Source organism: Corvus hawaiiensis, chromosome 26 (assembly GCF_020740725.1).
Source record: "Corvus hawaiiensis isolate bCorHaw1 chromosome 26, bCorHaw1.pri.cur, whole genome shotgun sequence".
Classification (NCBI taxonomy): Eukaryota; Metazoa; Chordata; class Aves; order Passeriformes; family Corvidae; genus Corvus; species Corvus hawaiiensis.
This window is the reverse complement of record NC_063238.1, coordinates 31,864,858-31,988,866: the sequence shown is the minus strand read 5'-3', so window position 1 is coordinate 31,988,866 and position 124,009 is coordinate 31,864,858. Positions and strand designations below refer to the sequence as shown.

General features: G+C 39.1%; 2 protein-coding genes and 1 long non-coding RNA gene across 4 annotated transcripts; 2 read left to right on the top strand and 1 right to left on the bottom strand.

Annotated features, from left to right (window-relative positions):
• Positions 1-25,177: 25,177 nt before the first annotated feature.
• DSCC1 (DNA replication and sister chromatid cohesion 1) lies at positions 25,178-39,827 on the top strand. Its single transcript, XM_048287042.1, has 9 exons — positions 25,178-25,391; positions 26,936-27,104; positions 29,572-29,706; positions 32,587-32,677; positions 34,930-35,068; positions 36,663-36,712; positions 37,835-37,992; positions 38,466-38,614; positions 39,407-39,827. Exons 1-9 carry the CDS (start codon positions 25,180-25,182, stop codon positions 39,513-39,515), a joined length of 1,212 nt encoding a protein of 403 aa, XP_048142999.1. The 5' UTR covers positions 25,178-25,179; the 3' UTR covers positions 39,516-39,827.
• Positions 39,828-40,573: 746 nt separating this feature from the next.
• LOC125317286 lies at positions 40,574-41,277 on the bottom strand. The gene is made up of 2 exons (XR_007200001.1): positions 41,119-41,277; positions 40,574-40,830 (listed from the first exon to the last, which is right to left on the bottom strand). It is a non-coding gene; the product is annotated as an uncharacterized LOC125317286 (long non-coding RNA).
• Positions 41,278-41,366: 89 nt separating this feature from the next.
• TAF2 (TATA-box binding protein associated factor 2) lies at positions 41,367-102,522 on the top strand. 2 transcript variants are annotated; one of them, XM_048286410.1, is made up of 26 exons: positions 41,367-42,144; positions 43,633-43,687; positions 44,481-44,641; positions 56,282-56,400; positions 57,724-57,865; positions 58,253-58,484; positions 58,815-58,999; positions 59,559-59,672; positions 60,972-61,071; positions 62,659-62,744; positions 64,012-64,147; positions 65,180-65,334; positions 67,491-67,605; positions 67,706-67,815; positions 68,488-68,553; positions 70,503-70,755; positions 74,169-74,309; positions 75,650-75,760; positions 77,087-77,280; positions 77,827-77,966; positions 83,586-83,655; positions 85,159-85,268; positions 87,486-87,715; positions 90,341-90,493; positions 90,907-91,012; positions 100,899-102,522. In XM_048286410.1, exons 1-26 carry the CDS (start codon positions 42,092-42,094, stop codon positions 101,162-101,164), a joined length of 3,603 nt encoding a protein of 1,200 aa, XP_048142367.1. In that variant the 5' UTR covers positions 41,367-42,091; the 3' UTR covers positions 101,165-102,522. The 2 variants fall into 2 exon arrangements, with proteins under 2 accessions (XP_048142367.1, XP_048142369.1); XM_048286412.1 differs by lacking the exon at positions 90,341-90,493 and having other exon boundaries at positions 41,370-42,144.
• The last annotated feature ends 21,487 nt before the right edge of the window (positions 102,523-124,009 follow it).

Sequence of the window (124,009 nt, the reverse complement as noted above, 5' to 3'; positions counted from 1 at the left end):
GATACACTGTTCTTCCAGGCTCTGGCAGGACAATCTGCAATGTGTCTTATGTTGGTTTTCCCACTTTGAGGACCCCTGCTTGTTGCAATTCAATTCACTAAACAGGCAGAAGAGTACCAGAAAGTGGAGAACTTTCTTCTGAGCTAGTGAGCAGAGCTGCGCAGATGGTTGCAGGGTGCAATGAGTGCCAGAGCCGACACCAAGGTAGAGTGGGCCTTAGCAGCTTGAAACAGGAACAAAAGAGGTGGAAGAGGGAGAAGAAGCTGTCTTTCTGCAGTGACAAGGTATCACGACAGGGTGCTTATGGAACTGCAGCCTGAAATCCATATCTTTCCTTGGACAGTTCTGCAACTTGGAAAATGCAGGCCAGTGCAAATTCCTGTACTGGATTATTTAATGATTATAGAATTTTGTGTTGGCCTTTGCACACTGATATCCCATTTGTAATTTGTTCCACATGTTCACACTGAAATTTCTTACAGTTACAGTTATCCTGAGAGGAAGGAATTGGCTATCAGTCACTCCAAGCCTGCTGTCACCCAAAAAGGTTAATTGACATAACCTTGAAGGGTCACATTTCAGCCAAAAGCCAGGAAAAAGCTACACAGAATAACCTGATTGGATGTTTGCAACTTGTTTTTAATCTACAGACTGCTATAGAACATAAGGTCTAGCAAAAAATTAGGCTGTGTTCACCCTTCCTCCCAAGGGAGACTGGTCATGAAGACTAAGACACTCCTTTAAGTGGTAGGACAGCATGTGCAGAGTCTGAAATCCTGACAGCAAGAGAGAGAGAGAGGCATCCCTCTGAGACAACCTCCAGGAAGTAGATTGATTTCTTTTTTCAGATATAGGATCAATATTAGAAGTCGGTACCTATTTTAGATATGAATACATGAGTTTTACCTTAGCATGGCTGAAGTTAAGTGAGATGAAGGTAGCTAGCCAACAGTAAGGCATTCCTCAGCCAAAAGCATGAGAGATCTTTGAGCTAGAGCCCTGGGACGCTTCAAAACTTGTCCTCCACAACATCAAGAGAGTAACAAAAGCTGTATAGGTCTGCTGGAAGGTTGGTATCACAGGTGTGAGGGGAAGCTCAGTGTCTTCCAGTGAGTTTTGATGACACTAGAAGCTCTCTGGCATGCAGTAAGGTATAAGGCTGCACACTTGAACTGCCAAGGTCACAACACTCTGTGGAACCTCATGCATGAATAGGCACATTGTATTAGAGGACTAGGTTTAGAAAACATGTTAGTAAGTTGTATAAACTTTCTTATCTCGTTTAGTAAATGCTCAAGTGGTGAAACACTAGATGTTTACATAATGAAATAAGAATATTGCTTTCACTGCTTTGAAGGCTATTGTATCTGTGGCCTACATTTTGACTCAATAAATTAATCTGGTATTTGATAAATTAATTCTTTAGTCTCACTAATCAATCTTCTGCAAGCTTATTCTAACACAAGACATCCTCATGAAAGAATTACAAGTATTCATGTATATATTTCTCATTTCTCCTATATCCTTGTTTTTGAGTCCCATATAAAGTTCTTTGCTTTCCCTTGCTGATGGGATGACTAGAGCTTCTTAAACAGGAAAATGACACAGATGCAAAAGATGGTGAAGCACTTCAGGAACAAAAGGTATTAGCAGGTAAGCTGTTGGATGGTTGTGGGGTTTTTTTTCCTAACATCTTTTGCATAAGAGACAGCATTATGTAAACACCAAATTTAAAAATACTTGGTCACTCTCTTTGCTGAGAAAGACAAATACAAAATGGTTTTTGGCTTTTAAGTTGGCCTTTTATTTAAGTAGCTCTTGAAATAGTCATGGAAATTTAGTGTGAAGGTTTTTTCCTATATTCCCATGCTTATTTGCAAAGAGAGCTCACTTGTCTTTGTGTTTCAACTGGTTGACTTCCTTAGCACTAGAGGCCTGGGAAGGGGAACCATAAGAACTACCAGGTATTGTCCAATCTCCCCTCCTCTTTTCAGGCTATGTACAATAGTGTTTCCCATACATGGAAGTGCAGAGATTACATTCACTGCTGCTCTAAGTTTGAACCATTTAAGTTGCCTGCTAGGAACTGCTCATAAGAATCAGTGCTTGTATGATTCAAAGGAGAGAATGCATCTCACCAAGCTAATTTTAGTCTCGTGATAAACCACAGGAAAAGCTAGTAAGTTTTCAGAAAAAAAAAAGAAAGAAGAAAAAGGATATGTTTTAAACTTCTCTTTTTCTATTATTGCATCCAAGTTCCTGCAAAAGCCTCCACGATAACAAAAGGAATTTTTCACCGTCCGTCCAACTTTTGAGCACTAGAGTGAGACTCATATCTGTTTAGATTCTTATATTTCATGTGTCACTGACCTGGTAGTTGTTACAATAGTGAGCTGAAGTGCAGAGAAAAACGCATTTTGATCCTGAGATATGCAGAGACAATCTGAAAGGGGTTTTCTAAGCCTGTCCTTACACAGCTTTTCCATTTTGCATTAAATATTCAAACACTTACTAGGCCAGACAGAGGTAGCGAGGTTCCTGTGCAGACTGACAGCTAAGGCATGACCAAGAGATGGGTACCTGCTTTAGTGCTTGCTCTTGTGAGCAGGTAAGTATTTTATAGAAACAAGCAGCTATAATAAGGTAAAAGATCAGAAATTTGCATTAGACCAGTAACCCAAATAATTCCAGTTGACAGTATGCTCTGTTAAACCAGCATTTTGCACTACCCAATGCATGTTGACATTTGTTCTGTCCACTCAAGTCCCCTTACTTTATTATACCTGGAATATTTTCTAATTCCTCTTATTTCATACATTCATTTGTTGTGCAATGATTTCTAATTTTGAGCATCACAAAAATATTTACAAGTCAAAAAGCACCTGTAAACCTGTCTGATATCTCAGGTTTATCTTTAAAGAAGTTCTTATGTATTTCCAGTAGTTTTTTGTTTGTTTGTTTTCTCTTTATTTTATTCTTCCTTTTAATCAACAGCAATTATGAACTTGTTCAGCTAGAGTTACGTCTGTATCATATATTTAGTCCTAGTCATAGTTCTAGACTTGTGTAGTATCCAGCCTAATGCATGGACTGGGAGGTGTGAGTCAGCTGGGAAGTGTGACTAAGAGCTGAAAAGGAACTGCTTTCTAAACCACTTCTCAAGTGTGAAGACAACACTTTCTAGCTCAATGGTAAAAGCCAGCTTCTTAAGCTGTCCGCCAGCCGCATCTGTGTTAATGCGCTCTGATGTCTGGTTGCAAGACTTAAAATGTTTACTTAAAGCACTGTGGCTTGAACTGGCAGTTTGACACTGAGTTGTGATCAGCCCTGAACACTCAGGCATGGGTTGGTTTTCCTGTTCTTTGGGAGACAACACCTAACAGCTGAGATTCAGTCTAAGATACCTTAGTGTCCTACAAGTCCTCTGCTACCTATTCCTGCTTCTCAGTGCAAGTTTCCATTGACTATTTTTCTTTCCACGCTGCCCATTATGGAGCACACTCTGCCTTAGGGGATCTGGCTCTTTGTTTCCTAGGGTGAGCATCACAGCCAGGCCTTGGGGTAGGTGGTGGGTGCAAGCATGCAGTGTGCATGTCTCTGGGGATATATGGTTCTGGTAGCAGGAACAGAGCCTAACAGTTTGACGGATGCCAAACAGCTGCATCTATGAGGCACAGAATCACAGTCCTCCTCACAGACTAATGAGGCTTCAGCATTGTCTCTGTCCTTCACCACATCCTACCCTGTCATTCATTAGGTGAGGCTGTGGGGCACAGAGAGACATCCCGTGGCTGAGAAACACATGCCAGTGAAGCTGCTCCTCCGGCTGACAGACCTCCCTGGGACACAGGCAGCAGCACAGCACATTGACAACGTGCCACGACTGCTGCGGGACATCGCCAATGCTACAAACCGATGGCATCATTCAGCTCCACTGGGATAATCACCACAGCAGCTACATTGGCATGCCTCACTCTTGTCCATGTCCACTTAAAGAACTGTTGCCAGTGTTTAACCGTTCTGCCACCCTGTGGCCCCTTCAAGAATTTAAGTATGAAAATGCCAATTAGGAAATTGTAGTTAATCGATGGTCCACAAAAGAAAAATACTGTTAAATTAAGCTAATTTTATAAAAGAATAATCTTTAGGCAATACAACCTCTGCACACAATTAAAAACACAAACATATTTTACTCCATCATTTATTTCCCTCCCCAATGAATACAAAAAATAACTGCCCAATCTAGTAAAAATGAAAAATTAAAAAGTCAGTGAAACTGGCTAAGTCAATATTCTCTTTCATGAAGGCACTTTGCAAGCATTTGTCTGGGACTTCCTAGGCTCTCAAAATATTTCTGGACGTCCTACAGTGCTAAAGCAATGAGATTAACTCAGTACAACATGATTCCAAAATAAATCAGAATCTGCATTGTGTTGAGATATAGCAAAATGATCAGCAAAATGATCAGCTATCACCAGTCCCTTTATTGAACTGAAGAGAAGGTATCTTTAGTGCTATCGAGAACCAGAATTCTTTACGGAGTGCCGCGGTGCCATCCGGCTAGCACGCTGTCCCGGCACCGGGCTATCTTCTGCCTGCTCCGAGCGGGAAGGACGGAATCCGAGCGCGGCGCGGGAGGGCAGGCGAAGAACCTGCTCGGGTTGGCGTTGCCCGCCGATGGCGAGGGCGCGCGAAGGGGGCAGGAAAGAAGTGGAGGGGCTCCTTCGTGGGGTGAAACACTTCCCCTGAAAGCAAAAAGCCCCGGAGAAAGCCGAAGCAACGTGTCTTGCAGGGGGTCTTGTACCCCACAGTGTGGGCGTGGAAAACACACAGTAACCAATGGAACATCAGCCAGGGGGTGTTACCAAGGCGGGGAGAAGGAATTACAGCAAATGGGAGAAGGGGGTAGGCGGGGAGGAGTAACAAGGGGCAATTAGATACCGAGGAGCATAGAACTCTCTGGAAGACAACACAATACGAGAAATAAGGGGAGGGGAGGGCTGCGGCCAATGGTAAGGCACTGATTTACATATTTTTCAAAGTCTTTTGAATGCTCAAGGCTTTTGGGCTGTGGAAACATTAAACCAATGTGATTTGGCTGTTCCTGGCTCACCGCAACAATGGAGAAAGAGTTCTGCAGCCCTGCATCAGGGTAACTGGATGCCAAAGAAACTGTTGGAAGGAGGCACGGAAGACAGAACTGGGATGAAACAGAACCGTATCAAAGTTTTCTTGTAAGGCCAAATTCAGGTTTCTTGAAATAGAGAACCTGGTAAACAATATTGCCAAGGGCTGAACTATAGTGGGAAGACTATTCTGCCCTCAACACCTCAGCAGAAAAAAAAAGCATGTAAAAATCAGTCTGTAGTTCTTGTGTCCAAGAAGAAAATTTCACCAAGGTGCATTCCCACAGGGAAGAGGGGTGAAATGAGGATAAAATGGCACCAGAGAAAAAAAGGATTGGTGGGGAAAGCATCCCACTAAAAACATAAGTAGGACTTGAGCTGAAGAAAACAGAGGGAAAGAAGCTGGAACGGCATCACTAAAGCCCAGCTGAGGTAGGGGATGGAAGGAATAATTTTTCTTTGTGATGTCCCTCAGACCTTTTCCCCCTGTATTACACTGGCTTCACAGCAACTGTCAGAGACACAAGACCTTCCCTCCCTATCTGCACTGACTTCTCTCTCTGGAGAGGAGCCCTCCAAATTGTCACACTTAAAGATGTCAATATAGAAAACTCACCTGGAAGCATCTCAGAAGACCAATACTGCACATCCCCACCATAGAACAGGATCAGCTAAACCTGTACTTCTTCTATAACACAATTTGGCAGATCCCAGTGTGCACTCCCCCAGGAATGGAACCTGCATAGAAATTTTAATTAAAGCTTTGTAAGTTTTTAAATTGCCTTTGATGTTTCTCTCATTCAAATCATTAAATTTTGGATGAAAACTCATTTAGGTCTCCAAAGAGGGCAGTATTTCCTCTCATGCCTCACACAGGATCTCTTCTGAAGCAGTTCATGATGACAGCAGCCTCCTCATCCACCTACTGATCAATGTCCCAGGGAGAGGCAATTCCGTTAGATAAGGTCCGTGTCAAAACTGATGACCCAGTCTCCAACACTTAGACAGGAGAAGATGAGAAGACAAGAATCTCTCCTAAGTGTACAGGCAGTGAACTTACTTTACTGAGCCAACAGTGATTGGGAATCTGAGAATGGAAAGTTACTCGTGTTGTCCCAGTTATAGCCTACCACATGACGTCAAATTGTCCAGCATCTCAAGACATTGATAGCCCTTGTGATATACTCACTACTATTCATTACTCACAGAGTTGTAAGAAAAAAATTCCAGCTACTCATTGACACAGTGATTACAATGGAAAAATGTTTGTCCTCATGACAAACTCCATTATTCAGCAGCAGGAGAAAAAAATAGAGATGGTTAGCATCTTCACAGAAAAATTTCAAAAATATAATGCTTTAGGCATAGGCCCCAGTACCTGATGAGAGGGGTAGATGGAAATCTTCAGAACAAAATGTTTCCTGCAGAGATGTCTGCAGAGTTTTTCCACTTCCATGTCAGGTTGATGGTTTGGGGCTAAAAAGGGCATGGGACTAGAAAGGCTTCTAGGTATATTGGGGAGCAGGATGGGAAGGGTATAGCCTGCCCATCTAACATTTCAGCATCAGGAAGGAAGTGGAGAGTGGCAAAATTGAGTGAACTGGTAATTCTCAGATGGTTACAACCTGAGATCTCATTATTCATCACAACTGAGAGTGAAACTAGAAGGCCCTACAAGCAGAAACATGAGAAACACCTGGAATGAAGGAGAATCAGATATTTGTTCTGTAGCTCATTCCAGCATTAAGTTTGTTGGACAGAATTTTTATAATGTTTTCATTTGTATTGCATTTTATTCTTTCCCATGTAAGGCTTCTGCTCGCTTTGTTACATGAGCTTTTCCTATATTGGCTTCTTCTCATTTAAGTTTTCATCCTGCTATTTTTCACTGTCATTTTTCTGTGCCACTATACTCCTCCACTGTATTCTCTTATCAATAGAATACTTGATGCATTTTCCTGTTTGGGTTTTTAAAAATATTTTGCATAAAATGGCTATGGTTTTCACATGAATTTGATTAATCTATTTATTTATTTTAGATTAATATAGAAAGTGTAAGTATGTAGTTTGCTGGGAAATATTTGTAGTACATATCCCTAGCAATGCCTTAAAAATTCATAATAGATTAAATAAAAATCACCCACTCTCTGAGGTTACTACTTTGCAGATAGTAGCTAGTCAAGAAGTGAGATGATGGGATAACTTGCCAGATGACACATAGTGATATTTAGGTTGTCACTATTAAAAAGGTCTCCAGACTGAGCCTTGAAATTAGCCACACAATTCTCTACACAGTATTAAAAAAATTACATTTATTTGCATTTATCTCATGTAACTCCTAGATATTAATGATAACACCATTTCAAATATTTCTAGCAGCAGATCTTTTATGTGATTAAATTTTAGGGCCTGCAGTAAAGTATTGCTGTTAATTTTCCCAACTAGCAAAATCATCTGGGTCTGAATTACAGGCTTTGCTGTGGTAGAAGCACTCTGGAGATCTACCCAGAAAATAATGTACAGGGAGCAAAAGATTTTAATGATGTACTCATGCATGAACTAACATGGCTGCCTGACATATACTCTAAATTTAAAACGATTCCTGTAATTATTACATTCTTGAAAAAAATAGCTTGCTCTTTCATGCCAGCGGGAACAGACATCACAGCACCTTCCCACCCGTTGCACCAGTGTTTAGACTGTGCGGACACGCTGTGCAGCAATGAATGTCCTGGCTGACTGGCTGAGACTGGGAGAAGCTCTGAATGAGGCTGGATACCAGCTTGTTCAGGTTTACCCCAGCTTATCACGAAATCAGTGTGGCAGCATATGTGTTACCTCTTTTGGGAGTGCGCGCAACTCCAGTACGTTTTACATTTTCGTATCCCTAGTCCATCTCGGGTCTAGAACCAAGAAGGACACTCCACTCTCTAACCTCTTTTTCTCTCGTGTCCTTTTGGTGGGCAGGGCCGCCATTTTAAGTTTTCTTCCTTTTGGTGGGCAGGGCCGCCATTTTAAATTTCCTTCTTTTCGGCGGGCAGGGCCACCATTTTAAGTTCCCTTGAGCGGAGAGGCCACCACTACTGACGTTACTGCCGAATTTAAATTATTTATTTTACACACCTTTAGCACTTTAGATTTTAAGATTTAATTAGTCATATGTGTGATTGTATTTTAGCTGGACTGTTGTATAGCATATTAGCAAGTTCTTTAATTTTATTGGTGGCTTTCGACCAAATCATTTGGTGGTTTGTCACAGTAGTTTTCATTATTTGTTTTAATCCGAAAGTACCGCTGTGGTATTCAGTCGTTGCTTTTATCCTAATCACAATAATATTTTTATTGTAAATTATAGATATTTATAATTAATTTCATTTTCCCAGAGATCCGCCATTTTTTCTTATATTTGCATTAGATCGTTATTCTATTGTCGTGTTTATTCTCTTTACCATTAGAGTCTTTATTATAAAATATTATTTAAATTAATTTTTACTTCTCCCGTGGACCTACCAATTTTCTTAATTTCTCAGTGGATTGTTATTTCTAATTGCTAAAAAGTCTTGATTTATTGCTTATTACATTACACAAATTGTCGTTTATATTGTTCTAAGTATTAAATTATATTGGTTTTAGTTGATTTAATTTAAAAAAGGGAATTTTTCATCAGCTATTTGTTTGTCCTAAACTAACAGAATGGGGCAGTCAAATAGCAAAAGGAACAACCCTTTTAAGAAATACAAAATTCTCCCTGACAGCCCACTAGGGCAGATGTTAACTGAATGGGAGAAAAATAACTAAAGAAAAAGACCAATATCAAATGATTCAGTACTGTGTATTTAAATGGCCAAAACGTAAGATCAGACATGATGGCCTTACATGGCCAAAACATGGGTCCTCAGAAGCATGGCTCTGCAGGGCACTTTATTCCTGTGTGCATTACAGAGCCTCAAAAGATCCTGATGAATTGGAATATGCAAAAATTTGGTTAAGATATTGGGAAAAACCAGAAAGAGAACAAACCAAACCAAACCAAATTCAAGAAGAATCAAACAAGGTCCTACCATTTTAGAAAAACCAAAAGAGAAATCTAAAAAGAAATTAAATAAACCAAAATGGGATCCCTTAGACCACCTTCCTCCAGCAACTCCTCCAAGGGAGAGAGTCCAAATTGAATGTAAAAGAGTTTTTCCTCCACTGATCCAATCAACCGAAGGGGATTCTGAAAGTAAAAGCGAAAATGAAATGGAGATAAACGGGGAAGTGTCTGTTACCTCTAACTCTCAAAAGAAAAAAATTGAACGTGAAGTTCTTTCTAGCCAGAAGGGCCCAGCCTTCTGTACTAGAAAGAAGTCCATTAAAGCACCTGAATGTCCCACCTGCTCTAGCGCACCCCAAGATTCCCAAATTTTACCCCTCAGAGAGGTACCTGTGGGAGGCGCTCAGGGAGGAATTGGTTATGTCATCGTACCACTGGCATCGTCAGAAGTACGAGAGTTTAAAAAGGAAATGAAAAATTTGTTAACTGACCCAGTGGGTCTTGCAGAACAGTTTGACCAATTCCTCGGCCCTAACATTTATACTTGGAGGGAAATGCAATCTATCCTCCAAGCTCTGTTCACCGTTGAGGAATGGAAAATGATTAGAGCCGCAGGAGTAAACATATGGGACAGAGAAAACAATACAAACCAAGGTCCAATTGGCGAACACAAATTACCCATAACCGATCCTAACTGGAACCCAAATTCAGTAGAGGGAAGGAGGTACATGACTGATTACCGGAATTTAATTGTTAAAGGAATCAAAGTGGCTGTTCCCCGTGTTAACAACATGAAAAAGGCTTTTTGTGGGGAACAGGAAAAAGATGAGTCCCCTACCGCTTGGATGACTCGGTTGAGGAATAACATTCAATTGTATTCTGAAATTGATTTAGAAAGTGAAGGTGGAAAAACTATGCTAAAAGTCCACTTCATATTGCATTCCTGGCCTGACATCAGAAGAAAATTAGAGAAATTGGAAAAGTGCCCAGAGAGAGGACTGGATGAGTTGTTGGAGGAAGAACAAAAAGTATATGTTAGGAGAGATGAGGAAAGAATAAAAACCAAAGCCAAAGTTATGTTAAACATGGGAAACAACCCCTCCTTTAACCCTTCTCTCCAAAAGAAAACCTCTGAGGGATCCCCACAACAATATACCTCTGAAACCTCAGGACCCAGAAGAATCACATGCACGTACTGTAATAAAGAGGCCCATGGCCATTGGTGTTGTTTTAAAAGATTAAGAGATCAAGAGGCTTTCCAAATGGAGGGCCAGGTATTAAATAACTGAAGATGTCAGGGGCTCTACCATCTGGGGAAACAGAATTATCTACAAGACCCCTTGATAAAATTAAAAGTTGGTCCCTAGGAACAGACAATGGAGTTTTTAGTAGACACAGGCGCTGAAAGGACCTGTGTCACTGAACAAACCAAAGGATGTACAATATCAACAAGCACTTTAAACATTTATGGAGCCAAAGGAGAAACCTTTGCGGTTCCTCTGGTAAAGGATGTGACAATTGCCGGTTATGAATGCACCCATAAAGGTGATATTCTGTATTTGCCTCAAGCAGGTGCCAACCTATTAGGCCGGGACTTCCAAGTACCACTTAAAATCGGAGTGGTACCTCAAGGAGGTCAAATGAAAACTAAACTGTTTGTTTTATCTTTGACAGATGAAAAAGAAATCAATCCAATAGTTTGGGCAAGGCCTAAAACCAGAGGTAAAATGGATCTCACACCCCTTACCATCCAACTACTTTCTGACACTGATACGAGTACCACAGTACCCACTCTAAATACAAAAGACCGGGACTAAAACCTGTCATTGTGGACCTCATAGAGGATGGGATCCTTGAGACCTGCAAGTCACCCTACAACACCCCAATTTTGGCTGTCCAGAAACCAGATAAGACCTTTCGGCTGGTACAAGATCTGCATGGGATCAGTAAGAGAGTTCAAACCAGGTACCCTTTGGTACAAAATCCTTACACCCTTCTAAGCCAAGTACAGCCAGAGCATACCTGGTTCTCTGTTATTGACCTCAAGGATGCATTCTGGTCATGTCCTCTAGATTCTCATTACAGAGACATCTTTGCTTTCACATAGGAGGATCCAGACACTGGAAGGAGGCAGCAGCTGCACTGGACTCGACTTCCTCAAGGTTACACCGAGGCACCAACACTCTTCGGTCAAGAGCTAGAGGACCTGTTAAGCTCCTTCTCTCCACCTACAGGGACACAAGTAACACAGTATGTGGACGACCTGCTACTCTCCGGAGAGCAGGAGTCCACAGTCAGATTGGGCACTATTCAATTATTAAATTTTCTGGGGAAGAATGGCTTGAGAGTCTCAAAACAAAAATTACAATTCGTCCAACAGGAGGTGAGATATTTAGGACATGTACTTGGCCATGGCACTAGAAAGCTGAGTGCCGAGAGAATTTAAGGGATCCTAAATGTATCACCTCCAACTACAAAAAAGGAAGTCAGACAATTATTAGGCTTGTTTGGGTATTGCAGACTGTGGATCAACCAGTGTACCCAATCTGCTAAATTCTTACATGAAAAATTAACCGAAGATGAACCCATCAATTGGACAGAATCAGACAATCAAAAACTGCAAAATCTAAAAGAGAAATTGACAAAGGCACCAGTCTTAAGCGTACCTTGCCTAGAAAAGCCATTTGACCTGTTTGTCAGTGTAGAGAAAGGAATCGCCTATGGCATCTTGACCCAAGACTGGGGTGGAGTCAGAAAGCCAGTTGCTTTCCTCTCAAAGTTGTTAGACCCAGTGTCAAGAGGATGGCCAGTCTGCATCCAGTCTATCACCACAGCAGCCACCCTAGTTTCGGAGAGCCAAAAACTCATCTTTGGGTGTAAGTTGACCATTTACACACCACACTCAATAAGGACCATCTTGAGTCAGAAAGCTTCCGAGTGGTTAACAGATCCAAGGATGGTGAAATGTGAAACTGTATTAATGCATACTGATCACCTGAGCTTGGTTACTTGCTCAATCCAAAATCCAGCTCAATTTTTTTACAGAACCCCCTCTGAAAACATCCTTGAACACAATTGTAATGATATAATTGACTTACAAACAAAAATTCGGGAAGATCTAGTGGACTGCCCCCTTGATCAAGGAGAAGTCCTTTTTATTGACAGGTCATCCCAAGTTGTAGATGGGAAACAATGCTCTGGCTATTCTGTTGTAGATGGGCTTCAAATGCAAGTTTTAGAAAAAGGAAAGTTACCAGCTACTTGGTCAGCTCAAGTGTGCGAATTATATGCCCTTGAAAAAGCCCTCCACAGACTAGCCGGAAGCATCGGAACCACATACACGGACTTGAGGTATGCCTATGGGGTAGTCCACACATTTGGCAAAATTTGGACAGAGCGAGGGTTCCTCAACACCAAAGGAAAAGACATCCTCCATAAAGAGTTGATTTTAAAGACTTTGGAAGCACTTAAACAACCTCAGGTGATTTCAGTGGTACACATTCCAGGACATCAAACAGGGAACACGAGAGAGGCAAGGGGAAATGCTCTTGCAGACCTCGCAGCTAAGGAAGCAGCTGTAGAAACAACAGAGAAGGTAATGGAGGTGAAAACACCTCCCAATAACATCGACAGTACTTTAACAAACAGCACTTTACCCACACCCATTTTTAACGATCAAGAAAAACACGAATTAACTTTAATTGGAGGGAAAGAAGATTCACAAGGCCGGTGGCATTTGCCAGATGGCCGACAAATTTAAAATAAAAATCTGGCTAGAGAAATCCTGTGAAACATTCATCAAAATCATCACTGGGGTTCAAAAGCTCTAGCAGACAACTTTCTTAGAACTTTTGGATGCATTGGAATTTACAAATTGGCTAATCAAATTACAAGGAGTTGCATAATTTGTCAAAAGGTAAATAGAAAAGTTATGAAAAAGAATACAAGTGGGGGAATTGAATTGGCCACTAGACCTTTCCAAAGCATACAAATTGATTTTACTGAAATGCCCCCTGTCCAAAGGTGGAAATATTTATTAGTGATTGTTGATCACCTTACTTACTGGGTTGAAGCCATACCAACTGTAAACGCTACTGCTCAAACAGTGAGCAAGGTGATCCTCGAACAAATTATCCCTCGTTACTGGATGTCGCGATAGAGGGGAAACCCAGACGCTCAATATGAGTGATCAGCAGGAATCCGATTTATTGATTGTACCAGAACTCCTTATATACTAACAATAATAAGCTTTATGCATATTCGTAACGGCGCATTCTAAGTGGTTCACGTCGACTAAGCTGATTCTAAACCCCTCCTTAGACCCCCTTTCGTGGTCAGCAGTTCTGCCTTTTTCCCTGGCCTTCTAACCACAGATGTCTATTGTTTATACTGCCAAAACCTAACCTTGCTGGCTCTGCAAATAAACCCATAGTTCAGCAGTAAGACTCAATGGTGGTTCAGTTACTGAGCAAGATACATGTAATATTCTGTAACTTCAGTTGTTACACAGGATGTGTGGTGCATTGTCTTATGAGACCTTGCTCAGCTAGCTGCAAAGGCCTATGTGCCCGTTCTCACGTAGCCAGCTTCTCAGATCAGTAAGCTGCAAAGAATCTGTATATCCTGAATCTATATGTCCCTTTTCACGTAACCAATCTCTCACAACGGGATAGTCACCAAATTGATTCGGACCGAGGTATACACTTTACCTCCCAAATTCTACAACAATTGGTACAGCAATTAGGCATTAATTGGAGACTACACACTGTGTGGCATCCACAAAGTTCTGGGAGAGTGGAACGAATGAATCAAGCCCTCAAAGGCACTTTAACAAAGTTAATGATCGAGACAAAGTGGTCGTGGATAAAGTGCCTCCCACTACGGATCCAAACCCAACCAAGATCTGACTTAAACTGTTCCCCTTATGAAATGTTGTGCGGGTTATCATACTTAGCCACCCAATATGAAGCTGATGCGAAAGAGTATGGAAATGTTCAACAATATGTGCAATTGATTGCAGGAAATTTAAAGCAGCTGAGAGAGAGGGGACTCATACCACAGACACCACCACTGGACTTTAATTTACATCACATCAACCCAGGAGACTGGGTATTGATAAAATCGTGGAAAGAAAAGTCACTGACACCAGCTTGGGAAGGTCCGTTCCAAGTTCAACTGACCACTGAGACAGCTGTGCGTACTCTAGAAAAAGGGTGGACACACATCCAGCGTGTCAAAGGACCAGTAGCACCACCAACTGAAGAAAAGCCATCAGAGTAAAACTCCAATAAAACTGTTTATCTCACCTTTTATATTAACTCCCAGTTTCCCTTTCAAGACATCCAAGTTAATTGCTACCTTTTCCCCAGTTATGAAGTGTTAAGAGTGTTGTTCCAAATGTTATTGTTGCTATAAAGTTGTTATATCATAAAAATTGTTTCCTCAATTTCCACATTAGAATGCTCCAGTAAGAGATAGTATTCACCTCTAATAACAGCTTAATCTGACTCTAAATTTCAGGGCAAAACCATTCAAACCTGTAACAAGGCCAGCTCCAAAAATGAAGGGATTCCTGATGTTTGACTACATGAAGAGTCCATCCAAAGGTGTAAAACCCAGAAGAAGGACCAGAGGAATAGGGATGGTACCACCCAGAGACAGAAAGACCTGGGGTGATGACAACTCTCCTCAAAGTAATCTTTCAAACAAGAGCAAATGCACCCTGTTCTACACTGTAACACTCTGGATCCTGTAGTTTCCCTTCGCCCAAGCTGACATCAGATGTAACAAAGGTTACAAAACAGTATATCAGACAGAAGGAAACTCATAACAAATTAAACACTTTTTCCGTGCACATACTTATGTGAATCCAGCTTGTTACAACTTAACTACACTAAGTACCTCCACGGAAAAAGGACACAAATACTGGATTGGAAGAAATCTTGGCAATTCTGTTCGTAAACAAAAGGGAGAATGCCCCTCCCAAGAAGATTGGCTCTGTTTTAACTTTAAATATATAACAAAACCAGAAGATTGGATCAAAAGAAAACCTTACGATGTAGACCTGATCCAAGAAGTGGTAATCAATGAGAAAGAGAAACAAAAAGCAGAAAATCCTTTGGTGTCAGGTAAAAATTTGTTCATTGATCTGGCCGAGAGAATAAGTCAACAATTGAACCTCACAAATTGCTGGGTGTGCAGGCGAACTTTGGAGTCGGAAAGTTGGCCTCGGTGGGGAGTCAGTATTGGACCCCTGATTTAATCCAACTAAATGACCTCTTTCCTGATGTTGGGGAAGATGAAACAGGAAAGCCTTATAAATATGATTGCCTGACAAAAGATTTTGGGAATATGAAAACTATAAGCGACATCGAAATGAAGGCCACCTTTGAGATACCAAGTCTTAGTTACTGAACAACTGGAAAACAATGGTATGGCCGACTGAAGGTAATCCCCTCTTGATTGAACAATACCCTCTGCTTGCAGGCAGGTCCAAGGGTCAGAGCAGACCCTACTAGCTCAGCAGAAGGGGTCCAAAGAGTAGTTTTTAGAAGTTAAGATGTAACACTCTATGGTAATATAACAATTCTTATAGGCTGTATGTAAATGGTATAGGATTTGTATCTTGTATTAGATTGGTTAGTGAAAATTAGAATATTCAGTACAGAAGATGATTTATTGTATTGTAACCAGGACTTCACTCACTCTTGCTCCACTCTATCTACTCCCTTACCCGCTTACTCTCTTACTTACCTCCCCTTTGCTTAATCCACTCTACTTACTTGCTCTTACTTTTACACTCTTGCTCTCTTGGGCCTGCTCCGAGCTGCAGCTGGCAGCTCTAAGCAGTGCCCCTGTACCCACGCCCTTTGCAATAAACCGCATGTTCCAAGATCTGACTTCAGAGATCTCTCGTCTCCGTCCGTCCCGACCGTCCAACCCACCCAAAGCTCCTACACCTACCACCCGACAAGATAATGAAACCTGGCAACTGAAGAACACGGTTATTGGAGAGGAATGCATATGGAGAAAAGGGAACAGGTTTACAAAAGAAGTTGGAGAAACAATTTGTAGAAGATATTTAGTGACTGATGGGCAAAGTCACTGGTGGATACCTCAAGAACCAGAAGTTTTCTGGTCAAAAGAGAAAATTAAAAACAAAAATTGTATTTTAAATCCCACGGAACAACTCTATCAATGCTGGAATCATGGAAATCCTTACTCAGTCTTGCCACAGATCTCCAGATATTGGACTTCTGCTTCTAGCATCCAATCTCACTTTTGGGAAGCACCTCAAGATCTGTACTGGATCTGCGGTAACAAGGCCTATTCCAAACTACCACCCCGCTGGCGAGGAAGCTGTACCCTCGGAGATATCCAACCTAACTTTTTCCTTTTACCAGAAGATGTTGGAAACCATCTAGGAGCTGTACTTTATGATGAACTGACTAGAGCTAAAAGACACATAATAGGAGGAACACAAAAGTGGAAGGAAGAGGAATGGCCACCAGAAAGAATCTTAGAAACTTATGGACCCGCAACATGGGCGCAAGATGGAAGTTGGGGTTATCGTACCCCCATCTATATGCTTAACTGTATCATCAGACTCCAAGCCTTAATCGAAGTAATTACTAATCAAACATCCTTTGCCATTGAACTATTTAACGCACAACAAATCCAAACCAGGGCCACTATCTATCAAAACCGCCTTGCCCTAGACCATTAGCAGAAGAAAGCGGAATGTGTGGTAAATTTAATACATCTGATTGCTGTTTGCACATAGACGATCATGGAAAAGCCATCACAAAAATTACTCAAAATATAAGAAAAATTGCCCATGTTCCAGTGCAGTAGTGGCAATAACTTACCAGTGCAGATTGGTGGAATTACGTCTTCCAAAAAGAATGGTGGAAAAAGATTTTACTAGTCATTGGGTTTTCCCTTACTGGTCTAATTTTTCTTCCCTGTTTAATTCCCTGTTTTATTCGTTTAATAACTTCTGTTGTTCAAAGTATGCCCCTTATTCAGGATCTCCAAGGACAACGACTTCCTCCAGCCTCCACCCAAAAGATCATGCAAACTGGAAAAGAGCAAAAGCTAGCCCAGCAGATGTGGGACCATTATAAAGAACTCCCTGAGGAGTTATCCGCCTTCACTTAAATGCAAAAGCCAAACAGCCTGCGCAAAAGAGAAAAAGGGGGACTTGTAATATATGAAATCCACCAAATTGGCCTTTGCATGTTAAGTGCCCTGATTTTGCATGATAAGATGTTAAATGTCCTAGTTTCACATTTTGCACATTAAGTGTTTTAATTGCCAAATTAGTCTTTACATACTTAAAATGCCCATCAAACTAGTTAAAGTTACTGAGTTAATTCTCAGAATCACTTAATCACACAGTTCCTAGTTAAAAATTCCTGTTAATAAAATACTCCCAAGTTTAATCCCTTCCTTAAGCTTTAAACTTACAAATGTATTGTTTCCTGCACATACCCAAGTTATCCAAGTTAATTAGTATGTTTTAAAAAGATTCTTAGAGTGTTTATGGTACAGTTTTAAAAGTTCCTTAAAATGTTTGTTGATTGTTCTGTTTTAAAAGTTCTTTGAAGTGTTTGTAGTGCAGTTTAATGCTTTTGTTAATTGTCCTTAAGTTCTACCATTTTCCAAGCCCAGCTTCAAGAGCAGACTTTTAACTGTCAAAAGCTATTTTTAGTCTCCTGTCCATTAACCTGCAACTCAGTTCCATGGCAACATGAATGTCAATGAGAACATTTTCCTGCCTTTCAAGCAAGTGACATCATCCCCAAACTTTACCCCAGACGACAGCCAGCCATTGGCAGGATCAGTTGACCTCACTTCAAGACTCCACCAATCGCACCAGACCATGGGGCTGGACTGTGGGCGGACCTGGGCGGAGCATGGACACTATAAAACTCAGTGCACAGCACTGGAGCTCGCTTTTTGCCTTGGATTAGCTGTGGGTGAAGTCCAATGCTGGTGACTCAGGCCTCTATCTTCCAGAGAGACCATTTTAATTACCGAACTTGGGACTAGCCGAAGTTAACCCAGCGTTGCAGGCTTCCTGTACTGGGGCCTTGTGCCGATTAGGCCTAAAGGTCTCTAATCGCTGCGGACCTGGGTTTTGGGATTTTTATTTGGGTTTCCTTACTAGTGGATTTTCCTGGACTGAATTATTTTAGCTTTAATTAATTTTTTAAATTATTCTTTTAATAAAACAGTTGTTAATTTTTAATTAACATCAAGAGTGGTCTCATTCTTCACACAAAGAAATAACATAGCCAAGGAGCAGGTCTCTAATTGCTAGTTGTCTCATAAGCATTGGGCATCTGGGTTCTTGCTTGTCACACCTGCATACGATGAAATTCTTAAAGTCATTTCCAAACTGTTTGTGCTCCGGCTATTTTGGCGTATGCTTTCCAGCTTTGTTAGTTGAGTGTTTCTTCTCCAGTCTTTCCAGACCAGAACCAATTTTTTTGTCACTGAGATACTCCAGGCTATTGTATGGTTTACACAAATATTTATGTTTGGTCACAACTGTTTATTTTCACCTAATTTGAATATAACTGTTTTGCATATCCCTGGTGGCCTATTAAGACTGACAAGACAGCCTTGTCTGAGGTAGCAATGAGCTATCTAGTTATTTTACTAATTGGCTGAAATTTTCCCTGTTTGAGTCTTGGACTCATTAGCTCCGGCTTTGTGGTGCTTTTCTGGCTGACATCACCAGGTATGATGGTTTTACTGGGGTACAGTAATACAAATGAATCAAGGTCTGCAACACAGAATATGCAAGCCACTGTTTTGCAATTTTACCTTTCACTACAAAAAAAATGTTTAAAAAACTAAAGATGTCTCAATAACCAACTCCAGTGGAGAGCAGAAGATTGTGTGCTCTAGTGATTTAGGGGGGTCTGAATTTATTTAGGATCCTGAGTTATGACTATAGCCTGAATATTGTATTTAACAGAGACAAGCACAACTAGCCTTCATGAACTTGGTTAACTCTTTTGTGGATCACAGTAATTTTGACTTTCACCACATCTCCCAAGTTCCTCAATGTGTTGCACAGAAATTGATTCTCTCCTGTTATCCATTACTTTCTGTTCTTTTCATCAGTAATCCCCAGTTCTTACATTTAAGACAGACTAGACAATCATTATTTAGGATAGGTGTGCACCATGGATTTGTATAGTGGCATAATGATATTTTCTGTGTGGTCTTTCTTTTCTCTTTCTTGTTTTCCTAGGAAGGAAATGTAACACATTCATTGTAGACAGTCATTCTCCCAGTGTCTCATGGGAGTCTGAAATGTGCTGAAACAACATTTAAAGCTCTAACCCCACTCACACCTACAGGTTCGGTGGTCACCTTCTGTACTGAAACACAATGAGCATGTCCAAGGTATTTCTAGACAATGAGAAACTGTCATTTAATGAGTGAAAATGTAACACACATGCTCATTTTAAATATTGCAGATGGCATTCCAGCTGAAGAAAGAAATCCTTGAACTAGGGTTTATGAGGCTTTAATCAAAACGAGCCTCTCTTGTGGAATAATTTCTAAGAACTGTAACTGTGAATTGTGTAATTATCACTGAGCTGATAATGTGTTGCTGTATTAAACTTGGGCACTGTGCCAGTCTTTCCAGTGCTGGCTTTATCTTTTTTTTTATTATTTTCTCAGCTACCTCTGTTGTGCTTTGAAGGACATCTCTAAGTTTCTAGTGTGTACATCTTTGTCATTTGAACACCCCATTTCATGTAGCCCAATTTTTCACTACATTTTACTGTAGAGCTCCCAAGCACTTGAATTGCAATCACATGTGGGAAGTCATCCTCCTAACACACTACCTAATGACTAGAGCCTGACAGTGGTAACGTGCACTGTTACGTTATCTCCTGCTTCATTGTTCTATGTTTCAGTTGTGGAGCTTTGGATTTACTTCTTTTATTTGATTTGTCAAATGCCCTTCAGATTTAATGGTTGCCCTTCATTTATTTAACGGTTCACATCCCTGATATTTGACTTCTGGGAAAGATTATACAGGGCCAAGAACTTCAAAGGCCAAGACTGTAACAATCTTCAACAATCCTTTTTCTGTTTGTTGACTTCACTCAATTGTCAACCACATTCCACTAACACTAATTTTCATTAACATTTGTCAATTGAAAAACTGTGCCAAAGCTTGTCATGCTTGAGGCTTGACTTCATTCCTGCCCCCTCCCCAGCCCAGCTGAGGATGCAGAAGCTATTTAGCAGTTCAGTCTACTTCTCCCTTATGCTGACAGGTGTGTACACCTTATACCTCACAGCTGTACATTCACAGCAGCCACTTAAAGCCTCCAATTGGCACCTGGGTGGGCTGATTGCAGTCAGTGATTAGTTAAATTGGGATGGCTGAATTAACTGCTTCCTCAATGTTGCGGTTTGAAGCTGGCTAAGTGCCAGGCACCCACAAAAAATTATCCGCTTATTTTCCTCTGCTATAGCTGAGCAGAGGAGGGGGAGTTGAAAACTTCATGAGTTGAGATAAGGATTAGGGGAAAAACTCTTTAAGGCAAAACAGGTTTAAAACTTAAACAGTATAAAGAAAATTTATTAACAGAATTAAAAGTAAAAAGAGTAATGAGAACTAAAATAAACCTTTAGAATACCTTTCCTTCCCAGTCCTTCCCTCTTTCCCACCGACCACACAAGGAGACAAAACATGGTGTTTTGGTCAGTCTTTCACTTCTTAAAAAACATTTTTCAGTTCACTTAAGGAAAAGAGTTTCTTCTGCTGTGCTGTGGGATCCTTCCCACTGGAGACAGTTCTCTGTGAACTTTTCCAGCGCGGTTTTAACTTTCACAAACAGCAATCCGCCCGACCTGCTGTAACGTGAGTCCCTCCCATGGGCCAAGCAGTCTTCCCACAACTGCCAAGCGTGGGCCATTTTAGTTCATGGGGTTTAGTCTTTTAAGGATGAGGTGTTCTAGTTTGGAAGCAAGGGTTCTCTATCTCTGTAAGCAAGGGTCATCTCTGTTTGGATTCCTCACTAGATTACAGCTTTTCAGTATCCATGCTCTCCAGCGTGAGTACTCTTCCTGACGGGCTGCGGGTGGATATCTGCACCCCCCCCCAGGCACCTAATGAATTACAGGCAAACAGTTTGTTGTATTATAGTCCTCACCACGGCTTGCAGAAGAATCTCAGCTCCGGCGCTCGGAGCACTTTTTTCCTCTCCTTCTTTTCACTGACCTCGATGCTGCCATGATGGTTCTCCTCACGTGTCCTCACTTTTCCTTTTTCTCTGACTCGGAAGAAAGTTGGTGTCTGTAGGTTCATTTCTTCTCAAGTTCCATCAGTTGAAAAGTTCTTATAGAGATTTGCTGCACTGAAAAGGTTGATTTCTTCTGGGCTCCATATTGGGGAATTGTTTGCCATGTTTTCGTTGCTGGCCACATGGTCTCTGCCCGCACTGCACGGGCGGCCCCAGCTGCGTTGTCCCGACCAGCACCACATGGGCAGCTCCGGCCTCAGGAGGGCCCCAGCGGCCGCCTCATCACCGCTCAAGAGAAGAAAAGAGAGCTTCCCGCACTTTTTCCTTTCTTAAATATGTCATCACAGAGGCGTTACCAACTTGTCTAATCAGGCTAGTAACCTGCCCATCATCAGAGCCTTCAGCGACTGGCTCTGTGCCGGACACAAAAGTTTTGATCAGCTTTTCTCCCACCACCACCAAAAACCAGGCTGTGTTAAAGCAACACATTCAACTCTTGCTTCCATTCTCCTACAGGTGAGTTTCACCCCTGCTTGTACCATGATGCAACATGCTCCTGACACTTTCAGCCCACCAGACCAGCTCAAACTGAAAACAGAACTCATTTATGCTATAGCAACTCCAAAGCAAATAAATAACCCCACAATATCAATATAAAATAATTTCAGGATCCTACCAGGCTCCTTTGCCATAGCATGCATTTCCTTATAAATTGACAGTAACATTGATAGTTCATCATCTCATTTTCTCTGCAATTTAAATTCATTAAGTGATTCATCCATGTTTCAACAAGCCAACTTCTTGAGTTCCCAGACAAAACCATTTTTGTCAGTTAGGTCACTGCTCTAAAGCATTCTCAGTGAAAACAGATGCATAATACCAGTTGTTTCCTGAGAAATGAGACATATCTATAGATTTATGTCCATGTGTTTGCTGATAGGCCAGTTGGCTTCTGCCTCTTAGAATGGATCAGAGCAGCATTCCCATAAGTAGGGGCTTCAATATACAATCCAGCTGCTGATTTCTACCAAACTTCCAGGAAATTTACCTACCAAATTTGCTTGACGTTGAACAGCAAGCGAGGGACAGGCAGACAAAGATGGCAGGCAGCACAAGCATATACATTTCCGTTCCTAAGCAAAAATATGTAAAAAGCATCTTCAAGCAGAACTACCAGGATAAACAAAACTGATTAGAAAAATTAATAACTACTACAGATGTTCCTGACCACAGATCAATTCCAACTCCTGAATAATATCCAGTGATTTAATTCCTATTGGGTTTCTGTTACATAGCAGAACTCTTAAGATACGAACTCCAGGAACTTATGCCTTGGATTCAGTCTCTTGGCTATACCAGAACCTTTTTTTATTTCACAGAATGAAAACTAGAAAGAAGAAGCAGGCACGCAAGTTCATTGGAAAATTGCACAAATTAAGGTATAAATTAAAGCCAGCACAATTAAAGTGTTATTTAAACAGTTAGTAACTATGTGAGCATTTACTTGGTAAAGTGATTTTCTGGTTTACCTAAGAGGTGTGCAGGAAGAGATTTACATTAAAGCAAAATGTAAGTCTCAAATAAGGCTGTACACATATCAGTTTGCACCTACACATTAGTAGAAACTAGCCAAAGCTGGAATGCCTCTCGTTTCCTGTGTGCACAATGACGGTATTTCCACCTCCCAATAACTGAAATAAAACATGAAAACATGATAGATGTCTGAGTCTTTGAACAAGCCACTGCACATGTGTTCTGACAGACGTAACTGCCTAATAACTTCGGTCAAAGTTTTCTCTGAGGCCAGTTGCCTCACTGGCACCACTCAGGCACCACCTTCTGAAGGCAGAAGATGCCTGACTCAGTCACATACAACAACAGCTGGTCTCTGCCAGGCTGGGACTGGACCAAGCCAACTCCATCCCACCAGCTCCCGCTTCAGGTTCCCACATAAAAGGGGTTACAACTGCCTCGTCTGGGTCATTTGGCACAGACTTTGACCAAGCACAGAGGTACTCTGCAAGTGGATAGACATAACTTAGGAGCACTGAGTAACTATTTGTTAGCTGATGCACACAGCAGGCAGCTAGGGCTAATACACTACCAGGCTGAATGTTAATATGCCCTGCAGCAAAAATCAGTGAGTGTCTGAGGAGCCAGTTGTCCTGGACAAGGCAGAGAAGAGGCATCCTGTGCTGCTCCTTGCAGAAGTCTGACTCCCACTGCTGCTGAGCTGCTGTGTTCTGAGCCTCCGCTTCTGTTTTCTTATGGTTTAAGGACGTCAGTAGACTTCCCCTTGCATCTCTGAGCTGCAGACTATTTCCATTGCAATAATTGTGCATGCCTGTGGTTTCCACTCATTTCTGCCATGACTTTAGGTCAAGCACTTCCTCACCACTTCCTCTGGCAGAGGGAGCCCTGTCAGGCCACAGCAAGAACCTGAGATGAGTCCTGAATCATGGGGAGACAAACCTCTGTGTGAAGGATGTGCAAGCCGTTTCTTAAGGGGTCATGCATGGATGAGAACCTGCAGATAGCTGCCCTCAGTCAGACCGTCCCCAGAAGGACAGAAGGACCTGGCGTGGGTGATGCCAGTGGGTGGCAGCTGCCTCAGCAGTGCTTTCCCACCCACAGTCAGGCCCCATTGCTGTCTCTTCCTCTCTCCACAGTTGCAGTCATGCTTTGGTGTCAAGGAAGAACCTAGAGAGTGCCACAGCAATGCTTCAGGCTTGGGGCAGTGTGGCTGGAAAGCTGTCAGGTGGAAAAGGGGTGCTGTTCAGTGACTGAACATAAGCCAGTGTGTGCCCAGGTGGCCAAGGCAGCCAGTGGCATCCTGGCCTGTATCAGAAACAGTGTGGCCAGCAAGACCAGGGCAGTGACTATCCCCCTGTACTTGGCACTGGTGAAGCCATACCTTAAGTCCTGTGTCCAGTTCTGGGCCCCTCGGCTGGAGTATGTCCAGAGAAGGGCAACAGAGCTGGTGAAGGGTCTGGAACGCAAGTCTGATGTGGAGCAGCTGAGGGATCTGCGGGTGTTTAGTCTGAAAACAGGGAGGTTCAGGGTAGACCTTAATGCTCTCTACCACTTCCTGAAAGGAGGCTGTAGCCAGGCAGGGATTCTCCCAGATAAGAAGTGACAGGATGAGAAGAAATGGCTCAGGTTGCACCAGCAGAAGTTTAGATTGGATATTGGGAAAAATGTCTTCACAGAAAAGGTGGTCAGGCACTGGAACAGGTTGTACAGAGAAGTGGTGGAGTCACCATCCCTGGAAATGTTTAAAAGACATGTAGATGTGGCACTTAGGGACATGGTTTAGTGATGGATTTGCCAGAGCCAGATAAAGGCTTGGACTTGATTATCTTGGAGGCCTTTTCCAACCAAAACACGTCTATGATTCTATGTTGCCTCAGAGCTGGGCAGTGACTTCCATATTGGGCCTGGTTTTGTAGTGTTTTGTCTTGATACTTGATTGCGCATTTTGTAATTTTTACTGCATTTTTGGCAAAACGAGAGATTTTACTGCAGCACAGCCCGGCTCCTGTGCAGCTGGGCAGAAATCGGGAGGTTTGTCCCAGATCAGACTCGGCGGAGGAGCGGAGGGGAGCGATTCCCCGTGCTGTAATCCGGAGCAGTTCCCGCCCGCCCCGTCGGCCGCCGCTGAGCACGCGGCCGTGAACCGCAGAATCAAGCCAGGCTGCGCGCGCCGCCGGGGCCCGCCTCCCCGGAGGGGCGGGGGATGGAGGTCGTGGCGCGGAGTTCGGAGCGAGCGGGGGCCGCCATGCGGAGCCGCGCCGAGGTGGACGCCACGCTGCAGACGGCCAAGCTGAACCCGGCGGAGCTGGTGCCGGCCGTGCACTGCCTCAGCTTCGGCCCGCAGGCCGCCGGCGGCGAGTGCTGCCTGCTGCAGCTGGAACCGGGGCTCTGCGCCGAGCTGGAGGCGGGGCACAGGTACGGCGGGTGCGGGGGAGGCGGGGCCGCCGCGGTTCGCGCCGCGGGGACATTCTGTGAACGGCGCTTTGTCCACATTTGTGTTCTTCTGATGCGGTTTGCATAACAGCTCCTTAAATTCCTTAAACCTGTCTGAGTTACATTGGAAACTAAAAACTCTTTAACCTATAAGAGTTGAGTTTGTTTGGGGTTTTTTATATGGACAGCTTCCTGCTGTGAAGGCTTCTAAACAAAACTCAGAAGGTGCTGGAATAGGCTCCCCGAGAAGTGGTCACAGCACCAAGCCCGCCGCAGTTCAAGAAGCAATTGGACAGCGCTCTCGGGCACATGGTGTGATTCTTTGGGCAGTCCTGAGCGAGACCAGGAGTTGGACTCAGTGATCCTTGTGGGTCCCATGCAGCTTGGGATATTCTATGATTCTATGATCAGTTCTATGAATATAGGTTTAGAAAAGAGATTATGTCTCTAAAAGAATCCTGCTGACTTTGCGATTTTCCTGTATGGATGGCAAGGTGCCTACAAGATAGATAAATTGGCAGGGAAGGATGTACAGTATTAGCATGGGCATGGGGTAGGATGGTTATGTGACACCAAACTCTGGACCAAGAGCCGCTTCTAGATAAGTTTTTGATACTGTTTTAAATTTCTTCCTTTACAGCAATGCCAGTGACATAAGGAAAAATCTTTAAAATAATACAATATGAGAACTCCCTCTAAAGAAGGTAGTCTCTGAGATGTATGTTAGTAAGCCCATTCCTATTTAGTGCAATACTGATGAAGTATCATCTGTTAGAGGCCTGAACCATGTTGAGGACCCCTTGGGGCACAGGTGAGCTTTGCTCATGCATGCAGGCTTTGGGGAGCAAGAGGAGCAGTTCAATTAAATTGAATCTGAGCACTTAAGTTAGTGTAGCCTGGGAGGGAACTGTATGTTCCCCTGTTGTGGTCCTGCTTTGGTATTACCATATTCTCATGCAGAATCTTTACTTAATCAAGTATGTGAGCTGAAGAGAGTAGTTTACATTGTCCAGAATTGTTCTAGAAGATGATTTTCTTTCCCGTTTGGAATCACTTGCAAGAAAATAGATATTAATTATCTGAAGGGCTCTGCACAATAGACACAATTTCTGTTTGCTTTCTTGTTTCACACTGGGCCAGTTTCAGTCCTTATTAAAGAACAGCTCTATCTGTAATCTAATTTCTAAGATTAGTGAAGTAGTTCAGGCGTTAAGCATCACTTAATCAGTGTTTCAGGGGGTCGTGTGAATCGGTGTATGACTATAGGCGTTCAGCTGTGATCTGCATGAAAACTTCAAATGCTTGTGTTTTGAGTTTTCTCACATTAAAATGAGAGGGGAAAACATAGATTAATTGACATTTGAATCTTTATATTTTGGTAAACTGTGACTGCTGCTACAAAACAGAACTGCAGTTTATAACTTCTTTACAAATGTATAAATGTGAGACAATATCAGACAAGTTTAACAAGTGTTCATCCTGAAATAGAGGTAAAAATACATCTTTATGCTGGTTTTTTTTTCCAGCCTAGTAATCCGTGGTGAAAAGGATGAACATGCAGTGTTGTGCAGCAAAGATAAAACTTACGACATGAAAATAGCAGATACCTCAAATATGCTCCTGTTTGTTCCTGGTTGCAAAACTCCAGAGGAGCTGAGTGCAGATCCGGCATCTTGTAACGTTATTCATTCACAGGTATGTCTTTCAGGGTTTTTGTTTGTTTGCTTTAGTTCTCTGCTTTCTTATTCTCTGTAATTTCTTGTATTTTGTCCAAGATGTATATATGAAACCCAGCTGGGATTCAGTTGCCTAAACATAGGCTTCTAATGCCATTTTAGATGCCCTGTGGTATTGCTTAGCTGCTATTGCAGGCTGCCACTGGAGAAAGGATGAGTCTCCTGTAGCTTCTTTGTATATTGACCAGCTCCAGGAGGATGTGCTTATAAATATGCTTTTTACACAGGGCCGTGCTATGTCTTTAGGGCCCTTCTTTTGAGTTGAACTTTCTCTGTAATATAGGATTATTATTGTTTCCAAGAAGTTAAAACTTTGGTTTATTTTTAGTGCATAGTAATTACTTGTGGTTGATATTAAAAGCTTGCAAAGAAAATATCATTCCTCAGCGTTAGCGACTATTTTTAAAATAAGGTATTTACAGGTTGATTTTTTAGGAGCGCATTCCCCAAAAGGTAGATTTTACCGTGTCATGCCTGAATACTTTTTTTAGTATTTTTTTATTTTTAGTATTTTAGTATTTTATTTTTTTATTTTTAGTATTTTTTTTTTTTTTAGTATTTTATATATATTTTAAATATAGGAATATATTCAAAGGTGGCTCTTTCAATTAGCATATCAAAACATTTGTTGGAGTGAATGACTTCAGAGTTCTCAGTTTAAAGAATTCATTGTTCTCTGCACTTCTGAAGCATAGTTAATAAAATTCTATTAAAAATAGCTAGGCAAATATTAGTTAATTATTTGCTGTAATGGACATAATGGCGTCATTGAGGAATAATCCTGCTTCAACATCTTCCAAGTTCTTCCATGAGGTCCAATGAGCTAATGTAAAAAGTTAATTCAAGCTGAAGTAGGTTAATGAGAAAGTAATATTCTTCCATATACTTTTTTTTTTTTTTGTGCTACATTTAATAATTTCACTATTTCTGTGAAGTTACACATCATAGATGTGATTTTTAGGAACTGTTTTAGAAGTTTTATTTCTAAGAGCTCTCAATTATTTCAAAAATGTTAGATGGTTCATTGACACAGAAAATTGTGAAACACAGCAAAAGATACTATATGTACTCAGTTCTTTGGGGGCTTCACTGCCCTTCACTTGCAGTCTCAGTGCTGATCTTTGTATCACTTGCATGGCTGATACTCGCAGCCAAAGCATCTGCCATTTTGTTCACCTCACAGAGCCCAGCTCAGGTTATGAGCTTTGGAATATAAATTAGAATTAGTTATTTTCTTTTCTATGCAGAGTATCTTACTACCAAATTGATCAGAAAACAACTTGGCAGGAGAAAAGCCTGGCACTTAAGTAAATGCTATTTGACATGGAGCTTGGAAATTTATCAGGAAATTGGTGTTTACGTGAATTTTTTGCCAAGCCAGCTGTGGAATAGTTTGATTAAAATTGAGAGATTTCTCTGTATTAGAATTTGTATAGGATTTCTTATCTATATAGGTGATTCTTCTTATAATTCATTTAAATGGAATATTATTTTAAAGTTTTGGTGCTTTTTTATTTTTTAATGGAGAACTTGTAAAATACCCCAAGTACTCTGGTAAAGCACTTAGGGTATTTTAAAGTATTGTCTAGAGGTTTTTTCATGGAAGCTTTTTTAACACAGAACTAGTGATTGGATCAGGAGTCACTAAGCTGGAGCCTGTTTCGCCTCTGCCATTCTGTTCCCGTTTCTGTCAGTTTGGTAAATAGCAGGAACAATGCTGAAAAGTCTCCAATAGTCTGTCCTCTTCAAAGAATCTTGTAGGAAGTCCAAGCTGTACCCTGTGAAACACCACAGGATTACTCTGAAAGTAAAGCTTTGGTAAGTTGGTGTTGTTGAATCAAGTACAGCCGAGCTTCCTGTTGCACGCTCTTCATTTGTGTGTGGACTCAGGGCAAGGAACAGAGATGTCTGGTCAGTTGTGTGCAAGTGTAGCTTACTGTCCTTGTTAATGTCTGCTTTGCTTGAGCTTAGGGCTGTGATGATTCATTAAGGAGTAAAAAGGCTGTGAAGTAGATCCCAAGCATGGGAAGAAGTGGGGAAGATAGAGTCAGGTTAATATAGGAGGGTTTTTATGGCAGTAGTATAATTTACTATTAAGACAAAAAGCAGTTTTGAGGGGAATTGTGCAGAAATATCTCCCGTGGTGATTTCCTGTCATTTGCGTGCAGAGTTGAGTTGTTACCTTTGTCTTACGCACTACAAACATATTTTTATCAATCAAAAGTGGATTTTTATTCTTCATTGTCTGTAGTAAATTTTTTTACTGAAAACACTGCAATGATTGTTTTGTCGTCAAATTAATTACCCTATTAATAGTTTCTTGTTTTCAGTGACTTGATTAACACTTCTTGCTGATAATTTTTGGTAAGCAGTTTTGAATCCAGATAGTATGTTAGTGTTTTAAGAGTCACTGTTTTTTCTTGTAGATTGCTGGTTTCTCCAATAACTATTGGGAATTAAGGAGATGTCGACCAAAACTGAAGAAACTGAGGAAGCTTTTAATGGAATATCCATATGACGGGCCTGATAGTCAGAAAGATCAGACTTTGACATTTTCAAAGGTAAATCAGCTGTGTAGATTGCTTTCTTGTAATTGGTAATGAGCAAATTAAAGTGAAGATACATTCTTAAGTAGAAAAATCCCTTTCCTCACATGATTCACAGTGCTTCTTTGAGTTAATTTTTTAACCCTTCTATTCTAAACAAGTTGGTTGTTGTTAGCACTTCCAGTGGATACAGGTAAGCAACCTTTTTATTAGTTACAAGAGGAAAACGAAGGACACAGAAGGAGACTGGGCATTTCCCTTTTCCTATGGGAAGTTTCCTGGAGGACAGCCTTCAAAACCTTTTCTAAATTCCTTGACAGTTTATATGACTACTAAGGTATAATGCAGCCTTTCCTTCTTCTTTGGGTCTGTCATGTATGAGGTCAGAGCACAGCCATGTGCAAGTCATTTGCCAGTCAGTAACTGTGATGACAAGGAGAAGGGAGTTGAAGAGAGTAACAGGGATGATACAAGGCACAGAATAAGACTGACACTACAAGAAGGGAAAACACGAATAAAATCCTGTCCTGTCCTATTGTGTTTCCAGGAAATTCAATTTAGGATCTAAAGAGTAATGGAGAGACCTGGACTGTGCAGCATATGATCTCAGATAAAAGGCTGATAAAAATTCTGTGGTTTTGTTAGTTTGGTTGATACATTCTTTTCCTTTTGACTTTAAAACAAAAAATAGTTGCTCCCAAGTATTTTATGCTGAGGCTTGGTTGAAGCTGACACCAGCAAACCATCTGCGTGTGCTTGGACGTGCAAAGATGGATGTTACTTTTCTCCCTTGGAGAGACATGATGCCTTTCTCTTCTTGGATGATTAACAGACTGATTTCTGATCAGTTACAGAATCTTGCCCCCAGAATTGCCTGCCTACTCTGATCTAGGAATAGAAAGATGTACAGCAAAATAAGAGATGGTAAAGGTTAAAGTGCTTAAATTGTCTAAAAATTATAAGCATTGACAAAGGCTAGCAACACGGAAAAAATCATATTAAATATTTATTCATAATATTGAGTATTATAAAAAGATGTCAGTGTCTTCCAAACGTTAGTGCCTGGTTTGAGGATTGATGACCATTTATTTGGAAGGAGAGTGTATTTCCTCTGAATGAGCTTACTCAAGAACAACTAGATATATCTTGATAAATGTAGACAAGTCTTAACCTTGCCTCTGGTGGAACTCTGAAATGAATCTGAAAGCTCTCCAGGGGAAAGCTCTTTCCTATGGGACTAATTTTCACTGAAATCCCCAACAATATATGTGTAGTAATGATTTCCACTGTTTTGTTTGCTTACACTTAATATTTATCCTGAGGTGCTAGGGTCACCTTTAATCTGTTTGAAAACAAATTACTTTCTTCTGGTCGTTTACTGTAAGCCTCTCATGGTTTTCAGGACTGTATCATACAAGAGAACCCCAGCAAAAAAGCCGTAAAGATCAATGGTACTGTAGGCAAGCTGTTGCATAGTGATGTGATTTAGTAAACTAGAGGAAAGCTTATAAATAGATAGGCTAGTACTGAATTTTACAGTGAAATGAGAGGGCATACTCAGATGATCACAGACTAAGATCTGTGAATAAGGATCAGAAACATATTACACATATTCTCTAGAAGTTGCTGGTGTAGACATGGTGCAAGTCAACCCATTCCATTTTATGTTTGCAAGGGCAGTGCAGCTGATAGAAGCATCAGAGCTGAGAGCAGTGATGTCTTCAAAAAAGCTGTTGGAATTGCTAGGCTGGCCTCGAAGCAGGAACATGCCAAGGACTTGTGTGCAAGGCATCTGAATGGCAGAGTTAAATTTTCAAACACACTTACTGATTTGGGGATATTTTTGCTCTCAATTGCTAGCAGTGTTTTTTTTAAGTACTGTATAATATGGTCATCGCTCATTGACATACTGATGGGAGCTTGGCCTGATGGTATTTCAACATACTCTGACAGGAATAGCATAGCAGGACGTGGAGACCTTTCCATATTTATTAAATGGTTTTTTAACATGTGAACATTCCAAACTTAGTGTTGGTTTGTGCCATTTGTGTTCCCATAGTCTGATAGATCTCAATCCAATACTTGCTTAATCCAGTGTTTTTCTTTCTGATAGGAAATATTCTTAAGCTATAATCAACAGAACTTTAATACTAAAGTTGATTAAATAGGCTGTAATGTGAATAAAGGAATTGATGCCCTATTTCCTGTGGATTGAAGTCTGGTATTTCTTCCATTTACTTCACTCCTCATGGTACCTTCTCTTCCACCCATGTCTTTACCACAGTATCCCACAGCACCTTCCCATCTCACCTCGTAACTGTTCTGCAAGGATGTGTTTGTGTTACGGCTGGCTCTGTGCTACCTGTGTGCCAGTTGATTAGCAGACACCAAAACACAACATGTTGCTGTTGAGGTCATGGTGGAGGAGACCTTCCCTCAGTGGAGGTACTAAGTTCAGGTTCTGATTTCTATCCAGATGTGATAAGTGATTTTTGCTTTGCCTTTTCTTTGAATCTCACAGATTAAAATATGTGATTTCAGAAAAGCCAGAACACATTCACTTTTCATTCTTGCTGGGATACTTTACTTACAATGTCTGCTTGTGCTAGTTTGACATTCTGGGAATACAGGTATATTACTTACGCCTGGTACAAAGACTTTCCTGTAGTTAGACTGGGTTTTATATTGAATAACCCTTTGAGAAAATGTTTTAAGTTACAGGAAAAGTTTCAGAGAGTGTGGTAAGCCTTAGAAAATTCAGACTCTGGGGGGAAAAAAAATCTATCTTAAGTCTTCCCTTCATTATAGCTTGTAATGCATTTAGCGTGGTCACTGAAGCAAAGAAGGAATAAGAATAACCTCTTTTATTTCCTTCTTTTTTTTTCCTTGTTGCAGTATACAACAGAAGATTTGTTAAGTTTGATTCAGGCAAGTGAAGAAGAAATACTCCACCAATTGCAAGTTATAGATGCCTGCAAAATTGAAGGTATTCATATCTGAAGAATTATTATCTATGAGGAAGTAACTCTGTTATTTTCCCCAAAATATATGTCTCATTTTTCTAAGGCCCATTCCACATCCTCGTCTTTCAAGGTGCAAGTTATTTCAAAGTTGTAAGATACGTTTCCATAGATCTATGTCCTCTGCTGCCATGAATCTGATCAGAAGGATAAAGCTGAGCAGGCACTGCCAGTTTCTCTCTTTCCAGGATGATTCCTTCTTTGCTGCTACAAACACTGGCATCAGTGTCCCACCCTCAGCATATCTTTCAGCTGGTCACCCTCTTCATGAATACTGGGTATTATAGAGTGGGTACTGCTTTCTGTAGCCCTAGAGGAAAAAATAGCTGATTCTCAGGTAACCACAGCCCACCCTTTTCACAGTCTTTTCTTCCTCCCAGACTGAGTTTATCTCAGTGTCTTCCTACCATGTGAGGCAAGGCTTGATCAAGTGTCTCACCTTGGGACAGCTCCTACTCCTCCTTGTAGTGGTTTGGTCCAAAATACTCATTACTGTTTATCTGCTGTGAGATAAGAATTAGGAGAAATGCAAAGCAGGCACCAAACTTGAAAGAATATAAAGAAGTTTATTAACAGACCTAAAAGAAGGAAAAAAAAAAAAATACCACCTTCAGAACTCTCCTCCTCCCCCCACCTTCCTCCCTTCTCCCACTGACAATGTAAAAAGACAACCCTTCAGTCTGTTTACCACTTCCATAATAACCTTGTTCAGTCCATTTAGAAAGAGAAGTCTCTTCTTGCTCATGCTATGAAAACATTATCACAACGAGACAGCCGCCCACTTCCAAATATTGTTCAGTCCATTTAGGAAGAGGAGTCTCTCTGCCTGCGTGTGAGTCCCTTCCCCCGACTTGCAGCTTTTCCCGCAACTGCTTTCGAGGGTCCACTCTTGAAGTTTTTTGGGGTACAATTTTAAGGTTGAGCCATTCAGAAACAAGAACAGAGGCCCTTCTCCTTCCCTGGGAGCAAAGGGTCTTCATCATCTTCATCGTTAGGACTATCTCTGGGGGCATCTCTAGGGACTGAGGTTTTCTCCTTTCCCATTTGGAGCAAAAGTCCTCATCTGGTCCATCTCTAGGGACTGAGGTTTTCTCCTTTCCCGTGTGGAGCAAAAGTCCTCATCTGGTTCATCTCTCCCTGTCCAAACGTCTCATTAAATTACAGCTGCGTCAGCATCTGCCTATCTCAGCACAGGTGCTTTTGCTCACGAGTTGAACACTCCACCCCCCATATCTTCATGAAATTACAACAGGATACTCTGCTATATCATAGCTTCACAACAGAATTTCAGCTTTAAGCATCTCTCTCTCTCTCTTCCCTCAGGTTTTTCAGCTCTTCACAGCAGTAAAAGGGTTAATCTCACCTCGGCCTTGCAGCTTTGCAGCTGGAATGTTGAATTTTTCTTATCACTGGAGAGGGGGGAGAGCCGAGCCGCTCCGGCTGCCCACGGCAAGGCAGTGGGGGGGGGGGTTCCACGGCTGGAACAGGTCCATCGGCTCCAGGATGGCCGTGGCCTGGTCGGGCCCGCTGGGCCCCACACGGGCCCTGCAGCCACCTGTCCCAGCACTGGAAACGAGAGAGAGCTTGGGGGGGGGGTTTGTCTATTCTTAAGTGTGCATCACAGAGGCGGTCACAACTTTAAGTGGCTTAAAGAATTGTCCATATTCAAACTGGCCACCTGATAGGTTCTATCAGGTCCCAGAGGAAACTGTAAGCACCCCTTAGCAAGGACATCCCTTCCAGGACTATGCTTGCTAACCCGTGACACTCCTTTACTTGGCCGTGCCCAAACCCCACTGGGACACAAGGTGATGGCAGTCCTAGAGTCATCTGGATTTCTGGATTTTTGTGAACTTCTCTGGACCTGACCTTGCTTTGTAGGGCCAATGTATGCAGTTCTGTGCCTGAACTAATTATTAGTTTTTTCACATCTGATTCATCTTGGAATGATATTTGTAGTGTCTTTGTATCTGTGGCAGTTAAAGAATTACTAAAGAATTACAAACAATTGAGATAACTAAGTTTCATTCTCCTTTACATTTGCTCTTATTATTTAGTTCCTTTTCTCAGCTTTTAATCCTGGAAAAGACACAATGCTGCTGCATTTTGTAGAGGTGTGACCTGAATGTCCAGACTCCAGTAATGTATCTTTATGGCAACAGAATTAAGGTATTAATGTTCTCCTTCTAATAGTGTTTTGTGGTGCTCTGTTTGGCAGGATATTGGAGAATCCTAGACTTTGACTATGAGATGAAACTCCTGAATCATGTGACTCAGCTGATAGACTCAGAGTCCTGGCCTTTGAGTAAGGTTCCTCTATGTGCCTGCCTTGAAGAACTTGGATCTCTAGAACCCAGGTAAACAATTATTTTTAGTACTTAAAATTGCCTACATTTGTTATTAACTATTAATAATTACAGTACTTGTTAACTGTTTATTAGAATTATAGTCTTGCAAATCTAGATTCTAGTTACCATGGTCTAAATGATACATTTTCTTTTTTTCTAAAAATATACAAAGGAATTTTTAGACAGATAGGTTAGTAAACTGATTTTAGTGTTTGTTGTTAGTATTTCCATTGATTCATAGTAGAAACATTACTGCTGAGTTGTAAATGATGGAAGTAGCATGTACTTAAGTTGTAAATTGCTGAGCATCTTGAAATACCTGTTCTGAAGCTATAGCTAGCCAAAAATGTTTGGTTTACCTGTTGCATACTATCTGAGAAGGTATCCCCTGGGCTTCCTTTTCTCCAGGCTAAACACCCCCAGCTCCCTCAGCTGCTCCTCATCTGACCTGTGCTCCAGACCCTTCACCAGCTATATTCCCTGCCTCTGGACTCACTCCAGCCCCTCAATGACTTTCTTGTAGTGAGAGGCTCAGAACTGGACACAGGATTGAGGTGCAGCCTCACCAGTGCTGAGTACAGGGGGACAATCCCTGCCCTGGTCTATCACTATCCCTCTGGCTCTGTGGCTTCTGTGCTGGAGTGCGAGGTGTAGCCATCTCTGAAAGGCATCTCCAAAGCGAAGCCGCTCCACGGGATCAGCTATATCCACTCACACACGCGTGCACGCACAAATGCACAGACAGCTTCAGTAATATGGTCAGTGGCAGAGAGGCTGGAAGGTTCTTTGCATAGATTTCCACGAGAGCAGTTTATTGCTTCTACACTGTGAAGGGTTCTAGAGGCAAAGACCCAGAACAATGGAGAACTCAGGCTTAACTACGGGGGTGTGGCTAGCACCAGAAACCAAAGGTGTGAGGGCACGGGGGCGGTACAAAGGCGACACAAGGGAATGGGGACCCATGGGGGAGCTCTGGCAGAGTGGTGAGGGGCAGAGGCCAATGGGGGGAACCTGGAGTGGAGAACTTTCTATGGCATGGAACATATAAGGTAGCAAGGAGGCAGAGCAGCCAACAGCCAACCGGGGAAGCAGAACTGGGGTAGATTAACGTAACAGAACAAAGCATCCTGGGAGAGGCTTCTTTTATCACCATGACCACTAAGTCTCTGGCACCAGGGACTGTCTTATTGAAAACTCTCTGTCCCTTGTACCACAGGCTGGCTGGCCACCACACTGGTCCTGCTGAACACACTGTTTTTGATACCATTCTTTATCATTGGAAAGAAGTGATATTGCAAGAATCTCTTTTCCTTATTTTCCTTATGCATTTTAGTCTTTGCTAGTTACACCTAGAAAGTGGAAGAGACCTTTGTGGTTGACAGGCTAAATCAGCTCCCATCTGTTATTTGTCCCCTTTTGTTACCTCTTTTACTTCTATTTTTTTAATCTGTTTCTTCATTTCACCCACAAAAATGTGTCTCATAATCTAGTCTCTTCAATTTATTTTTTTCTCCATACCTTAATCTTCTTGGTAACTGTTTCTGTAGTGTCCTAAAGAACAGTGTTAGAACTTGATTTCTGGGTTTGGTTTTTTTTTTTCCAGAGAGATGATAGAACACATTCTTGTAAGCTATGGCAGGAAATACGTTGATGGTAAGTTTTAACTTTGCATAGAAGACATAGTTATTAATGAGGAAATGTAGATTTTGTGAAGGATGGCCCGAACAAACGAGTTGTTACAGTGCCAGTATAAGGAGGGAGCAAACTGGGCTAAAAATCAGTACAATTATTAAAGGAAGTTTCATAGGAAAAAGGCTATTAAACTGTACAAGACACAAGGGAAAATTGTGAACAGAGGTACTGGAAGTGATTTATTACGTGTCCACAAGCCATAATTTTGTGACTAAAGAGAGATCACTAGTAAAATTTAGATGACATCTCTCTTTAATACCCTAGAAGGCCTCAGATATTTAAGCAATTAATTGTGCTATTGTGAATAGTCAATGGCATGAATTCAGCTTGCCTGAAGTAGGTATCAGCCTTTGATCTCTTGAACTGCACCACACGATCCACTGGTCGTATTGATTAGATTTCCATTGTCCATCTCACACGCAGATACAATATTGCACTGCCTTAGTCTGAATTCTTTCCCACAGTTGCTTTCATCTCACCTTTGGCTGAAGGAGGAGTTGCACTCATCCTTAAAGCACATAGGAAAGTAACTGGAGTGACAACAGACTCTTGTCTTAATATATTTAAGTAGGTTGCACAAGGAACAGTTTGAATTACAGACAGGTGGCTGAAACAATAGAAGGAAGTGTTTATACCTGATTTTGTTCAGAGAATTTTAGCAAAGTCAGTGTGAGAGAAAGTGAAGTCTTATCCCTTCATAATCTCATAAGGGTGATTAAAGAAGTGAAAGTTTAAGTGAAATTGTTTAAGCAAATGCTTTAATACAAGCCATTCAGAAATAGGAATGAAAGCTGTAGGAGAAACAGTACACTGTGAAAGGGGAAAACATGGAGGGCAAATACGTTTATTGATATGAATTGATACTGTATTTGCTGTATATGCTGTATTCTGCATAATCTGTTCTTGAGAATAAGATATCATAATTTATCCAAATTAATACCAAGTCTCATTACCTCCCAAGGAAAAGAAAAAAGAGGATACTTGTTGTATAGAAGACTGTAGAACAGAATGGAAATACAAGGCTGTTCTCTGTTCTTTTATCAAAAGGCAAGAACCCAAGATAACCTAGTTTTTGCTTCTCAGCAGGGGAGGTTTTCTTTGAAATGTGTGAAGATAAAATATGCAGAGCTATAGCACAAATGCTTTTGCAAAATGCAGTTAAATTCAATCTATCAGAGTTTGAAGAAGTCTGGCAACAGAGTGTCCCTGAGGGGATGACAACAAGGCTTGATCAGCTTCAGGTAAACACATAAAGATGTATGGATTCTTTTGTGAGTAGGCTGTAACTGACTTGTGTCATACACAGATTTTACCCATTATTGGGTATTGTGTTGTTTCTGTCAGCTTTTGAATTCAAGTACGCTTTATGACATCCTCTATGAGCACCAGTAGTCTGGAATCATAACAATTCAGGTTGTTGAACAGATTGTAGTGACAGCCAGTAGAGTAGCAAGCACTATGGGAATCCTTTTCCTCGAAGGAAGGCAGAGAGATGTTGGAAGCCAATGGATTATCCCTTCCTTCTTGTCATAAAGAAAATTATAAACACTGCATGTAAAACAGCACCTTTATGATACTTCTTCAGTTTGTCTCTGGTAGTGCAGTTGTAGAAGGCTTTGGATCTGCAAAGAGCAGCTTGTATGGAATACTGTCAGAAAGATGGAAGTTTAATTGTATCTGTATTTAACATTTTCTTTCTGATGCTGATCTGCAGGGCTTGGCTCTTGTGGATAAAAGTTCAAGACCAGAGACCATCTGTCTGCTAAAAGTAGAAGAGTTACCTGAAGACAACCAGGAAAGATTCAACAGCTTATTTGGCATACGAGAAAAGTGGACAGAAGTGGATATTACCCCTTATATACAGTAAGGATGTATTTCTTTTTATTAAAATATAATAAGTATTATATTCTTTCCTTTTTGTATAACTGGCTTCTGATGAGCTATGATCCAGTAGCCTCAGCTACTAAACTTTGCATTTTAAATGAACATCGATTCTGTATGAATAGAATACCCACCTCTGGGATCTGTAACTCTTTTTTGGATTTAAATGTGTGTAAAAAGCTGATGCTACTGGATTTAAATAGGTGATAAATCTCATTTGATTAAGGCAGACTTAATTCAAAGGCCAAACCTCCTGACACGTAAAATCAGTCTCTATATTTACAACACTAGAACTATAGAGCAGTAGTGCTTCCTGTACTGCATCTTTTGTTCCTTTGGTCGTTAAGACTTACACTACTGCACTATCTGGAATGCCCAGCTGTGATATATTTGAGCAGATATTGATGGTAACCCAGAAGTAACTGCATCAACCCTTTATGAGTGGCTCTAAATTTACAGTAAAATAACTGAATAGTTCAGAGCTAACTGTTTTGCTAGACTGAAAACTCATCAGACAACAGTAATAATAAAAACTCCCCCTAAAAACCAAAATTTTTTTCTGAAGTAAGAAATATAGTTTTGCCTATTCTTTAAACGTCAAGAAAAGTTCTAAACTTTAGGTAATTTAAAGCATTATGTGACAGTTACAGTAGTTTGGGTTTTTTTCCTAATATCCTAATCCAGTTTATTGCTTTAGTTACAAGTATTTTACAGATTCATTTTGTGTGAGAGTATCTTTTAATGCCAATGTCGTGTGCTTTATTTCCTCTTTAGAGACTTGTGTGCAGAGAAGCAGACTGTTGGCGCTCTTCTGACAAAATATGCTCGCTCCTCAATGCTGAATGGTGTTAAAGTTTATAATTCTAGAAGACCCATCTCATAACAAGTATTGTTTGAAGAACTGAGGATACTGAATGTAATAACAGTGAATGTTACTTGCTGCTGCCTTCTGGGGAAAAGAGTTGCCAACCAACTTATACAATAATGTTGTACTTGAGTTTAAGCAGCTAAGCTACTTGAACCAGCTGTTTTCTGCTCAGCTAAGGAGAGTGTGAGGGATTCAGCTCACCTTCCTTTGCCCAACTGCTTTTTCCTTTGTGTCTAGTTAAGCCAGGAGCCAAGCTACTTCTTGAGTACACTTAAATCTGTTTATCTGTATGTCTGAAATAAAAATTTAAAACCTCCTTGATAATAATTCAATCACTTGAATGGATTTGAGTATCAAAATGGAAATTTTAGTCTTCTGCCCATTAGTGATCATTCTTAAAGATTAAGGTTTCATTGCAGTGTTCACATTTTAAATAGCACAGAGCTCATCAAGCTCATGAACAAATCATTCCCCAATTGAGACTACACTAGTCTTGATTTTGAAAAGTGGTTCTTTTGAAGGTCATGTCTATGAACACAATCAGCACAAGCACCTGACACTTTAATACTTGGCAGAATGGCCTTTTATATATTAAAAAACCCTCGAATTGTAGTGAAGTGTGAGTATAAGAGAGTAGTTGAACATTGTGTTACGAATTTCCTATAAACTTATTAAAATGTAGCTGAGGTAAAACTAATACTTTACAGAAGACTACTTGTGCTTTTTAAAAAAGAACCTACAATTATTTTTTTTAAAACTTTGTTATGACAAATAACTGCACATAGAAATTGTGCCTTAAAAACAAGGATTGTTTGCATGTCAGTAAACTAGAGTTTAATATTAGGTAGTTTTCAGATTTATATTTTAAATTTAACAGTTGTATGTTAATTGATACAAAAAGCATTTTTTCCATCAGACTCAGATGTGAGGTATGAAATACCTTGGAACTGCCAGCATTCCAGCTGTAGGATGAGCAGGGAGAAGAGACAAACTCCTCCTAAACCAAATGTAACTCTTAAGATGCACGGTGTCTGTACTTGGAATTTGGAACAGATAAAAAACAGAATAAAAGCTACTTCCTGAGCTCTGTTTATTGCCCAGTAATGCAAGGTCAGTGCCCTGTGCTCCACATTGCTGGTGCAGAGGTGTGGTGTTTGACCAGCTGTGCAGAGATGTATAATTGCTCTCTTCTGGGAAGAACTGCCTTGTTTGCCGTCTGGTTCCAACAGCTGCCATCCTCCAATAGCACCAGAAAGTTCACTCTCGAGAGATCAATGGTAATATGAATGGAAAAGCCTTGGAAGTTCTTCCATTGCATCACAGAAGGTTCCTTAGTTGAAATAAATATACAACGCAATTGATACTTTTGTAGTCTGTTGTCCGAGTTTTTTACATAGGGGTTTCTTTGTAAAAAAAATAAACTAAGTATTTAATGAATAGCGCTTTATTACAGCTGTGAGAAGAGTTCCTGTAAATTAATTTTGTGTTTTCATTCCATGTGTTCAGTGCTGCTAATTGGTTTTGTTAGACGTTCAAAACGAAATGATGCTTTCAAACTCCATCAGTTTCTCTGATGCAAGCGTTTATTTTAACCTAAAATGGGTGAATCGAAACTTACTTATAATAGAGCAGTCTTGGTTCTGAAGGAGCTTCATCTCGTGTCCTGCTACTCGAAGTGACACCCGTGGGTGGGAGGCAGAGCTCGCTGCTCGGGGCGGTGCCGCCGCTGTCCCGACTCGCGTTCCATTCCCGAGCGCGCGCCGCTCCCGCCGCGCCTTCCCGCCTTCCCCAGGCCCCGGCCTGCGCCTGCGCGAGCTGCGGCGCCTGCGCGCGGGGACACGGCCCGGCTCCTCTCCCGGCTTTTGGATTATTGCGGGGGTTATTCTTCCTTTTATTTTTTTTTTCTTTCTTCCGGCTGCCGCCCCTGTCGCTGGGCCGCCCTCCTGTAAAAAGCAAGACTCCCAAAAGCCCTTCCCGCCTTTAGCGATAGAGCTCACTGAATCGGGCCGTGACCTCTCACCCGCGGGGTCGGAGGTGACTGGCAAGATGGCGGCGGCTGTGGCAGGGCCGCAGCTGGCGCGCTGCTGAGGGAGACCCGCGGGGCCGACCCTGTCCCGGGCCCGGCCACCGCCCGGCCCGCTCGACCCTCGGCACCTTTTCCGGCTCTCAGCGGACGGCGCTGCCCCCAGCCGGCGCTCCCAAGAGCGCGGACCCCGGTGTCTGCCCGGCCGTCCCGGCTGCGGCCCTCCTGCTTCCGTCGCTCCCGCCGCCACTGCTCGCCGAGCCGGTTGTTTTCCGTACTTGCCGCGGAGAGGAAGCGCCTCTGGACTGGTACCAGACAGACAGAGCGGACAGAGGGGCTGTGTGTGCACCTATAGAAGGTTATGAGCAAACACTGCGTGTTGGTGGTGCTGTAACGATGGTGCACACTCGAGCTGAAGATTCCTGACTACTCGGGGTCACACATCCACTGAGGAGATGAGTGATCAAATACGACGTGACACGGGGAAAAATCGAAGGACCCATTGAGCGAGAATGATGTTGATGCCAGTCTGACGGTCAGCAGCGTGTGTTTAGTGCTACGGTTCAGGATGAATAGGAAGAAAGGAGACAAAGGATTTGAAAGCCCAAGACCCTATAAATTATAAGTATCCGGTTTTTTTTTAATTGCTGTACTTGAAATCAGTGCACGTTGAATCAGGCCACAGGCTGATTAATAATGATTTATTTCAGAAGGTTGGAGCTGTTGCTTGTGGTGTAGCTTGCATTCAAAAAATATGTGTTGCAGATGTATGTTTTAATGTGTAAATGGACTTACTCATGGGCAGCGAGTCTGTCAACTGTTCAGTCTCACGAAGATATTTACATTATGCTCGTCAAACCTCAGACATTTCTCCACCCAGTCTCAGTACTAAAGACCATAGTACGATGTTCCATATTTACTGCTGTGTCAAAAAGCCCTTTTGACTTAAGGGCTTTTTTACATATGAAAAAATGCTTGCTTTTGCAGCAAGCAGCTTTGTTAAGCAAATTGTCATTTTTACACATTCACTATTTGGCTTGTAGCCAAGCTACAGAGCAGTTGTTGGTGGATTTCAGTGCATCTTTATATATTTCTTGTTATATCGTCTTGATTCCTTTATAAATGTGTCACACAAATGTATTTTTCTAAGTAGAATCAGTCTTGTTATATACACTTACATGTAAGTAATGTCTGAATCCATATTTAGGTGTATTTCTTGTCGGAATTTTTTCAAATTTCGTCTCATCTGAAGCAATGTCACTTTTTAATGCACAGAATATGTGCACATAAAGTCTGATGTGCCATAAAAGTTGAATTCAAGGTTTTATCTTGAGTCATGAAATGCACTACTGTGAAGGTGCCACCTACTACAGAAAAATACATAGAAATAACTTGTAGGGTTTTAAAGAAGTTGGAATTACTTTATCTTCCACCTTTCAAATCAATGAGTTTTGTTTACTAGGAGTTCTAATACGTGACTCCAAATTTAAGGAAATGCATTTGACTAGTATAAAATGCCCATAATGATTGATATATTATCATTCATTATATTCATTATGCATTATTTTGCATAATGAATTCTTCTGGCATGCTATTTTAAAAGCACACACTCTATCTTTTAATGTGTAATACCTGCTTATATAAATTATGTACAAGTGTCAACTCTCCAGGTAGACTTTCCACAGGTCTCTGATTGCAGGTGTTAGGCTGCATGCCATTACTGATACTGCTCACCACTACAGTGTTAGTAGACCTTGACACTCTGCCATTAGTAATTCTTTGTTTTTACGTACAGATAAGTGATGTTCAAAAACGGCGTTGTTATCTTCCTGTATTACTAGTAGTGTTCATACTGGTATGATACTATGTTTGATATTTTTTGGAACTTTCCTGACGTTGTGGGCAACTTCTATTCATGATTTGGTTTAGACTGTATAAGAGATTTAGACAATCATTAATTCTTTTTATGCAAGTATATTCTAGATGCAGTATTTATCTATATGTACATATATCTTCTTTGACTCTTTATTAAACTGGATTAAAGTATTATTTTAAATGTTGGCATTTGTGCAAAACCTTACTTACTTTATTTTTTTTTTCTTTCAGCACAACTCATCAGGTAGTTTGTATCAACAACATAAATTTTCAGAGAAAGTCTGTTGTAGTAAGTATTTTTTAATAAAGTGTGAAAGTAGAAATTAAATGTCTGAGTTTTCTTCATACTTTTAAGGAAAAAACTGCACTCAGAAGCTAATTATGCTGTTCAGCTACTTCATATGTTACACTTTTCTCATCTGATTCTTCTCATAAGTCTGTCATTGCTTGAGGTGTATCAAATAAAATACCTTCTAATGGTGAACACTTTTTTCTCTGTAAGAGAAAGCTTTCTAAACTAAGGCTGCTGCATTGTAAATATTACAGAGCAATTTGCAGTTCAACATTCATGCTCAGACCGTGTTAGCTGATGTTAGGGATAGGCTTACAGGGTTTTCTGGCATGTGTGTGAGTTCACTTGGGCTTTGAAAAGACTTTCATCATTTCAGGCCCAAAGTCTCCAAGGGTCTTTGTCAATTTACATATACGCTTAAATGGATTCTGCTTAAGTTTTAAGAATCCCTGTCTCAAGTTCAGATACCAAAACCTACAACATAGTGATGCTAATAACTTGAAATGTAGTCATAGGGGCAGATTTTTTCCAGTAAAACAAGCATGTCTGTCAGTCAAGTTCAATTTTTTTGTTTTGTTTTGTTTCATTTCATAGCTGGGAAAATTCACCTGTTAAATAGCATGGAAAAAAATCTAGGCATCTAAAGGGCAAACCGTTTCCCTTTTTAAATATGAAAATACCATCTTTATACCAGTGATTTTCTTTGAATTGTATTAATAATAATTTTTTTTATATCTCTCTAGTTTTTGAGTTAGGATTTCACAGAAGATTTTGATTTGTGTTTTCATAGGGTTATGTGGAACTGACAATATTTCCCACAGTTGCAAACCTGAACAGAATCAAGCTGAACAGTAAACAGTGCCGGATTTACAGAGTGAGAGTCAATGATTTAGAAGCAGCTTTCATTTATAATGATCCAACGCTGGAGGTCTGTCACCATGAATCAAAGCAGTAAGTGCTATGTTTAAGATTCTGCAGATGTGTTGTTTTCTGTTGCTCATAAGTATATCCTATTCTATTTTACTTTCAAGTTTTACCTGGTAGGTTCCTAAAGGTAACATTTGGTATAGCACCTTAATTCTGGGGAAGTATTTTGGCAATAATTTTGACTTTTACACTGTTCTTCTTTAGAATTTCTTTTGCTAAGATATCTTTGTACTGTTTTGTGAAAGTATCCAAAAATTTTCTATAAAGTACTTTATGGGGAAAAAAGTCCTTGGATTTGAATTGTGTGCTTGTTACAGACACTGTGTATTCCTTTATTCATCAGTTATGCAAAAGCTCCAATAATTCATTGTACAAATACAGTGTTAGTTTATATAGGACACCAAATTTATTATCAGAGTTAAGAAATTTACTTTGAGTCCTGATACTGAACCACTTGACTATATTAATTCTGTAATTCTGTTTGCTTTGTGACTTGATTTTTTTTGCTGTTGACACTATTGCTCATTATGTCAAAAATTCAGAATCCTCATTGCAGGGATTCTAGATTGTTACAAAGAGCTAGTAAGTAAAGCTTTTGGCCTTTCCTGAGGAATCAAACTTTCATTATTTATTGTTGTAGATAACAGTGTAAGTCCTAGAATGTTACCTGAACTCACTTTAAAATTTGAAAGGAAAAGTTTCAAATTTCTTCACCATCTGATATTGAAGAGTAAGTTTAAAAACATGTGGCATCCTGCATGTTCGGGGAACTGATACGGGAAGGGGCTTTAGCAAAAAATGTCATAGCCTTTTCATTTTTGGTAAGAGCATGGTGGGCAAATGATTTCCCTAAGTATTCTCTTTTGATTTGCTGAAATGTTCATATTCTCACACGTTCTTTTGGCTGGCTCAGTTGAATTTACAATTTGCTGACTTGTTAAAAACTTCTAGTGAAAGTGTTGTACAAGTTTAATAGCAGCTGATACGAAATCACAGAGTCCTTTAGGCTGGAAAACACTGACTGAAATCACCTAGTCCAACTCCCCTGCTCATGCAGGGTTAGGTAGAGCAGGTTGCACAGGGCTGTGTCCCTTTGGGTTTTGAGTATCTTCAGGGATGGAATCTCTGCAGTCTCTCCAGGCAACCTGCTCCAGTGTTGATGACCCTCACAGTAAAAAGCGTTTTCTCGTATTCTGATAGAATTTCATGTATTTTAACTTATGTCCACTGACAGGAGCAGACACAGTGGGCACAAACTGAGACATAGCAGGTTCCCTTCGAACATCAAGAAACTGTTTTTACTGTGAAGGTGAGCACTGATACGATTTACCCAGACTGTGGAATCTCTATCCTGGGAAATAGTCGAGTCATCTGGACATGCTCCTGAGCAACTGGTTGTAGGTGACCCTGCTGGAGCTGAGGGGTTGGACCAGAAGACCTTCAGAAATCCCTTCCAACATCAGTCATTCTGTGATTCTGTAATAACTGGAATCCTGCGTAACTCCTGGAAGATGTGAGAAGGGAGCAGCATTTAAAGTGATCAGAGTGAGCACTCCATTATGTTAAAAAAGGGATTAGGAGAGGTCATTTTTCATTCAAACTTTTCAAACTTAATAGAAAATCTCTTTATTTCATAACTCTGTGTTATTCATAGTTATGAAAGACAGAGGTCACCAAATATTCATAACAAAAAACTAGTATGACTCTTTCTGTATCTCAGAAGTTAAAGGCAACACGAGTTACAAAGTATTAGATGAAGTTAGATGTATCTTTCCATTGAAATACCAGGTCACAATTGGGTAGTTAAATACAGCACCTCTGTTCTTAAGGCAGGATTGCAAACAGAAATACTAGAAATCTAAAAACTCTAGAATTAGTACCTCGAAAAAATCATCAGTGTGTTTCTTCTGCCCTTCTTTACAAAGAACTGTTTCTAGAAACAGTGGTTTGTAGTAGTCTTTACATCTAATCATCTGGTCATCTCTTTCAAGTTCTCATGTGTAATGGCAAGTTTAGTGATAATGTCCTTTGTACCCTTGCAGCTGAACTAGCTGCAGCAATTATTTTGAATGGGACACAGATCAGACAGTGTGGTTCGTTTCTGATGTTACAGGGATAGTTACCTTTTGCACAGTTTTCTTTAGTAGTCTGTTGAACTAGTAAATGTGAAATTAAGATGGTTCTTGGCGACCTGTTTATTTAAAATATTTTGTTTTCATTCTTTATTCTGTCCTGTGATGTGTAGCGAATATAAGTTCAAGTTATATGATTTTATATACAGACGCTTTCGTTTGTTTTGATAATGCTTTTAGTTTCTTAGATGTTGTTTTCTAAAAGAACACATAAAATCATAGAAGCATTAAAGTTGGAAAAGACCCATAAGATCATCAAGTCCAGCTGTCAACCCAGCATCACCATGACCATTAAATCATGTCTTCACGTGCCATGTCTACGTGTTTTTTGAACACTTCCAGGGACGGTCACGCCACTACTTGTTGCTGCCCGCATTCTCTACCACAGTAACCACTTTGCTGGACAGTCTGTTCCAACGCTTTGCAATCTTTTCTGTGAAGAAATTTTTTCCGAATAGCTAATCTGAGGCATAAGTACTTAGAAAAGTTGTTAATTTAATGGACATTTTACTACCTTTTTATCAAAGTTAAAATAATTTGAAGACTTCTTACTCCCCTAGTTAGCAACAGAATTCTATTAAAAATGGAAAACTCTGTATGGAGTAAAGGTTAGAAAACTTGCTACAGCATCTCTGACTTGAAAGGTTATGTTTGCTGATAGGAGGTTAAGAGAAATGGTTGGTTCACTGTTACGTTGTGCAAATTTTGGCATCTGAGAGCACAGTTAAAAGAGGGTTAAGAAATTCAGCTTTATGTATGACACACAATTGTGTCTGCCTCACTGTGATGTTCTTTGCTACTTCTTGGTGAGATCTGTCTGATCACCTCTTTGTGTTCTGAATTGAAATATTCAATTTGTTTTCAGTTCAAATAGTACTATTGGGTTTTAGCATCTTTTGATGAAAAAATCATTGACAGGTGGTCTCTGTCATTTCACATTTTCAGTGTTGCAGAAGGTGAAACAATTTTTTTCAGTCATGTATGTTGTCAGTTCTCCTGAATATCTCACTAAAAAGGTAATTAAAAATTGGTGAAGTTTGTAGGAAAGGTTGGAAGCCATTAATTAGTGCATTAAATATATTTTTAGCTTTGATGTCATTTCCAATTTATCCATTAGTCCCAAACCATAATTTCAGGTAACAAGTGAGAGAGTGTTTAACGGTTTATCTAGAAATAAAGTCAGACTTCTGTCTTGTAATTTCCTCTGGAGGCTTCAGGCAACCTGAATACCAGGCTTTTCATGGATGAACTTAGATAATGCAGTCACTTCCTTCCTGACTGAGCAAACACCTGAACAGTGGTGTAAGATACGAAATAATTTACATTGCTTTATTGTGTGTACACAGGATGGCAGAGAATCCCGTTTTGCTCATGCTTTTGAGAAGAGTTTCAAGTCTTGTGAAGAGTGCAAATAATGGTGGAGAATGTCTCTTTGGGTCATGGTTTGGGGCTGCTGGTTTTGAGTGTTACAGCTGTCTATCCTCCTCATCTTTCTTTTCCTTGTAAATTGGTGCTTTCTTGATTCTGTCAGCATAAGAGAAATGAGTGTGCTTTTTCTGGGCTATACTTCTATATTCTGTGTAGAAATCCCAGTGCATATTCTGAATACTGAGACAACTGCTTGTATCTCAGCCCTATTTATTTAAAACTGGCAAAGGAGATACATTTTTCTTAATCTTGTGGTTGAGATTGTAAACTGTTAAATAGGTGCAGCAAAAGTTTGGAGTTTGGATGCAGTGGTTTGTTCTGTGATAAGTGAAGTTTGTGATGATCCTACTGTGCCTGCTTACATGCTTCACGTTTGTGGGATAACTAGGATCCCAGGCCAAGAAGCTGTTGCATTTTATTGTTATTTCTGTATGAAGGAAGCTGTTTTCAGTATAGCTAGCTAATATGCACATAATGCTTTCCTGGGCAATGCCAGTTCGTTTGTCCTTTTTTTTAGCCTGAAGCCTGTACTATTTAAACATTACAAGTGTGAAGATGTTTTGATATCCTCTGACTTCACTATTGCTTTAGTTACAAGCAGCAGTAAGCTGTGAGAGAGCAATGTGGTAGCCTTCAGGGCATGTCTGTCTTGTCTGTCTTTATTCTTCTGAGAAGTCCATGATCAAGCCTTTAGCCTTTGCACAAAATAGAAAAATTTTTGGTGGACTGAGTGTGTGTTGCCTTGCTGCAATAAATAACTTTTATTTCCACTGATACAATGCTTGTCCAATTCATGATAGACTTCATTAGAAAGAAATCAAGTGTCCTGGCCAGGACAGGGTTGATTTTTGCAGTAGTCAGGAGGGGGAAGGCTAAGGCCTGGAGATTATTCTATACCACCTCACATCATTTTCCAGGGATGGAGGACGGGCTCACTCCGGGGTCACATAGTGTGGTGGAGGGAGCAGTCAGGTATTTTCAGGGTGGGGGTGTTCTGCAGGGTGAGCAAGAATTGTTTGCCTCTTTTCTTGTACATTCTGTCATTAGTATTGTTGCTGTTACTGTACTCTTACTTTATTGCTGTTTCCAGTAAATTATTCTTATCTCGACCTGTGATCTTTGCCTTTTATGCCTCCAGTTCTCCTCTCCCAAGCCCCACAAGGGACGGGGGTGGGGCCAGTGATCGAGCTGCCAGTGATTTGGACTGTTTCAGTGGGAACACTAAATGGCAGAGTACCATTCCTAAGCCAGGACAGCCTTACTTGGCGCCCAGGTTGGGCATGAAGGGTTGAGATATCAACAGATCTGCCCAGAGAGGGTTGGAAACAAATTTCATCTAAACATTTGTTGTATTAGGTAACAGAGCCGCTGGTCACTCTATGTCTTGGTTTGTTCAAAGTGGTTGTGCTATCTAGCCTTCTGTATGCTTCTGTATATGCACTATGTGCCCATCATGGTGCTCTTTTTCAGACTGGGAAGAGGGATCAGGATTGCTTTGTTGATGTACTGTGGGATATGATATGATGACATCATGGACAATGAGGATCATTTGGGATGTGTGTTCAGTGTTGTTCTCCTACCCTTACCTCAGGTGCTCCCTTTAGGAGTCCATTAATAACTGTACCCAGTCTGTGGGGAGAATAGGGGAGGATGATTTCCCCCAGCTTGTGAGCCCCTCTTTCTCCTTTGTGCCTTACAACAGCTTTTGAGAATTTTGGATTTCCTTTGGATGTAAAGGAAAGCAGACCAGCAGGCACTGGGGCCACTCAAACTGCAGCTGAACCAGAGGAGCAACCTGTGTCGGTACCAGGCACCCCTATACAGAAGAAGAAGAAATCTTAGACAAAATCAGTTCACTTAGTGAGGAATGAAGAGGAAGTAGGGCCCTTGCAACAGGAGGAAGAGGCAGGGCCAGAGATAATCACCCGATGTTCAAAGGGAAAGTCCCTGCAACACATCATAGCCCTGATGCTACACGGAATAAGTGAGTTGCGCCAATCATAGCAGCAAGTTCAAATAGGAAACCCCAGTCCCCCAGGGATCTTGGAAATCATCACAAACTGGCCTGAGGGTGAAAATTTCGGACTATCACCAGAGGAGGAGGAGGAAAAGGTGACACGTCCTGAGGAGGCCCCACCATATAATCAGCTGCCAGAAAATGAAAAGCAACACACCCTCTTCACTGACACTTCCTGTTGTATCATAGGGTTACATCGCAAATTGAAAGCTGCTGTACTGAGTCCTATGTGATGAGTCACAGAAGCTATTGAGAGACAAGGTGGATCAAGTCAGGTTGCAGAGCTGAAAGCCATCCAGATGGCTTTGGACATCACTGAGTGAGAGAAGTAGCCAACACTCCACTTCTATACTGACTCATGGATGGTAGCAAATTCTCTGCAGGGTGACTAGGACAATGGAAAAAGACCAATTGGCAGCCCAGAGGTAAACCCATCTGGGCTGCTGAATTGTGGTAAGATATCCCTGACGGGGTAGAGAAGTTGGCTGTGAAAGTACGTTATGTACATGTAACCAAGAGTTGGGCTACTGAAGAGCATCACAACAAACAGGTGGATCAAGCTGCCAAGACTAAAGTGTCTCAGGTGGGTCTGGGTTGGCAACATAAGGGTGAATTATTTCTGGCTTAGTGGCCCATGATGCCTCAGGTCATCAGGGAGAAGATGCAGTATACAGATGGGCTCATAATTTAGGGATGAACTTAACCATGGTTATCCATAACTGTGAAGCATGCACTGCAGTGCAGGCCAAGTGGGTAAATCCTCTGTGGTGTGGTGGATGATGATCGAAATACAAACATTACAAACATGGGGAGGCCTGGCAGATTGATCCTATCACATTCTGCAAACTCACCAAGGCAAGTGCTGTGGGCTGAGAGTGATGGAAGCAACCGCTGGATGGCTGGAGATGTATCCTGTGCCTACACTACTGCCTGGAACACCATCCTGGGACTTGAAAAACAAGTCCTGTGGCAACGTGGCACCCCTGAAAGAATTGATTCGGACAATGGGACTCATTTTAGAAACAGCCTTATAGACACCTGGACTAGAGAACATGGTATTGAGTGGGTATATCATACTCCCTTGCACATGCCAGTCTCTGGGAAAGTTGAGTGGTACAGTGGACTGTTAAAAACCACATTGAAAGATTGGAAGCAGTGGGTGGTGGAACCTGGGTAGTGCAACCTCCACCTTCCTACATTTAGTGGAGGCTGCCTGGTTAGTTAACACTAGAGGCTCTAACAATCCAGCTGGCCCTGCCCAATAAAAATTCCCATGTACTGTACAAGGGGATAAAGTCCCTGTGGTGCATATGAGAAATGTGTTAGGGAAGACAGTTTGGATTAGTCCTGCCTCATGAAAAGGCAAACCTATCTGTGGATTGTTTTTGCTCAAGCACCTGGGTGCACTTGGTGGGTAGTGCAGAGGGACAGGGAAGCATGATGTGCACCTCATGGGGATTTGATTTTGCATAAGAACAGCCTGTCATGTTGAATTGTATAATACTGGTTCCTGAATGACACTGCCCCTGTATATAGTAACTACCAAGGAAAATGAATATGGGCTGCTCCAGTTAGACCAGTTGTGAGTGCCTGAGGCAACTTGCAACCAGCTGACAGCACAGCACCTCTCCTGCCCTGGAAGGCATCTAGGATGGACAGAACACACATGGACTAAATGAGCTCAATAGATGCGTTGGAGGGATGGTCACTGTGGAAATATTATATATATATGTGTGTGTGTGTGTGTGTGTATATATATGTATGTGTAGTTGAAAGGTGTAGGATTTGGGCATGAAGTAGGCAATATAGAATAAGAGGTAGATAATGTCCCTGTTCTGGCCAGGACAGGTTTAATTTTTGCAGTAGCCAGGAGGGAACATGGCTAGGGCCTGGAAATTTTTCTATTCCACCTCACCTCATTTTCCAGGGATGGGAAGAAGGCTCGCTTCCAAGTCCCATAGCATGGCAGAGGGGTCAGGTATTTTCAGAAGTTTTCCACGGGGTGAGCAATGCCATGTGAGTTGTTCGCCTCTTTTCTCGTACACGTTGTCATTGGTCTTGTTGCTGTCACTGTTTGTTGTTTTATTGTTGTCTCTGGTAAATTATTCTTATCTCAGTCTATAATCTTTACCTTTTGTGGCTCCAGTTCTCCTCTCCAGCCCACCACAGGGGCAGGGGGGAGAGATCAAGTGGCACATGGTTTGAAGTAGTTTCAGTGGAAACATTAAATGGGAGAATTCCTAAACCATGACACAAAGGTGCAGAGAACTTTTGAAAAGAGATGACAAAGCCCTTAAACTTGGCCAGGAGTGAAAATTAGGTTTTTCAGCACGACAAAGATTTAAATCATTACCCTATTAATAAATCACCTATATATGCATGTATTATATATTTAAAATGCTATATCATGTATATACTCCAGTATCAAGTGCTTATTCTATCTGGGAAGCAAAGTAGAATAGTAAATGAATTACAGGTAATGAATTACAGGTAGAGCAAAGAATTATTTTGCCAAGTTGATGTTAAGTACTCTAGGAAAACAGTGGTTTATAGACTATATGTTTGGCACATGTATTTGTAGCACTGGTGCAGCTAGTAGTGAGAAATGCTATGGGAAGTTTGAAATCAATTAGTAGCTTTAAAAAATAAGTCTCTGCAGGATTGCTTCTTTACAGTCGGTCAAGCTACATGCTTGGGCTGTAATTAACAGTGCTTGGGGTGAATTCTGATAATAAAATGTATCTCTACTGGGAAAAAAACCATGAATGTGTATTTGTTTTTCATTGTCAATCTACACTTAGCGTTAGGAAAATTTATCATTGTTATTCCTTGGGCTATAACTTTTGGCATGTGCTCTGTTTTTCTTAAAATGGCCATATCCAGTTTATTGAGAATAGTTCAGCCTATGAAAAGATTAATCTGTAGTACTAAGCCTTTCATGGATTCTTTTACAATGAATCACCCATTTGAATTGGAACACTTCACAAAAATAGAACTATAAGAATAGACTTGTTTTCCATAAAATGTTAAGCTCTGGTATCTACCTTCTTTGCTGTAAAATCATAACCTTTTCCTGTCTCTGAACCCACTGATGTTTAAAGTGTAGCCACAAGCTCATCACAATCTTCAAAGTTTGAACAAATTCTCACTGATGTGTAGGAAGGGGATCCTGTATCAATAATAGTCAATTTTCAAAACCAATTTGGATTAAAATTAAAAACTTTAGACTTTACAATCTAATGGAATGTTACTGTTGTTTTCTGTTGCTAGCTTTTTTAATTACTGATAGTTCTTAGTCATGCAGTCTCTTTTTAAATAGAGTTTTTCCAATGGTATTTGTTTGCCTTTCTAGGATGCCATTTGAAGGATAGCTTAAAGTAACTTTGCTTAGGAGTGTGTTTTGACCCCTCAGTATGACAGTTCAAGGAAATAAACCAACTGCTGCCTACTTAGAAAAAAGGACTTATTTTTCCATTGGACACTTTCAGCTGCATCACCGCAGGGTCAGATGAACAGTAGTGTCCTTAGTGAGTGAGGTAGTAGGAATGCATGAGTGAGACTAGGAGACAGCACATCAGCTGGACTTAAGTGGGTTGGAATTGTTCTGGAGCCATACCCGGAGTTGTAGTGTATTCTAGTGTACAAATTCAACCTTTTGCTTTTGAAACTTTTTGGTATTGTATCCTACCTTTAGGTATACTTCAGCTGTGAAAAGGGGGGAAAAAATGTATTAAAACTTGAGATTTGTGTGTTTCTATACTGAAATGGTCTCATTTACTATTCATGTCCAATTTTCAGAAGCTTCCAAGCAAAGTAGACAAGTTTACTGTTCCTGACATTCTCGGTCTTGGTGGAGGTGCCAGGGAATTTGTGCGTTATTAGTGCCAACGATGAAGAACTACATGAAAATATGTTCTCAACATATTTCAGTGTTTTAGCAAAATTTTATGTGTGTGGAAGACTAGGAATATTAAGCATGGTGTTTGACATACGTAGACTTACAGGATGGTGCTGGTGGCATGGTTAATTGTACTTCATTCTTCCAAGTAAGGTACTGTAATTTGGGTGGTTTTCTCTGTGGATAGTGAATAGAGACTGGTTAGATGAAAGCAAAATCCTGAAATGAGATCATGTCTGCTTTGTGTGGACTTCAGATTGGAAGGTGGAGTCCCCAGCCAAAAGTTAATTTACTTCATTGTGGTGCAGTAGTCCTGGGTCAGGACAACCCCTAATATCAGTACAGGCTGGGAGATGAAAGGATTGCATGCAGCCCTGTGGAGAAAGACTTCAGGGTGCTAATGGATGAGAGGCACAGCATGAACTGGCAGTGTGCATTTGCACCCCAAAAAGCCAACGGTGTCCTGGGCTGCATCACCAGCAGTGTGGGCAGCAGGGCAAAGGAGGGGATTCTGCCCCTCCACTCCACCCTTTTGAGACCCCACCTGCAGTGCTGCATCCAGCTCTGAGGTCCTCAGCACAGGGAGGACATGGACCTGTTGGAGCAGATCCAGAGGAGGCTGCAAAGATGATAAGAGGGGTGGAACACCTATTTGTGGTGAAAGGCTGAGAGAGTTGGGGTTCAGCCTGGAGAAGATACAGTTCTGGGAATATCTTATTGCAACCTTTCAGTACTTAGAGGGGGTTTATAAGAACGATGGGGCAGACTTTTAGTAGGGCCTGTTACAGTAGGACAAGGGGTAATGGTTTTAAACTAAAAGAGGGTAGATTTAGACTAGATGCAAGGAAGAACTCTTTTACTGTGAGGGCAGTGAAACCCTGGAGCTGGTTTCTTGGGGAGATGGTAGATGTCCCATCCCTGGAAACATTGAAGGTCTGGTTGGACAGGACTCTGAGCCACCTCATATAGTGTAAGATGTCTCTGTCCTCTCCCAGGAGAGCTGGACTAGATAACCTTGGAAGGTCCCTTCCAAGAGTGTTCTGTGGTTCTGTGATTCTATGGCTGCTTTATGCTTGGTTGTGTCTTGCTTCCACAGTGCTTGGATTCATCAGCAGTACCTAAATTCTGGGGAAAAGGTGATAAGTTATTCAAACACATCTCTTCAGGTATCGAGTTGTGCAAACTTCTGAAAAACTGTGTGTACTGGAGAATCAGAATTAAGAAAGATTTTGCTCCCATGCTTTAAACAGTTTAAAAATGCATTTTGAGAAAGTATAAAGGCTATTGCATAAAGCTGTTAAAGCAGGGTTATTTTTGAACTTGACTGGTCGTCCTCCTGTAGCTGAATATAATCACATTAAATAATAAGGTAACATCCTGCTCATAAGTACTTTAACAGCAGACATATGCTTGTTTCTGCTCATTTTAGTAGAAAACAGTTACTCTAAGTCATAACTGAAGTGATAATATGACTTTGGAATGAAGTGAGCAGTTAATGAGCAGATGATATATAGTTGCTCAAACCTAATTACGAAAAACTGTGTTTACATCTTAAATGAATTACGGTACACTTTAAAGAAGAAGAATGTTTCTAATATAACTAGAAACAAAAAAGTATAGCACATATTTTTGTGTTTGTGTATTAAGGCCAAAACTCTTAACATATAATATTTTATGTGTATTTACAAGTGCATTAAAACAAACCCTATTCTTATCCATCAAGCTAAAGGGGAAAAATACCATTGCCAAGCTAAAATCTCACATTTAGAAAACCAAAATAAGAGCAAAACTGCAATATATGAGGAAGCAGATCTTCAAGACAGAGCTTTAGATAAAGACACAATCTTCATCCAAAATAAAAACCAGAATTTTTTATTTCTATTCCAATAAATGTAAAATATTACTCATATTGTCAAGAAAAGAACACCGAGCGTTTCTCAGTTTATTGGGAATTATTACTGTTTAAGTCTTTTTGATCACAGATCACTTCTGCAAGAGCCATATTTAAAGTTCTGGTTGTTGAAATCTAATCTTTACTCCTTTTCTCTTCCACTCCTTTAAAAACAAAACAAAACACTTGGTTGAACATGCACCTTGAAATTCAGTATAGAAATTGTCTTAACTTTCAAACTAGTATTTTGTGGTTTAGCACAACTGTACTCTAATAATTAACTGGGTATTTCTGACAGGAGGAATCTCAACTATTTTTCCAATGCCTATGCTGCTGCTGTCAGTGCTGTGGACCCAGATGCTGGAAACGGAGAACTCTGCATTAAGGTTCCCTCGGAGCTATGGAAACATGTTGATGGTAAAGACGCTGTACTGAAAGCTTAATTTAAGATGTCATAGAGTTGTCAGCTACAAGTTCCCTTAGGAAGATAGTAGCTTTATATAAATAGAAGTAGTGTTACATTATCTTATGAATTTATGGTTACTGTTTCCTTTTCCTCTCTATTTGAACTCTGAAAAACACCTTTACTTTTCGGTAATATGGAGAACTGTAGCAAGGTTTCTTGACACTATTATACAAACATTCTCTTGGGTGGTCACAACCCCAGAATACTTCAGGAAGTGGGAATAATGGAGTATACTGGGTGCTAAATTGTAATTTTGAGGTTACTTACAATATATGTGATCCAACAAAGAAAATAATTTACAAGGATATAGTTATATACCTCTTTTTACAAAGCTATATTAATTTCATGCCATCTCACTTTGAGGAATGGTCATTTTAAAATTGATTTGGTAGTGAAAGTAGACTCCTTTATAAACTGGCATACTAGATCCTGGAATAAGTAATTGTTTTAATAAGTTACTCTCCAGTGTTGATTATTTTATTACAGGGATCTTGCAAGTTTCTTGTATTATTTCTTGCATGGTTTTATCAGTTTTTGCCATGGATTTATGAGATCTCTGAGAGAATAATAGCAACTGTATCATGAGGCTGACTCACGCAGCATTGTCAGATGCACCTTAATGGGAAAGACACTTTTGTTTATTTTGATTTTTGTGTGAGTCCCTGTTGCCTTACATGCAAGCCTAGAAGGAAAAATAGTCAAACATGTATAATTTCACTTTTCAAAGTTTGAGTTCCAAAATATGGTGAGACTTGTGGAATAAATTTGAATTTCTTTTCTTGCCAATCTCTTCATAAGTGAGACTTCTGTGAAACTAAACCAAAGCAAAGACACTTAAGTTACAGGAAAAGCATTTACTGTAATAAGATATTTTAAGCAACTGCAAATGACAATAATAGGTCTTTTAAGAATGTGCCTGCTACATGGAGTTGTTAGAGAAAATTTTTTAGCAAGGTACCAAGCAGATCGTGGTTAGGGGACAATCTGTATAAAGATGCTTTACTGTTGGGGAAATGGAAGATGAGATGTGACTCCAATTGCAGTTTTTATTAATCAATAAAGATTCTTATAAATTTATCTCCTGTAAGTTGTGCTTACGGAGGTCTCAGTTTTGTAAGTTTTGATCTGTACTTTGTAAGTGGACCAGGAAGTCCATGAGAATGAAGTTATCACATAATCTTGAAAGACCTAAAGTCCAAAACTGAATTACTATCCTGAAATAACTTTCATGTAAGTTGTATATACTTGCTCCAATTTTGGTCTTTGTGCTGCAGAGTTAAAAGTCCTGAAGGTGCATATAAACTTTTCTCTGGACCAGCCAAAAGGAGGCCTTCATTTTGTGGTACCCAACATGGAGGGCAACATGGCAGAAAGAGGGGCTCATGTCTTTTCATGTGGTTATCAAAATTCTACAAGGTAAGAAAACTGTCTTGGAATGTTAGACTTGTATTCCTTCCTTATTCTCAAAGTGTAGGAAATACAAATAATTTCTTCAAATTCTTTTAAGTTTAAAAAATTCTAAAACTTAATTTGTGCTTTAAAGGAGCTTACCAATGTGAAGTAGCATCTAATGACTAGTAATTAGAATGTCTAGTCTTTATAGCTCAGCAGGAGATAAAGACAAAAAAACTTGTGAAGCTTTATAAAGTTAATGTATTATAGGAGTCAGTATGTCAATATTCATATATTCTTAAAATATTTAGGGATATAGTTTGGAACTTGAAAGAAAAATCACCTGTGAAAAAGAGTATAATTGTTAAGTATTATTGTTAACCATTTTCCCCCCAATCCTAACTTTCCTAGATTTTGGTTTCCTTGTGTGGATTCATATTCTGAGTTGTGTACCTGGAAACTTGAGTATACTGTAGATGCTGCAATGGTGGCAGTTTCAAACGGAGATTTGGTGGAAACTGTGTACACCCATGATATGAGAAAGAAGACTTTTCATTACATGCTGACTATTCCAACTGCAGCTTCTAACATCTCCTTGGCAATTGGACCATTTGAAATCCTTGTTGATCCATACATGCATGAGGTAATAATCTTCGTCATAGAAGCCTCCTTTTTTTTCCTAAAGAATTACTGATGTTTTGTGTTGCAGTCAGTATATATTAGTCCAAGAATGCGTATGTCTAGATCAACCTTCATCAGTACAGTCATATGATAAAGCTTGTCTAGTAATGCCTGTATTTAAATTTGTCTCCAAAAAAAAAAAGCCTTTAAATAAGCAATAATTCCATTTATGTCTGCATTTATGGGGTGAATTTAGTTGAAATTGGGTTTCTTCCCTGATATGTAATATAGCTGATATTTATGTATTTAAATATATTCATAGGTCTTGTAACAAATTTTCCTTTGGTTGTAGGTGACTCACTTTTGCTTACCACAGCTCCTCCCATTGCTCAAACATACCACGTCTTACCTTCATGAGGTGTTTGAATTTTATGAGGAGATTCTTACCTGCCGCTATCCTTACTCCTGTTTCAAGACTGTTTTTATAGATGAAGCTTATGTTGAAGTAGCTGCTTATGCATCCATGAGTATTTTCAGGTTAGTATTTGAGAAAGTTACAGCTTCTAAATCCACAGGTCTTGAAGCTCTAGATCCAAGACTGGTGAGAAATGTGTGAAACTCTAGTTATTTTTGTAGCCTGAGTTTCGGGCTCTCTGGTTTGAAAAGGCTTGTTTTTATTGACACTACAGGCTTTTAACACTGTTTCCGTTGTCATCTGTTATAAAGATGTTGGATTTACTTTAAGAAAAAACTGGCAATTCCTTGTGAGTTAGAAATGCCCCTGCATGAAATATTTAATCTCAAACTAAATGGACACGTTTGACTGTGTTTTATTTTTCTTCAGCCGAAATAAGGTATCAGAAATCCAAGAGAATTTCACCAGTTAAGCTACGTAGGCTCTACACAGAGAGTTGTGTATAGATAATAATAGCAGGAGACCTGCCTGCATTAAGATTATTTAAAAAAAGATGTTACTATCTCACTGGAAAAACAGTGAAGAAATTATTTTACGTGTTTTGGTTTTTAAGGCAAGGTCTCGTGTGTTTCTTTGGAGCCGGTACTCATGTTGTGTAATTTTCTTTCTATGGTGGTCCAGCACAAATCTCTTGCACAGTGCAATGATTATAGATGAAACTCCACTGACAAGGAGGTGCTTGGCACAGGCCCTGGCCCAGCAGTTCTTTGGATGTTTCATATCCAGAATGTCCTGGTAAGTATTTTACCATAGTATTCTCCAGAAAATGGGGAGGATCTAGGAAGCTCAAATTTTAATTTGCAAATTGCATTTAATCAGAAAAATACGTGAAACAGTAATTGTAGAAGAAAGCAAAAACAGGGGAAAAAATTAGCAATAATAAACCCAACTCAATAAATGAAAATCCATTAGTATTTTTTGTTGTTTTGAAAGGAGAATGTGAGAGAGAAAAGTTCGAAAGATTGTGTAGATTGAATATATCTTCCTGAATGTTGTAGTATGCTTTGGCATCTGAAAATTTTAGAAAGGTAACTCTTTTGCATTAGCAGTCAATTTCTGTTAGATATTTTGGATGATGAAGTATAGCCTGCATGCAAAGTACTTGCAGAGCACAGAACTAATAAATTAAGAAGTTTTTTCAGGGAGGAGAATGCAGAAATTAATGTCAAATGGGAAAATTCCTGCTTAGGTGGCTATAACTCCATGTCTCAGAAAACCTTCCCAAATGGCTCTTGCAGTTTTGATCCGTATTTATTTTAAATCCCTTTGCATACGCTTTATTTATTGGGCACAAGTAGCCCATGACTTTTTATTTATGGCAAAAGTCTATGTCCCAGCGCGTCCTTGTCTTAAAAACAAGGGAAATCAAAATGTTCTTAAATTGATGTTTGTACTGTTGTAATTTCTCTGGCTCTCTTCTTTATTTCTAGCCTACTTCTGTGGTGAAGGCAATTTTTTCCATCTTTCATAATGACTCCATTGTCATATGTTCTTCTGTTACTTACTTCATCATACCCTGTGTACGATGTCATTCTTCTGTTTAAGGTCCTAGTTCATGATCATGTTGTAGTTTTTGTCCATTTTTTTCTCTCTTAGAACATAACTCACAGGAGATGTGTTTAAAAGGGTGTCCACCAAATGTGAGATAGGTATTTTGTCTACTTGCTGTCCAGATCTTCTGCACTGCATTGAGATGTTTATCAAGAAATTAAGGTCATACAGATTAGCACTTGCTTTAGCTTTAGTGTCCATTTCCACCTGTTTATTATTATTGTTTCAGCTAAAATAGTTTGATTTTATATTTTAATCTGGATTTCTCTGGTAAAAGTTCAATTTTCACTGACTTTTCAGTTTCATTGATCTCATCCAGGTGCCAAGTTCCATAAATTGGTTCACAGCTCATCAGACTTCTGTTGACTTAGAGAAGTTATACAACCTCTTGAAATTTGTGGCTATTTTTGAGCTGGTCAAAAATACCATCCCTTACAAAACATCTTCTGAAGTGATATAATTCATGTTTCTTTCTTATAATAGGTCAGATGAATGGGTACTAAAGGGAATCTCTGGTTACATTTATGGCCTTTGGATGAAAAAAACCTTTGGTGTTAATGAGTATCGGCACTGGATTAAACAGGTAACATCATAGCATTTTCTATACCTGTCAGACATTTTGCATCAAAGAAGATACAGTATAAAACCAGAATATAAAACAGCCTTGCATTGCAATCTGAAGACCTCTTTAGTAGTGACAAAACTTAGAGCTAAAATATTTTGACCACTTGCTGCAAGGAAGAACACCAAACATACAAACCAAAATAGATTTTTGTGACTGCCATATGAGTAATATTGTCATTGTCTCTCCATGAAATTAGTTTTACTCTTTTTGTTTGGACTTTTGCACCAAAAAAAGAGTCGAAAAAGATGTTAATTTTGAAATACTTAGAATAGAATATAGGATTCATAAGGATATGTATTTGGTGAATTTATTGTGCTGTGATGGCTATCCATACAGCTCAGAAAGGCTCCAGTATTAGCTTGGATCAGTGGTGATTCTGGTATCTTTCAGTATCATTGAAGTACTAAATGAAATAATGAAACAGCAAAAAAACCCCTTTTTGAAGAGGTTCCTTTTCTTGGAAGGTCTCTGTGGCTTACATTTTCAAATGTAATCTTTGAGACAGGTACTTTCTAGAGATAGCAGCAATGACTCCTCATTCCTTGCCAGTAACATTTATTCACAAAAAGATACGTCTTCTTTCTCTCATCACATTCTCTTACTCTCCCTATTCCAAAAAGTAAATCCTAACCCCACTACTTCCATTTACATCCCTTACTCACATGGGGACCCAGTACCATGTCCTCAACTGCCTAATGCTCATTCAGTTCACCAGTCGTGTGTTGTCTGTGCTGAAGCTGTGGGTGCTACAGAGAACAGCAGAACTGATGGTCTGTGCTAAGAGTTCACTGCTGTGTGCAGCAGAAGTTGCTCGCATTGTTCCCCATGACTTGCTAAAGGTGCCCATGTAGAACTGAGAGCTGCTACTGTCACAGCCTCCAGTTCTGCCCTTCTTTTAATGTATCACCAATATGTGAAAGTGTGTAATATCAATACATATAAATATTTGGAAATCTTTTAACACTGGGTTGCAGACAGGCATTGGTTTACATTTCCTGTGCTTAAGCTGACACAATTTGATTCATGTTGAGTTCTGGGTGACAGTGAGCCCTTAAAAACATCCTGCCTTAAAGTGTGCTTGTTAACCCGGGTGTAGCATCACACAAATTCAGACACAGTGCAGGGCTTGGGCCCAATGTAAATATATATCTATTTATTTATTAATATATATATTTAATACATTATATTTACGTGTGTGTGTGTGTCTCTGTAGTTGTTTTCCATTGTATGAAATGCTGACCACATTTATTTCTTTTGGTTGGAGACAACTTATTTATTGAATAATAATACTCTTTAGTTATAATGTTTTTCAGTATTGTTGGAGGTTAGCCCCCTGTCCAGCCCCAAAACAAGTAAAAGCTGCTAATTTCTACTGTTTTGTTATTGTTCTCATTTGAGGAACATCTCTGATTTTAAAATACTTCTCCTTTTGTAAACAAGCTTAATTAGGAGGTATGGCTTGAACAATATTAAAAGCTTTCCTGTCTTTAAATAATTTCTCTGCTCTTCAAAATGACACTCACTTATGTATGTTGTTCTTCCCAGGAGTTAGACCAAATCGTGGCATATGAACTGAAGACTGGTGGAGTTTTACTGCATCCAATATTCGGAGGAGGAAAAGAGAAAGACAAGTATGTTTATTTAAGCTGCAAGTTATTGCAGGGTATGTTTTTATGGGGCCATTAATATATGCCTTGGGTGTGTTGTGTAGCACAAGGCCAAGATCTCAAGCTGCCCAAGGCATGTATTACCAGTCTCATAAAGTACATCTTGAGTATATTGTAATACCTGTTGTTTTATTTTTCTTTCAATGTGAATTTCAAAGGAAATTAAGTATAATGAATGTTTTTAATGCTGTTATGAAACTGCTTTTTAGTAAGAGGATAAGAGAGAACATGAAGCCAGAATTTTGACGTGAGCTATTTCTGGAGTGGTTAGTAATTTTCAGGCTTTTTTACGGTATCATCAGCTTTCTGTTTCTTTGCTCCTTTTTCTTTCTGCTCTCAGATACCACCTTGTAGTCTTAGACTGAGATTTCTTAGTATATTGTGGGTAAAAAAGTATTAGGTCAGTCATCTGTGAAGTACTATTAGTTACCAATGTGAACTGGCAGGGTTTTTATTTGCCTGATATCTGTAGCTTCAGTATGTCTAGTTTAGAATGATTCCTCTTCCCTCTCCTGTAATTCTCCCACTGAGTAGTACTAACCACTGGAGGTAGAAAAATATTGCTAAATGTCAGATCACTAAGTGGATCTGGGTTTCAGTGACAAGCTTTGCTGGGTTTTTATTTTCTTGCATAAATTGATCCAGTTATGACACAGCCTCACAAGGAGTTGTTTTGCTGTTAAGTAATGTAACCAGTACCAAAATCAATCAACACTTAGTAAATTTAAGAAGGCCGAGAATGTGGGTCCTGGCTCAGTTGTAATTTGCAAGAAAATAACTTTACAGAAGTCAATCAACTGTATAATTTGAAGCTGGATAAATACTTTTTATACTGAGACCAAATTATTATATAATGTCTGAGCCACAACCTCAGTTTCCTCCTTGAATTTCAATTCTTCCATGGTTGCTAGCCCCTCCCTACCTCAGAACAGAGAAGTATCTAAAATAACAGGAGAATTGTGATAAGGAGAACTTCAGTGATTGCCTATCCAGTAGCTATCATGTGCCACTGATCTCTGTACAGTACTTGCTGGATGCCAGGTACATACACCCTTGTCACCTCTCTGGACAAGTGAGTGGTCATTTTAAGCATGCCATAATTTGTAACAAAAAGCAATACAAGAAGTCTTAAGTTGGTGCAGCTCTAAGCTTGGTTGCTGGGTTACATTTTAAGTTTCATTCAATATATGAAAAATAGAGAGCTTTTTTTGGTATTTTTTTTTTTTTTCAGCCCTGCATCACATTTACATTTTTCTATCAAACACCCTCATACACTGTCCTGGGAATATTACACTATGTTCCAGTGTAAAGCACATCTTGTTATGAGACTGATTGAGAACAGAATTAGCATGGAGTTCATGTTACAGGTAGGTATTTAAATGATTATGTGGAATATAGAAAACTCTTTGTCTTCAGTTGCATTTCTGTTCTTTAAATGGAGTTCAGAGAAAAACAGAACAGGTCATCATAGGATTCCATCAGTTTTAGCAGGATTGAACAAATGTTAGGTCTTTTGAGTTAGGATGAAGTTAGCTGTTTTTCTTAAGCATAATTTACAAAGCTTTTTATATTCTGCATATTCTCTTTAATCTTAGGGTGTTTCACTGGTTTGAGTTATTTTGATCAGTTGTTAACACTGAGAGCCTGTTTTACTGTCCCTAACTGGTGTTGCTGTGAGGTAATCTAATGAAATTATAAATTATGACAATAATGAGAATCCAGCCTCAGCTCTCTCCATTATATAAAATTTTCAGTGCTAGGTGAAACATAGATGCTTATATTAAAGGAAGCATTTGAATAGAAGATCGTAATTTTATTCTGAAATACTGAACTTCTGCAGAACTGTAGTTTCTCTTCTTTACTAAATATCTTTTGTGACTTACCTTAGGAAGACTATGGTGCTACAAATAAGCAGTTAGAAACTGAGTAATATTTTCGTATCAACTTCACATTTTTGGGGGGGTTGGGGGTTTTTTCCTCAATTTGGGGTTATTTTTAAGAAAAATGTGTGTTACTGTGCTAGAGCTGTTATAGGTAGTTGTCAGGTTGAAAATACAGCAGAGAATCTAATGAATGTTTCATTTCTGAAAAAGGAGATATAGTCAGTGATTTCTTTTACTGTAGATAATTTTTGAAAGTTGATCATCTTCTAATTGATTTTGTATATTTATATGTATGTGTAACTTCCAGGAAGATACATTTGGACTGAAAATCACAATTTCTGATGTGGTCAAGCAAGTAATTTCCCTGTAATGTCTTTATTTTGAAAACCCTTTTTTAAAGCTGCTTATCAGAAAGTGAGTGTATTGACCTTTAGTTGCAATTCAACTGAAACTAAACAGAAAAGCTTATTGTATATATAAGTATTTAAGGAAAGTAATAACGTTTTATCATTTTAGGTTTTCAACAAGTTGTTGAGTCTGGCCAGTACTGCTTCATCTCAGAAGTTCCAGTCACACATGTGGAGCCAGATGTTGGTTTCCACATCTGGGTTTTTGAAATCTATCTCAAATGTCTCAGGCAAAGACATCCAACCTTTAATAAAGCAGTGGGTGTATCCTTTTTATTCTTGGTCTGGATTGTTAATATGGAGAATGAATTTTGGTTTTTGATTGGCACTATCAAAGGAACATGAAGAGGAGTATGAAACACATTTGCATAAAACAGTGAAGTACATTATTCTGTGAATTAGATGTATATGTGAACCACAGGTTCACAATCTTTTCATAGTCCTTTGAACTATGCTGGCTTTTTTGCATGTTCTGTACTAGAAGGGATTTCATTATTTTAAGGTTTCCTTTGAAAGAAGCACAGGAACTCTGCTGGAATTTAAGGCCAAATTATACTAAAAAGATTCCAGAGGACACTGCCCATAGAAATATGCTGAAGTTGGACATGGAAAATGCTATAGTCTAGTGCATTTTAATATGTGATTTCCAGTAAATCACCATGAAATAAGTAACCTAAAGCACAGACTATTAGTTTACAATATACTTTAATATCTTGGTAGCTTGTATTAATAGTACAATTGCAAGTAAAATAAACCTCTGTCTGTTGATTCTTCAACAGACAGATTTTAGTGATATTAGTCAAGAAATAGGGTTTCTTATTTTGTATTGATATGAGGGGAAATTTGAAGTTGCTCCATTTAAGAGGTTTAATTGTTAGTTTTATTTAATGTGACTCCAGGCTAGAATTGTATGTGACTGCAGCAAAAACATACCTTAAACAAAAGTAGGTATTTGAGCTGACTTAACAATGTTCATGCATCTGAATATCTTAACTAAAAAGCACTGTATAATTAGTATTTATAGAGTAATTTGAGAGGTTAGTATTTTATTTGCATCAGAAGTATTCATAAAGTATACATACACATTATTCTAATTTCCATACTTCGCTGTGCCAAGCATTTGAGAAAAATAGGAGCTGTATTATGTACATATTTTCACACTGCAGCTACATCTAAATGTCAGTGTTACTATCAGAGCTGGAGGAATCTTAACTACATCTGTTCTGTAAGGAAGAAAGAATTGTAATTCATACATTTGGGGATTTTTTTCACCTTCTCTGTACTTTGGCCCCAAGGCTGATCCTGTTAACTGTAACTTGCATCTAATCCTATGATTGCAACCTGCCTGCCATGCTTCAAACCCTGCTATTCCTGTGGCAGTAGATTTTCCACCTTGTGAGATCGTAGCAGGTCTCTATGTTGTTTGGGAGGAGATCTTACTGCTGTTAACTAGTGCTATCTTCTGCCGTTAGCAAGGGCTGCGTTGATGCTGAGTTTAAACCTTGTGCTGAATAAACCACTAAAAATGTCTTAAACTCTTACCTGATATCACTGAGCTTCATGAAGGCAGCCTCCAGAAACAGAACCAGTCTGAGGTATTTAGCCAAATGGCCAAATTTTGGGAGAAAAGTTAATAACCCCTGTATGATAAGAAGTGTCTTTGAATATGGAAGCTCCTCCCTTAAATGTTGGTACATGAAAGAACAGATTTTCCTTCCTTGCTTGTCAGAGACTTGTGAGAGTGTGCATTACACTAAAATGCTTCATTTTAGTATTTTTGTTTACTATAAGTAAGGTGTAGTAATGGCTGTCATACAGAAATGAATGATTAAATTATTCACAGGAAAAGTTGTCTTGAAGGAATCATTGCCCGGGCAAAAATGTAGAGTGAGATTGTTACTTTTTATCATTCATATTGTACACTCTCATGTATATGTGAACTCATATACACACACATGTGAATGCTCACATGGCCCAGTTTGAAAAACTGCAATAAAATAATGGAGTTAAATGTAGTGTGGGTAGAAAACAAACTAATGTCTACATTTTCCCCTTAGTTTTATTTAACTAAAATACATAGTAAAACAAACCATATACTGAAGTCTTACTCAATTACTTTCTCTGAGAGCATGCCAAGGACATTGGATGTAGTGGAGTCCAGAATAATTTTTCATAATGAATTTCTTCATACTAGGTGGTTTTTATTGCCCTTCAGTTTTTCTTCATAAGAAACATGATTGGACATTAAAGAACCTAAACCCCTAGAATTTCGTGAATGAACATGGGTGTTTTCATTTCCAGATTTTCTTGGAATGGGTAATTCTAGGAATAAAGAAGCATAAAGCAAGTGTTAAGAATTGAGAATTATGGTTTTTTATAACTATTGCATTGAGCACTAGAATTCCTATACTGCTTATTAGGGATCAGAGTGGAGTGGTAAAATTTTATGGTAGCTTTGCATTTAATAGAAAACGGAATGTATTGGAATTGGAAATAAAACAAGATTACACCTCTCCTGGGACTCAGAAATACGTGGTAAGGTCCATTTTCTATATTTTACCTACACATACAAGTATGATGTGTACATTAATAAGCATAGGTTTAATGTTAATAACAAAATCTTATGAACTTCAAGGGTCCTCTTAAAGTGACAGTGCAAGAACTTGATGGCTCATTCAACCATACATTGCAGATTGAAGAAAACAGTCTTAAACATGATATTCCTTGCCATTCTAAAAGCAGAAGGTAAGAACTAAAATACTAACTGCAGGTATTTTTAGTATGGCTGTATGAAAACATACAGGGCATTTGGTGATAAATATATTCTTTTTCTTTCTTAGTCTTACTAAATAAAACTTACTTGTGATGTAAGTGGAAAATTTCTACTGTTAGGGAGAGCAGGAGACTTTACACAGTTCTTAATTATAAGTCATTTTGTAAAACTTTTATAAAGACCTAATTTATGTAGAATTAGTTGAATGAAGACTCTAATTAATCAAATTATTCAAAATGCCTTTGAATGGGAACCACAAATTAGAGGGAAGACAAATGTAGGCCAGAGGAGTGCCTCAAGTGAAGAGGGTGCCAGGACTATTTGGTAAATCAAGGGAACAAGAAAAGTGACATACTTCCCAAATAGATTCTCTCCATTTTCTAATGCATTTTAATAATTACTTTGAATTCTGCTTCTCAAAGTTCTATGTTTATGTGTAATTGTAAAAATGGTGGAAGTAAAAATTATAGAAATGGATGCATAGCTCAAATTTGTAAATATTTTTTGCTGGAGAGAGCATTATGTTTTTATGTGATTAAATACACAGAGTACTTTTTGCAGTGCTTAACTCCATTTATAAACATATATTTGCCAGTCTGCTAAGTATACCTTTTTTTTTCTTTCTATTTTCTCTTTATTAATAGAAATAAGAAGAAAAAGATTCCACTGATGAATGGAGAAGAGGTGGACATGGACCTTTCTGCTATGGAGTAAGTTAGCTTGTTGGAGTTTCCCAGTGTGAGTCTGAGCCATGTTCCCCTTGTCTAAAGCATGCTATTTCGAAGGATTGGATAATAATGTTGTACTTCATTATATGAGTGACCACTTCCAAAACTATCCCACATTTCTTTGTCTTCTTTGAGACTTTTTTGCTGTAGCTGGGGAAATGCTGGCAAAGTGTAAAAAGTACAGGTTGACCAATATAATCAGATTTTATAAAAAAACTTGGGCATGGTAGGGTGCTGCAATAAATTACTTGACTCTAATACATTTCCAATGATACCTTTCAGCTGACTTTATAGGTAAAATGTAAACAAGAATTTGTTTGAAACTAAGAGCCATTTTTGTTGGATCTTGATGAAGACCATTTAACTGCCACTAATACAGACAAGTTCCTGAAATCTGTAATTACAAAAGAATTCTTCTAGATTAAAAATAATGATGAGGTGCTTCACACTGAAATCTACACTGTCATTAATTTCAGTTGGAACTGTTAAGATCTTTGGAAGCAAATTGTTGCTCAGTGTAAATACCTGCCTTACCATCCTTGACTTGGAACCAGTAGTGCCCTCAGAAATAGTGAAGGTGTTGGTATCTTGTTTTCTGGATGAGGGAAGTAAATAATCTGCTCTTGAAAGCCAGTGGTGGCTCTTTGAAGGATAGATTGCTTCACCTTAAAAATGTTGCAGATTCTCAAAATTTAACCTCATCTAATATATGATGAGAAAAAATTTTATGACGTACTTACATTGAGCAAGTTATTGCTGTCATTTTCGTATGACATTGGAAATAGGAATAATTTTAATTGTATTAAAGGATAATTACCCTAAATATTTGTGAGTATTTTTGATCAATTGTGCTCAGGTCCCTGCTGTATTACCCTGAGATGAGACTTCAGGGATCTTAGAATGACCTTTGAACTGGTATAGAATTTTATGCAAGACACTTGCACTTTATCTGATAACCTAATCTGTGGCATGGTCATTCTATTGTCTGGTTTGGACTCCTCTGCTGCAAGCATGTATGATAATACACATTCTATCCTATTTTCTAAGTCTTGTGTATACACACTTTCACTGTCTTTTCTTCTCTAGCTACTATCTTGATGGTAATTCTAGTTTTTCTACAAATGTATTCAGAAATACACATCATATTTATAATTATGCCCTTTTCATCATTCCAAACTCTCCTAATGCCATGTCGGTATTTTGGGGTTGTGATTTTTATGTGGAAAAATGACTAAGAGAATGTATTGCATAATTCGTGCTTCTTGCTTCCATAAATTATTTCTGCAGTCATGGTGCTGTGTGAATACTAAAGTGTATTACTTTTTTTTTACTAAAGCGTAAAATGCTTGTTTGGGTGGAATACAACTGGGTTATTCTGTCTGTAGCATAATTTTAATCCTGTTGGTTAATACTTTCACTTTTATCATCATTTATATCGTTACCCTTGTCAGCTTTCATCATAGCATGTGAGTGGTTGTAAAGGAGTTTCACATCTATTGATTAAAAAAAAGTGTATTTACCACCAGATTTTCTTTCTTGGATTTTTTTTTTTTTTGTAGTCCTAACCTTTAGAAGGTGATAAAGTACTTATCAGTTAGGAAAATTGTTGCAACTGAGGAAGTAGAATTAAATACACTGAGATTATACAGTAGTTTACCATAAACAGAGATCTGTAGGTTAAAAATACTAAAACAGTGTTCACTTTGATGTATTAGAGGTTTGGACAGATTGCCCTGGAAGGCTATAGAATTGCCATCCTGGAAGCAGGAGATCGGACCAGAGACTTTCAAGAGTTCCCTCTAACCTATATTCTGTTATAGTTCTTTGAATTTAAATACTTTACAAATAACTCATAACAAGTTAGGAGATCTTTAGAATTTCTGTAGTCTTGAAATTTTATAAGCTATTACTGTTTTTCATGTCTGTCTTAGTGCTGATTCCCCCTTGCTCTGGATAAGGATAGATCCCGATATGTCAGTACTGAGGAAGGTGGAATTTGAGCAGTCTGATTTCATGTGGCAGTATCAGCTGCGATATGAGAGAGATGTGGTGGCACAAGAAGAAGCCATTCTGGCATTGGAAAAGTTCCCTACTCCAGCATCACGGCTTGCACTGACTGATATCCTGGAGCAGGAACAGTGTTTCTACCGGGTGAGAATGCTGGCCTGCTTCTGCCTTGCAAAGGTGAGGTTGTGTGGATGGGAGTAAGGGAAGAAATCCACTAGACTTTGTAAATGGCTGAAAATGGGTCAGAACTCATCACAGTTCCTAAATTGGCTTGATATTTAACTTCTTAAATTTATTTGCCAAGTATTTTTAACATGACTGATTTGAAAGGAAAGTTGTATTATTTTAGTCTGTAAATGGAGACTGCAGAAAGCTTTCATAATGGTCAAAATTGAGATGTCAGACATGAAAACCACAAGGGATTTTTCCAGATTTCATTAAGTGGCAGAAATAAAAGACTTTTGTTTAATTTTTTTTCAGAACCAAAGTATATTTTTTGTTATTTTACTGGGAAGTTCCTTGGCCAGTCTGTTGAGAACTCTGAAGTGCTGAAATTCATCTTTTTCTAATTGGAATTCAGATTGCTGCTTTATGTTGTTTCAGATTGAATAAGGTCACAAAATAAACATCAAGTTGGGCCACAATTAAATATTAAGAAGCCAAATAATTGCCTTGAAAAAGGAAGATCTTTTTTTTTCTTAGACATACAATTAGCATTAAGAATAAAAATGAGTAAAACCCTAATTTTACAATAACAGAAAAACAAGAATTTCTAAAAATGACATGTTGGTGACATACTTTTATGGACATGAAGACATTGATTGCCAATTTGTAGAGTTCAGATTATTGTCATAGAGCTTGCTTTCTGCTGTGTACCTGTTGGGAATAATTTCATTCCCATACAGAAATAAAATGTTTGGCCATATTTTGAAAATCAAAATCCAAATGTTTTTGACAAACTATTTTAATATTATGAAGCACTGATGTAAAACTGCCAGTGTATGTGCTAGTATTGGTGCTGCCAGTATCTGACTTAGAATATGCACTTTTCATGATGAATTCACTCGGAATATCTAATAGTGTATATTGCACAGGTAAATATTAAAAGAGCAGTTGTTGCAATATTTAAATGCAATAGTTTTTTTCTGTCTTTAACTTCTTAGGCAGTTGGGCTGCAGATAATCATTGCTGGTTTTGTTCAGTTGTAATTGTATGGAAAATCTTGGGTCTATGGATAAGGTGGTTGACTTACAGAAAAGAAGATAATAAGGCAAGCAAAAAGTTTGGCTGTGACATTAAATGAAGGTGAAGTAGCATGGCAGAGCAGAGTTGTAGATATATTTATGTAAGTTACCTGGGAGGAAAGTGTAATACATTCTATTACTTATTCCAACATCAGGACATTAATGAGAGTAACTTCCTATTGTCATTGAGTTTAATTTTCTCAGCTTGTAAATATTCAGGATCTGTATTCTTTATTGAAAAAAGCCAAGTCACTTGTGGTTATTCGGAAGGAGGGTACTTTTTTGTTGGTTTGCAGTTTCTAGCTGGGTTGCAGTTACTGTTGTCAAATGTTCTTGGTGTACTCATGTGAGACAGAGAAATTATACGTGACAATGCAGTTATCGAATTTACTACACTTTCTTGGTATATTTCATTGTAAAAAAGACTTCAGTCTCTCAGCCATGAAGTAGCCAGGTGACATATTAAATCCTCATTGATAAATTAAGAGATATGTGTGAAGATACATGCACACACACTGTGCTGAGTCCTTCAGGACAAAAATACAGAGAAAGCAGCAAATAGTGTCACAATCTTAATTCCTGAGAGTACACAAACTGATTTCCCAGTTCAGATCCATTGCAGTGTGGGTGATCTGCTATAAACTTTACGATAGGAACACTACCACCACAAACTTCTCCCTCCCAAACATTGAGGAGTTTCATAGATGTGCATGAGAGTTACACCTTAGTCTACTTTTTCATGCTGTGCTAAATTGAATGGAGAATGCAGAAATGGAGTGTGCCTCCTGCCTTTTTAACTAAAAATAATGCAAGAAACACCACTTGTGTTACTGTGTGGGGAATGCACAGATTCATTTAGTTCAAAGTGTGTAATGTCTCAGTAGAATAAGTAGAAAAATCAGATTCTGTCAGTAAAGAGAAATTCAAATGAGTCGGAACACATTATAAGACAAAAAAAATACTGAAATGATGATGATGATTTAACTACTGTTGATTTTACTTGAAAATAGTTGTTCATCTACAGACTTTGTGAAATGAAATGCTTAAAATAAGAAGTTAATGTTTAAAAATGTACACCCTGATATTAATGGAATAGTGAGTATTTTGTAAACATAGTAAACTTTGATATTTTGGGGATTGAGTTGTATTGGACACTGCTACATAAATTTCATATTTGCAGTTTTAAGTTCTTTATCATGGTTTCTAAGCAGTCTTCGGGATTAATCTTCATCTGCAGGAAGAATTATTGTAGCTTTCAGAAAAAGCTGTACCTGCATCTTTAGTTCAAACACTTCCGTTATTGCAAAGGGAAGATCGAGCCTGTCTGCAGTATTTTCCCTCTCTGACTTTCCTTTGAAGCCTGGATTAGTGGGAAGATGGTTTTTAGTAACAGAGCACCCATCTTCCACAAAAGCAATGGTGAAATGGATTGCTGTGCATGTTCAGATAGCCTCTTGCTTTTCCTTCACTTAATGCATATGCAATAACCTTTGAAACAAACTAAATAATTTGGAAGGAAGTCATCAAATTCAGTTTTTTCTTTGTGAAAACAGATTTTTCCTTAGTTTGTGCTGGGTCTGTAACAATGGAAATTCCTGCTACATTGTAGGGTGCATTGGTACCATTTGTTTGTGTGCACACACATCAGGCAGATTAACCATCAGCAGACACAGGTGTCCTTGTCTGCAGACTTTCAGTGCTCCATACAGCAAATGTATGAAACCCAGGATGCTGGAAAGGCACAAAAAGCAGTTTTGTCTTTGTGGAACCTTAACTGCCTTACACCAAAGCAGACTATAGTAATAAATAGTTCTCAGTGCACAGTCTTTTAGTGCATTACAATTAAAGTTAGAAGGAGCTGCCTTGTCTTAATTTTAGAGGTGGTCTTTAATTCATAGGGTGGCTGAGACCTATTTTAAAGTCTAGGTTGAGGTTACTGGCAGGGTAAATTTGGGAAGTTGGTATTGCAAAATCCCCTTCCATCACTGGCTTCTGTAAAGTCAGAGAACTTGGCATAGTAAACACAGAATTTTCATCTAAAATACATAGAAGAGAAAATAATTAAGAACAGAAGTTTATCATGGAAGGATAGTTAGTTGCAGATGTCTTCCAAATGGAACCATTTTCATAAAACTTACCTTTAACGTAGAGAAGATATATTGGGAATGTCAGTGAATACTTAGCTAATATAAGATAGTACACTCATGAAAGTAACTATCTGTTTAAAGGAGGGAATGTTCTTGGCAATTATCCTTTTTGATTATGGGAAATGTGTACTTTTTTACAGCCAAACTAAACTTGCAGTGGTCATGTTAATACAGTTTCCCTTCCCCCCTACTTACTCAGATTGCAAATTCCATGGTAAGTACGTGGACGGGACCACCAGCCATGAAGTCACTCTTTACCCGAATGTTTTGTTGTAAGACTTGTCCAAACATTGTGAAGACCAACAACTTCATGAACTTTCAAAGCTACTTTCTTCAAAAGGTAAAATTTATTTTTCTCAATGAATGTTTTAAAAGAATTGTCAAAATACTAAAATGTTCCCACAGTTGACAATTACAGGAACATGGATCGCCCAAGCCTCAATTATTCTGTAATAAAAGTCAAAGTAACTAATTCTTTCTCATATGGCTTCAGTTGTTCCTTCTTAGTAAAAAATCAATTAACAAATATTTAGTAATTTCTTCTGAGTAGCTGAAGTTAAATTAGCAGTTTCTTCAGGAGAATGGAGAATTTTATGTTATTATATAATAATTATTTGTAATTATTTCTGAGCTCGTTCTTAAATAACACTGTAAGGAAGATACTAATTTTATCTTTTAAGTGAATTCAGCAACTGCCTTTATTCTTTAATAGCAATTATACCATACTGCAAGTAAAGTCTTAAAACTCTTATATTGGTGGGCTTTTTAGTTCAAGACATTGGATAATCCTTCTTGCCCTCTTCTTTCTGTTATCAAATCACATATCACTGCTGCTTATTTTGGTGTTAGCACAGGTTTTTTTACTGTAATCTATAATTTTTGGTTGTTCATTGGATAACAAAACTAATTACAATGTTTTTCTCTCAAGATTCACTTTACTGGGTGATTGAGTTCTTATTTCATAGATTTCGTATTACTGATTTTATAGAAGACTCAAATTTTGGTTTTTTACTCTGTCCAAAACTGTTTCATCCTTCCTGTCATTCTTGGACCTTCTTTTTGTATTTTTCTGCTTTTTTTGTCATTGTTCATTCTTTACCACTAAATCTTCAATTTTTCTCCCTTTTTAATCCTGTGTGCCAAGTTTGACTATCTAGAGTAAGATTCCTAAATCTATGTCAAGTGGAGCCTAGACATCTGCTTAGCTCATTCTAAAATAAATACCTAGTCAGAGTAGCACCTGTCTGGCTAGTAATTCTTCAGGCTTCATTGACCCTGTTGGGTCTATATGTCTCAGTCAAAGTGGAAGCTTAGACATTGTGTCTACATGAAACACTCAAATTCAGTGTCTATCTCAAAATAAATTCCATCATCATTTTTCTGTGTATCACTGGTTTTCATTTGATACTTTTTTAATAGTGTCTTGACTTGGGAGTCTGGTTTTGGATATACTTTTTCTTTTTTTTCCAAATAGCTGTACTGTCACTAATTACTGAACAATAACTACATAGTTTATTTGATCTGAAAATTATACTTTCAAAAAGTATGTAAATACAACTTTTCAGACACTTGCTATTGTAAATTTGTTAATTGCTGATTTTCAGGATGTACCTCTTTCCAGTGTATAACTATCATTTCCTTAATGTAAAGAGTGATGTTAGTATTAATTTTATTACACAGACTATGCCTGTTGCCATGGCCCTTCTGAGAGATGTTCACAACCTTTGTCCTAAGGAGGTTTTAATGTTTATTTTGGATTTGATCAAATATAACGATAACAGGAAGAATAAGGTAAAGACTGTGTTTATTTTAATCTCTTTCTTCTTTTTTTGTTGAAAAAAGTTTTAGTTAATACCTGCATGACGTTTGATACCACTACTGTAAATACCTGGCTCAGAGTTGATGCAAAGGTGATGTGCTAAACTAAATGGTAAATGTTAGAGAATGTTCTGTAACTGACATTCTATGGTGGCACTTCTTGGATATTTCAAGCTCTGTGTGCTTGTTTGACTTACTAAGGACCTGCCTGTGGCACACATACTTTCCTTGCTTTACTCTTTTTCATTAAAAATACCCAAGTGTTTGGAGAGAATGTAGCATGCAAAGTTAAGCACTGGTTTTTATGATGGTTTTTTGACCTTGAAAAGAATATTTGAAAGAGCAAAGAAAGGAAATAATCTTTTTTTAACAATATACAGGACTCTGGGTTTCTGTGTTTTGAATATCAGTTCTAGTTCACAGAACTGGATTGTCTTCATCTAGTTAAATAGCAGCTGAACCACAGGTTAATATTGTTCCATCACTAAACTGAAACATCTGGGTTGGAAATGTCACCTCAAGTTCCTTCCCACACAGACCACTTCTGAAGGAGGATTAGATGACCTTTGAGATCCTGAGATGATAGAGAATTCTAGCTCGGAGCCCATCATAATCTTCCCAATTAAGTATCCAAAGTTAAGTGGAACCAGTCTGATGTGTCTTAAGCTTAGTTTTTTCTTGTGTGTAGAACACATACTGTAACACTTGTTGCTTATTACTGAAATAAGGATGATGGAGGGTGGAGAGGTAGAGACTTGGACACATGAATCAGTAGTCACAGAAAGGGGTGAGGTGTCTGACATCTTACCACTGAGGGAGAGATCCAGCCTCACTTTTCCACGTCCCTTCTGCACATGCTTGACATCTTCTGCTGGATCTGACAGATGTGGGGCTTGTTTAGGTTAAAGTAACTTAACACTCAAATCCAGTACTTCTTTCTGCTTTTGTAAATTTTATTTTTATACTTTTTGCTGCTTACTAACACAACTAACAGATGCAAAGGCCAGCATAACAGAAGGGGTGAAACTACGAGCCCAGGTAAGAGGGGTGGATGAAGAAGCGAGATTTTCTTCACTAAGCAGCAGTGAGCTCATTAGTTCACTTCAGAAGCTCATGAAGTTGCTGGCTGGATTAATGGTATGATTTTCAGAACTAATTTTTTCCTGTTTTGCTTTCTCATGCAGTGTTTCCCACTGTCTCGGCTTTAAGATCTGTTCTGTAACAGAGTTTAAGCATTTCTTAGCTTTGAAAGAATATATATCATTATATTTTCTTGTGTTAAATGTTGGTTTTATTTAGTTTTCAGACAACTACTATCGTGCTGAGCTGATTGATGCCCTAGCCAACTCTGTAACTCCCGCAGTCAGTGTGAACAATGAAGTTCGAACATTGGATAACTTAAATCCTGATGTACGACTTATTCTTGAGGAAATTACCCGTTTTCTGAATATGGAGAAGCTTCTTCCCAGTTACAGACATACTATTACAGTCAGGTAGGGTTTAATGACACTACTTTTCTTGGGTTTTATGTACCTTTCTGTAGTTAGCTTTTGAGATTTTAGCTTGTTTGTCCTAATCTTAAATGTCAAATTCCTTTCAAGTTTCAAAAGCTGATAAATGCAAGTTTGTCTTGATTGCTTTATTTTTCAGCATTAATTTCTGTCAGTGTAGACTTTTAATAACAGGTTGATCGTGCCATGCCTCTTTAAGAAGAGCATTTATTAAAGTTTTGCCTTGTAACAGTAACTGTAGAGCACACACATCATCTGAACTGTGTTTTCTCTAAATTTTTATGGCTTTACTGAAACCAAGCAATGGATTTGACAGGGTGGAGAATTTAATTTGTGTTTCTGCCTGATTCAGAGGTAATAAGAGCTGTATGTTAATGCTGTGAAAATAATTGTAACATGGAAATCATGTTAATATGGATAACATAATTCAGAAAATCTTCAGTATTCAATTTGGGGAAAGGTAGTTTTGTTTTTCTTGGCTGGTATTTCATAAACCTGATGTAAATTTTCTCTTTCTACCATGTCTAGCTGTTTAAAAGCTATTCGAGTGCTTCAGAAGAATGGTCATGTCCCAAGTGATCCTGCTCTCTTCAAGTCGTACGCAGAATACGGGCACTTCGTAGATGTACGAATAGCAGCATTGGAGGCTGTCGTTGACTACACAAAAGGTACTTTTTTCCAAGTATTTTGACATTTTTTAACAATTCTCATACAAATGTAGGGCTTACCTCATTAATACTAGGTTGAAATTGTGTCCACCAGAAGAGCTTGTATGATGACAGCTGTATTAATAAGAAACTGAGATTTCTATTATTGCTTTGTCCCAGCAAGTATAAGTGTGATGAAGATGTGCTGAACATTGTTTCTCAGTGCTTTGCAAATTGAATCAGATACCAAAGTTTTGAAATAATAAGTGGCAGTAAGGGGATTTGGTAATTTCTCTTGAACACTTCAGTGACTTTGATTTAGTTGATTTCAGCCATAATTTCTAGTCAAAGTCCTTGATTTTGCTTTACCTTTTTCCTAATATCTTTATTGTGCTTTTTGCATGCATTTTATGGTTATAAATATTGGAAACAGATTATTGTAGAGATATTTTGGCTGATTATGTTTTGCCATTCCTTATGCATAGCTTATGTTTGTGAGATGTTTACATTCTTTTAATATTGCCTTTATCCAAGTTGACTATTGCCGATCCATGAAAAAAAAATCAAACGGGGCAGTTTCTTAAATGTATTGTAGTTAAAACTCAATCCTGACAGATTTCTAATGCAGTTAGAAATTACAGCTTCAGTGATTTGCATTCCATAAAGTTAATTTAGTATTATATTGCCCCGTTCATTTATTTGGGTTAGTCTTTCTTTGTTCAGCAGATTTGTAATACTTTTGTGTTTGGAAGGTTTATACCTTTCAGAGTGGCCAAATCCTTCAGTTCTTCCTCTGTAGCAGACTGGTGGATGTAGATTTCTAATTATTCTGTCTCAGATTTCATGGGTTTGTTTTGTTTTCAGGGTAAAGGAGAGTTTCCTTTGCTTGTTACATGAATAATTGTTTTCTCCCTTTTTTAAGGGCTGTATTACTTTGACATTACTCCTGTTATTCTATCCAAAGACTTCTCAAACTAGATGAGCAGTGGGAGGTTTTAAGGTAGTTAGATTCTTTGAGTGAATGCATTCAGTGGAACTCAGGCATCCGCTCACAGACTGAAACCAGGCTGTCATTCCAAACAGCGGGTAACTGTGAGGGAGCCTGTGTGCTGAGCAGCACTCAGGCTCCCTCCTGTAATCCACCAGACACTCTGTATCCATAACCCACTGCACATAGACCATTTGGTAATCCTGTGAGTGATAAAAGCTAGAATTCACAATTGTGCTAGTGCTATACATATCTCTCATTGGTGGGCTAATTGCTTTATTCCACCCTTCATAGAATGTTCATGGAAAGATTTGCTGGAGAATAGAAAGCTTACTCATCAGCTCTTTTCCTTTAGAATAATGTCACTAATTCATCCCACCCTTTGGAAAGACAAACTGATAGAAATAATGTTTTCTCATTAAATTCTTGACCTTTTATGGATGGTATTTATAGTTAATAAGTGGCTTGGATAAGAAAGCATACTACAAAGTAATAAAGTACATCTTTAAAACAGTTGATCAAATGGGGTCCTGTATAAGCAAGATAGTAGGGTAAGTTGCTTGAAACCTTGTACAGGAAGCTAAAACTTGAATGGTAAAAAGTAGATTACTTGAAATCAGTGGTTGAGATGATGAACAGAGTTTTTGACAGAGCTCACTGTGAGATCTGAAAATGACAGACCAGAATACTACTGTGCCTAACTGCCTTGCCCCTTGCCAACAGCTTTTTCTCGGATGCAGAGGTAGCAGATGCAAATACCTATCTGCTATAAAGTCACTACAGTTCACCACACAGCCTAGTGTCTAGCTGGTCATCACTGTCATTTCTCCAATACAAGCTTCCAGCACTGAACACAGGAGCTTCTGCTCCTGCTGTAAGACTGGTGAGTTTTTGGTGGAGGGGTGATCTGGAAACACAGTTTGCTAACTGACTTCTTCCACTACCCATAGAGAAGCTAGCAGTGCTTGTCTTGCAGAGCCCTAAACCTGGCTTTAGAAGGAGAAATGATTGGCCATGTGTTGCCAAGAGATCTGATTCTTGTTCCCAGTTACCTGGTTTCCAGTTCACACTGGATGCAAACCAGCAGCTATCAAAAGCCTGTTGCTTGTGCCAAAGCTGGCTTTTAACAGTTCTTGTAAAGGAAGCTGACAGATTTTGTAATTTCCATAAAAAGGAAAGTCTGTGTTTTCTGGGTGGAACTTTTAGAGTAGGAATAACACTACCTTTTTTTAAGTTACTTGAAAAGAAATAATTTCTCCATGGAACTGAATAAGTTGTTTTCTTTGCCATTAATAGCAAGGGGTTTTTTCAGACATGGTAACTTTTTAAAATGCTTGAGGCAGCATACAAGGGCTTTGACAGTTTATCTAAAGTGGCTTGAAGTGAACAGAGTTTATTGACTTTTAAAAGTTAACTTGTGAGAGCTATATGACTATTAATAGTTACTTGCATGGAACAAGGCAGTTGCATACTTAAAAGAGATAACCACAAACTATTCTAAATAAATAACCATTATCAAATTTGATGAACGTTAAACTTCAGTGTCAGAGATGGTCTGCTGCAATTGAGAACTGAGACAACACTGCTTATAATTTGAAAAAAAATCACAAGGGGATTTTTGTTTCTGAAAGCAATGACTTGTGTTTATATCTATCAGAAGTATGAAAATCTACACATGCTGCTTTTCCCACAGCCTTCTCCTAGACAAACTGGCAAGCTACAGACAGGATGGGTGGTCAGTGTAGTGGGTAAGAATTCAGGTCATGGGCCACACTGAGAGCGTGGTGATCAGTGGTTTTTACTGAGGCTGGCAGTCTGTCACAAGTGGGTCCCTCGGGGAACATCTTCAGAAATTATGTGGAGAACATCACTGAAAGCAGCCTCACCAAGTTTGTTGATGACAAAGCTGGTTGTGAGGTGGACGTAGCGGAGGGGAGAGACATCTCACAGAGAGACCTGGGCAGGCTGGGAGAGCGGGTGAGCGACTACTGGATGAAGTTTAACAAGTGCAAGGTCCTGCACCTGGGACAGCATAACCAAAGAGCCCAGAACAGGCCAGGATCTGTGCTTGGGGAGAAGCATCACTGAAAGGGACCTGCGGTCTTGGTGGATAACAAGCTGACCTCGAGTCAGCAGTGTGTGGCTGCAGCAAATCAGATCCTGGGCTGCATCTGCAGGGGCAGTACTAACAGAGACAGAGATGTGATCATCCCACTCTACTTTGTACTCAGTCTGTACTTCCAGCAGTGTGTATAGTTGCAGCCCTCACAGTTCAAGAAAGTTGTGGGCAGACTGGGGTCCAGAGAGGGACCATGAAGATTATCAGGGAGCTGCAGAACCTGCTCTGTGAGGGAAGACTTGACAGCATTAGGTCTTTTCTCACTGGAGAAGGCTCAGGAAGACTTCATCAGAATATCCCAGTACTTAGCAGCTGCAAAGTGGATGGAGTGTCTCTCTCCTCCACATGGAAAGGAGAAGGATTAACAAGTACAAGTTGCACCAAGAGAGGTTTCATCTTGATACAAGAAAAAATTTTTTTACAGTAAGAACAGTCAGTCAGTGGCACAGCCTCCCCAGGGATGTGGTGGAGTTCCCATCACTGGAGGTTTTCAAGGTGCAGTTGGACAGAGTGCTAGATAATCTCATCTAGGCTCCCTTTCCCATGGAAGATTGGAGCAGATGATCTTGCGAGGTCTCCAAACCAGGCTGGTGTATGGTTTTTCTGGGTAATAAGATTGGTTCTGCCTGAGGTCAGGTTTAATTTGTCATTGCTGTCCAAACTGTTTCATAGTTCCTGTGTAAATTTAAGGAGCTGGTTAAATGCATTAGTAGCAAAGCTTTGGAAGCCTAGAAGACTTAGTTTACACTATAAGGCAAATAGCAGGAAAGACTTACTTCATCTCTAGCAGAAATAAGTTTAAAAAACAACAACAAAAAAAAATTACAAAAGTATGGTGTTACCCACTTTTGTTATACAGTACTGCCAGCCTAAAGGATTTATCTCTCAGGCTTTGCATTTTCTAGCAAAAATGCATTTTAAAATACCTTCTGTTAGTCAAAGTAATTACAATTTGCTAATGATTGTGACTTCATGTTTGTAGTGTTGTAATTCTTTGCTGTGTGGTAATACAATATTATTTTTGTTACATGCAAAACAACTTTTGTTTGCAGTGTTCTAGCTGCCTTCTGTTCCAAGCCAGAAAAAGCAGCTGTGCACTGAGCTGAGCACAAGCAGTCACTACTCCCTTAGAAGTATGTTCTAGGCATAGTTTTTCAAAGATTTCTCTGGATTTTAAGGCAAATCTGAGATTGTAGTTCTGATGTGTATGGATACAAATTTGCTCTGGCATTATGCAGAACTGTATAGCTGTGCTCTGAACAGCGCACTGTGTGAGCTAATACATTCTGCCTCCAAACAGGGTTTACTGGAGCCTCACCAGTGTAACCAGTTTTGTTTTGGTTGGACTGTAGGAAGAGCAGTGCTGATTCACAAGTGGCTTGCAAATGACTCTTCAGACATCTTCTAAGCAATATTTTAATGTAGTTGCCTTCTCCTAGCCCAGAAAGGGGTCTTATGTTTTAGCTGTCCAAAGTATTTCTAAAACTTGTAATAGAACTAAAGTGCTGGTTCTTCTAGTATTAATAAATGACTCTTGTGTTAAAAGCAACTTACCCTACTGAAATAACAAGAGAATAATAGGTATAAGAATTGGTTGGATGAAAGAAGTTATATTTTAAAATTGTTGACTGAAAACTAACAGAAATAAGGAAGAAAAGTTGAACTGAGGTATTTAGAACTGAAAGTATGATTGGCTAGGGGAAGAAAGACCCTTTTGCTAGGACCACAAAATGAAAGCAACAGAAATGTTTTTTGACCTGTCTATCCAGTAATGATTAATACACCCTCTTCATTGTTTTAAAGAAAGGAGAATACTGCTATAAAAAATCTTAGTTATGCACCTGACAAAAAGATCACATAAAAATTCTTTCATGTTTTGTGTAATGAGTGATCATGATATCCCATATTTTGCAATACTACTCTGATAATCAAAGGAATTTTGTAATGTAAGTTACATTTCAATCTAACAAGCTGACTTCGTTTCCAACAGTGTCAAACAGCAATTTTCTAGAAGCATGTGCTGATAGGTTTCAAAATCCATTTTAGTTGCAAAGTATAATGATCTAAAAAACTAATGAAGGCTACTGAGGGGAGCTATGACTGCAGTTTTATATAAGCCCTGTAGTATTCCTCTTTCTATCCTATTTAAAGATAATCCTTCACAGATGCCTGTGTATGAGAGTTGTATATTCTCTACAGAAAATGTTATGCTTCTGATTCTTGAAAGGATATTTGAATGTGTTCAGTTTAGGAAGCTCACAATATCAAGATGAGCCTTTACTCTGATTTTCCCAGTCAATGCTCATGCAAATAGTCAAATTGGTTGTTATTGAACAATTGAGGCATGGAAGAGTTTTGTAAATGTTTCTATTTCAATGTAAAGTAAAACACTTATACTTTGAATTTGCTCTGTAATTAGTGGAATTCCTCTTTAGTTGCAATCACTCAGGCTCTTCATGTGCTAATTCAGGAACTCATGATTGTCTTCATCAAAATCCTTCTAATAGGCATTTTGGTTTATTTTGCTTTGCAGTTGATAGGAGCTATGAAGAATTACAGTGGCTACTTACTATGGTTCAGAGTGATCCTGTACCCTACATAAGGTGAGTTAATAAAGAGACAGGTTTTTTACCAGTGCTGAAGCTACTAAGTAAATTCTTCACCTGGAATCACTAGAATAGATCAGATCTTTAACTGCTTCTTCACAAAACTGTTTTTCCTTCTTGTTATTTTAGGTTAATTGAAACGTGTTTTGATGTTTCAACAATTCGCATCTCAAAAATTAGTATATTCTGTTCTAATTCTGCATTATGTTATTTTTGTCTTTTATGTTCTACCTTGTGGCAGAAGTCTGAAGTTAGAGATTATTTCCTGAACATAAATAAAGTGTATAAATATGATGTTGCATATGGCAAAAAAGACTTTGTGATATTTAGAAAAGACAGTCTGAGACATAGTACACACAATATTTGGACAGCAAGGGGTGTAAAGCAATTGTTAGACTGTAGATGGGGTGAAAGGATCATGTGAAGATGTGGTGAAATTTCTAGTATTGCTTGTTTCAACTTTGTTTTCACATGAGTGGTTGGGTATTTTAGCACATTCATTACAAACCTGTGAACACCAAGGTTCATAATAATTGTTTTTTCCCAACACTTTATTCTTATGACCACCATTAAAATACTGAGTTAAATAATATTACTTCTAATATAAAGTTGAATAATATTACTTTTACTCTCTCTCTCTATAGGTGATTTCGTACAAATGTCATAGCTGCAAGATTGTTCTGTTTCATTTCTGTCACTCTTGTTAATGAAAATAAATACAGGTTTAGCTTCAGTTTAAGAAGGAGATTTAATTTGAATTGAGTGCTGTATGTTAGCCTCTTCCAAAAGAAAATGCAGAAAAAAAAGTATCTGCAAGAGTCTTCTTGTTCCAAATGTGTAAGACAGCAAGGTGAAAGCTGGCTATACAGAGAAAAATAGTTAAAATAACAAGTAATAGAACAAAGAATTTGTGAAATGTTTTCAAGGCCAAGTTTGAAGAAACAAAAATGTATCTACTTTCAGCTCAGTGTGTAAATATTGTAAGCAATATGGTAAGTGCAGGATCTTCAGACACCAATGCAACTTAAGAGGTGGCAGTGTCTGTTTTCAGGAAAATGTGCAGGTCAGTGTTTTTGGGCCTGCCATTTTGTGTCCGTCACAAACATTTGCAGTTATTTAGAAACTCTTTGGTATCAGTATGTAAGGAGTTTATTTGCCAGTGTTGCTGCTTCTTGGTAAATTTCCATGTCAGTGTTCAAAAAAGATCATTACTAAACAGAAGAGCATAATGTAGCCTACAACTGTTAACAGTTGCGTCTAAAAACATCCTAGTGCTTTGCACCTCACTTTTTATCTCTAAGTTATATTGCTGATGGTAAATCTGTGTCTATGCATAATTGTGGACAGAAGAAAGAACTAAAGGCATAAAACATTGGTTAAAAATTTGGATTGAATCTTGTAATTTAAGAATTTTGTAAGAATATTGCAAACTAACAGACTTTGTATCCTTAGGGTTTTTCTTTTGGAAGATAATAAAGATTACTGTTCTGCTTCTTTCAGGCATAAGATTTTGGATATGCTGACTAAGAATCCACCTTTCACCAAGAATATGGAGTCCCCTTTATGTAATGAAGCTTTGGTAGATCAGCTTTGGAAACTGATGAATTCAGGTTAGGGTTTTTGATTTTTTTGTTGTTTTGTTGTGTTGGAGTTTTATTGTGAGGTTTTTTGAAATAAAGACTTGCTTCAGAATATGCCATGAGCTCTCTTAGTTTCAGTGATTAGAAGTTGAATATAATCTATGTACTTCCAGAACATTCTTAGCGACATAGGCTACCAAACCTTGTTTTTAATTCTTTTGTCTACTGATGTAGTGTGCTTTGATGTCCTTTTTCACAGAATGATATTTCTAATGTTCAAAAATGTTCAAAGGAAGTGTTTCTTCAAATAATGGTGTCCGTGCCACACTTAAGAGTTTGTTTTATGTCTCTTTTTGTCCTCTTTTGTCTCTTTTACAGAGAATACGAGAGGACAGCATTGGTATAGATAATTTAAATGAGATTTTTAGAAGTACATTATAGACCTAAAACTCAATTTGCCTTTTGAGATTAGGAAAGATCCTAGTGAGAGAAGGCTTGCGTCTTTACCATTGACCTGTTTTTCATTACTGACGCAGTTTTATCCAGTCCTGACAAGCTGCCCTTTAACATCTGGCACATTACTACATAGATTACATATAAACATTTATATAGCTTTTTTTAGGTCATTGCAGGCTTTCTGTTCTCTGTGTGTCATTATATTTAGTGTTTGAAAGTTTACAGCTACACTCCAGGGGTTGAAGTGGGGAGACTACTAGTAGTTCAGTTTCATAGGATTTTCCAAGTGTCAGACACACAAAATAAACAATTTTGATGTTCCCATCAGAGAATTTGTTTTTGCTTTTTCATGAGAGAAGAGTGTGTGCAGTGTTACAAGCGTTACCTCTTTTTGCAAGGAACAAATAGGGTATACATTCTTATTAAAGTTCATGGGGCTTTAAGCACTTAAATTTCTATGCCTCGAGATGACATAATGTTTCAATTAATTTTCTGTAAGGGATAACTGTAGCCTTCCAGGGTGCCTTGAAAAAAGTTGTTAGTTGACAAGCTAGTAGCCCCGTTTAAACATGCATGGTTCTAGAATCATGAGTTGCTTTCATTTAACATAAGCACATATAATAGAGAACAGACTCTGATTGATATATGTAATCTTTTTTTTCTCTGTGTTAATCTGAATTAAATTGATAATATTACAATAGTTCTAAAATTGATATTTTTGAATGTGTCGTTCTCTGGAGAGTATTTTAATGTTAGAAATGTCCAGATGAATATTCATGTTGCTTTCATTTGTAACTGGGTGAGTGTGACTGGTGATTTGTAACTGGTAAGTAAGCTAAGCTTACTCAAAACACTATTTTGGCCCCATAAAACTACTATTTACAAGGATAGATCTTGTAATTTTATTTTGTGCTAAGTCTTGCACAGCCACATTAACATGGCAGTTGGCACGTCTGTGTCCTGTTTACCAGATACAGTTCAATTCCTGCTGGGGAACAATATGTTCAATAAACTTGCAGTCAGTCAGGAGCTGGGCTGAGTTAACACCAGAATCACTGTATTTGCAGATTGCACCAGATGTTAAATGTCTTTCTGTTGTGATTGGTGCCAAATGTGCTTAGACCATTTGTGTATGAAGATATAAAAGCAGTACACAGTTTGCAGTGAAAAATAATAAAAAAATAAAGTATTGCTTTGTGCAGTAAGAAGACTTTTTTTTTAATACAGTATTGTGTATTCAGTGAAGTACAGGACATAGTAATGATGTTAAAAAGCATGCCTGTGCATTTCTCGATCAATCCAGTTTCTAGAGAGTAAAGATCTTAGTCATGCTTAAAGCTCTTACTACATTGTGTGGAATACATAGGCAAATGCAACCAAATCCATTGATACAGGAAGCCAGTTTGGTAATAAAATGCTCTATTTACTTGCCCAGTAGGAAAACTTAAGAATGCAACTTGAAAAATAAAGACATATGGGTGTGGTTATTTTTCTTTTATTTTTCATTATGTTATTACAGCACTTACTTTTCTGGTCTTGTTCTGCTAAACATGTCTAACTTACAACCCAGGAAACTTAAAGCCTTTCTTTTAAACAGGAAAGTTTAAGAAGAAAAAAAGTTTAAAAAGAAAGCATATGAATTAGAGCTAATGAGAGCCAGGAATAATGAAGGAAGTGTATCTCCAGCACAGAAAATGTCATACTCTGCTGGGCCTAGATCACTTAAGCAGTTTTATTTGTGAGAGAGGAGGAGATTTTATCTCTGTATTAACAATCTCTTTTGGATTTTAGGAACTTCACATGACTGGAGATTACGATGTGGTGCTGTGGACCTCTATTTCACACTCTTTGGCCTCAGCAGACCTTCCTGTTTACCATTACCAGAGCTTGGACTTGTTCTTAACCTGAAAGAAAAGAAGGCTGTACTTAATCCAACGATCATCCCTGAATCAGTTGCAAATAATCAGGAACCTGTGAATAGTGCTAACAATCATGGACAGTCAGTAGGATTTCAGAACACCGTAAGCACAAACTATCTGCATCCATCCTATTCAGCTGGCTCTGAGTTCTTGCATGGGTTGCTGATTGAATTTTGTATTGTGTTCAAGCCTCTCATGCTTTACCTAAGCTACCTTCTTACCTCGTTGCTCTTTATTCTGTACTCCTGAAAAGCTGGCATATACCATGATTTTTTGGACATTTTTTAACTGTTTTGTGTCGCATATGCAAGCTTTTTACTTGTTTTTTTCTAGTCTCATCATTTCTGTTCTTTACGAAACTTTATATATTGCTTCTGAGATATGAAATGATTCACAGAAATGTTTGATGCTGTGATGAAAACTTTTTTCATGAGACTGTTTCTTATAGGCAAGTTATCCAATTTTCCAAAACAAAACCTTTATCAGTGAATTTATTGCATCTTAAAATACATAGATACACCTCATCTTAAATAACTTTAAGAGATGTGAAAGCTGGAAATCTAACACATCTGCATTGAACATTTGAATCTGATGTTTTAGTACTGTGCTCTGAAGGATTTGTAACAACTTCTGAAGAATGGCATACATTCAGTTTGGTATCTTTCTGGATTCGGAGGGTTCAGTCCTAACACATATTCCATTGTGTAGTTAGAAAACAAATTTTTATAAACTATTAAGGTCATACTTTCCTCAAGAATAACTGCCACTGCTTCAAGACCAAGTATTTTTGTTGGACAGATTTAATTACGAGGGAAAGAAAAATCAACACACATGGAAATGAGTGATTTTTCTTAACAGTTTCAAAAACTGCATTTGGTGGAAACTGTCCAGGAGTAAATCCTGAAAGAGAATGTAAACATGTGATTAGCATGTTTGAAACTCTCTCCACCCTTTTGAATGGGATGGTTTACTGTTACTTTATCAGTTCCATAGTTAATGTCTAAATAGTTTTTATTGAAAAGTATACTGAGAGTACTGGTTGACAGTACACTGCAGGCCCTTTCCAGCAGGGGGAGAAAATGCTGGTAGAGTCAGATATTGTTAGACCTGTCCTGCATATTTACAGAGCATGTAGTAAGTCCAAATTTGCTGTCCCTAATCATTAGAATTAAATACTAGGAAGCATTTTGTTGGCAGGTTTTTAGGCTGCAGTTCAGTGAACACCCAAACTTTTTTTGGAGCCAGACTATCAAAAGATTTCCTCTTAACTCTTCTTTTCCTAAACTTTCCTCTTCCTTGTGCTAGCATAGTACTTGTTGCTGCATAGTGAGCTGGATCAGGAAGGATCTGGTTGAACAGTACCTTTTTATGAACAGATATTTGAGTTTCCTGAGTCAGTTCGTCACGTAGCTGTAAAAATGCTTGTGGCACCCCAGGACAGAACTGTGTGGGGATGAGGCTGCTTCATTTAGCAGTGTATTGGCTTGCACTGGTGTGGAAATATAGCACTGGTATAAGCTTCAATTCGCAATTCATCCTTTGTATCTTCTCCTATTCCTCATCTACATTTTCCTAACCCCTTACCTTAAGGTAACCATTTCACTGTAACTCCCCCAAAATTCAGGGTACTGATTTTCCAGTAGCATAAAACAAAGACTGCCTCTTATGTCAGACAGTCCAGAAGTGTTTCACAATAGCAGTGCCTTGGACAAAAAATGGTAGGGATGAAAAAAGGGATGTATGTAACTGAGGGAAAAAAAGAATAAACAGGTGATAGAATTTATCAGATTAACTAGATTCTTCGAAGGAGACATACTCTGAGAGCATAAACATGTTAAAATCAGTACTGACAGACCAGTGCCACTAAAGCTGCTGAGGATGGTAAAAGTTACCCACTTCATAAAATGGAACTTGATTGTTCAGGGCAAGAGTTTGTGGGGCTAGAGTGCTCTTTGTAGGATAGAGGCAGAGCAGTTCAGGAGAGCAATATATGCCCTTGAGAATTTATTATATATATGCCTTTTATCTAGTTTTTAGTGAGCTTCTAATTATGTTTGCTTCTGTGGATACTTTATTTTCCCTTCTAAATTTTGTGTATTGGACTTGTTGAAACACCTGTCTCCTGTTTTCATTACTATATGTATAACTTAGGAGACTCCTATTTTTATATTTCTTTGATCTTGTTCTTTTTATAATCTAAGCAGTAATTTACAAGACAGTTTTATTCTTTTTAATAAATATTGTTGTAAAATAAAGAAGAAGATAGTTATGAGTACTCATTATGATTTGAACTAAGTAAAGTAAGCTTTAGCTTTTAAAACAAACTGAAAGAAGATTTAGCTAAATCCCATGTGTAGATCAGAGGCTATCGCAGTTTTTCAACTGAGATTTGGCCTGAGGAGAGTCAGCGAGGCACAGATTTATAGAAAGGCTATTCAGAGGCAGCAAATGTTGTTGCACACCAACAGTACCATGATTGTGAGAAGCGACAGAAAAGATGCCAGTGCTAGATATGCAGAGGGAGCAGGGATAGAAGTAAAGAGAAACTATGTTTGTAGGAGTGGTTGGCACAAATCCATACAGGGTTTTAGAAAATACTTCTTGCCAGAACTACAGAGAAGACTCTGTTCAAATCACCCACTTAGAAGATTTTTCAGGTATCAGGTCTCTTTCTCTGAAACATGGATCTTGCTATCTTCTAATTGTGGTCTTTTAATGCCGCTTCAGGAGGATGATCATCTTATTAAGGAAACAGCATCCAGCATTTCTGGTCATCAGCAGGGGGTGAAGAGGAAGGCTGATATGCCACTCGGGTCTCCATTGGAGCCAGGGCAAATACTAGAGAAGAATGAAGACAGTAAAGTCAAACTCAAAATCAGAGTAAGAAATGGAAATTCAACTTGCACAATGTGTAGAGTGTTCAGAATAACAGCAGTGGTGTCTGCTGGCTTCCCTTGAAGCTGTGTTCAAACAAAAGACATGCTGTGTATATGTGTACAGCAGTTGTTATGCTTACTTTGGCAAAATCATTTCCTATCAGATTCTTTATTGGCTGGCAAGAACTAAAGTTGACAGATAATGCTCTTGTTCGCACAGCTTCACAGTAAATTAGAAAGAAGGAAACACACTGACCCTTTTTAATTTTATTGAATTTTTATTCCTTTGCAGTGGTAGATATCACTTCCTTTCCCTCTCACCCCCAGTTTACCTCAAAAATGAAATATTTTAAATCCTGTTTAGTGATGTTTTTATGAGTTATTAGCATCTGCTTATTTTTTTTCCTGATATCTTAGTTCTCTAACTCTCAAGAGGAAGAGGAAATTGATATGGACACAGTTCATGACAGCCAAGCCTTCATTTACCATCATTTGAATATGCTGGAGAGACCATCCACACCAGGTACGAGTAACTTTATAGGCAAGATGTTTGTATTTTTTTTAACTACTTCAGTTGTGAGGTGTTTTCTGCTACTGCTTATTTCCATACATACAGTGTTGGTAAGTGTTAAATATTACTGGAATTCCAGGATTATAAAGGGTGCATAAGAACTTTTCTTTAGGTTTCAGTAGATGTGTAGGTAAGTGTATACATATATATTTTCACACATAGCTAAGTAAGACAAGTATAAATCATGCTTATAAAAGTGAAAAGCTAAGGAATGAATAAAAGAGCACAAAGCTGAAGTGGAACCCCATAAGCATTTAGGTAAAATCTGTTTCACCATAGGTGTCATTTAAAAAATAGTAATTTTGAAGATTAAAAAAATAGCAAGACTCTTAAGTAAAAAAAAACCTCTCAAATATTAATGATTTATAACTTAATATTAGCAGTTAAAAAACATACAAGCCTCAAAGGTATTTAGAAGGGCTTTCCAAAGCTGAAAAGATTCCATCTGTGAGTAAAATTGTTTCATTTCAAGCACTTCCTTTCTTTTACTACTTCTCTTAGTATCTATTTTCATACACTTGACAAAATTATTCTCAAAGCATAGTGTTTCTTAGAAACCTTAAGACAGGTTGAACATCATTGATGAACTTCCACCTTCTTTGCTTCTCTGTCATTAGCAAAGAAATTAATTGGTTAGTCTCATTTTCTCAAAATATTTTAACTGTTCAAAATTCAGTTCCAGAACATGCCAGTGGAGCTAAGCTGAGGTCATGTGACAATGTACAGAGCATTTTGAGGGATCTTCCATACAGATCCAGAACAAGATTTTAAGGTTGCAGTACTGTATTGTGTTAAAGTGAAGTTTTTGGCTTTAGAAGTAGAATTCAGAGTAATTACCCTCTTGCTTGTTTTTCTCTTTTTATCCAGTGACTGCATAATGTAACAGAGAAGTAGACCTTAGCAGCAGGATCTGGAATGTTGGTTCCATCTTGAGTTGCCCTAGGTGCTGAGCTATGCTGACAGGTGACCTCATCTGCTTTCTCTGTGACCAGGCAATTTACTGGCCCCATTTTAAGAGAAGGGCTGGTGGATGCTGCTGCCCTGAGAATCCTGCTGAGGCTGGTGCCTTGGTGCCAGTGGTGCAGAAGCTGGATGCTCATACTCCATTAGGGCCTTGGACATAACATTTTTTCTTCTTTGGCAGATGCTGTAGCCACTAAGGAAGTTTATTTCTTTCTTTTAATTTCCTTATTTTTATAAAATGTAACTGCTGTCACTTCTCAGCTAAGAAATTAAGTTCATATGGGGACATTAAAACACAGGGAGGTCTAGTTTCTGTATTCCAGATGGCCTTCAGTTAACGACATGTGCCTACAGCCAACTCCACCAGGACAGCTTTGCTGTTAGTTATCTAGAGTAGCAAAACCAACTTTTTGACTTACTTCAGCAGGGTAAAGGGGCAGGCTGCATGTAGGTTACTCTCATGAACCTAGGAGCCTGTATCTGCAAAGCTTTAGTTTAAACTTCTCAGAGCTGCTTTGAATTTTGTTCTCAATGTTACGGTCAACCATCACATTTTCTGTTATGGCAAACAATGATGCATCCAGGGCATGCAAGTGCAAAGCTGATCTGCTGACGATTAGTATTTATAACTCTTATATGATATTTTGCAACTATTTTTTTACTAGATTTACACACTCTATGGAATATAAAGTCATAAACAAAACTCTGCCAAATACTTCACAAATAGGACTTAGGGGACCCTCTGTACGCCAGCTCTGTGGTCAGGGACTATTGCGGATTAAGTTTGTGCTGGAGGTCAGAAAGGGTAAAGTCTGACCAAGAACGGAGAAATGGCCACTTGATTGGTCCTTTTATAGACCTACAGCAGACACAAGCTACTTCAAGTCTTGCTTGTGTCCTGAATGACCTTCTCACCTCTGTTATTGAGACATTCAGTGCACTGTAATACATTTTCTTTCCTAGGTAATAAATGAGACAAATGCCATGTTTTGTACCAGAATTCACTTTAAATAGTAAGCCTATGAAAAACGTTATTTTGAAGCACTTCGGATTATTTTATTCTTTTTTTTTTTTTAGTTTGTGCGGTTAGAAACAGTTCCACTTCACATATTCTTTGCTTCTAAAATTTCACCTGTTTCTTATTCATGGCATTTTTCTTAGAAGTAGAGATGTATGAATTACAGACTGAGTAAATAAAGATAGTTCAATCTTTAGGAAATGGTACACTGCTGAGAAGAAACAGATGGGGAGAAATAAAAGCATGCATAAATGAAATTGTTCACACATAGGAGTGTTCTGTTTTACAAAGTAATCACAGGGCCTGTGAGGTTTTACAACAATGATGGAGGATGGGTGCATTTCAGGGAGTGATTGTTGTGAAATAGATTGACAGCGGGTTCTGAAATGGTCTCAGTATCTTGTTAGTAAATCTGCCTCAGTTCTGACTCCTGCTTGGAAGGAGTGAGCTCTTAGTCCACCCGCAGTTTTCCTCCCCCAGCTGTGGGCTATGTCCCCACATGTCACATGAAGTGTTAGGTCATCAGCCAAACACAGCATGCGAAAAGCAGCTGCCAGGAGGAAGTTCATGTTGGGTCCTGTCTCTCTGTGGTTTTTTGCTGGATTGTGGGGTTGGGGTTTTTTTTCACATTTCCCAGACCACTGCAAATGATGATTTGGATTTGGTCAAGTTGATGTAACCCCCCTAACTCCAGGAAAATATGATTTTCCTTTAAAAGTTTGGGGGGGGGAGGGGCCAGGGGGGGATGGATTTTTTTTTATGGTTCTACCCATGGATGTGAAAGGTTAAGGCTGAGACAATAAAAAAGGTAGTCTAATACAGCTTTTGCTGGATTACAGGTTTCAGTGTTACAATTACAGCACCTGTCCGAGTTCATACAGAAAATGAATGGTTTAAATCCTACTGAAGCATCCTGACTATGATAGTAGAACTGTGGACTCTGGTAGTTGTGAGGGAATCTAATAATTTTATCAAGAAATTATTAAAACAAAACAGTAGTTGTGAACTGTCTGAAGAATGCTGTTGTGGTGATTATTCATCTGCCCTTAGGGCTAGGAACTTGGTAGCCTCCTTTGGACCTCCAAGGCTGTGCAAGGCTACATTTCTAATGTGAGAACAGATTTTATTTGCTATTAATCATCAAGAATATTAGGAATGCTCCCTTCACTTAAATCTTAAGATAAAAGAATTTCAAGATCAGATTTTGTGTAAGCAACACATCTGAACTCTCAGGCTGTAAGGTGACTTGTCTTGCTTTGTTGACTTCAGTGAAATCAGATAAAGGTACACTTCTCTAATATTTCACTCATCTGAAAGTACAATACGTCAGAAGTAACCTTTAAAAGATTCTGCTGTATCTGTCAGTGGTTATTGATTGGCCTGGTCTTTTCTGCTTTCAAAATAAATGCCTGGCTGTAGGCTGCATGATCTGCCAGTGAAGTTACATGTTGTTATGGGTCATCACTGATAAACACTTAATTGAACTTTTTCCAGCTAGTTTTGATGGTTTGAAAGTTGATAAAAAGCAGTATCCAATTCTCTGTTTCTGCAAAGGAAAGAAAAAAAGTTCAGTGATGTTCACTTTGTGCACTGGCAGTCTTTTTTCTGATCACATTCAGAGGCAGTGGGCTTTGAGGACACATCCTGAGCATTCAGATTCAGATCAAACAGATTCCTTGGCCATTCTGTTAATCCTTTTGCAGTTTTCTAGGATAATCAAATTGGAAATTGCCTCTGCTGACTTTGTAGGTTGTTCTGTTTGCTGTGTAGATGTACATGAAACTTTGGAGGTCTAGACCACAGTCATAGTGTTGATTATGGTCTTGTTTATCACAGTTAGTGCACTTTCAGGAAATTACGGCTTATCTGGATTGACTTTTTTCTGGAACAGTTTGGACATACTGCACATGCTGCAGTAAAGTGTAGAAGTAAACTAGTGTAGTTCCTATATTTAAGCAGTACATTTACAACAGCAGATCCAAACCTGAGGTGCAAATCACTGCACTTGGAGTTTGGACGCAGGAATAAATAGGAATTCAGTCCAAACTGCGTGAGAAGGTCTGCAGCTCTGCAGTTACCCAAGTTAGCTGTAAATGCACCAGTACCTCCAAGTCCAGCCATTAGTGGCTCTCTGCCAAAAAGTGCTGTGGAAACATCATGAATATATAAATGAACGCTTCTTGGATATGAGGACACCACTGACAATGATAGCTTTTTGCTTTACTTTCTAAGGAGGTAAAAGTTGTTAGAGCTGTTCTGCTAGAATGCCTTTTAATAACGTATAATATTAATACAGTATCTGTTACACTTTATTACCCAAGATATAACTGTTTCCAGACTGGTATCTCATAGGCTTTGAGGTTTGTAGATAAATTTGCCTCACTGAAATAGTATGTGGTTAATTGTACACTTCACAAGGAATGGTGTTTTCCAGTGCTTTACCCTGAAGTAAAGAAAGCAGATTTAATAGAAACACAAGCCCTGCAGATAGTGACAACAGAAATGAGAATTGCATCAGTGTGTGGCTGCAGTGTGTCAACTCCATGATTTACTAAAAACAACATATAGCTGTGACTGTCTCTGAGAAAACAACTAAACACTGTCAAATATAGAGGATGAATAAGGCTAGCAAGTTTTCAAGTGAACTACCTGAAACTGATAGAGGCACAAAGTATTCTGAATTGGCTTCCTGATATAAATGTTCTTTCTTTCAAAAATAGGAATTTCACTAGAATGTTTTAGAATATTAAAATAAGTGCAGTAAAAATAACACCATAGTCAAGCTATTCTTTTAAGTATAAGGCAATATAGTTGTTAAATCAAAGTCAAATGAGGAAATTAATAAACTTTTTACCAGTTAAAGGTATACTTTAGTTAAAACACCAGCTTGTCTATACAATACTTTAGTTATACCTTTGGTATATGTATCTGGAATTGTCTATCTGATTTTAAATCCTACTGAAAAATTTAAGTCAAATGAGTCTGTAAATTGGAACTAGTTAAAATGTTTACGTTGGAGCCAAATTAACTGATTTACTTAGCACATCTTCAGAAACCTTTGGGCTGGTTTTATTTCTTTTGACAAGACCTTTGCTTCTCACCCTCAAACTTTTTTGTCCCATGGACCTTAAAAGAGCACTCTCCTAGAGAGAAAATTGATAATCTTTTTCAGAGACATATAATTTGAAAATTCTGCTTCTTTAGACTAATTACAGGACTTTGCATTCTGGATACTTGAAATCATTTATGCTTGGTAACTTTTTCTATGTACTTTGTTGGTGGTTCAACAGATGCACAAACAGAGCATTAAATTAAAAAATGGTGTGTCTTGGATATTTCCAGGGTAACACTAAAAAGAAAAGAAGAAATAAGGAAGAACAGGAAAAATTTTGAAACCGTTTTTATGGTATTTTCCATTTTTTGAGTGTTTTCTCTTTATAGAAAATGCTAGCCAGAGATGCAGTTTAACTGCTAGGCAAAGAGAGTGCATTCTCTTCCTCACTGGTAAGCTTTCTTTGAGTTCTGGGAGAGACACGTTAAGTGCTTGCGTGCTTATGTTGATGTCTCCCTCTTCCCAGAGCTTGTCCATGTCAGGTGCTGGAGCATCAGCCTGTCCTCAGGACCCATGGCTTCAGCCTTTGCTATGATTTGTGAACTTGGTTTTTCCCTCTCTGATATTTGAATAAATCAGGGTGCAAATGGGATGATTTCAAACAAGTGTCAATTTGTAAAAATCCTGTATAAGCTAGCTGTTTTACATTGATTAGCCATGCAAAGAAACAGAGACTGTAAGTTTGTGGCATCCCACTCTGTTCACACAGAAAAAATCAGAAACATAGGAGGGACCATATGAAAGATCTCATGAAAGCCTGTTGACATGTTAAAGTCTCAAGTAACAGGTTTTCAAACTGTAGAAGTTCAATAACAAAATCAGAGAAAAACACTCTACCCAACAACATAGTTGAATGTTAATGCACCAATGAGTCTTACAAAGGAAAAAAATTCAGTGAGCAGGGTGTTATCATTATCTGACAGCAATTTCTGTTACTTTAAAGCTTATCAGGACCTAAATCCCTTTCATTTTAAAACTAAGCTACCAGATCTGTGTTTTCATATTTTATTCTCTCTCACAACATCTACAGCATTTGTATTTGTCCTTGGGGCAAATGGTACACAAAGATTCTGATCTTTCTCCTATGGGATCATAATCCTGTCTAATTTTAAACACCTACCCAGCTGGCTGGAACACCACAAGCCAATAATTACATTGGAATCTCCACATCCTAAAAAGGAGGAGATCCATGTGGATAGACACATGTATGTGAATTTTCTTCCAAGGAATGCTACTAACCACTTCAGAAGCGAGCTCCTGGGCTCGCCCTCCACTTATTGTGTGTTTTTGTGTTTTGAGAAATGCGGGTTTCAGTCCTGCTCTCTGTGCCAGGAAGAAGTGGGTTCCCTGCAGGAAGAGGGAGTGCTCTGTGTCTCTTTGCATCAGTCCTGCTACCCCCATTGATAAAAGGATGATTATACTGCCCTGTGAGGCAATTTCTCTTTAGTCTTGCTTTCCTTAACTACACTTGGCATGTTCCTAGCATAGGCTGTAAGTAGATACTAATTAAAAGAAAGGAAAAAAAAAAAGGTTCTGTAGGTTCAACACTGAATTTTATGTGTGGAAATCTGTAACATTTTTGGTAGAGCATTTATAGGTGTTCAATCTTTTGGAGCCATCATCCAGGATCAATGTATTTGATTCTTGATTTCAAAGCACTCTTTAACAGTAGGAGGAAATTTTCTGGATTGCTGTTATTTTTGCATTTAAAAACTCAGCAGACTAGAGTCACTATTGACCTCTATGAAGAAATTGTGTGTGTACTCCTGTTGCTGGCTCAGTAGAAGCAGATTTTTGTAATGACATTCTTTCGTTTCTTACTGACATCTTTTCCATATTACCAATGTTGACTGTTTCCCTAAGTGTCAGTAGCCCTTGAGTTGCAGTTGGACCCCATTTCTCACCTTCCTGAAGATCTTCCTGCCTCTCTAGGTGGTGACCACCACCCCTTCAGTCCTGTTGGTTTAAACTACTGTTGTATTTGCTCCCTAACTTATTGCAGTCAATGGTATTTAACTGCTTTAACAAACAGATTTTTTTAATAATACACCTGAAATAAGTAATGAGGTGATAATACAGACTGTTGCCTTAGCAGAGCTGGTAGTTCAGTAAACTGCAGGAAATTAGCACAAGTGGCAGGTCGTGTAACAGAGTCAGGAGAGTCTGGTTGCATCCTTCATCTTCACTTGACACTGCTGCTGCATCATCCCTGCAGACTTAAGCCAGTGTTTTTATACCAGTTCTGATTAAAATTTTTAAAGTTAGTGTCTAGACTTACAGGTTTAGTTTCCATATAAAAATAACTCCACAATTTGGAATTAATGGAGCTGAGAAGTTTTAAGAGTTTATGTCACATTGTGTGGGTTTTTTCTTCTATTTGAAGTTGACTTCAGTTTGCCATGTGTATTTTATGTATCATGTGCCTGCAGCTTGAGAACACATGACAATGTTTTCTGTACTTTAGGTAATCTTTTGTACATTTCTTTATACAACCAACCAGTGGTCTTCAGCCTTTTTGCCAAGACCTTTATTTCTGTGTTACTGGGAGCCCTGTTTGTGTCACTGCCACAGTTCACCTTTAACTATTGCAGACTATTTTAACAGTGTCAAATACTGCCTGCTTTGGTTTTCTGAGATACAGCATCCACCCTTTCCTTTTCTAATCGCCTGAGTTGGATATACTCCTTTTTTCACCATTGTGTCTTCTGTTTAGTGACTGGTTTTGTGTCCTTGCAGCTGCTAAATAAAGTTGTCTAAGCACTGAATGCTTTAGAGGAAGGAGCTCAGGTTATGGGGATAGGTTTAGATACAGGAGGAATTCCTTTAAAAATGAAGTTGGAAATCATTACATTGTGAAGCAGTCTTGTACCTTTGTACATCAAATGCAGTATACTTGCACACTGTCTGCACTGTTGAGAATGGCTCCAGACAACAAAGTGGTAGTAGGTATGCACTGAATTTGGAATTGGTGTGCATCTCCTCTACCTGCCATAAGATACATAAAAAAGTAAAGTTGTGAATTCTGACAATAAATTTTTGCATTGATAACATGAGCTTACTGCTGCTTAGTTCTGATTAAATAAAAATTAAAGCTTTTAAAATACTTCTATATTAGCAATTTCAAGTTCATAGGAATCTATTGTACTCTAGACTAGCCTCCTTCATAACCTCAGCAGAGTTTTATATTGCACCATACTCCTGTCTTGTGGTTAAAACCAAACATATTTCTAGAAAGACATCATTTTGCTGTATAAGACTTCAAGCAGTAGAAATTCCACCATGTCCCCATAGTAAGTTACTGATTATCCTCACTATAAAAATGTTTTGTGTTTCTATTCTGACTTACAAACACTTTGTATAGGTGTAGATTTTGTTTTTTCCAGACTTACTTAAAAACAAACAAAACTTACTTAAAAACAAACAAAACAGCTGTACCATCTAGAAATTTCCTGTATATATTCATAACTGAATCAGTCCTTAATCTTTTGGGTAAGGCTAGAAAGATTGCATGGAAATTGTTCTCAATACTTGCTTGTCATAGTACAGGGAGCTGTCTCTTTAGACTTCCAGGAATCATTCCCACAGACAAATCATTCTTGCCTTTTGAGTTACACAACCAACCAGCCAAACAAAAAGATGTACTAGAAAATAAATGTGTTTTCAAATATACAGGAGAAGGTAATTGCAAAGAACATAACACAATTTCTTGTTATTTGTTAATGGGGATATTTTCACCAAAAACTGGATGGGAAAAAAAACCATTTTTAAAGTAGCTATGAAGAAAATCCAAATCCATTTTAAGTAAAACTTAGAGGATTAGTTGCCTTAAAAATCTGTTGATGCTTTTCTGCATTTATCTAGTTGTTAAAGCATTCTTGCAATGTGATTTGATTCAGTTTCAGCCTAAAGGAATCTGAGTGTTCCTACCTTCCGAGCATTTGCACTCTTTAACAAAGGTATCCTTAGAATAATGCCCTTTAATCTCTACTATTGAAGCTATTGCAGTCTGTCTGAAATAATGAAATATTAACTGAGCCAAAGAGAGAATGAGAATTGAGATGTCATGGATCGTATTTCCTTCCTCAGGTTTAGATAGGAGGCTTGCTCAATATATAACTGTTCTAGTGTACTTGTGAAATATGTACTGATAAAGATGGTATAATTGTCTTTACTGGGATTTGGTTTTGTTTAAGAAAAAAGCTTTGTATAACTTTCAAATAGGCTAAATTGGTTGTAAGAGGCAATTTTTAGAAAAATCAGTTTAATTTTCCACTGTCAGAAGGTTTGTATGTTCTTGTGGGGAGCTTTACTTCCTGACTAAAAAGAGTTCACATCCCAAAAATGCACTTTTTTATGCCACTCTTGCACTTTTTATCAGAATTTTCACAAGCAATTATATTTGCATTATTCAGAGTTATAGGGGCTTTCCTACTCTATTCGAAAATGAATTTCAGGAAGCTAGTATGACTTGCAGTTTCCTAGGGCTCTTTAAAGTTCCAGATTGCCTGGAATACTTTTATGCTGTTGAGGAAGGAAAGATCATCTCTAAAAATTGTCAGTAGTGTGGGAACTTTAATGGCATGTTCAGAACCTTCTCTGAAGCTAAATGGTACAAGCATCATAACAGATTCCATGTTTGTATGTTTAAATGATAATGTAGGTTTTATCTAATATTTCAGAATTCCTTGTGTTTGGAAACAATGCAAGTTAAACATTTGCTAATCCCACTGTATCCATTCTTTTAGGTAAGGAACAATCTTCGGGAGAGATAAACATGCACCCTGTCTCAGCAGCTCCACTCTCTGTGTTTAGTAAAGAATCAAACTCCTCAAAACACAGCGATCACCACCACCATCACCACCATGAGCACAAGAAAAAGAAGAAGAAACACAAGCATAAGCATAAACATAAACATAAACATGATACTAAAGAAAAGGAAAAGGATCCCTTTGTTTTCTCTAACAGTCCAGCCAGTGCACGATCAATTCGTTCCCCATCACTTTCAGACTGATACCAGTGGCTTCTCTGGAGTTCAACTTGCAATATTCTTGGAGTGCTTAGAAGGATGTACATAACTATAGCTTCTATCTTTTTTTATGGAACTAGGAATATGCGAATTGCCTTAGCAATTCAGAAGCTCTGCCACCTTTGAAGCCTTCTTTTTGCATATGTGGTTGTTGAAATCTGATTCAAAAAATATGGTTTATGATTCTGACTCATTTTGTATTTCACTGTTCTCCACACCTCCCACTCTTTTTTCCATTTTAAACAAAGAAAACAGCCCTTTATGTAAGGGCCCCATGTCCACTGGCAACCCCCTGCACATCACGCTTACCATGTGTATTGCCAGAATCAATTATGGTTTAATCCTTTGAAGAATGTTAGAGGCAGAGTATGTTTTAAGCAGAAGCCAATTGCCAGGCCTTTGGTGACAGGCTGTTTCCAGAGCAGTATTGTGTAACTAAGTGTAGATCTCCTCAGAAGACAGGGATTTTCTTTAGTCTTCAGATGGCCTGTTTCTTGCTTTAACCATTGCAACGTTATGTCAGACTTAAAAGAACAGTATGTAGAACATTTGCATTTTTCAGATACTAAAACTCTTGAAAAATTCCAGGCTGCTTTTAAGCTGGCGGTATTTATTATGGACATGAGCCTTTGAATATGATTAAATTCTGCAATTGTTTTGGGAATTTTAGCAAAATCCGTAATGCATGTTTTGTCCTGTAATCAGGCTTTTAAAAATCCAATAAAGTTTGCGAATTATTTTGACAGAGGCAGAATTTTTTCTTCAAGCTTAACATTGGAATATGCTTTTGAAAGATGTTTGCTAAAATTAAAAAAATCTGAAAAACTTAAAAATTAAAATATTGAAAAATATCTGTTTCTTCCTCCTGAGGGGTGGTTTGTTTGGAAGCAAGATGAGCTCATGAATCCACAGAAGAAATATGTTAGTAGATGAAACTAGGTCTGGGACTTGAAACTATGGATACATTTAAATTTCTTTAGCTGTGTTTTATGCAGTGTACTATTTACACCTAGGAAGTGTTTTATTTAAAAGCTTAATTTTTAAAAAGTTTTAATAATAGAGATAAATAATCTCTGCCAATTTTTATTTGTTTTCTTTGTACGTGTGTAGAAGCAGGGTTTTATTTCCATGCACTGGTTAGCTTCTGTTGCCCAGAGTTCACATGGTGTTCTATAAGATGGTTGTATTTGGGTTAATATTTTTTTTTTAATTTTCACAAATTTTTATGAGAGACTGATTCTCCTTCTTAGAGCAAAGAGAGAAGTTCAAGAGGGACCCAAGAAAACTTTTTTTTAAGCCATATTCTGTTTCATGAAAGTTAATAAATACTTTTATATTCTATACCTGCTGGTGAATCCTGTAATTCTTGGAATAAAAAGTTATCTGTAGACTAGAAGATGATAGGCTCAGGTATTTGTAATATGCATATACTTGTTATTCAAACACCATATCCTTTCGATACTGCATGGATAGTTGTGCTGATTGTTGCACTTGGAACACATGTTTGGGCTGGATTCAGACACAATGGTCCTGGGCAACACCGCAGCCTCTCCTGATCTGCAACTTTGCCTTGTCAGGGGAAGCCCACCTGGGTGTCCTTTTAGCAATAACTGCAAGCTCTTGGAGCTTAGTTGAGCTAAAGGTGCAAGAGAAACACCTAAACGTGGGATGAAAGAGGTACTGAGCGTGTTTTGGGTACTAACCATATGTGCAGCTCAGCACTGCTTGGGAGACAGCAAGTAATAGCTCAATGGAAATACTTTGAGGTGTTTTTCCCTTGGCTAAGGAGTGATGTAACAGTGCCAGGGGTGTTTGTGGGAGACCTGGGCTAATAAGCAATGAAAGCTGGCATTGTTTGGGAGATTGAAGGCAGATGCATTTATGTTTTAAAAATGAGGTCATGGATAATTTAGGCTGGTGTAGTTTCTACTTTTGGAGATGTGGATTTACACTCTTAGGCTGGGGGGAAAATGTATTGTTCAGTGATACAGGCAGAGAACTGAGGTGGAGCTGTAGCACAGAAATTGTGCCATCAGAGGTATTGCTGTATGACTTTAAGTGAACTGTTAAATATATAGTAAATATATGGTGAAGATACTGCCAGTAGAAAACTGGAAGGTAGGGGAGGGACAGAGAGAATCTAAAAAAGCTTTTTCTAGTGCAGTTTCTGAGGTTACATCATGTTAGTGGTTCAGAATATCCATTAGTGTATTTGATGGAATACAAAGTTTGAGGTCTGCAGATGGTGCAACATGGATAGGCAATGTTCACAAACTGATAAGTGTGCTCAGAAATCAGAATAATTCGGCAGATTGCACAGGTGATTACAAAAAAGCAAACTGAAATTCAGAAGGAATGAATGTGAAATACTGAACTCCAGGGAAAATGGAGTGTCTGAAAGCAAGCCATTCTCCCCATCTTGTATGGTGCAGTGAAAAAAAAAGCATCTGGTTGCACAGAGGTGAGCAGTTTTATACTATTGCAAAAGTAAAAGTCACTTAAGGATTAACAGGATTTTTTATATAAGATGTGAAAGTAATTATCCTGTTGTGCCAGTGATTTGGGGCAACACATTTTAAGAAATAAGAGGGCAAATGGAAATGAGATAACATTGTATATAAGAAAATAAATAAAGGGAACTGGGTATTCCTGGTCTAGAATAAAAGAAGTTTGAGGAAGGAACTTGCCCTTCTCATACCTAAAATATTGCTACAACAAAAAGTGTTTATCAGTTGTTCTTGATATTTCCTTTGGGAAGGGAGGAGTTAGCTTTATTCGCAAGAAAAAATATTTTTGTTGAATATTAAGATGAAAAGTATTCTAACAGGCACCTAATGATGTGAAGACTCATTTCTTGTAGGCTTTTAAGCAGCAGATTGGCAGACGTCTGGAGGGGATGTTTATGGGATGCTTCACCCCGCCACAGTGCAGGGACCTCACTGCTATGGTTGTTTTCATGGTTTCTTTGATCTTCCATTTTTGTCAGTGTAGTTTTTGTGATGCCTCCCTGGATGAGACTGGCACTTGTGGAAGGTTTAGGAAACTGAAGTCTTTGCCTGCCAAAGATCTCACTGATTGTGGTTTAGCTCGAGTTTTTCTTCTGCTGAAAAACTGATGACTGTTTCAAAGTTATAACCTGACATCGATTCAAGTTAAAGTCTGGTATTTGGATGGTGGATTAAGCTCTTTGTCCTCTGCACCTTCCAACCTCATGGGTTGCCTGTAACCTATTCAGTTGCTTTTGACCTGGGTTCTGATTTTTGGTTAAAACTCCTGCTTTATAGTGCACTCTTCTTAAAACAAAAGGAAAAATATTTTATTTAATTGGGGTATTATCCAAATACTGCAAGAATGCACATTACACATATAAAGTAGAAATTAATGCATTGTTGAAAATATGCAAAGCAGTCAAAGTCTGAAGAATTTATTTTGGTATCTCTGCTTTTAACATGAATTCTTTTATTTTGTTCAATATAAATGTTAGAACACACGTAAGTGTAGGGCAAATATGTAATGCTAAAATATCTCTTACGTGTTTCTAATGCAGACTTTTCATTGGGTTTTTTCTTTATTTCTCAGTATAATTATATAACAAAATGTCCACAAAGTAAGTAACTGCATGTCTTAAATTTGTAGGCATGCTGAAGCATCTAATGAGGATATAGCTTCTCTCCTTAGGTGTCCAGGTAAGCAGGAGTTTCAGCTTTGGTCAGTCACTGCCAGGCTCTGTCAGTGTCCCAGTGCTGTGGAGGGAGGGAGAGAGGATGCACCTTCATGGAGTCATTGGGAGAGCTCATAACATCTTTCTATCAATAAACCCTGCTGTCCATAAAGCACTCAAGCTGACATCAGGACTCCTATCAACAAAAATTAGTGTCTTACACTGTTTAGCTTTTGGGGATATATGACCTCCTTAGTTTTAGTTGATTTCATATTCATAGAAATAGAGTTTTTTTAAATTATAATACAAGAAATTTTGAGTCATGGCATTATTTTCAGTTCTTTGTGATAGTTTATTCTCAGAAACTTAGGAACCCCGTTTTTAATGGAGCATGGGTATTACACAGCGGCCCTTAAAATACACAAGGTAAGTTCAGAACTGTGTTAGATGAGATTTACTTACTTTTGTATGTTTCAATTTTTATATATTCATCAAAATATATATTCTTAAAATATATGTTTACTTCCTGATTTTATAATTTTAAATGACAATAATATGAGTGTTTGCATATGAATTGTCAGAGCAGCTAATACTTGAAGTCTGCATTATTCCATAGTCATCGGATAACCATAAATATCGTTTTTCTAAACACATTTCTAAGGCTTTCTTTCACTATTATTTTTGTCCTGATAAATCTACAGGGTTAACAATCTTTGTTGATGTAGAAGAGTCAGGATTTAATTTGAAATACTTTGTATTTTATTGAAAAATCCTTCAGTTAGTATGGTGCTTAGGATGTGGTAACCACCATAAAGTGACAGAACAAATGAAAGCATATTTAGCTGGATTTTCTTAATTTCTGAATGAAAGTGAATCTGTGTGGGCATGCTTTGGGCTGATTTGACAGCTTGTCCCTCCTGCAGCAAGAAGCTCTCTTTCCCCCCACAGCTCCCAACCCCACAGTCCCATGTAGGATTTTTTTGCTAACTGGGCTCTTCTGTGGCCTGATACAACTCTCTAACCTGTGAGTAAAATTGGAGTTATTCTTGCACTGTTAGTAAGCTGAAACTTTTGGGCAGAGGCTGAGTAGGCAGCAAGGCTTATGCCTGACTTATGGAGCCAAGGGTGGGGTGGGAAGAGGGAGGGAGGGAGGCATGAGCAGGAACAAAACCGTCTTTGGCAGCAGCAGCCGGTTCACTTGGCTCCACTGCTTCTTGTGACTTTGCTTTGAGAAAATAATACAATAGGGAGAATTCAAGTTTTCACATCTGCGCATCTTTGGGAGTCTTAATTTTGTTGTGAATTAGTTGAGTGATTGTTTTGAATCAGATTAATTTTGGACATTTTTGGAAGGTTGGAGTAAGATGAGCTTATGTGACTAGCAGTTGTTTTCTCTTTGCTGTGTTAAAAAGATGGTCTCAGTGATAGAGTGGAAAAGAAACTCACTTCAAAAACTACTCCAAAAGTCATTTCAGGTCAAATAGAGTTTTAGTAATTACTTTTATTCTTTCTTCATTAATTATTATTATTATTATTATTTGTTATATTTTATTTTTCTTTTATCCTGTCTCGGTTTTGAAAGACAGGTGTCTGCTAAGGAAGGCAGAGGCCCCCCTTGAAGTGGCAGATATAACCCCCTTCCCTCCAAGTTATTATATTTTGAAATCAAGAGCCTTTAGGCGAAGATGTGGGAAATAGGAATAACAGTTCTTTACTCTATATATATATGTATATAACCAGTCAAACAAAACAACAACAACTATGGCAGTAACAGCAAACACAAACCCAGTCCCAGCCTTCTCGGCTGTCGGGCCCTTTCCCCTCGGGTGCAGTTCCGCTCGCAGCCGGCAGGGGCGCTGGCGGCTCCCGGTGAGCAGGGCAGGTGCGATGGTTCCCCCGCGGCTGCAGGGGGCGCTCCGGAGCGAGCTCGGGAAACCCGCGGCTCTGGTGCCCTGGGATCCCGGGAAGGATGGAACAAAGGCTTCACAAACCGCTGGGCAGCCGATCCCGGGCTCTCAGGAACAGCAGGCTGGAATGGCAGGGACGAACGCAAATCCCGGGTGGCAGACGAGATGTATCCAGATGGGAAAAAACCACGGAGGCCCAGGCAGGCAGGGCGAGCAGGGCTACAGCGTAGCGAAAGCTCGAAGCAGCAGCGGAGCAGGGCAGCCACAGCTCGGTCTCCAGCAGGGCAGGGAAAAGCGGCTTTTGGGGTCCCGGCGTTGCTTCCAGCAGGAAGAAAGAACGGCCAAAAAGAAAGCAGCAGCAGCTCCTTTCTCTGCAGCTTCTCTCTCCGGACGCTCAGAGCGAACTGACCCCACACCCAGGTGTAGACAAAAGAGTAGCCAGGCCCGCCCCACTCCCCTTTTTGTCTTTCTTAAGTACAGCTATTTGTCCCCTAGCAACATGCATATGGGAGAAAATTCCTTTAACAGGAAAACCTAAGACTAAACTAAAACCCCAACATATCCACAGAAGTGAATTTCATAAGAGAGTTAATCTGAAGCAATTCATTCTGAAAATGCACTTTTCATTTTCTAAATATTGTATTTTATAAATAAAGCACTCTGTGAAGTGTAAGTAACTGATTAAACCTCTAAATTAAAATATTCCCTAAAAAGAAGGACAGAGTTTGAAAGCACAGTACAAATGAAAGCATATTGCAAGACCTGGTTGATTCTTCCCCTTTTCAAAACCATATTTCTGGGGGAGAAAAGTCTCTTTTTAAACTTACCTCTTTTGTAGCTCATTTCCCACCCAGGAGCTGAGCCAAAGCATATGGAGGGGAAGAAGGTTTCTTAGAAGTTTTGAAGCTACTTGACTAAAACTTCTCAAGTTGATACGGCAGTCATGGAAGTTATTAACAATGCATTATTGTTTTGCTAGTTTTAGTCACTTAATTCCTAGCTTTTCTGTACAGTGAGAAACTTGAGATAGGGAGGAAGAGAAGGGACTGGGATGGTCTTGGGAAAGAGAGACTTTGAGAGATTAAACATCTCACATCAGCTCTGTCACTCACCCTCCTAAGGCAGCTTCTTCTGCTTTTAGGTATTACGAAGCTGCTGCTGTCATCACTTGTTTTCCTCTGCTATTTCTTTGCCTTCAAGTCTTCTTCCAGTTTATAGATATATCCCATGTCAGAGGGATGTCCAAACTTCAAGAAAGATAAATCAACTCAAAGACATCCACTAAAGCAGAGGGTTTAAGCTGCTTAGGAGCAGGTTGATGCCCTACACTTGGGGATTTGAGTCTTATAACTTTTCATGGTCTGTTCCCAGCTCTGTGGCCAGCAGGCTGCTACAGCTTATTTCTCCTCTCTGAGAACCAAACATAGCTGTTCCTTGTCCCTTGTGGACATTTTACAGTTCCAGAGTCTGTGCAAGCATCTTTCTTGTGTTTGGAGCAGTACATGTCAAAAATGCTTCTCCATCTCAAATGTAATTTTGAAGTGTTGGAATTATGTTTGTTATTGAGTAGTTGACTAATTTGAAAATACTGAACACTTTCTGTTGCGTATATTTTGAGAGTCAGATTTTTACAAAAAGACATTTGTTTTTTGTAACACTGAAAATCTTCCAGGTGCTCTATAAAACTCTCAGCAGTTAATAAGTAGGACAAGACACAAAGGAGGAGAGAGAACAAAAGCTTTTTGTGCGTCTCTTCATGGAAGAGAAATGCAATTAAATTGTAGGAGAACTGATAAAGGACTTCAAGGAATTGGTTGTTGTCTACTGCTATGATGAAAGGATATGAAAACCTCAGAGTAAAATTGTGTGGAGAGGGCAGCAGAAAACAGTACTCTTTTTGCAAAAAAAGTTCAAAAATTTAATTGGAGATAAAATCATTTATAAAATGAAAACAAGAAAGAGGTAATGTATATAATGTACAACAGCTGCTTAATTTTTGACCATTGTCCTTGAGTGCTGTATTCCTTAATTAAGAACCTAGCAAGAGCTCCATTTCTTTTTCAGAGTCAAGCCATGTATCATGACAGAATATCTGTCATCCAACTGAAACTAACAGCTTGGCAGTTCACTTTTAATTTTCCTTTAATGATTTGTGCTATGAAGAATAGAGAAAGCTTCTAAATACATGACTTACTGCTGTTTTACAAAAATCAAATATACTTTGGACCTGATTTACCTGTTCTGTATTACGTATGTAATGTGTACTTGGGCTGCCCAGAAACACAACTGGGCATTGGCCTTTGAGCTGTATTTTTATCAGTACGTATTTCTGGTTGTGGCCATGAGTTGAGGTAATGATTTGTACCTTTCCCTAGAGTCTGAGCTGATTTTAGGTAATCAGTGCCACCATTTGAAGCAGGTATTACACTATTGAGACCCCCTGTTGGTCAAAATATAGGCAGCAATTCACCTCCACACACTGCTCATGTCCAGCACTGTTTACAGGGTGGCCTGGGAACAGGTGACTGAACAGCATTTTTGGCCCAGAGGAAAATAGGTAATTTTGTTTAGGATTGGGTATTTTTTCCTTTTTGGAAGGCTATTCTGTTAAACATCTTAAGCATCTGGAACTGAGCTAATCATGTACTATGTCTTCTCCATTCAGAGATTGTAGCTTTCCTTTTATATATATAAATACGTAAAATTCGTTCTGAATGATTGTAGGATTTCTATGTAAATTGACTTTTTATGGCACAGATCATATCCCTCTGAGTTAATAATGCTCATACTAAGGTTTGATTCTAAAATACAGCAAAACCTTAGTAAGGCATAGGGAAATGAGAGGCCCCATTGTGAGCTAATGACCTCTGTGAAGGAACCAACATGTCAGCACTGTAAAATGAGATACACTTAATAGCTTTTCACAATGGATGCTTGTATACGATACACATCAGTGTACTGTGAAGTGGCTTGTTATGATAAGACCATAATATAGAACTTTTCTGTTGAAATGGTTCTCTCTCTACTTCTTGGGAAATATTTGTTCAAATAAATATGTGGGTTAGTGAGGCAACAGATAGTTATTTGTCTCTCAAGTGTGAGTAATGTAATATGAACAAGCATTAATGACCTAACTCCTTAATTCAACAGGAGATCCTTATTTTTTTTACACGCTAGCTTATTTCTTAATATTTTGGAATCCATTGCTCAGTGTGTGTTGTGTGTTCCCAAGGGAGCTGAGAGCAAGTTACAAGCTTTGGATTAACTCTCAGTTTTGCTCAACTTTATCATCTCTCAGACTCTCTCTGGGGCTTCTTCAACTCAATGGCTGGCAACCATGTGTATCTGCTCCCTGAATCATCCACTAACATCTGCCTGAAATACTGAAAGGCTCACATTTTTTCAGTGGATGTGAGAGGTAGAACTGGCCAAACGATTCACGTGATTTTGAAGTTCTTGCCTGATTTCCAGAAGAGACTCCAGCATGGCAAAATGAAAGCCCTGTGAATTTCTGTGAGTTAGCACTTCAATACAAGGCTGAAGCAGTTCACATGATCACTGCCCCCAGGGGAGAATTAGCAGAAGGGAACTTTGGGCTCAGCCATTCCAGAGTGAAGTCTGTTGGCTTGGACAGACCTCTGATGAAGGTGAATCAAACATGAAATAAAAAGCTAAGCTATCCCAGGGAGCTAAGCGAATGGATCAAGAACTGGGAAAAGGAACCAGTGACAGGGCATAAAGTCAAAGGAAGATCTGGGAGGCAATAGCATCAAGGAAGGAAAACTGGATATCAAGGGACAATGGGCAAAGATGGCTAAACAAAATAATTCAGAGCCATGATCCACTGTGTTGTAACCAGAGGTTCATGAGTCTCACTGCTCCTGGGCAACAGGTTTCATATCCATTTGCTTGAAATACGTGTTTTATTCCTCTGTAGGTATGAGTTACCAAAGGGATGACAGCCTACAACAGCTGTGGTTGCCAATCTCTTACCTCATGCGAGCCGGACATGTTCCAGTACTGTTGTTGAGCCATGAAGGAGACAGCCCATCATCACCAACACACTAGGAATTGCTCTTCTTTGAATTCAGTCTTTTAAAATAATTTTTAAAAAAACAAACCCAAAGTACTCTCTTTGGAGACTATGAATAAGGTCCATTTGAATAGACATAAGACTATCTGGGCAACTTTACACAGTACCTTGGCATTCAAGTATGATGAGACAATCTCAACACAGTGCCTTGAGTGGAGAATGGGGCTGCAGGAGAACTCAGGTCATGCTCAGATCAGCTCAATCTTGTTCTGGAGAGCTGGATCCTGTTTCTGTGTCTCCATAGACAGAATTGTTACAAGATGCTGCCAGGTCATTTTAGCTATAATTTTTAGAAAAGGTCATTTTTTAACTTCTCTGTTCAGCACTCAGCTTGAAATGCCCAGTTCTGATTAGGAGAACTGCTGAGTCTCGATGGGTTCATGTGAAGGTAACAGGGGTCTGTGCTGCACACATCTAGTACAGCCGGTCTCTGGTAGTGCCTATTACAGACTGGTAGTAGTGCTTTATAATGCTGTGCATTCTTGAAACTGGCATTCTTGAAGTCTTAAGATAGGCTCTTAAATGTAGTAGAAATATTTTGTTAATGTCCCTCTGTCTCATCTGCAAGTGGTGCTGCCTTTACCTCAAAGGAGTGCTGTCAAGATATTTTGGAAACTGCTTGGACACCACTGCAAGGACATTTCTTGATCATCTTGTTTACAGAGAAGCTTTGAATGGTGCTCCATAATAAAGAAGTTAGGAATTTGTATGCCGTGACTGTGCTGAGCTGCTGTGCTGCTGCTGGTATCACTGGCAGCATCTGAAAGATTCAGCTGGTCCTGCAGCCCTGATGTGGAGCTCTGCAGCATTTGAACAGCAAGGGTGAGGTCTGTGCCTCTTTCTTCTCAGCAGCATTTAGCATTGCAAAATGGCTGTGTCTGAGAGCAAGCTGGCTTGACATTTCTGAGTGGAACAGCTTTCTGCCTTGGTTTGCTATGTGGGGTCGATGTGGGAAGCAGATAAAGCAAGATGTAAGAACATCTGCTTGTTGCTGTGGTTGATGCTGTTTGAAACAAGGGTCTACAGCACCAAGACCTGTGCAGGAAGCACCTGAACAGGATGTATATGAGCCAGAGCAACAGACATCAATCAGTGTCTGGCCAGAGGACAGACTGAGTGGAAATGGGAATCTATCCTAGTCTGAGTGACCTGGAGTACATTTTGGGTGATGTATTTTGCATTTAGGTGATAATGCTGATACTCTAAGAGCATGCTAAAACTGGTTGTTGCAGAGACATGAGTATACTAAAAAGTGCAGGAGAATTGTTGGCCTACATTTGATGTCTTCCACAACACATGGTTGCTATCTTGATCAGGTTTTCAGTAGCACAGAAGCACAAAACAGAGAAGCACCAGCTGGGAGCTCCTTCTGCATTAGGCAGGAGGTTGTCCCTCAGCCATACTTCAAGCTCCCTTCAGCCTTGTGCTGCTTGTTGAACATCATGTGGCTTCTCAGTACTTGATCAGATTGTTGTATTTGACAGGTGACCTTGGAGTCAAGTCAGTGGCTACTTGCCATCCCTTGTTAAATCTGCCTGTTTTAGGATCATTGTAAAACATTAGATGGATTTTTGGTGATTATAACCAGTTTTCTCTTTGGACAACATTCTAAATTTAGCACATCTTCTCCGAAGCTTAGGAAAGCACTTCCCTGGAGCTGCATCAAACCCCAGCACTCAGTGTTTAAAATGCAGTGTTAATGCTTGTTGGAGATGATGTTGTAACAGTTAGAAGCCTCTGTCACGCTTTGAGTGATGGTCTTGTTTTCTTGAAATCTCTCTTAGCATCTTGGAGATACCAAATTTTGGAATCAAACACTGACTTTAATGCAGGAATGTTCCCCATGGACCCTGATGTTTTATCCAAAAGTCCCAACCTCTGTATACAATTGCTGCTGTTGATTTCCAGTCTAGGGGACTGTCTCAAATTCGCCCCCAAGTTTGGTGTCACCAAAAAAGCTCACAACTCTTTGCAGCTAATCAGAAAGAAGGGCTGGGTATTAGGAGATCATCTGAATTTGCAGACACTGAAAGAACCCTTGATTAGTAGCTCTTGAGCTGAAGATTTATAAAGTGATTTTATGTATTATATTCCCTTTCCTGGAGGGACTGAATCCATCACTTGACAAAATGAGACACCCCTTTTCTAACTTCTCTCCATTCTGCAAGTTCATGCTCCCCAGGGACGGGAGGAGTTCCTTCAATGAAATACAAACAAAAAGATCAAGATTCAGTTGCTACATGGGAATAGCAATCACTATTTTCACTCTTTAAAACCTTTAACATGTTTCAACCCTCTTATTCTTGTTTTCTAGGTGAGGAAATTGCTTTGGCTTAAAATTTCCCAGAAAGGCCTGGGTAATCCTGTTGCTGAAATATAGAATTTCTTTGTGTAATGGAAAGCATGTGAACTGAGGAGCCAGAAAGTGCCAGCTCCTGGATTGTTTCCTCACACAGTCATAATGGATACGGATTAATTCAGGGAACCTCTTGGTTTTGTCATGAAGGACGAACTTGGCAATCACGTTGTTGCACCTCCAGCTCAGGAGTATTTTGATGGAAGTGAATTTTTGACATAAAGTTTATATCCAAGCTGCTTTGTGGCCCCATGTGGAGAATAAGATTTAGTATCAGGTAAAGGAAGGAATCCCTGCTCTGAATGAACAGCCCAGCTGTGTGTTACTGTTGGGTCTGTTGCTAATGTTATTTCTGATGAGGCATGTTTACTTACTTTCACCATGACTGCCCGGAAATCCCATGGCAAGGAATGTCAGAACATTTGCCAAATCACTACTTCACCCATCAAGCTGATTGTTGCGTGTTACTCGGTCTGGTTCACATTAAGGGTTTGCTCCATCACTGCCTTTGCTCTTTTGGGGTATATTGATTACTTGTGGTGGGTTTTATAACAAACAGCCCTTTTTGAGGGATTACTCCCCCCTTTTCTCCCTGAGCCTGTGGCATGTTAGTAAATACAGAACTAATCTTTTCTACTTCAGACACAGTCCGTCTAAGGCAGTTCATCCAAAGGAATCAAAAACAAACTCTTTCCAGTGGTTGATTATTATAGTATAATGTCTTTTGCAAAGCAAACAAAAAAGAAACAGCCTGCCTATAAAATGGAAGAAATATAATAAAACTGAAAGGGTCTTAATTTCTTCTCCTGACAGGTATCAAAATTTCTTCAAGAATCAGAAGTCCTGCAAGTAGAGGGAGGCTGGTGCTGCTTGAGAGCGGGCCTGTGTGAAGGGAAGTTTTGGCAGCCTGGGGTCTGGCTGGCTGGGGGTGCACACAGCCAAGCCCCCTTGCACCAGCACAACCAGGAGGCTGAAGTGTCTCCAGGGGTTCCTCCAGAGCACAAGAGGAGATTTGATTGATAAAGACAGGCCTGAAAGGCTGTCTCAGATCTGCCGTCTGCAGTCCCTGTGAAATTCTGCAATGGACAGAGGGGGCCTTTCACAGCCTGGGTTTGGAAGTCTGGCATCCTCCCCAGCCTCTGATTTAACAATTTCATCTTACGTCCAACCTCAGGTGAATGGCAAAAGCATAAGGGATCAGAGAGAGTAGACTGTTGCTTTGCAAGAAAGAGGCAACACTCTTGGAACACTCTTGATGTTTTATTATTGCTGCTATTTATTTGCATAGTTCCACATTGATCCTGCTGGTTTTAGCTATTGGTAAAGTATGAGCTGAATTAATAGAGGGGTGAAACTCTGCTGGAGAGTACATGCTCCAACAATTAGTTGTAAAAATGGATTACCTGTTTTATTTTTACTATGCATGTATTGCATTTATGCCTAAATTGGCCTTTTGTAGTGCTTCAAGAATTCCTGAGTGTCTTGCAGATAACTTGAGAAGGAAACTAGATGGAATTGTGCTCTATGAATCCTTTAAAATGAAGGAAGACACCTTAAAAAGTAATCTTTTGAAGTACATGTGTGCTTAATTTTACTTTTTAAATTCATACTGGTCCCCTCAAAAAAGTGTGAGGACTGACAGTTCAAACAAAAATTCTACTTCAGTAGTAATTATGTGTTTTCTGAAGGTGCTACCTTGTAAAAGGTAAAATGTGTTTCTTGCAGGAAGACGTTTATATGCCAAAATTTATGTGGAGATTACTGTCAGTGAGGCAAGAAGAGAAAGTGGAAGAAAGATAGCTGCTGTCACCTGGTAGTTTGTGCCAGTCTTCTCTAGGCTTTTTCTATTAAATGCTTTTCTCTGAGATAATGGATTTAGGGGTGGGATGATAGCAAGAGGTGCAGCAGGCTGAGTCTGGAGGTGTTTTCACCTTTTGAGCCAAAAGTAGTGATAATAATCAGCAGTGGTACTGAGAATAATGGACCTGGAACTTTGAGATGAACCAAAGAAATCTGAAACCTGAAATTAGGCTGTGATGAAGACCTTTTTGGTGTTTTCTAAGTCAGCTCAACAGCTCTTCATTAATGCCGTCTGACATGTGTTTATTTCAATACTGTGATCCATAATAGCTAACTCCAAATGGAAGCAAGAAACTCAGCTGAACACAATTTGGCAAGTTGCTGTGGTGTCTGAGTTATATATGCTCTTCCAGCTACGTGGAAGAGGTTGCAACAACTTAAAGTGGAAATGCTCAAAGCCCTAATGCAAGGTTTCATATTTGAAACATGGAGGAAGATTATGCTCTGGGCATGGGCCAGAAAATGAGAGGGAGAAGCTGACATCACATTAGCTAGATTTGAGCTTTTGTTGTCTGGAAAAAGGCCTGATAAAGAAGTAAGTACAACCTCTGTAACAGCAAATTGTGTAGCTTAGGCCACCTAGAGGGACTCCCTGCTGTGCAGTCCCATTCCCTGGTGTCCACATCATGAAAGTGGCTGAGAGCTGTCAAGAAATACAGTGCTAGGAAATGTAAAGAAAATATTGGTGTTCAGTTCTAACCTGCCCCAGGCCACTTTCTTGGCATCCCCTCACAAGTCCATTGCCTCTCTCTGTTCCAGTCTCACAGACCCCTGCCCTGTGCATGTGGACTGCCAAAAACAGGACAGGGACCAAAACCAAAACAAAACCAATCAACCCTGGAGAAATGGCTTTTAAATTCTTTGTTTGGTGAAAGGTGTCTAAGCAAGTGATCACCACCTTAAATTTACTGTATGGGTCCTTGTCTCTGCTGGGATGTTTGGGAGTTCGGTTGAAAATGAACTGACAGAAGTAGCATTGATGGTAAGAGATCCTGCAAGAACTAAAGCAAAACCTCAGGACATGCAAATAAACATCCATTTCTTGGTATTTCTATACACTTACTTGCTGCTGCTTGTGAGCAGCATGGTGCAGCTAAGAAATCTGATTCTCAGGTACTGCTTAACCTTTGTGGGGATGGGAAGGGATACAGTGCCATTCACTTGCTTCCTCCATTTAGGCCACTTTTCTCTAGTGTTTACTATCATCATACAGCTAATTAAATATGCAAACACTTATTATAAATTATAATAGCTATCAGTGGGAAAATTCAGCTGAAGATAAGTCTCCAAATTTTCTGCTGTAAATCTTGATGCATTGGCTCGCTGACACGTGGTTAAAACACAGCCGTAAATTTCTTTGTGAGACATGTGGTGAGGAAGGAAACACAGGAGTTTTTCATCACAGCAGTTACAAGGAAAGGGCTCGGAGCTCCTCGCTGCTGCCAATCCAACCCCACTGGTGTCTGAAGTAATTAATGAATTCCTGTTTTTGTACCAAGGCTGGAAAGTGATAAAAAGAAACAATCAAGTTGCTTTTACCTTGATTCCTGTCACTGAGAAGTTCAAACACCCACAAAAGCCTTCAGATGTTTTCACTTGAGTTCAAGTCAAACATTGCAGTTTGCGGTTCCCACCCCCCACTTTTTGATCTGGAGTATGATATGATCAAACTGTTTGCATCTTTACCTTAACAGGAGGTGTATAGCTGAAATGCCACCATTGAAATACATTTAGGTACTGCTAAAAATCTGTCCAGGTCCAAAAATTGCCATTGTTTTCAGGAAATCTGCACTAAAATGTTTTCTTATATTTCTTGCATTGTAAAACGCAGACAAAAAGGAGAAGGAGTATGGAGATACAAGGCTGGAAGGAAAGATGGAGCCATGTCTTTCTCTTCCCTAATTTGTGTATGATTCTAAAATTAGTTAATACAGGACTGCTGAAGATGGTGGTCCTGTCCTCCTTCCACTCTACTTCGAGGGACTCCTGAGCATCAGCCCAGAGGCTCAGCTTGATCTGGTGAGCCAGTTTGCTAAATAGCCAGAAACGAGATCCAACCAAAATCAGGGGGGAAAAAGTATTTTGTGCCTTTTGGGGAACTAAATTAAATCCCTTGGGAGGCATAGATGGTACAAGAAGGGGGCTACAAGAAGGGGGCAGTGGTGCCAGCTGGGGGCTGCCAGCCTCCAGACCTGCAGGGCTGCGGTTGAGATCCTGCTCGTGGGAGCTAGGAGGGGACAAAACAATGGGAGTTGAAGCCCTTGTTGTCAAGCTCTCAGTGGGTACTCAGCAAAAGGCAATTCCATCATGTAAAGGACACAGGCACAGAGCTGCAAGCTGGAGGCAGCCATGACGCAGTGGATTTTGTGAGCATATCTGGAAGAGAAAGCCAGCATGTTTGGGCATTACAAGTGGGAGGCTGTTCCCTGTGTGCAGTGTGGGGACACAGCTCTATGAATGGAGGCATTAATCAGGAGCACGGCTGCAGCACCGGCTCAGGAAAGCTGCTTGGTGCTCGCTTGTGTCCCTTCCATTCCATCAAAGCTCGAGCATTTTGTTGAATAAAGGCATATGGGACCAATAAAGCAGATTTAAGGAGATGGAGTCCAGGTGGCAAAAGCATATAATGGGAAGTGACTTATGGGAAAATGTTGCATTCGAAACTCCTCTGTTGGTTTAGGTGACCCTGTAAATCCAGGCCCTGCTTTTAGTCAATGGGACTACTCATGAGAGCTAAATTACTTATGTTGCAGGATTGAACCTACTGAAAGGAAGACTTTTCAAGGAGGTCCAAATAAATGTTCTAACTCATGCTTACAGTGTTCTTAGTTTTTAGCATGAGCCCAGTTGTGAACACAGACAAGCAATTTGCTGTAATTTGTATATTTGGTTGGCATGTGTTTACAGAGGGGAGATCTGGATTTATTTTAAAGAACTACTTTGCCCCTGGTTTCCGTATCCTTTCCTTAATCCCTCTCCACAAAAGAAGCTCAAACAAAACCCCCATACCTTCCTTCCACCCCCTTAATGGAAAACTTGAAAGCAAACCCTGCACAGTACACCTTTCATATGCACATAGGTACCTTGCAGTGAAATGAGAAACAGGAGAAGAGCTCTGCAGTAACCATGACAGTATGTGCAAGGAAAAAAATAAGCCTTCAGTAGAATACTGCTTCGTTAGATCTTAATAGCAGAAAAAAGACCCCTAGAAATAAATCCTCAGTATGACTCTCATATGAAAGAGAATCTTTCCACGTTGAAACCAAATGTTCAAAACCTCTGTGCTTTGTTGTATTAATGCCCATAATTTATTCTTCTTAGAAAATATCCCTCACAGGCTGTTATAGCACTCAGTGTGGTACATCATAATAAAAACAACTTAGAAGGCAAAGAAATTAGAACAAAAACAAAACTCTGAAAGCTTTAGTGAATAAAGACTTGCAGGGGGGTCTGGAAAAAGGACACAAACGTTGTGAGAAATCAAAAACAGAAGATAAATTGTAAGCAGAAATAAAACTAAGCTTTGTGAACAAACAAGTCCTTTTAGAATTCTCAAGGAGTTGTATGTAAAATTGATTTGTGCAGCCCAAAAACCTTCACTGCACAGTCATTCCTCTCTGCAGCATCCAAAACTGAACAAGCCAGTTCCCTCTTGGGTTTTTTTCCCAGAATCGAGTACATTTCAGTGCAGGAGCAGCTGTCACTGTGATGGATACCTGCTCAATCTAGCACTTGTAAGGCCCTAATCCATGTTGCAGTTGTGCCTGTAGCTTCCTCTCACAATGGATTTTCCATGGGCTTCACACAAAAAGCAAGGATGAGTTGTCCAATCACTTGAAATAGCTTTTACACCCCAAGTGGAGACAATAAGAAATAAGAAATCATTATTATTTTTTACTTGTAAAAATGTTGTCCAATTTCCCCAGCCCCCAAAAGATTGAGATGTTTATGTTTTCTGGAGACTCAGCTTTCTTTCCGGGAAGATGAAAATCCAAGCACTATAGTAATGGTGGCCAACCCACTGATCTTCAGTTACAAACACTGTATCAACAACCCAGGTCATGACACAGCTTGGACCCACAGCTGCTTGCTGGCACAGTAGCTGGTGGGTGGTCAAAATTCCTCACTGTGCTCCAAAGGCTGGTCTAGGTGTATCACCTGCAAATCCATGTGTATTTCCAACCCCTGTCCTGTAGTGGGACCCCTTGGAAGTCCTTAGTCCTTCCTCTGTAAACCTTTTCCAGAGTTTCTTGGCTTCTCTGTTCTCTACAGTACATTTGCTGTATTTATGGCTATGTTTGTTGGCTACTGTCACCTATGGATTGCTGTTAGCATCTGGGAGTGTGCAATTATCATACTATTTTTTATTTAACCTTCATAACCCTTATTCCTAGTGCAGTATCTCTTGTCAGGCCTTTATAGTCAGGTTTTAACACTGGACTTTCTCTAGCAGGTAAGAGCAGCCTTGAAATTTGTTGTGTTTCCTTCTTTAGGGATTTTATTAATTTGGTCCCTAGTTACTGTTTAATTTAAGAAATTTGTACATCTTGTTCAGGATGTAGAACTTCACTTGTACATATTGTACAAGACTAGGGACTTCAAATTCAGGTGGAGCTGTAATTGTGTTAGAATAAAGAGATGTTGTTTGGGATAGGCATAGGGGATTGGCTTTGGGAGAAGAAAACCAGTTGAAGGGAAATATTGAAGGTGTAGAGAGCAATGTTTTAGTGATAAGGAAGGTAGATAAGGAGCCATGGTGTCAGCCCTCAAGCCAAGGAGCAGGGTCTTGGCTGATGCTGGCAATGCTTTGTTCTTCCCTGTGGCTCTTTGCTGGCCTTATCCAGGACTTGGAGTGCCCTGTATGATGACCAAAGTGATGAAGCTATGAGCTATCTCAGCTAGTTCTAGCTCTCTCAGAGGAAAACTGCAGCCCATGCAGAGTATTTTCATGTTGGCCAGGGAGAACTAAGCTTTAGTTTACAATCTTTTTGAGTCTCCACATATCCAAACTTCGTCTTCCCACACACATTTACTCCTGGCTACAGTTTACCCTTAGCCATTTCTCTTCCATCCCGAACTCTCCATGGCAGACACCTTCACACCGGTGGATCCTGCTGGTGTAGGTTTGTAAAGCTGTGGTATTTTATAACTGCTTGTAGCCTGGTATGCTGTGGTTAACAGAGCCCAGGAAAGGAGGATTAATATTTTGACATATGATTTTTAGAAGCTCTGGGTCTGATGACTTTTCAGAATGAAGATACATTTTTGCATAAACTGAGGATAAAGGATACCATAACATCCCCACTGGTGGGCAAAGTCTAGTGGCAAAAAAACCATCTAATGGCAGGAAAAATGTTGTTTAACAGAAGTGGTAAACCTTTGGAGGTTGAACAAAGCTTTTATGTAGCTGTAATACAGTAAATGAAGGGTTAAGAACAAGAAAATATGCCAAGGTAAAGTCAGAGATACAAGACCACATAATCCATTCAGATTGCAGACGGAGTAACTCCAGCCATGCCTAGAAGTAGCTGGACAAAGTATGTTTTTTCCATTAGCTCAGCTCATGCAATTATGCTTGTACGAATTATATATTTCTGCACAGTTCTGGCCACAGAAGCTATTTCTTCATGCTCAGACCTGTTTGCTGGAGGTGAAACTGAGCTGGGTCATTGGAGCTGCAGAGAAACTCCTAAAGAAACAAAACCACATGAGGTTGTACTTTGCAGGGGGTGGATGGTTGGATTAGGCAGTACACTAAGTAGTCCCCCAGGATATTTTTCAACTGCAATGCAAGCTCGGTGATCAAATATGGAACAGATTAACAGGAGGAGGGGTTGTATATTTCTTGTAAGTCACAATCTTCTTTTATTCATGACTATCTGCAGTGCAATTTTTTTGAAGCGCTGTTTTTTTTGTGGTTGATTTTAGTGCTGTAATACCCATGGCATATTAAACTGCCAGTATAAATTTCTGATGAATTTATTTGTATCAATACAGTTTAAAATGACTGCAGAAAGTGCAGGCATAAAAAGGAGTTATGTTCAAAACGTCTTTATTTCTAGCAGTCTGGGATATCTGTAAACACAGCTTTTAAAAATAGGATTTTAATGTTAGCTCCAGAAATCCATATATAGGTGCTCAATGTGTGGCATGATTTAATTATATAGCTACTCGCTCTGATTGCATGAGTTCAAGAGATGTTCGGATTTCTGATTCTGATGAGAACAGCTGCTTTAAAGCTGAGCCTGTACAATTTTTTATCCTATGTGTTCTGAATATTGAAAGAGAAATATTTTTTATAATTTTCATTAACCTTAGCTACACATGAAAGCATGAGCCTATGCCTCTTACAGTGAGTATTCTCCTCAGTGCACTTATTGTACAATCAGATTCCTGAATACTCATTTCTGAACCTATGGTACCTGGAAACTTGTAATTTTTGTTTTCATTAGTTTGGATGTTTTGCACGATCAAAATAGGACCTTTGTGTCTGAAATTTCCTCCATGCAGCTATACCTGTGCAAGTGCAGCGCTGCCCTGATCTGAGCAACTTGTGCCTTGCTGGTGCCTAAATCCTAGTCCAGAAAGCAGATCCAACATCTCCAATCACAGCTCACTGAGGGTATGCTGGAGAGGCTGTTTGGTATTTTCACAAGGGCATGTAGTGATAGGGCAAGGAGGAATGGCTTCAAAGTGAAAGAGAGCAGGCGAAGATTGGATATTAGGAAGGAATTTCTCACTAGACAAGTTTTAAAGTCCCCTTCCAACCTAAACCATTCTATGATTCTGTGAAAATGCAGTGATGGCCACAGCCTGTAAAAGCGTGATGGTGGCACTGCACAGACTGCCTTTTAGGGATCTTAAATAACTCTTACATACACATTTAAAAATTATGTGGTTTTGGGTAGAAATCCATTCCCAAAGCCCTTCAGGACAGGCACCGGCTTCCACTTCCATCACTGTGTGCGCCTCTGCCCCAGGGCACTGCCCCTGCTTGAACTATGGTAGTTAATTCTGACCAAGCATTACCTAAAGCAATACCCACTGCTCCCCATGACATCTAGGGACAGCAGCATCTGTTTTGCTAAACCGCCTGAATGTGTTTATACAGAGTGAGAGTTGCCTAAGATTTATTTTAATTGACTATGACTCAAAAGAAGTGAGTAGCTGTATGACCAAGAATGCTGTGATGTTAAACTGATGTAAAGATCGACCAAAATATTTTTAGGTTGCAATGAATATATTGGGAAATGCTAAATCTTGCCAGTTCCTGCAAACCATGCTGAAGTGAGACTAAGTAGGGAAGCTTGTGCTTTTCTCCAAATACAGGTATATATTAACACTGTAAATTGGAGAAATCATTCAGTTTAAAATGCAGACGTCTTTATTCAGCAGACCACTTGTAACAATAAGTTTAAGCCCCTCTGCTGTAGTATAGATTCTTTTTCATGGGGCAACAAATAATTAAAAGCGATAAGCTAAAATCAAAGTAAAAGAAGGAAAATCATATTAAAGTGAGATGGGGCTAAAAAGTTGTCAGTAGCATGGCAGGCTGCACATTAGCTTCTAAGGCAAGTGAGATACATCTTTTTTTACACGGAATTCAAACAAGTATTAGGGAGCACAGTGTTGGGAGCAGCCTGCTATGAGGTGGAGATCTGCGAGTTTGCTAGTTTGTTTCTTCTTTGATATTTTTTTGCTCCCTTTGCTCAGATATTTTGCATCTAGATATTGCAGAATATATGTATATTTTAATTTGCTTGTATTCGGTACTTGTACTCTAACTGGATTTGTATCTAATATTCTTTGACCTCACATGCTGATACCATACTTTAATATTTCTCAAACACTTGGAATCTGTCTGCTTCTGTGGTCTCTGTGCATTATCATGTGCTCTGTGCTGTCTTTCCAACAGTAGCCCTGTTTCATTTATGATCCAGGACCTGATGTCTACGCAGTAGCTCCTCAAAGCTTTGATTTTATCCTACTTTTCAATGTTCCCTCTCTTGAAAGACCTGATGTCGAAGGAAGAGGCTATAGGGAACAAGGAGGGTGGTTGGGGAGATTTCACAGTGGAGTTTGGAGTTTTTTGGGGGGTGGGGTGGGATTTATTTCAGGACAAGAAATTTGCTTTCCCAGCATGTACAATACCACACTTTTTATGAGAGAGATGCAGGCTGTGTGTGCAGCTGTGCTGAGGCATTGGTGTATGACAGACAGCCATGACCACACTCCTGCATCTGGCTGGGACTGTGAGCACCTTTTAAAACTCCCTTCCTTTAAGATAAACCTGCAGTGTGATCCATGGTCAGTAAGGGGCTCAAAGACATCCAGCAAAGATGCTCTTCAGAGAGCTCAGCTATTAAGTGGGACCAAGTTGCACACAGTGCTCAGTATACACAAAGATCTCTTAAAGATTTATAACTTGACAAAGTTTGTATGGAATTTGGTGGGGATGAATGAATGTATTCATTTCACAAAGGCCATTCCTCCCTGGTCCCCAAAATCTGGTCTGTTGCTCCAGGCTATGTAAGCCTGAGATCTGTTTATGGAAAGGACAGATAATTTTGTTTAACATTAGTACAGAAAAGAATACATTCTTTGTTTTAACCTCAAAAAGGTTTGGTGTATTTTGCTGTAAACTAAAAATAGATTAAAAACTCCCAACTCTTTTCAGCACAAAAATGTCAGTGCAAATATAAGTTTGTCAGAGCAATAAACAGCAAAAATCAAGGTCTTATAAAGGAAAATTTGGCTAACCTGAGAGTCACACTGCTATTAACTTTCCCTGTAACCTAATAAAGAATCACTCTGAGGGCCCATCATTTCACCTGCAGCATTCACTGCCATATCCCAAGGTAAAGGTGATAAATTCTGTCTTCACCCCCCATCTCCAGCCCAGCTAGAGCAATATTTGGATTTCATGCATGGTGTGTATTGACAGCCACTATTT

What these genes read in the sequence shown, in the direction of transcription:
- DSCC1 (XM_048287042.1), top strand. Translation starts at nt 25,180, where the DNA reads ATGGAGGTCGTGGCGCGGAGTTCGGAGCGAGCGGGGGCCGCCATGCGG. An exon ending in CTTGGATCTCTAGAACCCAG is followed by an intron (nt 35,069 to 36,662) that starts GTAAACAATTAT and finishes TTTTTTTTCCAG; the next exon opens with AGAGATGATAGAACACATTC. An exon ending in TGGCAGGAAATACGTTGATG is followed by an intron (nt 36,713 to 37,834) that starts GTAAGTTTTAAC and finishes TTTGCTTCTCAG; the next exon opens with CAGGGGAGGTTTTCTTTGAA.
- TAF2 (XM_048286410.1), top strand. Translation starts at nt 42,092, where the DNA reads ATGAATAGGAAGAAAGGAGACAAAGGATTTGAAAGCCCAAGACCCTAT. An exon ending in ACGATAACAGGAAGAATAAG is followed by an intron (nt 75,761 to 77,086) that starts GTAAAGACTGTG and finishes GGTTTTATTTAG; the next exon opens with TTTTCAGACAACTACTATCG. An exon ending in AGACATACTATTACAGTCAG is followed by an intron (nt 77,281 to 77,826) that starts GTAGGGTTTAAT and finishes TACCATGTCTAG; the next exon opens with CTGTTTAAAAGCTATTCGAG.